Source organism: Netta rufina (assembly GCF_964035555.1).
Source record: "Netta rufina genome assembly, chromosome: 20".
NCBI classification, from domain to species: Eukaryota; Metazoa; Chordata; class Aves; order Anseriformes; family Anatidae; genus Netta; species Netta rufina.
Window position 1 is genome coordinate 8,456,468 of NC_140144.1, and position 139,639 is coordinate 8,596,106.

At 55.7% G+C, this 139,639-nt stretch overlaps 5 protein-coding genes across 21 annotated transcripts in view; 1 reads left to right on the top strand and 4 right to left on the bottom strand.

Annotated features, from left to right (window-relative positions):
* Positions 1-436: 436 nt before the first annotated feature.
* ASS1 (argininosuccinate synthase 1) lies at positions 437-26,044 on the bottom strand. The gene is made up of 15 exons (XM_084298986.1): positions 25,986-26,044; positions 23,432-23,543; positions 23,014-23,082; positions 22,585-22,773; positions 20,107-20,163; positions 19,676-19,750; positions 16,441-16,511; positions 16,027-16,057; positions 12,440-12,530; positions 10,603-10,687; positions 9,959-10,023; positions 5,847-5,978; positions 2,549-2,705; positions 1,212-1,277; positions 437-720 (listed from the first exon to the last, which is right to left on the bottom strand). The coding sequence occupies exons 1-15, from the start codon at positions 26,030-26,032 to the stop codon at positions 666-668; spliced, it is 1,302 nt and encodes a 433-aa protein (XP_084155112.1). The 5' UTR covers positions 26,033-26,044; the 3' UTR covers positions 437-665.
* A 1,387-nt stretch (positions 26,045-27,431) lies between these two features.
* Positions 27,432-64,452, bottom strand: HMCN2 (hemicentin 2; the record flags this gene model as incomplete). The annotated part of the gene is made up of 77 exons (XM_084298816.1): positions 27,432-27,774; positions 27,880-28,006; positions 28,117-28,236; positions 28,484-28,795; positions 28,889-29,017; positions 29,155-29,208; positions 29,339-29,576; positions 29,671-29,792; positions 30,012-30,149; positions 30,395-30,544; positions 31,180-31,449; positions 31,713-31,794; positions 31,931-32,121; positions 32,202-32,336; positions 32,500-32,713; positions 32,824-33,014; positions 33,467-33,601; positions 33,821-33,955; positions 34,033-34,140; positions 34,216-34,380; positions 34,606-34,727; positions 34,823-34,979; positions 35,125-35,252; positions 35,431-35,578; positions 35,777-35,918; positions 36,026-36,162; positions 36,382-36,463; positions 36,549-36,739; positions 36,824-37,096; positions 37,406-37,503; positions 37,682-37,865; positions 37,944-38,068; positions 38,216-38,375; positions 38,486-38,629; positions 39,071-39,196; positions 39,548-39,644; positions 39,782-39,969; positions 40,038-40,151; positions 40,354-40,572; positions 40,754-40,904; positions 41,063-41,205; positions 41,376-41,489; positions 41,858-42,031; positions 42,179-42,367; positions 42,831-42,917; positions 43,109-43,222; positions 43,380-43,547; positions 44,111-44,392; positions 44,797-44,958; positions 45,255-45,374; positions 47,772-47,948; positions 48,051-48,146; positions 48,953-49,122; positions 49,485-49,593; positions 53,408-53,535; positions 54,651-54,816; positions 55,024-55,180; positions 55,500-55,612; positions 56,329-56,473; positions 56,730-56,854; positions 57,469-57,564; positions 57,667-57,840; positions 58,334-58,483; positions 58,605-58,718; positions 58,933-59,060; positions 59,689-59,830; positions 59,925-60,197; positions 60,280-60,401; positions 60,672-60,816; positions 60,973-61,236; positions 61,322-61,442; positions 61,648-61,754; positions 61,934-62,105; positions 62,453-62,575; positions 62,772-62,930; positions 63,462-63,532; positions 64,218-64,452. The coding sequence occupies 77 exons, from the start codon at positions 64,450-64,452 to the stop codon at positions 27,432-27,434; spliced, it is 11,880 nt and encodes a 3,959-aa protein (XP_084154942.1).
* Positions 64,453-70,793: 6,341 nt separating this feature from the next.
* On the bottom strand, positions 70,794-85,677 carry NCS1 (neuronal calcium sensor 1; the record flags this gene model as incomplete). Its single annotated transcript, XM_084298783.1, has 7 exons — positions 85,567-85,677; positions 73,656-73,680; positions 72,270-72,408; positions 71,670-71,748; positions 71,441-71,529; positions 71,205-71,282; positions 70,794-70,892 (listed from the first exon to the last, which is right to left on the bottom strand). The coding sequence occupies exons 1-7, from the start codon at positions 85,628-85,630 to the stop codon at positions 70,794-70,796; spliced, it is 573 nt and encodes a 190-aa protein (XP_084154909.1). The 5' UTR covers positions 85,631-85,677.
* Positions 85,678-94,347: 8,670 nt separating this feature from the next.
* GPR107 (G protein-coupled receptor 107) lies at positions 94,348-132,223 on the bottom strand (the record flags this gene model as incomplete). Of its 2 annotated transcripts, XM_084299048.1 has the most annotated exons (18): positions 132,091-132,223; positions 127,567-127,686; positions 126,409-126,459; positions 126,209-126,297; positions 125,690-125,856; positions 124,176-124,210; positions 123,921-123,977; positions 122,960-123,073; positions 121,310-121,443; positions 120,317-120,392; positions 119,240-119,313; positions 118,548-118,665; positions 117,411-117,541; positions 115,500-115,543; positions 107,859-107,908; positions 107,025-107,108; positions 106,095-106,219; positions 94,348-99,465 (listed from the first exon to the last, which is right to left on the bottom strand). In XM_084299048.1, the coding sequence occupies exons 1-18, from the start codon at positions 132,205-132,207 to the stop codon at positions 99,369-99,371; spliced, it is 1,683 nt and encodes a 560-aa protein (XP_084155174.1). In that variant the 5' UTR covers positions 132,208-132,223. The 2 variants fall into 2 exon arrangements, with proteins under 2 accessions (XP_084155174.1, XP_084155175.1); XM_084299049.1 differs by lacking the exon at positions 94,348-99,465 and having other exon boundaries at positions 106,091-106,219.
* A 4,826-nt stretch (positions 132,224-137,049) lies between these two features.
* The window catches only part of FNBP1 (formin binding protein 1), a 96,633-nt gene continuing 94,043 nt past the window's right edge, over positions 137,050-139,639 (top strand). For all 16 annotated transcript variants that reach the window (XM_084299211.1, XM_084299199.1, XM_084299208.1 and 13 more), the window contains exon 1: positions 137,050-137,258. In XM_084299211.1, coding sequence (XP_084155337.1) covers positions 137,235-137,258 — 24 coding nt within the window. In that variant the 5' untranslated portion in view covers positions 137,050-137,234. The remainder of the gene's footprint in view (positions 137,259-139,639) is intronic.

Consider the following 139,639-nt stretch of genomic DNA (forward strand, 5'->3'; position numbering starts at 1 on the left):
ACATCCCTGACCACGTCCATCCCCATCCTTGGCACATCCCAGGTGCTCACACGGGGAAGAATTGGTTTTTTTTTTTTTTGCCTCTTGGCATCTGGGAGCACCCTCAGCCCTGTGCGCACGGGGTCCCCACCACGCTGCGCCCCCCCGGAGATGAACTCTCCAGAGGGTTTTTTCCCCTTTCAGACAACCCCGAGCCTCATCCCCAAAGACAAAAGCGCCGCGAGCAAACCCTGGGAACCGCAAAGCGCACGGGGACGGGGACGGGGACATCCCCATCACCGGGCACTGGGGACACCTCTGCTCCCACAGAGGGGTCCCGCTGCTGCCGAGCCCCCGGCGCCCTTCGGCAGCACTTAATCCACTACAAACCCCACAAAGCCCTCGGCCAAGGCGTGGAGGAAGAGCAAACAAACAAGGCAGGGATAAAGCCCGGCGCTCGAGGAGCGGCCCCAGCGCGTGGCTGGTTTTTATTTCCTTCCCCACTTCTCCTCCGGCCGGCCACCTTTTCCATGATTGCATTTCAGTCGTCAGGGGCCCCGTAACAAAGCCATCACCTCGGCCGCCGACTCCGGGAGACGAGTTACAATTACAAATTACCGCCACAATTAGCGGTGGTTCTTCGAGAAATTAGAAAGGGGAGCGGGAGGCCCACACGCGATTGATTGCTATTCAGCCTGCTTCGCGGTGACCTTGCTCTGAAGACGATGATATTCCTTTAGCCTGGAAACCAGATTAAAAAAAAAACACAACATAAATTAATTGTAAATTAACAGTAATAACACACATTTCCTTTCAATTAATTTAAACAGAATGAGTTGGGCGTGAAGAGCAGGCGTTTGTTAAGGCCTGTACAGTTTAATTATATTTTTTTTTTTTTCCCCCATGAGATAATGTAATTAATTTATCTTGGAGGGGTGGGGGGACATCGCGGATCGGGGAGAACAAAGCGGTTAACAGGCAATGGAAAAATTAAGAGCCCATTATGTAAATGCAGCATGTTTTACAGCATTTAGCTGGGGGGGGGGAGGAGGTACCGCGGGGTCTGAGAAGTAAGTAAAATAACGAGGCCGGGTGCTGGGGAAGGCTGTAATTAGGCAGGGCTGGGGCTCGGGGAGGCTGTCAGCGTCCCGGCAGTCGGTGGGGGCTCGGGGCAGGGCTGAGTCCTGGGGGGGATGGAGGGGGGGACCCCGGGAGGAGCCCCCCACACCGACCTCAGCGAGTTGATGTTGATGAAGCCGGTGGCGTCGGCGGGCTCGTAGTCCCCTTGCACGTTCATGCTGCGGAGAGAAAAGCGGTGTCACCCCTGTGGGGACGGGGATTTGGGCTGTGCCCGGGGACCGCGGGGAGGCTGGAGCTGCATGGCCACGAGCAACCAGGGCACGGCACCACGGGCACGTTCGCTGGGTGTCCTGCTTCCCCGCTGCAGCCCCAAATGTCCCTCTGGGGTGACGCCTGCCACGCCGTGTCCCCAGCCATCCACCAGCCTCGGGGACATCCCCGTGGCCGTCCCGCTCCGGGCAGGGCACCGCAGCCCCAGCACATCCCCTTCCTTCCCCCAAAAATCCCAGCCCCGATGGCTTCCCACTGCCCCCCAAACCCCGTCTGCCTTCCCAGAAACTGCAAACCTTAAAGGAGAGGGGGGAGAAAAAAAAGAAAAAAAGAAAAAAAGAAAGAGTTTACAATGATTTTACCTCCCCTGACGGGCTACAGAAAAACCTCTGTGCTTTTATTTTTGCTCATTCGAGTGGTTCTGACCTGCTCTATAATTACGTTACTTTCTACCTACTGTGCAGAGGCATTTCCACACAGCTCTGCCTCTCACAGCTTTCTCTCGGGTTCCTGTGACGCCGTCACTCAAAGGCTTTCAAACCAGCGATGTAGAAATCAAAAAGAAAAGGAAAATGGTTGGAGACGCAGGGAGAATAAGTGCCCCTGCTTTTCTCTCCTCTCTTTTCCCTCAGTCCCACCCCCCTCCATCCTCCTCTTTTTTTTTTTCTTCCCTCTTTTTTTTTTTTTTTTTTTTTTTACTTTATTCATTTAATCTCTCCAAGTGAGAGTGCGAAGCATAATGAAGGGTTGGGATGGATTATTAGGAGCTGTTGATTTTGAGGGGGAGGGAAAGGGGGAAAAAAAGCCAGAGAAGAGAAAGAGAGAAGATAATTTGACATTTACTCCGACTGATCTAAACTCATTCGGGTGTATTTATGGCTTATAAAGTGTTTAGAGAGATTGAAAGGGGCTGAGGGAGGGCCGGGGAGGGGGGGGAGCGAGCAAGCGAGAGAGAAAACAACGCGAAGAAAAGGGAAAAGCCAGAGGAAAAATATATATATATATAATATTGACTCCAAAACACGGCTCGTGCTTGGCTGGGAGGAAAGCACGGGCTGTGACGGGTGGGCTGGTGGAGAGGTGAGGGATGGGATGGGATGGGATGGGATGGGATGGGATGGGATGGGATGGGATGGGATGGGATGGGATGGGATGGGATGGGATGGGATGGGATGGGATGGGATGGGATGGGACCCCCGCAGACCCCGTCCCCACTCACCTCACCAGCTCCTCGTTGTACAGGGAGCACGGGGATGCCCTGCCCAGGATGGAGACGTGGCCCTTGAAGACGGAGAGGCGCACGGTGCCCGCCACCGCCTGCTGCGAGCGCGCGATGCAGTGCCGCAGGAACTCGCCCTCGGGGCTGTGCCAGAAGCCTGCGGGCACCAGGCAGCGTCAGGGGAGGGGTGGGGAGGTTGGGGGGCTCCCTGGGGACGTGGAGGGTGTCCCCCCAGCAGGCTGGGTCCCTCTAGGAAGCCCTTAGGGGGGTGTTTAAGGAAAAGGATGGAGTTCTGGAAGAGGGGAATGAGGTGCAGGGATGGGCAATCCCAGGTATCGTCCTGCTCCATCACTGCCCCCCCATGGGGTGCTTCCCCCCCACCACTTTCAGGGCAGTTTGATTTTCCCCTCCCATCGCCGAACCCTCCTTGGAGCACGGGGTTTGGGGGACACGGGCAAACCACACGGGTGCCCGTAGGGAGCTAGCCACCGTCCTGTTCTCCACCTAACCCCAATCACAGCAATCAGCTCCCCTTCCCGCCCCCCCCAGCATCCCAATCTGGGCACTGGGGTGACGCACACACAGTGTCACATCCCCCAAAAAGCCAGCAGGGCAGGTGGTGGCACGGCCATGAGTTGAAGCCACCGGGAGTGCACGGAGGGGCCGTGGCCCTGCTGCTCCTCCTGGGCACCCTCCTGTCACTAAGAGGGTGTAATTAGCCAGCGAGCCCTCCAGACCCGGAATAAAGCCTGGGAGATGGAGAGGGAGATAGAGGGGGAGAGAGAAAGAGCCCATTCAGCGCCCCCCGGCCATCCCCTGCGTTATCTCTCCCATCTCCCTGCCTGCACACCGGTGCCCTCTCACCTTTCCTTTCCCAGCTGGGACTCGGGCTGAGCCCATTAAAGAAACAAACCCAGGCTTTTGTTGGCTCCCTGCACCGGCCTCCCTGCAAGGAGGTTTTGCAGTATTTGCCATCTTTTTCCCCGCCTCTGCTGGGATAAGGTGACGGGAGGTGGGTGCACGGCTCAGGTCTGGGGATGGAACCGGCGCCACGTGGGCCTGAACGTGCCGGGCACTGGGGTGAGCATCCCACTTCTCACCAGTAAAACCATCCCCAGTGCCCTGAACCCCTTTCAGCACAGCCAAATGGTGCAGGGCCCCCTTCCTTGCACACAGACAACTCCACCGGCCGAGGGAATAAACCCCTCTTCTGGGTAACACACTCCAAATAAAACTCTTCTAATGCCAGGGCTGACGTAGGGCTGCTGCATCCCCTCAGCAGGGGAATAAAAAAAAATAATAAAAAAATAAGATAAATAAATCCAAGACATGTTAAAATAATAACCAGCTGCTTAAATGCTGGCTCCAGTAGCTCCAGGTGTGAGGAATCCTCCTCCCTCCTCGTCCCCCACCACCCACAAATTCCCCCCGTGCAGTGATCCATCCTAACGCCTTCCCTGCTTTGTCAGCCCTGGACATCCCAACCATCCCAAAACCACGTTGTGCAGGCAGACAAAGACATTTTGGTACCTGCGGGACTGACCCTGCCCTCCACGATGGGATCAGTGGGGAAGGTGAACCCTAATCCTCCCGAAATCAGGGGCTGGTGTCCATAATGAGGTCTCGCAGGATGGCCAGCTTGAGAGCCTGGCCACCTGGGGCCGGGAGGGACCTTGCAGCACATTGGGGCTCACACAGGTGAGCTGAGGGATGGGAGGAGAGAGAATGGGACCTTGAGGACAACGCTCAAGTGATGCTTAAGCCTGGGTGTGGACCGAGGGACCAGAGCCTAGCAGCTAAACCTGCTGTGCCCGACACAGCACAAGCAGGCAGCGGTGCCAGCCAGCCCACGCGGCTGCAGCTCTGTGTTAAAACCCAAACAGAGGACACAAAAAAGCTCTGCCAGACTTGCTGCTAGCTCTGCGACCAGCTCCGCACACGCCAGCTCTGCTGGAAGCCAGCCTGCACGCCTCCAGGCTGCCCCAGCCTTCCCTCCCCTCGGCACCCCTGCATCTGTGCCCAGCTTTGCCAGCACTAAACCACTCCGGGATAACTCCTGGCGTGCTCAGAGCACTCCCAAGGGAGCCACGAGGTGCCCTCGGTGATGGCAAGCCCCCAGGCTGGTGGGAGAGGAGCTGCAGGACATCCCAGAGCCCCTCGCCCAGCGGCAGGAGCAGCCCCTGCGAGTGGTGGGGATGGAGAAAGAAATCCCCTGGCACCCGCGTGGCCCCTTCATCCCGTGCTTTCACAGCTGCGAGTGTTTGGGAATAAATGGTTTTATGCTTCAGCTACAATAAATGAATATAAAAATGGCAAAGTCTAACAAAAGCAGCCAGGGGCTGGTGCAGCATCAGGGAGCCCAGGGGAGCAGGGGCTGCCATCCGAGGGGAAGGTGGCTCTGGGAAGTCACCGGCGGCGCAAAGCCAGGCGCTGCTGCGGCCCCAAAATCAAACGGGGTCAGCCTTTAACAGGCACTGATATTAAACAGCAACCGAGGGAAACTCAGCCCACGCACGTGGCTGAGCAGCCCCGCATCAAAGCCTCCATGTGCACCCCAGGAGGAGGGAGAAGTGCGTGATTTCTGTCCCTGTCCGTGGGTCCCAGCCAGCATCCCCTTGTCCCTTAGTGTCCCCATCACCCCCCGGCCCTGCCGCACTGAGCAGTGCCACTGTGTGGGTGTGCACAGCATGGCCTGGGGAAGGGGTTTTGGGGTGGGTTTTGGTCAGGAGGGGGCTGCCACTGCCCTGAGCCCACTGCCCTGGTGCCAGGGTGCTGGGGGAAAAGGATGGGGGAAGGCTTGGCCAGGAGCAAGCAGTGTGGGGATGAGGGGCAGGAGGCTTGGTGCTACAGCCGGGTGTGCTGCCTGGGCCAGGGTGATGGCACCAGGCTCAGGGGAATGCCAGGAGCATCCCCTACCAGGGATCCCTCATGGAAGGTGGCATCACCTCCTGCCAGCAGCCGTGGAGCCCTTTTACCCCAACAGCAAGCAGGGTGTGGGGACGGGATGCTCTGGAGCTCACTAAATCACAGATCCCCCGACCCATTTGGATTGGAAGGGACCTTAAAAGACCACCAGGACGAATCCCCCTGTCATGGGCAGGGACATCTCCCACAGGACCACGTGCCCAAAGCCCCGTCCAGCCTGGCCCTGAACCCTTCCATGGACGGGGCACCCACAGCATCCCTGGACGTGAGCAAACCCCTCTTTTTTTTTTTTTTTTTTTTCCCCAGGTCTATCTTTGACAGCCACACCTGAATTTTGTCACCCCGTGGGGCACGCTGCAGGGCCTTTACGTACCGTTGTACACCAGCTCGGAGAATTTCAAGGAGAGCCCCTGTTTGATTTTCCGCACCTCCCGGTCCATGGTGAAGGCCTCGATATCTAAATGCGCGTGGTATAGGATCGTCCCCGCTGGGGTCTCATAGATACCTAGCCATTTTTCCAGGCAGGGGGAAAAGCAGAAAAAGAGAGAGAAACGAATGAGACCAAAACTGTCAGCAAATGACAAAAAATAATGACTTGGCTGACAGAAGGAGCTGTGGTCGAGCGCATTCAGTCCCAGCTTGCTGTAAAATGCATCTGTCATTATATTCATGCTGGGGCCGAGACAGTCCACTCCGCACCTTGCGGAGAAAATTTCTAGATTCCCCTCTTTGAAGAGGCACTCTGACGAGGCTAAATGACAGGGTTTGGGAACCGATCCCCCCACCGATCCGTGCCCAACGGTCTGCTGCTGAAAACCTGTAATTAAGAGAACGACGCGGGGCACAAGGCGCGGGGAGCGGAGGGCCTGAAGTACCCTCCTCTCCCCTCGGCTGCCAAGCCAGCCCCGTGCTGCTGCCGCAAAGAAATGAGGGCCAAGAGAGCAGCACCTCGGCCGGGGCTGGTGAGACCCCCACCAGCCCCTTCCCACCCGCCCCTGGTTGTGGGGAAGGTGCCGGGTTGGAGGGCAGGGGAATTATTGTGGGGTCGGGGGCAAAAGCCACGGGGAAGGCACGGAGGGAGAGCTGCTGCCTTTGTTCCGGCCACTCGGGGTTTGTGTGCTGTGGAAAGGGTTTAAATCTTGTTTAAATATGATGGAGACCACAAGGGGCTTTTGCAGACAGCGCCTGTCCTTGCTCGGGGTGGTTGCAGGGTCACGTCCCTGTGCCCTGCATGTGGGCACCGTCCCCTCTCCAACTGGGCACCCACACTGGGTGCCCGGTTGCATGGCCCTGGGAATGGCAAAGGGCACCTGCACGTTTTGCTGGCATGCACAGGGACAAGCCTGTGTCCCTGAAAAATAAAAAATTCTGAGCTCAGCGATGACGGAAGTTAGAGGAACGCTGCCTCCAAATCGCCACGTCGCCGAGAGCTGCTGTTGGGCAGCCTCAGTGAGCTTCGTGGTGCTGGGACCTGCCACGGGGCACACAGCTCAAACACCAAAATCCCCCGGCCCTTCAGTGAAAAGGCTGGAGGAGAAGAGCCCCCTGCCTTTCCTCAGCACAGCCAGCAGCACCAGGACCCCCAGGCATTACGGTGCCCACCCTCACACCACAGTGGGCACAGCTCCTGTTCTGGGGGCTCAAACCCCCAAGCTGCCTTCACCAAACCTCATCCCCACCAGGCTCCTAAAAACTCAGCGTCCTCCAGGCACGGGATGGGAACTGACCGACCCCACGGGGGCCAATTCCCTCCTGTTGGACCACACAGCAGTTCCCCAGCCCCATCCCAGGGGGTCCCCAAGGACCCATCCCCACGGGCACAGCCCTGCACGGGGGCTCCAAACCCTGGCTGCATGACCAAGCCCCCTGCAGACACAACCGACAACCCCTCTCCCTCCCCTTAACGCTAATTTGGGCTGGCCAAAGGTTCAGCTTTGCCTCCTGCCCCTCTCCACCCCCCAGCTCGCCCCATCGGAGCGGTGATAGCAGCACAGGGACCGCTGTGCCGGGAGGGGAGGTGACAGCCGAGCTCCCGGAGACACCTCGGGAGTGACACTTGCAGCGTCTCCAAGTGTCTATTTTCATCTCCCCGTGTTTACAGGAAAAAAGACAGAGGTGTCAGCCACGCAGGCTGCCGGAGCTGCAATCACCCCGCAATTACCGCTGGGGAAGGGGGGCTTTGGAGAGGGGGGGGGGGCAGCCCCACAGGCAGCTGCTGCTGCTTAAAATTTGCAAGTTTGTAAGCTCCAGAGCCTTCGCTGCACCGAGCGCGGGTGGCAGCACGGTGCCGATGCTCGTGGGATGGGACATGGTGTAGGGGAGGGTGAGGCCACCCAAATCTCTCCCCCACCAGGGCAAATATTTGCAAAGTGGGTGCAGGATTAGGAGAGGAGGGTGCGGGTTCAAGCAGGGCTTGCTGCTGGCCTCCTGCGTCGGCGCGGTGCCTCGTGGCCTCGCTGGGGGCATCGATGGGGAGGAGAGAAAAAAAGAATAAGAAAAGAGAGGAGAAGCCCCAGCTGAACAGAGCTGGGCTCTTTAGGCAGCGGCCCTCCCCTCCTTCCTGCCTCCTCCCCACTGATTTCATTTACTCCACTTAATTAGCCCCCCTCCGGAGTTAAGAAGATAATTTGGTAACGAGGATGGGAACGGGCGCAAGGGGCAGGGAAGGCTGGCACTCGCTGCCCTGCCCCATCAGCCCCCGTCCTCCCAGTAAAACAAACACCTCGAAATCCAGTTAACAGGGCTTAAGGGGCTGGCACAGGCAAGCCCGGCGCGCCCCTCACCCATTAGTCCTTAACGAATTTCAATTAGGAGCTTAGTAAAAATCAATGCGAATGAATTTCCCCTTCCCAAACCGTGTGGGTTCAGGAGGTGATGGTGAGGAGGGAAGGTGGCCCGCCAGGGCTTGTGGGGACCTCAGCTGTCCCCGTGGCCACGAGCAGCCCCAGCGCTGTGCCCGTGCCTCAGTTTCCCCTGGTGAGCACGGATCCTTGGGCTAACGGGGTCCCGGTGACCCCCCAGAGCCCCGAGCTGGTGCCACCAGCAGGGTCACCGCGTCCCATGGGATGTTATGGGATTGTCACCCGTGAGCCCAGGCCCTGTCCCTCTTGGTGCTAACACCATCAGGGGTCCGAAATGCTACCAAAAGTGGCTCCTGGCCACCCCCTGCACCCCAAAATCCCCGGGGAGGCAGGTTCCAGCAGCACCCCCTGCTCCAGCCCCATCCCCACAGGGGCTCCCCTCTCGCTGAGCACCCTGGCAATCGTGGGACACAAGAAGAGCAAACTGGGGGCAGGATCCTACTCAAAGAGAGGGAGGAAAGCCCAGGGCAAAGTCTCATCCCCCCCTCGTTGTCCCCAGAAACCCGGTCCTCGCCCAGCAGGCAGCGCTGCCGCAGAGCCCTCCTGTGCCGGCACACCAACACGGCAGCGATCGCTCGGCAATGTCACGCAGGAGACAAACGTGACAGATAAATGGGGTTTGGAGAAATTATTAAATGCTGCAAGGGTCACTAGAGCATGTCAGCGGCTCTTAAAAAAAAAAAAAAAAAAAAAAAAGGAGGATTTGACAAATTACTCAGCATCCTGCATGCAAATGTGCAAGCTGGTGCGTGCGGTTTGGGGGTTGGTTTTGTGTTTTTTCTTGTTGGCTTTTTTTTTTTTTTTTTTCTCTCCTTTCTTTCGGTTTTAATTCAATTCTCCAAACTCTCTCTGAATGATTTGGGGTTTTGTTTCTCACCTTCCGTGGTTGATCCTCCGGCAAGGTGCCCGGTGCCCCGCAGCAGGGGCTGAGCGCCGCCACCGAGCCCTATCAAAATATTTGCTCGTGCCCTGCCACAGAGGGCAAGTTTAAAGAAAGGGAGCCTCTAATTAGGTATTAATGAGATTTAAAACAAAAGAGCAGGGACAAGAAGGGGGAAACGGTGATGAGCTGTCTCGTTACTCCGCTCTACCAGGGGCAGCTTGCTGCCTCCGGAGGTTTCTGATGGAGCTGATCCCTAGGGGTGATCGATACTCAGCCACAGCCCCGAGAAGGCAAAAATAAATCAAGGGATCGGGTTCCGAAAATCTTGGTGACTTGTGTTTGCCTCCCACACTTTGTCCCTGTGTCACACAGCCCCGTAGCAGCACCCTCCCGTGCGGGCTGAGGTTCACCCACCAAGCCCCAAGCGGGGCGGTTTTCCCCTTGTGCCAGGTGCCACCCCCAGCCTTGGGGTCTCTGGTGGCACTGGGACCCCCGGGCTGGCACAAACCATGGCACTGGCAGCGAGAGGACAGCTGCCTTCATTAAAAACCAATAAGAGATCCTCATAACATCCAAATCCTGCTTAAAAGCTGAAGGAAATGGAGCAGATGAGGGCTGCCAGTGAGGCCGGCACCCGAGCACCCCAGCGATGCTGAGCGTCCGTGAAGTCCCACCAGCGTTTTCCCCTTTTTTTGGCTACTTTTATGGCTGGGATGGCACTGGGGGTCGGTGACCACTCACCTCTGGACTTCATCCCCACGAAGCGGTTCTCCACGATGTCGATGCGCCCCACGCCGTGCTTGCCCCTGCGGAGGAGAAGGGCCAAGGGGTGTTGGTAGGGACCCCCATGTCGGAGAGGTGAAAGGCAGATTGTTATTTTTTTTTTTTCCTTTTTGCCTCCTTTTTGCTCTGCCACCCTCTCCTCTCCATGTTTGCCATGGGCAGAGCCCCGTGGCAATGGGGCCAGCGGAAAATAAACCGGGCAAGGGGATGGGCACTGGGGACTGGCGATGCTGCAGCTGTGCTCGTGATGGCCAAAATCATTGAAAAACCACTTAATTAACATTTAAAAGGAGAACTACGTGGCAAAGCTCAGTCCCATTCATCTCCGGTGGAGGCACAGAGGAGGGCGCCTGGCACTGGGTGGCACTGGGTGCTCCAGGAGCACTGCCCTGGCTCCTGGCACGGGACAGGGTTATCCTCGACCCCTCAGGGCATGCTATAAATGCATGGGGAGCAAAACCCTAAATCCCCCCGTGCTCCCAGCCTTGGCACCAGCATGGCACAGCGGGGACAGCACCATCACCACCGGGGACGTGCCCGCCCGTTTCCACCCCAAACCGGGGACCCTTGGGGGAGGTGGCGGGGGGCTGGGCGGCACTCACGCGATGTCGTTCAGGTACATGAAGAGCTCCAGGGCTGAGCGGCGAACGGCCCCGTCCCCGATGTTGGTGACCTTCACGGGGACACCTGCGGAGGGAGGTGGGCAGGATGAGGCCGGCGATGGAGGGATCCCCCCCCCGGCATCACCCTGTGCGCGCTAAGGAGACGTGACAGATATGAACCCTAAATAACTTCTTAAAAAGGCATATCCAAGCTGCTGCCCGGGGAGAGGGGAGCGAGGGGAGGGGGGACCCACCTCGGGAGAAAAAGCGAAATAAATAAATAAAAAAAGGCCATAAAAATGTCCCCCCCCACACCCCCCTGCCCACCTCCACCCCTCTCTTTCCCTTCTCTTCTTTTTTAGGGCCTGTGAAATTGCAACCAGGCCCTTAACTAATTGAATTTCACGCTCGGCAATTGTCTTAGGGTGCAGCACCTTCTGTCCCACCAGCCCCTGGCGGGGGGCTGACAAACGAGCCACCCGCCGCCGGGGGGGGGCACACGCACGCACACGCACGCACACGCACCCCGTGGCGGGACGCTCCCTGGGAATTCATTATTGCACCTTTTTTTTTTTTTTTTTTTCCTTTTTTAAAAAAAATTTAAAGGCCCTGGGTGGGATGGAGGAAAGCCGGGGCCGGGGAGAGGGTGGTGGCGGTGGCGGCGGGGGGAGAGGCTGAATAGAAAAAGAGGCATTTTCCTGAGCAGTGTGAAATGAGCAATAAATGTATTAGGAAGCTGACAAGGGGGCTGCGGGGCCCACAAAGAAAAGCGGCGCAGAGTTGGAGGCTAATCCCCCCTCCATCTGCCCTCCTCATTACCATCGGGCGCGCTCGCGGTTGCCAATCAGCGCTCAATGCCTCCCTTTCGAGCCTTTATCACGGGGCGCCCGCGAGAGCCGTGGCTGCTGACGGGCTCTGTCAGCTTCCCCCGGCCTAAACCCTAACCCCCCCCCCGCCCCCCCCGCCTCCTCTTCGCCAGGGGTTTATAAACTCGGTTGTAAATTGCTATTAAATGTAAGTTGCGGCAATAATGAACCTTAAGCCGCTTCTCGCCCGGGCCCCCCCCTCGGCGCCCTCCCCTCGCCCCGGCTCTTTCTATTCTCGGCCTTCGCCGGGGCATTGGCCGGGGTCCGCGCGGCGGAGAGCCGACATTGTCGGGGCTGTTGTTGGCGAAAGCTGCTTAGCCTTTAAAATAGTTAATAATTAGATTAAAACTTCAAATAAATTAACTAGGGGCTGAATGGGGAGCTGGGAGGGAAGGGGGAGTGGGGGGGGGATCGGGAGGGGAGGAGGATCGGGAAGCCGGAGCCCGGCTCCCACCAGCCCTGGGGGATGCGGGGAGGAGGTGGCACCTCGGAGCAAGGGGGTGGCACGGGGACACCCATGGGTGGTGGGGTGGGGGTTCTGTGTCCCCTTTGCCAGGCTCCAGGGATGGGAAGGGGTGACCCCCCCATGATGGCAACCCCATGGTTGGCCCATGTCCTACTGCGACGCTGGCCAGGGCCACCTGCATGTCCCCAGGGCCACCTGTGTGCCACCCTGCAGGACAGGGCCACCTGCACCCACTGCTCCGGGATGCCCAGGGAGGCATTTCTCTGCCCACAGGGGGGGTCCCAGTGCCACCAGTTGGAGCCCCATGGGACAAGAAGTCACGAGGGCCGTGCCCAGGCCCCCCGTGCCAAGCCCCAACGTGCTCCAAGCGCTGCCCCAAGTTGCCGTGCCCCGAGTCGGGGCTCGTCCCACCTCCGCCCGAGAGATGCTCCAGGCTCACCAGGGAGCAGGATCCGGCCCTAAAAGAGGAAAAATCACCAAGGGCAGGCTGGGGGGAAGCTCTTACCCTTCTCAAACTCGATCTCCAGGACATCCGGCGTGTCAGGAGAGGTGGCCGGGTCGCAGGTCTTCGTGTAGAGGCCGGGGGGGGGCGGATTCTGCAAGGGGAGGGGGAGACAAGGGAAAGTCGGTGCCGTTGGCACAGCCAACATCACCAGCGTCCCCAGACCTCGGCACACTTCACCCACCGCCCCCCGTCCCCATCCCAAAGCGAGGGGGACGCGGTGAGCGCCGGCACAAAGCAGCGCCGGAGCCGGCGGGGGCCCCGGGAACAAAGGGGCCGGAGAAATCAGACAATTTTTCCCCTCAACTTGATCTCATCTTTTTCTTCGACGCCCCCACAGCTGGAGGTGGAATAGCTGCGGAGAAGCAAGTCAGGCAGGGAAAAGTGCGACTTTTTTTCGGTCAGTGCGGAATAAGCCGGGCTGCGGCCCCGCCGCACTGACCGAAAAAACGAATGAGGAGGCCTGACCCCAGCAGGTGCTCTAGTCGCATGGGCTCTTTCACGGTGTCCTCGAGGTTAATACACACGGGGGGAAGACGGAGGAACAAAGCAAAAACCCATTTCAGAGCGCATCAACCTTTATGTATATTTTCCCCCAAGATTTGTCGCCAAAGGAGCATCTTATCTCCGCCAGAGCCGGGCCGCGGGGGTGACGGCGGGGAATTGAAGCACGTACCAGATGAAGGAGGAAAAAGTAATAATAATGATAATAATAATAATGAAAAGCTTTCCGTCCCAGAAAGCAAATGCTTTGCAATTTAGCGAAGCTAAAGCATCCCTCGTGGCTGCTGCCCCAGCCAGGTGGGCACCAGGCTGTCACGGTCACTCGTGGTGGTGGCACTGCCTCTTGTCCCCTGTGCCACCAGGGAGGGGACCCCAGCCGTGCCCACACACAGCCTCCGTGCTGGGAAAGGGAAGAGAGGGGAAACTGAGGCACAGAGAGACCCAGACACCTGAAATAGGGGAGAGAGGAAAGGAGGCACCAAAGCCAGCTTGTGGCAGTCACTGGCAACCACACCGAGCCCAAACTGCTCACCCAGCCACAAAACTCGTGGGATTTGGTCAAACTCCGAGGGAACATTTCCAAAGGAAACCCATCCACCTCCACACCCACCTGCTCTCTCTTCTTTGCTCCAGGTGGCTCATCGGAGCATCCCCATCCCTTTGAGAGGCTCCAGGCCTCTTTCTGCTGCCCCGTTTAACGCCAGGTGAGCAGGAGCATGAAAACCATCCCCAAAACCCCAGGCAGCTTCCCACTCTGGGACCATCCAGCTATGTCCCCGCCACACAAAACACCCCACATTCAGGCAGCTGGGGGTGGAGTTTCTCCAAATGGAGCCTCTCTGCATGTTTTACACGGTAATAAATTGGTATTTTCCCCCAACAGGTGAGAGCTGGAGCCCCTGGCACTGGGTCCTGCCTGCGGCCAGCCCCGGGCGCAGCCTCTCCTGCTCACATCTCCTCCCTCCTGCTCCTCGCCAGAATAAAACTGGATGAGGTAGAAAACAGGTTAAAAACCAACAACAACAAGTAAAATGCAAAAGGACTTGCTTGAAAAAAAATAAATAAATAAAAATTTTGAGGGGAAAATGAATTTCCCTGCGGAAATTTCACCTAAAATTTAAGACGTGAGGAGTGCGTTTTGGGGTGAAAACTCCCCTTTAATTTTGGCTCCAACAAATCCCCGAGCCCAGCCATTCCCAGCACCTCGTCCTCCTGTCCCAGGAGCGCATCCCGGGGTGCATGGTGCTGCCCTCCCGCCGTGCCCCTCCGTTGGTGCCCCTTCCTCTCTTTTTTACACAACGCACACGCGCGCGCCTCCCTCGTGCCCCCCAAGCGCGCGCACGCACGCACAAATTACACGGGCTGCGGATTTCAATTTTACATCAGCTGGCCTCTCCTAGCCCTGATCATACTTATTAACCAGAGAAACCCGCTGGAGATGATGAAAAACTTGGAGTTCAAAAGGAAGGACGGGGGGGGGGGGGGCGAGAAATGGAAAGTATTAAAAACTCTTTACTAAACATTGGAAGTCAAAGTCAGGTAGTTTCCAATTTTCTAAGCCAACTATGAAAACCCCTATTAGATAAAATAACTAAATAGAAATAAAAGTGACATTTGGCTTGCATTCCATCATTACGGTGCGAGTCTGTCCTCTTTTTATTCTCTCTCCTAAAAGCACAGTTCAAATGACAAATAGTTTGTTGCAGTGTATCAATGCCTCCTATTTATCCCGCCCCGCAGGGGGGCTAGTCCTGCAATGTCATCTTTAAAGGGGAGAGAGGAAAAAAAAGAGGGGGGGAAAAAAGGAAGAGTGTGTGGAAAGAGAGAGAGGGAGGGGGGGAAGAAAGAAGCAAGAAAAACGGGGCAAGAAGAGAAGAAATTGGAAGCAAATGGTCCATGAAGTAAACCATGATGCAGAGCTATCGATGCCGCAAATGGTTTATTCATCCGGCTGATATTGTTGTGCCCGGGACTGAATGAACTCTTTCAGAGTGCCATATGAAGTTAAAGCAAGTAAATTTCTATCTTTCTCCGCATTAGCTGCCTCATTGCCCTTCAATCGGGCCTCACAGAGGCAGAAAATAGCTCAACCATCTGCTTTCAAATCCCTCCCTTTGGCAGGTCTCCGGGCTTTGGGAGGGGACCCTGCCGCGCCTGGCACCCCGGCCACCCTCGTCCCGGGCTGGGAAGGGGCTGGAGGTGCCACCACGCTCGGCACAGCCCTGTCCTGGCTCTGGTAGGTGGGGAGACATGTCCCTGACCCCCCAGTGGCTGCCCGGGGTGTGGGGGAATGGCCCATCATCTCCTAAAGGGACCCCATTTTCTGTGCTGCCTTGTGGATGAAAGGCAGGGTGCGGGGTGAGAGGTGCGGGGTGCCCACGGGGTGCCCGTGGGGATGGGGGTTCCCAGTGGGGCACTGCAAGGGGGAAGGTGCCCCTCTGGAGAGCACCAAGGAGGGAGCAGGGTGTCAGCCTCACCTTCCTCATCCTCGCATCCCCGTGCTCTAGGTGCATGCCTGCCTGGCCAGGAGTCTGCTGCGCACCAGGGGTCCCCCTGCAGCTCTGCCGGCCTCTCCCCGCGCTAATTAGTGCTGATGGAGAGCTCAAGTGGCCACTGAGCATCGCAGCCACAGGAGCACTGCCACTGCAGGACCACCAGGCTGCAGGCACCCCCATGGGGACCACATCAGGGCTGCCACTTCCAAGCCATTGCTTTACCCCAAATGGAGATGAAGGGGAAGCAAAAGGGACCCTGCAGGCTGCAGGGATGGGGTGGGAGCAGCCCGGACCCCTCCATCCACCCCGGTACGAGGCGTGGGGCAGCCCCGCTCTCCACCAGCACCTCGTGTGTCTCATTGCTCCCTTAGTGCCATCCCGTGACGTTTTCCCCTCCGCTGCCATCACCCTGAAACCGTCCCGTCCCTGCTGACGCTGGCGGCAATTAACGTGCCGGGAGAGAGGCAGCGGGGCCGGGCGGGTGGCAGGGCCTCCCCCGCCGCACGGGGCCCGCCGTGAAATTGCCAATTAGGCTGCAAACACACGAGACGCCCTCGGCCCTGTAGCTGCCACCCGCCCGTGATCGATTACCTTGGGGTTCTCCAGGATCCCGGCTTCGTAGCTGGAAAGGAAAGAGAGAAAAAAGTCACTGCAGCGCCAGCACCCAGCGCCCAGGGACCTGCCCGCAGCGGGGCCGCCCCAAAACGCTGCCACCACCCCATGAGGATGGGGGTAAATAGGTTTTAGGGCTCTTTGGAGCTCTTAGCAGCAACCCTGCAAGGAGTGTTGGGCTTTGGAGAGCCCAGGAGCTGCCACGTGGGACACGGGTGGCTCTGTAGCTATAGGAAGGGAGGTTTTGGGGCCAGCCTTGTCCGGATCGTTGTGGCTCAGGAGGACTCAAGCTCTCTGCTCTGGAGGTGTGAAGGATTGTCCTGGCCTCACAGGGGGGACATGGTGGCCCCAGGCTCCGGGTCCTTGCCCCACAGGAGCTGCCCGACTGCTCACCTGATGTGCATGAGGTTCTCGTCCATGCTCCAGGGTGTCTGGGGGGTCACAGGCACCGGGATCCCGTGCTTCTGCAGGGAGAAGGGAGAAACACTCAGCGAGCCTGTGGGGCGAGCCAGCCTCTGCTACTGGCACAGGACCCAGGGGGCTCAGCCCCAGAATCACAAAGACTCAACCCCACAGGCAGTGGCAATGCTCCTGTGCCTCTGACTGCTCCCCATCAGCTCCCACCTCGATGGGCACATCGGGGACACGGTGCCCCAACCCCACACCGTGCTGCCAGGAGGGGAACGGCTGCCCCAGCCCCACCACAAGCAGAGGTGGAGCCCCAGGGCATGCTTTAACCGAAGTGATGGAGATGTCAGCAATTTGTGCTTTTTTTTTCCCCCCAGATCCAGGTCGACTCGTTTCCCCGGCTGGGCTCCTCAGCGACAGGAGGTGACCTGGGGACACGTCGCCAGCACCGCAGGATGCTCCCCAGCCTTCGGCAGCACCGATCCTCTGCCGAGAGGGGACAATACCCATGTCCCCACAGCCTCGTGCACGCACAGCCTGGCACACATCCCCAAACCCACGCACCTCAGGCTCACACCGCCCTGGCACAGCGGTGCCCGGGGCCCCGCACCAGCTGCCTCCCCGGCACGCAGCGCACAGCACCGAGCCCAGCTCCCTAACAAGGTCAGCGGCGCACTCAATTATCCTCTGACATTTCAATGGGGGAAATTGCCTGTGAAGACGAGGTGAGCACGCAGGGGAATTAGCGGGAGAGGTGACGGCAGCGAGCTGCAGCAGCCGGAGCCCTCGGAGACGTCGCCCCGCCGGCGGCATCGCGCTCCTGCTGCACGCGAGCCACGGCTCTGAGGTTGGGATTGAGGGTTTGAGGCTGGGTTTGAGGGTTTGGTGCTGAGGATCCGGGATCTGGCTGTGCCTTGGGGTGTGCCTGCAGCCCTTGCATCTCCCCGGGGCTCTGCTGCTCCTGCAGGACTGCGGCACGGATGCCACCGAGAGCTGAGGAGCAGGGTTTGTTGGAAGATCTTTGTTCGCGGGGAAAAGGGGAAGGAAAGGCTTTGGTTTGTTAACTCACAGTCCTCAACCTACCCCCCAAGAGCACAGCAAGGTGCTGAGATGCCTCCTAAAGCTGCAGAGGGACCAAGCTCAGCCCCACTGCCTGAGCCAGCAGGGACAATTCCCCGGTACAGGCCATGGTTCTCCACCCTCCCGTCCCAGGCTGTGGGGATGCTGGGCAGCCTCAGCCCGGTCCCACCCACAGGGCTGCAGGTGAAGGGCTCTCTGCTGCCCACGGAGCCTCCCGGGAGGGCAGGCAGGGCGCATTTACACTTCAAATGGCCTCCACGCCACAAGCTCTGACTTGCAGAGAAGGCAAAAAGCAGCTTGCCGGGCGCAACTGCTGCTGCTCTGCTGGTTTCTCCAGGTGAGAATGGGAAAACACCTCTCCCCGTCCTGTCCTGTGGACACGCAGAGCTGCACATGCCTCTCACCCCCACAAAAACCCTACCCCAGCAGTGCCCTGGCCGCATGCAGAGGGCAGAGCGAGGGCTGGGGGCACAGATCTCAGCCCCAGCTGGGGACCGACCACAGCACAGGCATGAGCGCGGTGCCACGCTGCCATCAGGACCTGGCCCTTGTCCTCATCACAAAGGCCTCCTGGTTATTGGCAGAGGCCGTTTCACCTTCATTAATTAATGCTCAGCTCCTTTTATCCTGAGGGGCTGTAATCACAGGCTTTCCCCTTTCCCTCGTTCACATCCAGCTCACCAAGACTCACCGCTGCCCCTTTTGGACCCGAATGCCCTCAGGACCACGAGCCCTGAGCGAGTCCCTCTCCTTCCCACTGCTGCTCCTCCTGGCAGCCTGTGCTCGTGGGGCCATCCCCTTCACACCCTAATTTTCCACGGGAGCACTTCAAGTGGGATCCTCAGCATCTGGACCCACGAACAAACAGCCAACAAGCCTGGGTGGCTTCGGCCAACCATGCCACCAACCGAGCAGAGAAGGGGCTTCAGGGCACAAGCCCAGTGGCTTCAGGGCACAAGCCCAGCTCCTTCAGCCTCGCCCTGCCCTGTCCAAGGCCAAACACCCGGGTGCACCCAGGATCTCCACCTCCTCCATGAACACCTTTCAGCCCTGCAGGTTGCATGCACGGCGCTGCAGCAGCTTCTTGCTGAAGCAAGGCGAGAGCTGCGCTGTGGCTGCACGGATCCCTGCTTCCCCTGGCAGCATCCAAGCCCCAAATGCCATCGCCTCGTGTCTTCCCTGAGCACCAAGGTGAGCACAGCCGGGCACTGGAAGGATCTGGCCGGGTCTCCCTCCTCCTGCACGTGAAACAGAAAAAAACTCTGCCCCCCCTTTCTATTTTTTTTTTCTATTTTTTTTTTTTTCAGATGCTGAGCATCAGAGGCCACGAGGTGCGGCAAGCCCTCAACCCCAACCTCTTCTCTTTGAGCAGGGCCCCAACCCATTTCACTTTCCTTTCCCCATCCCCTTTCAAATGAAAAAAAAAAAAAAAAAAGAAAAAAAGAAAAAGAAACCCACAACAAAACCCAAACCCAAAACACATGTTCCATTTTCCCCGTATAATAAAAACGCCGCGCTCTTAATAACTCCCCTATTTGACAATTTGTTTGGCAACATATGGAAAGCTCTCGTAAACTCGCCCCTCCGCCATACAACAACAGATGGCAAACACAATCCTCAACACGCCGCTCCCGGCGGCCCCGACGTGCTCGGAGGGCTCCTCGCCCCGCGCCGTGGCCCCGCACCTCGCCGTCCCCGCGCCGCCAGGCGAGCCTAGACGGCAGCTATTTAAAAACCCGAAGCAATTTTCTGGTTCCTGCACAGCGCTGCCTTTTTCCCTTTTGATTGATTGAGCCGAGTTGTCAAGCATTTCCATGAAGTCGCTAAAAAAGAAAGGTACCCTGGTGGGCACGTAAAAACCTGATGCAAAACTTCTAATATGTTTTATTGCAACTTGTACTTCAAAAAGGAGGAGACAACAAAGGCGAGCGGATTTGCTTTGTCTGTTATGCGAGTCGCCGAGCTGGGACCCGCGTTTCCTTGGAAAACGGGTTACAATTAGCAGGCAGGTAATTACGGGCTTTGGAGAAAGGAGGGAGGAAGGAGGAAACGCGAGGGGGAAGAAAGAAAACCGCCCTAGGAAAGCCCATCACGGTGCCGCAGCCATGCCAGGCGGGGCTGGCCGCGGCGAGCGTCCTACCTGGGCATAGTCCATCAGCTCGCGGCGCCCGGGGAAGCGCTGGTAGAACTCGGGCAGCCTCCACGGCGCGACGACCTGGTGGCAGGCAGCAGTGTCAGGCTTGCAGCCCCCTCTCCTGTCCCCCCTTTCCTTCCCCCGGGCAGCCCCCCAGCTGAAATCGAATCTCCCCGCACGAGGGTGGCGTAACCCAAACCCCGACCCCAACGAGGTGCTGGGTGCGAGGGGGGAAACAGGGAGCATCCATCATCCTGCAGCTGCCTGGGTGCTGTTTGCTCAGTGGCCTGGTGGTGTTTGGGGTAAAAATAGGTCGATTAAGGATCTTTAGGGCCCCCTCAAGTGCTAAAATGTTGCTTGGTGCAGCTGGCAGCTTGTTAAGGAGAGGCACGGCCGCGCGCATCGGTGTTAAAAGGAAATCCCCCGGGCGGCCTTACCTTGATGCTAGGGCACAGCGCGTAGCAGGTGAGCTCGAAACGAACCTGGTCGTTGCCCTGAAACGCAAATGGGAGTGCTGAGGGGTTGCCTGGGAGGGGAGGTGGGTGCCCCACAGCACGTCATGTCAGTGGGGCACAGGACCCCCTCCTGCTCCAGCCCGCCCAGCACCCCCAGGAGAGGATCAGGGCACGGAGGTGGGAGCCAGGAGGAAAGATTGCAGGTTTGGATGTGGGAAAAGAAACTGCAGGAGCAGTGGGAACAGGTATTAAAAAAGGGAACATTAAAAACAGGTGACAAAAGGGCAGCTCCTGGCTGTGGCATTGTCCGGGGAGGCTGCCGGTCACTGGGACTGCAGGGGTGTGATGGCACCCGGGGGTGTGATGGCACCCGGGGGTGTGATGGCACACACGTGCACTGCAAGGTGCTGCTGTGCTGCAGTAACAGCTCCCTGTGCAACCCCACAGAGCCCAGAGGTGCTCCTGCAGCAGCAACAGGAGCCAAACGCCTGCAGCAGAGCGGTGGATGCGCGCCTCGGGGTGCGAGCTCCCTCCAACCTGCAGCATGAGCCTCTCCGGGAAGCATCTCCCAGCGTGAAGCACCCCGAGCTGAGCAGGGGGTTTGTCCTCGAGCACAAAACCTCTCTGACACCACCCCAGGCAGATCTGGGCACCGGGCAGCGGTGCCAGCAGGAGCAGAGCTCCCACGGGTTGATCCCTGAGAGCTGAGCCCCAAGGTCTGGCCCGACCCAAACGCTCCAGGGAGCCTACAAAACCCACATCTGAGTATTTCTGTGCACGCCTTAGAGGGGAGGTGAGGATGGGAGGAAGAACTCAGTGGCCAGGAGGCTGCAGCAGCTCGTAATTAACTAGCTCCAAACCTCCCGTTATCTTAATTAGCCCAGGCTGGTGGGGCACTGCTAATGAGGCCAGGATGGTGGGAAGGGGCGAGCCTGGGGGTGATGAGCCCTTCCAGGGGAATAGGGCTGACCAAAACCAATTTCCACCGGCACCAAGGGGCGCAAGGACCCCGCTCCCTCCTCTTGGCCCCGGCCCGAAGGATGCATTTACGGCCGGGCTGCCGAATCCCCGAGGACTATTACGCAGAGGCGAGGGGAGCCACCGAAGCACTCATTTCCCTTACAGGCCCCAAACAAGTCCATCTGCTCCGGCAGCGGGGACACCGCAGATGGCCCACTTTTAAGGCGCTGCGGGCTCAGCCGGGTCGAGTTACCCCCGGTGCTGCCTGCGCCCGCGGCTCTAATGGCTCAGGGAGGCTGCAGAGCCCGGGGAGCAGCCCCCGGGGAGCCCGGTGCTGGTGATGCCCAGGGGTGCAGGGGATGCGGCAGCACCGGGGTGGGTTCAGCCTTGAGCGGGCGTTTTCACGAGGAGGGTGCTGGGCAAGGGTGAGGGGAGAGGAGAAGGAGGCAGGGGAAGCGTCGTGGCAGGAACAAGAGTTATTTTGGCCAAGGAGCAATCTAGCCCCAATGTTGGCATGCCTCTAAGCTGTCCCTTATCTAATGACCCCCTCCTTGCAGGGCACCGTGCCCTTTGGCTGTCCCCAGTCTGATGTCTCCCTCCTTGCAGGGCTTCTCCAGCATCACTGGGGACCCCCAGTCCCTGTCCCCTTTCCACCAAGACCCTACAGGTGGGTCAGGACGGGATGGGTACGTCTCAGGGCCCTGCAGGATGGGGAGGAGGGGGGGATCCAGCCACCCCTGGGTGTGTGCACAGCACCCGAGGGCCCTGCAGAGCAGCCACGTGGGTGGCACCTGGTGACGGTGCCACCCTGAGCGTCCCCGCAGGGGATGGAGGTGCTGGGGGGGGGTCCCCCTGCTCTGGCTGTTCCTGGGGAAATGTGGCACGGTCCTGTGCGTCCCCCCGTCCCCAGGACAAGGGATGGGAAGCGATGGGGTGGCTGGTGGTGGGGGGGGGCACCTTTGCTCGAATGAATCCAGGAGCTGCCCGTCTCCAGAGCAGGCGCTGCGCCCCGAGCATCCTTCCCACGGTCTCTGGCTGCCTCTAGTGGCAAAATCTCCTCCCTGCTGCCCGGCACGGCCTCGGGGACAGCTGGAGACTGTCCCCGTCTCCAGGGCTCAGGGATTGCCCCAACCCCTCTGGGGACAGGGGGGCCCTGTGCCCCCCACCCAGCGTCATGGGCACCCCCAAACCCGCAGCGCTGTGCTGGGTCCCCCCCCTGCAGCCTCCTCTCCTGCCCAGCCCGTGGCCAGGGCAGTTTTTAAAAGCTGCTGTTGAAAGGGGTTCAGTGTTGAAAAACAGGGATTTCTGACCTGCTGGGGACCCCGGCTTGCAACACGAACCTTCCCGCACGCCGCCAGGCTGAGGGAACCGAAATTGAGCAGGGAAAACCCAGAAGGAAGTGTCGCAACGGGGCTGAGCTCTGCAATCCCCCCCCGGCACCCCCATAGAACCCACATCTGGGTGCCCCCAGCACCCCAGGGCCCCCCCAACTCCCCTCACCTTGCCCGTGGCCCCGTGGGCGACGTGCTGGGCTCCCTCTTTCTGGGCCACCTCCACCAGCCCGCGGGCGATGCAGGGCCGTGCCAGCGCGGTGCCCAGCAGGTAGCGGTCCTCGTACACGGCGTTGGCCTGCACGGCCGGCCAGATGAACTCCTCCACGAACTCCCTGCACACGTCCTCGATGTAAACCTGCGGGGACGGAGGGAGCCCGGCTTTTGGGAGGAGAGCCGCGAGGATCCGGCGACCTCCGGGGATTTTGGGTGGCACCCCCAAAGGGTCCCTTTTCCTCCCGTCCTATGTGTTGCTAAAAGGGTTTTCTGCAAAACCTCTGGGAAAGGGGCTGCTCGCTGCGGTGTTAGCACCGTGCCTGCACTGATCAGGGGGTGCAGGGGGGGGGCTCAGAGCCCCTGGAGGGAGGGATGCTGTTACCTTCTTGGCCCCCAGCGCCAGCGCTTTCTTTCGGGCTGCCTCGAAGTCTTCCTTCTGCCCAATGTTGGCCTGAAGGAGGGAAAAGAATTGGCTTGAAAGCTTGCACAAAACTTAATGCGTGCCCAGGCTGCGTGGAACATCCCCTGCAGCACCACAGAAGCCGCACTGACCAAGCTCAGAGCCATCCAGGATGGGTCCCCCCCCCAAGTCAAGGCAGTGATTTGGGGCCGTGCCAACCCCTTGGCTCTGCCCCGATGTGCTGCCCTCATTAGCAAAGGGTCATTAGGCAGCAGGGACAGGTTGTGCCCCACGGGGCTGGGAAGCTCAGCAGAGCAGCAGCAGGGCCACCAGCACGCCGTGCACCCGCAGGGGGCTGTCATTGTCACCCAATCCCTGTCCCCAGCACCCAAGGGCTCACCAGGTAGGCGACCACCTCGTAGCCCTGCTCCTTCAGCCACACCAGGATGCAGGAGGTGTCCAGGCCCCCGCTGTAGGCGAGGACGACGGTGCCCTTGGGCTGAGCCATGGTGCTGCGAGGTAAGGGGAAAGGGGTTTGCGTTGTGCTGCCCAGCGGAGGCTCTCCGTCCATCCTCTGGTTTGCTTCAGAGGTCCTCAGAGGGACGATATTCCCAAATCCTGCCCCGAAGGGGAGGCTGATCTTGCTCGGCACAGGGGTGAAACCCTCCCCAGTGTCCCCTGAACCGGCCCTAGAGCTGTCACGGTCCAGCTGGGAGCAGAGGGATGGGATATTCCGGCCAACACAAACATTACCCAGGGGATGAATAACCAGGAGGCGAGGAGAGGAGCTCCCCGTGCGTTAAACACGCAGGTTCCAGCAGCTGCTTTGGACAGAGGAGGAGCCCTTCGCGGTGCAGCCCTTGCTGGGACGAGCTCCCCGAATAAAACAAGGGCTCCCAGTGATGCTCAGCCTTGTTTCAGCCTGGGGGAAGCGAGCTGCAGGCAGCTCAGGATGGGGCTCACCATGGCACGGGGGTACCGGGAGCCCCCCGGGGCTGCAAGGAGAAGGGATGAGGGCGAAAAAGGAGCTGCAGCACCCTGCCCACAGCCCAGGCTGTGTCTCCTGGGAAAGGGTGGGCACCCTGCCCGTGTGCTGGCTGGCACAGCACCCGCTGAGCACCCGGGGCACCCCGCAGCAGGCAGGCAGCCCCCGGGGCCGCCCCGTGCCTCCCTTTGCTCCGAGGAGCTGTGGTGGCAGCCCCACGACCTGGGGGAGCCTGGCTCAGGCAAGGAGGAGAAGGAGGTGACCCGGCACATCCCAGGCACGTGAGCAGCACCCCCAGCTGCCCAGCTCAGCCCCGGTCCAAAGTCTAATTAATAGTTATTGGGAGTTTGTCCTAATTGCGCTGCCAGGGTGAAAGCTCTGCACCGGGATTCGGTGCCCCTCACCTTTTGGCTGAGGACATCAAGGACTTCAGCCAGCAACAGGAGATGGGAAAAGATTCAGCACCCTCAGCATGGGGGGGTCGGAGTCGTGCAGGGGGGATTTTGGGGGCCCCAGTGGCTCTGCTGGCCGTGGGAAGGGGCCGGGGCTGTCCCCGAGGCAGGCTGTGAATGCGGGGCCCCGCAGAGGCGATGCCAGCTGACCCTTGGCCGGGAAGGCAGACGGCAGAGCCGGCCAGATCCCATCCCCAGCAGCTTTCGTGCTCCTGCCAAGTCAGCACAATCCTGCTTTTACAAGGGGGGGAGCGCCCTGTGCCTGGCTGCCCCCAGCACACCGCTCCTGGGGGGCTGCGCGTCCCCACGGCGCATCCCCATTGCACCCAATGGAGCAATGCTCGGAGCCAGCCCAGCACCCCGGTGCAGGATCTGGCCTCACCGAGGAGCAGGGGTGTTTGACAGCCCCATAACCACCCCACAGCCATTTAATTTGGCTCCCTAAGCCTGCCCCTGTGCAGGCACCACCCAGCCTTGTGCAAGCGGCGTTTCCAGGAGCCCTGGGCGGCTGGGTGTGGGCAGAGCTGGGTCTGTGCCCAGCACACCCCGGCTCTGCCTTTCTCTTCCTCACCAGGGCATTTACAGGAAAGGCAAGTCGCCCTTCCCGAAAGGGGCCAGCCAAAGCACGACGCTGTGCTTAGGCAAAACCGCCCCCTGCATCCCCAAAACTCATCCCCTCTGCAGCCTTCGGCATCGCCCAGGGACCCGGGCACCTCACCTCGCCCCCAGGACACATCCTGGGCCATGGGGCCACCCGCAGGCTGCGGCCCCATAAACACGGCTCCGTGCCCACGAGGAAGGGAGAGCCTCAAAATTACGGGATAGGAGATCAAAGCAAACAGAGCGCGGCGAAGTGGAATGTTTCGGGGCTTTCTCAGCCCTGCTTATTATTGTGCTGCAGCCGTTTCCTTGTGAGTTCGGGCACGCTTTGTACCAGAGCGGCTGTTGGCTCTGCCCCACAGGAACACCGAGCTGGTCTGTTTAAAACCAGGAAAAAATAAAAGGCAGCGAGGCTGGGATAAAAAGCTTGAGTCTCTGGCAAGGAGAGGAACTGCCTTCCCCCAGGCGGGTGGGCAGAGCGGTCCTGGTGCTGTCGTGGCTGGGACAAGCAGGCTGCAGGGACGTGCTGCTGGCATTGGGATCAGCCTCAGCATCGCAGGCACGGGGACCCCATCACTGACCCCACAAACAGAGCTTGAGGGCACTGGGGTGCTGCCAGCCGGGGTCCCAGCTCCTCTCCCTGGGGGTGGCCAAGCTGGGGACGCTGTCAGGGTGGTGGGGATCACCCCGGGACTGAGCTAGAAGGGGTTTGGGAGCAGCCTGCACCCCTTTTAGTGATAGGAAGGGGCTGGGACCCCCCTGCCTGGTTAATTTGGGGACCAGCGAGCTCGTGTCCAGCACCACGGTGGCAGGAACCTGAGGCTGGGTGAAGAGGGGACAGCGAGGGGCAGGGGACGTGTCCCACCCAGCAAAGAGCCCCTTTTCCCTTCCACCCCCCACGCCGTGCCCACACTCACCCCCTCCGCAGGACGTGGGAGGCTGGCTGCCCCGGCTGCGTGTCCATCCTCCTCCTCCTCTTCCTCCTCCCTTATAGCCCAGCCGTGGGCAGGCGGAGCTGCCGCAGGACTGTCCCCTCCGTGGGCACCATCCCCAGGCGAGGCCCTGCCCTCAGCCTGCCCGGGGCAAAACGGGGCAGGAAGGGGGAGAACTGGTACCCCCAGCCCCATAGGATGCAGGATTTGCCCCGTGCTGGCTTGCTGCACCCCTCAAGGGGCTGTCACCGCTGTCCCCCTGCTCCTTCTCAGCATCCATGCAGCACCAGGGGGGTCTCCCCAGGGCCCCACGGCAGCAGAAAGCAGCTTGGTGGAGGAAGGACGAATTTCTTGGAAACCTCTGGAAATGGAGAGGTGCAGCTCCCACGGAGCCCGGGGGCCAGGAGCAGGCAGGAGGGGAGGGGGCAGAGGGGCTGCGCTCAGGGCAAAGCCAAGTTTTCCTTGCAGGCACGCCAAGAACAACGTCAGACCTGGCCCTTTGGTATGGGAAACCCATAACCTGCAGGAAACACCTTTTTTTGGGGCATCTCAATATGAGATGAGCGTGAGCACCCTCACCCCGCTATACGGCTGTCTCCAAACCTTTGGGCTCAGGTCCCTCCAGCCAGCAGTGCAAAGGGGCTGAAACAGCTTTTGGGGAAGGGGCTCCACCTGCACCATGCCCCCAGGGGCCTGATCCTGCTCCTGGGACTGAGGGACCCAGCACCGGGGCAGGGCTGTGCCCCTCGCATTGCCCCATCCAGGCAGGCTCACGGTTATAGCACGAGGTCTGGGAGAAGAGCCCGCAAGGACTGCTGAAGGAAGCCGCTTTCCTCATGAAAAAAACCTTTATTTGGAGCGAACCCATAAATAAATAAGTGCACAGGAACCTAATGGATTAAAACCAAATGGAACACGGGGCTATTTCAATACGTGGTTAATGCTGGGGGGCCCCGCGCCCTCCCTGCTCCATCCCCAGCCCCGTGGCCGCACCCTGCACCCCTGCAGGACCCTCCCTGGTCACTGTCACCCCCCTGCCCACCCCCCCCCCCCAGTCCCGTTATCTCGTGGCTGATCACAGCCAAGGCCACTTCGAGCTGTGTTTGTTCCAAAACCGCCTGCGTTGCAACAAAACCTGGTGTTTGCAGCAGGCTGGCGGGACACCTCGTCCCCCATGGGACTTGTGTCCCCCCCCCGGGGCTCTGCTGAGTCAGGAACTGATCCTAGGTGAAGGTAATAGAGGTGGGGGCTGCCGGGGGGGGGCAGGGGACAGCGAGGGCTCCTCCACCAGCAGGGGATCTCCAGCAGGGAACAGGACGGTGCGAGCTCAGCTCTCCCTGAGCCATGTCCCCACCCGTGCGATGCCGAGGGACTGGAGGTGGCACAACCCTGCAGGGCTGGCACCGGATTTGCCCCCCCCCCCCAGCTGCATCAGTAGGGGTAGGGCGAGATGGAGATGATGATGAGGAAGATGCTGCGCGCCCGCCGCGCTCCCGGGGTCAGCGCCTGCACCCGGAGGCGATGGGTGCCGGGCGCGTGCAGCGGGCGCAGCGTGGCGATGACACCTCGGCCCTGCTCGGCACGCAGGGCGAAGGGGCTGCCCCCATCCTGCTCCAGCAGCGAGAAGAGGGTGCGGGCACCGAGGGCAGTGCCCGGGGCCAGGCGCAGGACGTCACGGCCGGCGGGGACACCGAGGGGCAGCGGGAGCAGCACGTAGCGCAGCACCGCGGGGCCATCCGCACCGCAGTCCGGGGCGCAGTGGCTGAAGCACACCCTGCACCCACAGCGGGGCATCAAGGAGCAGCCAAGGGTGCCCAGAACACAGCACCAGCAGGAGTGGCACTGTACGGGCCCCCCACAACCCCACAGGATGGCTCACCCAGGGCTGGAGCCTCGCCAGTAGCCGTCGGGGCAGGGGGTGTCCTCGCAGCGGGCTCCTCCGCGCGTGTTGAAGCAGAGCTGGCCAGAGGCGCACCGCAGCGTGCCCTCCCTGCACTCATCCACGTCTGCGGGCAGAGCAGGGGTGGGTAGCAGGGAAGGAGAAAAGCCCTGGGTTCCTCACAGCCAGGTGGTTGTAGGGTCGGGGGTTGCAGACCCCGAGGAAGGCTGCACTGACCGTGGCAGGTCTTCCCGTCGGGCAGCAGGCGGTAGCCGGGCGGGCACACGCAGCGGTAGCTGCCCTCGCTGTTCCTGCACTGGTGCTGGCACTGGTTTGGCACCCGGCACTCGTCGAGGTCTGGGGAGGAGAGGGGTGAAACCAAGCAGGGAAGCAGTGGTGTCCCTCAGCCCCATTGCTGGGGGGCTCCCACCTCCCCTTCCCTGCACAGCCCAGCCCAGTGAGACCCCAACACCGTGGGCGAGGGTGCGAAGGAACCGGGAGATGTGGCAACAATGGGCAAATGCAGATTTTTAGGCAGACTTTTGGGCACGCAGTGGTCTCCAAACTCCCTGCAGAGCCCCTTGGCCTCCCCGTGCCCACTCACCGGTGCAGGTACCATTCCTCCTGACGAACCCAGAGGGGCAGGGACCCCGGGCATCCGGCCCCGCAGCCTTCGCCACTCGGCTGAGGGTGAGCCGCGGGTGCGAGCGGCCCCGCAGGCGGCTGCCGGGCCCCAGCCAGTGCAGGAGGGAGTCCCAGGGGGTGCTGCCTGCAGCCCCCCCTCCTGTCCCTGCTGCACCGCACTCGCCCTCCGGCAGCAGGACCGTGCCGGGGGGGCACAGGCACTCGTAGGAGCCCCGCAGGTTGCGGCACTCGAAGGCGCACGGCGGAGGAAAGTGCAGGCACTCGTTAATGTCTGATGGAGCAAAGAGAGAGGGAGATACATGAAGATGGGGAAACTGGGCAGGGAGGGGGACGGGGACGTGTCCTGGGGGAGCTGGGCTCGTACCCAGGCAGGGCCAGGCAGCGCCCAGGGAGCGGTACCCGCGGGGGCACACGCAGCGATGTGTCCCCAGGGTGTTCTCACAGATCTGGTTGTAGCGGCAGGCGTGGGAGCCCTCGGCACACTCGTTGATGTCTGGGGACACGAGGGGGACAGGGAGATGGCACCTGGGGCTGCTCTGTGGGCAGAAACCCCTCAACTACCCCTACACCCCATGGGGACCTTCCAGCCCCAAACCACCATGCAGACCCTGCCCCAGTGAAGGTCCGTACCAAGGCAGTGCAGCTGCTGAGGGCCCAGAACAAATCCTGGTGGGCACTGGTCTCCTGGGGAGCAAGCAGAGGTGGCTGAGAAGGGACGTGTCACTGAAGGGAAGCAGCCTTTGCGCCCTCCCAGCCACCCAGGACCCGTGAGGGATCCCAGCACCTTCCTCTCCATTCTCATCCCCCTCATTACCTGCATCCAGGGAGGTGCTGAGCTGGAAGCTGAGCTCCTCCGAGGCTGGGTCAAAGGAGGCTTGGACCTCCCTGGCCTGGATGTGCTGCACCCGCTGCGGCTGAAGACCAGGAGCGGGCTCGTACTCGATGGTGTGGTTGCAGCGGGCACGGGCGAGGCGCCCGTCCTGCAGGAAGCTCTGCACCGATTCCCCACTGAACCTCCCTGCCCCTGTGCGCACGTAGCGCTCGCTGAAGTCCTGGGGAGGGAGCAGGAGGGGGGAATCAGGCTGTAGACCCCCTCAGAGACCCCCTCGGCCACGCTCTGGCAGGGAGGGTGGGAAGCTCCGGCACCTGCAGCAGCAGCGTGGCCTCGCCGATGCTCTCGGGCACGGAGCCGCTGAGCACGCTGTCCAGCAGCAGGGTGCCGCTGGCATCCGCACCCCGGGCAAGGTGGGTGATGCGCAGGAGGTCACCTATGGGGATGGGAGGGTGGCACACAGCACCCCAAAACCAGCTCCACTGCCCGCCGGGCGGCACCGAGCCCAGGAGAGCACCAGGCTCAGCCCCCAGTGGCCACGGGGATGGTGCGTGGGGGACAGGGATGGTAAAGCCAGGCAGGAGCAGGCACTGCCCCTGTCCCTTCTCGCACAGGGAGGTGACAGCAGGGGAGCCACACGCAGAGCATCCCTCACCTGTACCGAACTCCACCTGCGACTCGTGCCTGAAGGTGCCCCGTGCAAGCAGGATCCCACCAGGGACATCCCCACCGGTGTGCGCAAAGGACCAGTAAACGGGGGCCATGAGGGTGACCAGCACCCGCATCAGCGACCCTGGGGTGGGGAAGAAAACATCACCACGAAGCCAGCACCCTCCTTGGGGGGCACCCAGCCCAATCCCCCCGGCACCCCAAGAGCGGCAGCGCGGAAGTGGGGCGCTGCTCTCAGGATGCTCCTTGCTGTACATTTCAGCTTGGTTTTCTCCCTCTTTCCCCCATGACTTTCACCCAACACAGGTCAATCACCCCCCCCCAGGGGTGAGAGATGTGCCACCACGGGTGTGATGTGCCACCACGTACCGACGTGCCGTGGGACGCCGCTGATGGTGGTGCGGATGGCGGTGGTGCCGGAGCGCGGCTCGTCCAGCACGCTGGCATTGAGGGTGGCAACACCGAACTCACGGGTGTTGATCACGCCGATCAGGCTGCCCCGCACCCGGCGCGGCTCCCCTGGGGACAAAACACGGCACTGGGGCTGCTCGCCCACGGGAAAGCCACCAGAGCAAGGCCAGCAGCATCCCCACCTGGATGCACGCACAGCCCCCAAATGCGCAGTGCCACGTATGGACAGGGGATGCTGTGAGCGTGGCCCCACACCTTACACCCCCCAACATGCACCAATACCTGCCCCCAGCATGCCCCAAGCCCCTTCTCTGCACCCATACGCGTTCCTGGCCCCGATCCCAATTTTTTTTTGCCTTTCCAGCACGCCTGGCAGCAAAACGCCAGCAGCCGCGCAGAGGGCACACGGCGCTTCCGCCGCACCGCCGCTCGGCCTGGCAATCTGCTCCCCGAGAGAGGATGTGCCTGGGCATTTAGCAGGACCCCTGGGACACAGGAATTTAATCACCGGCAGCAAATTCAGGAAGCCTGGGAGAGCCAAAGGGCTCATGGAGGCCACAGGCTCGCACGCAGCAGCTGCTTCAGGAAGGCTTTGGCTTGGCTCAGCCCTTTAGCTCGGACAAATGAGTGATGGAAGAGATGGGAGAGAGAAAAACCGCGTGCAAACCAAGGGATTTAAAGTAAGAACGGAGAAGCAATATCCTCCCAAGCTACCAAGAGGCCAGAAGCCTCCAGACACCCACCTCGCACCACGAGGGAGGCGCGGGCAGCGGCAGAGCCCAGGGCGTTGCGAGCGATGCAGGTGTAGGTGCCGGTGTCCCGGGGGCTGGCAGCAGGCAGCAGCAGCGTGGCGTTGGGCAGGATGCGGCCTCGGGGCCCCTCTGGCAGTGCTTCCCCATCCCACTGCCACTCCACGGACGGGGTGGGCTCCCCCGACACCGCGCAGTGCAGCAGCACCCGCTGCCCAGTGCGCACCGACACCGCCCGTGGCGTCACCACCACCACGGGGGCACCTGGGCAGGGAAAGGGACCCGCAAAGTGTCACCTTCCCCTGGGGTTGTGCAGGCGTTGGGGGCCTTTAGACACTCAGATGGGGCCAAGGGCAGAAGTCCATCACCTCCCTGAACCTTTTCTTCTCGTCTTCTTCCAGCTCCCCCCCAGCCTGACCCTCTCCCTCTGCCCCAAACCACCTGTCCCACACGGCAAAAAAGCAGGCAGAAGCCTAAAACACCCTTTTCCCCCCAAAAAAATGAGGATATAATGGGGCAGGACTCACTCTGCAGGGCCAGGGTGACCACCTTCGCTGCCGTGCCCGCCTCGTTCTCCGCCACGCACCGGTAAAGCCCCGCATCGGCACCCTGGTGTTACGACAGCGTCAGCACAGCCACGAACCCACAACGGGGTGGCAAAGGCACTTCTGGGATGCTCGGCTTTGCCACAAAATCTCCCAAAACGTGCTGCCCACCTGCCTCCCTCCCCAAAACCCCCTCTCACCCCCAGGCTGCGGATGGCCAGTGATCCATTCTGCAGCTGGCGCAGCCGCCGGGTGGCTCCCACCGGCACCCCGTCCTTGCTCCAGCGGACGAAGGGCGCGGGGTGACCCCGGGTGTCACAGTCGAGGAGGACATCGCCTCCGGGGGGCTCGACTTGGTAGGTGCTGAGGGCCCCCCTCACCACGGGTGCCTCTGGGGAAGAAGGGAGAGGGGTGGGAGAGGAGTGGGGACGGCTGGGTGTGCTGGGTCCCAGCCACCCCAAGGGCACCTACCCATGACGGAGACGAAGCTGGTGGCCCTGATGGTGCCGGCGCTGTTCTCAGCACGGCACACGTAGGTGCCACTGTCGGCGTGGGTGGCTGCTGCCCGCCGCAGGATGCTCCGGCCACGCTGCCCTGATACACCCTCTGCAGTGAGCAACCCCCCAAAAAAAAACCAAAAACAACCCAAGTGGGGTTATAACCCGTGTCACCAAACACTCCAGGACCCCAAAACGTGCAAAAGCCAGGAGGGAGGTAGGGCAGTGCCCTCCCCCGACCCTGGGACCCTCCACCCCAGCTGCCCACGCACCGGTGAGGGGCTGCCCGTCCGCCGTCCAGGAGATGCGGGGCTCGGGGCTGCCCGTGGCCTCACACACCAGCTCCAGCTGCTCGCCCTGGCTCAGGACCACGTCCCCGGGCCGGCGGGTGAAGGTGGGCAGGGTGTGCACCCCGAGGGAGAGCCGGCGGACGGCCTTCCCCGCCGAATTCACCGCGGTGCAGGAGTAGCTGCCGGCGTCGCCTTCCTGCGCACGGAAAGGGTGTGGTGCCCGTCACGGGGTGCATCTCCACCCCGATACACATTTTTTTTTTTGGTAAATTCAGCTGCTTTGGTAAATTCAGGGCCTGTGCTCACCTGGACGTGGCGGAGCAGCAGCTCCCCGGATGGCAGGATGGTGATGGTCCCACCACGGTCCTGCATTGGGGCTCCCTCCCGGCTCCAGGACACGCGGGGCTCGGGGACGCCGCGGGCAGCGCAGGGCAGCAGCACGTCCTGCCCCTCCAGCACTGCCAGCTCCAAGGGGCCGGCCGCGATGGTCGGGGGCACTGGGTGGGACAGACGTCATCACTTTCACACCAGCAACCCGTTGGGGTCCAGGGATGCTGTGAATTTGCCCTCAGAGCTGTCTGTGGCCTCCGCTGGGGCTGCTGTGGGGGTGCCCACAGCCCGTCTCCAGCACCCCAACCCTCAAGCCTGTCCTCAGCTACAGCAAGGCAATGCCCAGGGAAGACATCCTGGACAGCCACAGAGCTGGTCCCAGGGTTAATTGGGGTGGTTTGGAGGCAGACTCAGAGCTCGGCAGCCTGGGCTGCTCTCAGTGCCCTGCGTGACCCCCCAGGAGCAGCAGGGAGGAGAGGGGCGAGTGCCTACACTGATTGATGCTGGGGGCACCGAGCTGGCAGCCACATTTCTGCTGCGTGCCAGGGATGGAGAGGGGAGGAACAAGGGGAGCAAGCAGAGGACCAGGTGAGCGCTGGGGCCACAACTCCAGCCTTACCTTGCACGATCAGCCTGGTCCTCCCCATGGCAGTGCCCGAGGGGTTGCGAGCCACGCACAGGTAGCTGCCAGCGTCTGCCAGGGAGGCTCGGAGGAGGTGCAGCTGCCCGCTGGGGAGCACCTTGAGCCCAGGCCCTGTGGGACAGGCAGGAATGAAGAAGAGGAGAGAAGAGAGCAGCTGAAAGCCCCAAGGAACAGCTCCAGTGGCCACCGGACACAGTGGGGAGCCACGAGGCTGGCCAGGCACCTCAGCCCTTCAGGTGTCCTCAGGAAGCCACCCAGTGATGCTGGCAACTCAGCCACCCAAATCCACCCCCGGACAGGGGCTGGCAGGCAGCGTGGGCTCCTGCTCACCTCCAGCGATGCTGGCACCATCCTTCTGCCAGGTGACCTCCGGCCGGGGGACCCCGCTGGCCTCGCAGGACAGCACCGTGCTGGCATTGACCTTCACCATCACCATGCCGGGCAGGGGCTTCAAGGCGGGGGGCTCTGCAAGAGACAGAAATGCTGCCACCAGCATCTCCCCAGCAATGTGCAGGGAGCAGGACCCCCTGAGCCACACGTACCGTGCACCACGAGCCGGAGGTGTTTTCGGGCAGTGCCTGCGGCACTCCTCGCCGTGCAGGTGTAGCGACCGGCATGCACAGGCAGCACCTGCCTGATCTCCAGGGCTCCTAGAAGGCAAAAAGGGGGCAGCAGGAGGGCTGCAGGGACCCGCTGCCCCCCAGTGCCCTGCCCTGAGCCCCTACCTGTGGGCAGGACGCGGTAGCCGCCCCCTCGGCTGCCCAGCTGAGCCCCATCCTTGCTCCATGACACCGCTGGTGGGGGCACGCCGGAGGCATAGCAGGTGAGGACAGCAGGGGACAGCCGGGTGACGGCCACATCCGTGAGGTCATCGGCAATGGTGGGGGGCACTGGAGGAGGAAAGGAGGGAGGTGAGCAGGGTGCACGGCCCGTGCTGCAGGGGAGCTGGACCTGACGCACACGGATGCGGATATTTCTGTTGCCTCAATTCCCAAGTCCCCTAGAAGGGACTCAAGTGCAGCGGGGGCTGAAGCACGGCTACATCATGTCTAAGTGGGGGGGAGAGACCCCAATAAGGCAGCTCCCTGCAGTACTCACAGCCCCCCAGGGCTCACCGTGGACAGACACGAGGAACACCTTGCGCGCCTCTCCGGCGGCGTTGGTGGCGATGCACTCGAACCACCCCTCGTCCCGGGGGCTGGGGCTGGTGATGAGCAGCGAGCCCGAGGTCTGCACCCTGCGTGGGCACAGCACACGTTGGGGACAGCCCCTGCACCATGGGGAGCAACAAGAGGGGGAAAAAAAAAACAACCCAGGGGGCAAGGAGGGTACCTGTAAGCACCGGGCAGGAGGTGTGGGTTCAGGGGGTGGCCGTCCTTTTCCCACCGGACCTGGGGTGCAGGGGAGCCTGATGCATCGCAGGGCAGCCAGGCTGGCTGCTGGGCCAGCAGGGTGAGGCTGGGGGGGCCGGGGGTGATGGCAGGAGGAACTGCAGGAAGGCAAACGGGGAGCTGGGAGCTGCCCGGAGGGGGCAAGCAGTGGGCAGCAGCGCGGTGTTGTACCGATGAGAGCTGCCCAGAAATAACGGGTGGCAGCAGGGGCGCAGGAGGGATGCAGCTCACTTTCCTGCTTACCCTGGACACGGAGATCCAGGCCCCGCCGGTCAGAGCCAGCAGGGCTGGAGGCCACGCAGAGGTAGTAGCCAGAATCCTGCACCCGGACGGGGTCAATGTGCAGGGAGCCATCGGGCAGCAGCTGCAGCCTGGGGAGGGAGGGAGAGCCCTCGAGGGCTGTGCATGGCCAGGAACACGCAGGGACACACAGCCAGGAGGGTGACGGGCACCCTGCAGCCAGATGGGGCACGTCCCCTGAGCGGGCATGGGGACAGGGGCTCAACTGGGAGCCAGCTCTGGGTGCCACCAAGCTGCAAAGCCTCGTACCTGCTGGTGCCACGAAGGGACAGGAGCTGCCCGTCCTTCCTCCACGTCACCCGGGGCGTGGGCCACCCCTCTGCGTGGCACAGCAGCGTGGCCGACCCGTTCGTGGGCACGTTCACCTCCTCGGGGCCTGGCTGGATGTGTGGGGCCACTGCGGCAGCACCCGTGGGGAAGGGAGAAAATGAACGACAGAGCTCGGAGAAGGAGAAATCAAACCCAACCCGTGCCTCTTTTCCTATTGCCCCATCCATAGGAGACCCCAAAATATTGCACATCTCTGTCCCCGATGAAAGGGATGCTCAGGGAACGCGCTCTCCCCGTCCAAGCCTTGTGGCAGGGCGATGCTCACCGTGAATTTCCACCTGGAAGCTCTGCCTGCTGTTCCCCGTTGCGGTGCCAGCCCTGCAGACGTACTCCCCCCCGTCTGCTGCCCCCACGTCCCAGATCCTCAGGAACCGGCCCTCAGCCAGGGTCTGCCTGCGGGCATCCCCCTGACACCCCCCAAGGGCAGCCCCGGTCAGCGGCTGTGCCCACAGCGAGCACAATGGGGCTGAGATGGGGGGGGGACCCGGCCCCGCAGCCCCCCCGGCACACCTACCCGCAGCGGGGAGCCCTCCCGGTGCCATTCGATGTAGGGGGGCGGCACGGCATCCACAGGGCACTCCAGGGTGAGCTGCCCCCCCGGCACGGCGGTGATGCTGAGGGTCTCAGTGGTGCCCGTGGTACCGAGAGGGGCTGTGGGATGGGTGGTAGCTGAGCACCCCCATGCCTGTCCCCATCCATCCTCGTTTATCCACAAATAGCCCCCCCCCCTAGTCTCTGGGGCTACCGTGTTCTGCTCCAGATCCCCCTCAGATGCTTATAGTACCCCCTGATGTGTCCAAATTTGACCCCAAAGCCCTGCGCACCCTGACCCTCACCCCCACGCACCCTCCCTACGGGGGGCCATGCTACCTTGGGCGCTGACGTGGAAGCTCCTGCTGTCCTCCCCAGCAGGGCTCACGGCCAGGCAGGTGTACAAGCCGGAGTCAGCCACCTACACAAAGCCAGGAATGGGAAAAATTAGGCAAAAACAAGCCAGAAAGAGAACACAAGTGAGGAAGGGGAGGAGGAGCCCCCACCTCCATGCTGTCGATGCGGAGCGTGCTCTCGTTCCCCACCGAGAGCCAGGGCCCTGCCAGCAGCTGCCCGTCCTTCTCCCAGGTGACAGCAGGCGCAGGGACCCCCCCCACCACGCAGGTCAGCTCCAGCGGGGCGCCCACGGCCACGGCCATCTCGGTGGGGTGGGACGCATCCTCAATTTTGGGGGGCTCTGCAAAGCGCAGGGGGAGCCGGGAGGGCTCGTCCCTCGGCTGCTCCCCAGGGTCAGCGCCCCCAGCCCAGGGGAGGCACGCACCCATCACCAGGAGGCTGAAGGCTCTGCTGGCTTCCCCGGCCTCGTTGGAGGCCACGCAGGCGTACACCCCCGTGTCGGCCGGCCCCACAGCCCCCAGGCTCAGCCGTGGGCCGTCGGCCACCCTCTTGCTTGGCAGTGCTGGGGTCTCGGCGAGCTTCAGCCAGGTCACTGCTGGTGCCGGGGACCCGCTGGCTTCACAGGCGAAGGTGACATCGGAGCCCTTGGCCACCACCTGCTCCTCGCTGCTCTCCGGGCTCTCCAGGACAGGGGGTGCTGGGGACGGAGCCATCTCCTTAGTGGGGCAGTGGGAGAAAAGCTCCCAGGGGGTCCCAGGCACTAGGGATGGTTTTGGCAAACGGCCACCATCCCGAGAGCACCCGGAGGTGGCTCAGCCTCCTGCAGGGGTTTGCCCAGCACTGGGCTGCTCTGGGTCTGCTTTCAGGCTGGTCCCTCCTTGCTCCGTCCTTCCCGAGCCCACCCAAGGGCCAGCTCAGCTTGCACAACAAGCGCTCTGCAAGCAAAACCGGTGCCAGGGTGCCCCCACCCGCTCTGCTCCCCCTCAAATCCCCGGCTCCTCCATACCCAGTATCTGCAGGACGAAGCTGCGATCGGCCACCCCTGCCTGGCTGGAGACAACACAGGTGTAGAGCCCGGCATCAGAGACCTGTGTGCGGGAGATCCTACCCCGGGGAGCAGGGCACGAGGAGGAGGAGAAGGAGGAAGAAGAGAAAGAGATGTCAGTGGCAGGATCACCTGGAGAAGGGTGCTTCCAACATCTCCACCTGACACCTCTGCCACGCAGACCCGGGAGCTGCCCAAAAAACCCGCAGCCAAGCATCCCCCCAGCACCTCTCTCACCTGAGGACGTGCCCGGCCGAGAGCAGCGTGACACGTGGGGACAGCCGCAGGGGCAGCCCGTCCTTCAGCCAGCTCACACGCAGCGGAGGGGACCCCCGTGCCCGGCACCGCAGGGTGGCCGCCGCGGACAGGACACCACGGACCACGTCAGAGCCACCGGCACCTCCCTCGATGACGGGGGGCACTGGGCGAGGGGACAAGAGGCAGAGATGAGGCTGCTGGGGACGGGTGGCCGTGCCCAGTGCCCCCCAGCCCCACTCACCCAGCACGCTCAGCACGTGCAGCCGCGCATCCTCGCCTGCGCCGTTGCGTGCCAGGCAGGTGTAGGCACCCGAATCGGCAGCACGCAGCGCCTCGAGGAGCAGAGCACTGCCATCCGGTGACACCCTGCATGGGACAGCACCGCGGTGACACCAGCACCCCCCAAAGCACCCACGGGGGAGGGATGCTCCGTGCCTGGTTGCGCCCCAGGCTGTAGGATTTGGGGTGCGCTGCAAGGACAGCAGTGTCCCCGTCCCCTCCCCATTGACTTACTGGGCACGTGATGGGGGCTGCAGCTGCAGGGGCTGCCCGTCCTTCAGCCAGGAGATTTGGGGGGGTGGCTGCCCCTCTGCCTGGCACTCCAGCCTCACCTCGCCGCCCTCCAGCACGCTGTGCTCGCTGGGGACCCCTGCGCCAAGGATGCGGGGTGGCACTGTGCGAGAAAGAGAAGAGAGAGGCTGAGGAGGACAAGAAAAAGAGGAGGAGGAAGGCTCCCCATGGGGGGGAGAGCCCAGGGCCCCCCACCAACCCATCGAGCCTCACCTTGCACCAGCACCAAGAAGTCCTTGCGCATCTCGGCGCCCTCACCCCGTGCCAGGCAGGTGTACCGGCCCTGGTGGGAGGGCTGCAGGGCGCTGATCTGCAGCTGCCCCCCCCCAGGCACCAGGCCCTGCTCGGGGCTGCTTGCTGCCAGGAGATGGGGCAGAGGGGGTTGTGGTCGTGCTCCTCTGCAGAGCCCTCCCCAGGCTCCCTGTTGTGCTCTGTCCCCCCCAGTTCCCACCCCTGGGGCCCCGGTTGGTTAAAGGAGAGGTGTGGGCTCTGCAGGTTTGCAGGAGGAAGGAGATAGAGTTTGGGGAGCAAACCCCAGTTCTGGTGGCACTCGAATGGCTGGTACCCCGAGAGCTCAGCACCACACCCCTGCGTCGCATCCCATGCCCAAATCCCTTAGCATTCATTGCTGAGACAGAAGCAAAACCTCCTAAAAACATGCAGGAAAAACACCAACGCGTTCATGCTCTGCCTCCTCCCCTGCAGGGCCCTGAGGTTTTCTCACAGTGGGATTAGAAATAGGGAAAGCGAGGCAGGGCTGGGGGCAGAAGCCCGGCACGTCACCACCTCCGTGCGTACCCAGTGTCCTCCCGTCCTTCAGCCAGGTGACAGCGGGCACGGCGGTGGCTGCACAGCTCAGGACGAGGGGGCTGCCCATGTCAGCACTGAGCGTCTCCTCCTGGGGGTCCTCAGCACCTGGGGGCTCTGGGGAGGAGGAGCAGGGATGTGGGGAGTGAGCAGGGGCCAAATCCCAAGCCCCATATTCCTGGCTGTGTTTGCAGCCAGCGAGGTGCTGCAGAGCCCTCTGCAAGCCAGAGTTTGGGGGATGCACTTCAGACACCTGCATGGCCAGGGCAGGTGGAGGGCACCCAAAAAACACAGGAGCCACAGAGCGGTGTTTGCTGCCAGCCCCCCGGTGGGAGGCTCACCCCATCCTCTAGAGGATGGCTCCAGCTGGGGGCTGCCATGGAGTGGTGGAGGAGGAGGAAGAGGAGGAGGAAGAGGAGGAGGGAGGCAGATCAGCGACCCAGGGAAGCGTCAGCAGGGCTGCCTTACCCTGCACAGTGAGAGCAAAATGCTTCTCAGCTGAACCGGCCGGGTTCTCGGCCACACACACGTAGCTGCCAGCGTCACCCACCTCTGCCACGGCCACCTGCAAGGGGACACAGCCCCACTGGGGACCCCCAGCCAGCCACCACTGGGGTTCGGTGCGCAGCCAGCCCCTCCTCGGGGACTGAATAAAGCCCTGTCCCCCCGGCACAGCCACCCCCTGAGCATGGGGACACCGACCTGCAGGACCGTGCCCCCCTCCAGGAGCTGGTGCCGCGGGCTGGCCGCGATGGGGACGTGGTCCCGGAGCCAGGACACCGCGGGCACCGGGCGCCCGCTGGCTGGGCACTCGAATCGGACGGTGCTGTTGGTGGTGGCTGTCACCTCCTCGACCTGCTCCTCCTCAGCACCACGGATGGCCGGGGCAGCTGGAAGCAGGGGGGTCAGGGGCTGCTGAATCCCCCCTCCCGGTATCTCCCAGCCCCTCCTCACTCACCCAGCACCTCCAGCTCGTAGTGCACGCGGTCCCTGCCCGCCTCGTTGGATGCCTCGCACGTGTACCTGCCCGCGTCCTCCTCCTGCACCACGGGCAGCTGCAGCACCCGGCCCCCTGCAGCACGGGGGGGGCAAGGTGGGGACAGCCCCGTGGTGGGGGTCCCATCCACCATCCCTTTCCCACCCCGCTGTGCACGGCCCCCACGCAGCCCCGGTGAGGCAGTAAGGGTCCCACGGGTGCTGCGCGTGTTGGCAGGAGCAAAAGGACAGGATCCGACCCCCCCGTGCTGGGGATGCTTTCATGGCAGGAGCATTACCTAGCAGGATGAGCACCCCGGGGCCAGGGGCGAGGGGCTCCCCGTCCTTGTACCAGGTGAGCCGGGGGGGTGGGATGGCGTTGGTGTCGCAGGAGAGCGCGGCGGGCTGGTGGAGGACAGCCTGGCGGTGCTCTGTCACCTCCCCGTCCCCGTCCTCCTCCTGGTACAGGATCTCGAAGGCTTCGCCGGGGCTCAGCTGGTGTTGGAAGAGGGGCGGCACTGCGGGGACAGGCTGCTGTGAGCTGTGGGGAGGGGGGCATTACCCCCAGGTGCAGCCAGAGATGGCAAGACGCACGTTATCCAGCGCACACACACCCCTCTCCACCCTGATCCCATGGGGGACCCCCGTAGGGACCCCTCTCCCCGGGACGCCCCCCACCCCAGCTCGCCCAGGGCTCACCCTGCACGTGCAGGCTGAAGTCCTTGTCGTCTGCACCCAGGGGGTTGGTGGCCACGCAGGTGTAGTGCCCCGAGTCCGGGACACCAGCAGGTTTGATCCGAAGGACCTGCCCCTCCTGGAGGATCTGGAGGTGGCCGGCGCTTTCCAGGAGCTGCGTGGGGTCCCCAGCCCCAAGGCGAGGAAGAGGAGTGATTATACACCAGGGCTGAGGCATGCAGGAGCGGGGCAGAGCCCAGCCAGCCATACCAAGGGTGTGTGTCCCCCCCAAAAAAAACAGCAGCTGCTCCCTGGCCACCCTTGGGACCTCACCTGCCCGTCCTTGTACCACTGGATGGTCGGCTCGGGCACAGCCCACGTCTCGCACTCCAGTGTCACCGTGCTATTGACACTGGTTCTCACCTCTGTCGTGGCAAATTCCCCCGAAGGGACATCTCGGGTGATCAAAGGGGGAACTGGTGGGGAGAGGAGACATGGTTGGGAGGAGGGAAGAGCCCCCGAACGCCCTTGCTCTGCTCTAACCAACAACGTGCAGCGCCTCAGGGTGAAGGGAAGGAAGGGGCACTGGCCCCATTATGTCGGGGGTTGTGGTGGGGCTCAGGAGGCACAGGGAGAGCTCACGCACCCAGGACCTTCACGGTGTAGTTCCTCACGGCCTCCCCAGCCTCGCTGGCCACAACGCAGCTGTAGGTGCCCGCGTCCTCTTCCTGGGCGTTCAGGATCTGCAGCCCGTGGCCACCTGGGCAAAGGGGGTCTCCTGAGAGGGTCCCTGCTCACAGCTGAGGCTGTTTAACCCCGTGCAGCACATGAAGACATCTTAAAGGCCCTGCTGACCACCTGCAAGCCTGACTGGAGGGCATCCAACGCTCTTCTAGAGCCCAATTTCCAGGCTTATAAAAACCCGTGTGGTATCACTGATGCTGCTGAGAAGCTTCTAGCTATTACCAGATGATGTGGCCCACCCTTCTGATGGCCTGAGCCTCTCATCTCCTACAGGATGACGACTTCTCATCGCCCTGGGTGTCACCAGACCCAGAACAGACCCCACTCCCACCCCCTGGGCACCCAAAGGGGCTCCGTGGTGGCCAAGGGGTGCCGGCGCGGTACCGGGGAGCAGGCGCACGTCCCGCGAGGCTTCGATGGGGACCTCGTCCTTGAGCCAGGTGATGCTGGGAGGGGGGTAGGCTGGGGCCTCACAGAGCAGGGAGATGGGGTTGTTGATGATCACAACAACATCTTCAGTGGCAGCATCGTGGGCATCTCCAGCAGACGTGGGGCTGGCTGCAGAGAGATGTGTGCACTAACACCCATCACAGCCCCACTGCCGGCTGTAGGGCTCAGGGATCCTCACCACCCAGCTGGGGCAGGCACTCAGAAAGCCCCAGAAGCCCATATCCCCAGGACTCAACACCCAAAGCCACCTCGTACCCGAAACATTCAGCAGGTAGTGCTTGGTTTGCTCCCCCACGGGGCTGGAGGCCACGCAGGAGTAGCGGCCGGCGTCAGACGGGGCAGCCTGGGGGATGCGCAGCACGGAGCCATCGGGGGAGATGGAGGTGGCTCCAGCAGGGAGAGGGTGGCCGTCCTTCAGCCAGGTGACCTCAGGCTGGGGGTTGCCTGTGCAGGGTGGAAATTAGGGTTTGGGCTCGGTGCAAAAGTTTTTCCATGCGTGCACGCAGCCTGGATGGGGTCACTGCGCTGGGAAGCAGGGACACCAGCCCAAATCCAGACTTATCACAATCTGGATCGGGATTTTAGAGACTGCTGGATGAGCCAGCAAGAAAAAAAAAAAGGAAAGCTGTCCTGAGTAGGAGGTGATTAATTACTCCCATTGCAAAAGGAGAAACCAGATTAGAGGAATTTTTGCTCCGTTTTGGAAAGATCGGAGCTGACGTCGTGGAACAAGCTCCCCGCGTGGGCGCCCCCTCCCCAGCACTTTCCGGACAGCCCAACTGCAAAGCCAGGAACTATCCCCAAAAAGCTCCTCAGCCGACCTCAGCTATTCCTGTGTCATTGGCTGGAACCGGCCGCTTGCTCCGCGCCCATCTCCCACCACCCCTGCTCCCCGCGAGATGCTCACCCGCGGCCAGGCAGGACCAGGTGACAGGGTGGCCCTCGGGCACCGTGATGGCCTCTTCCTCATCCACGTCCTCAGTGTGGGGAGGAACTAGGAACGCGAGAGGCCAGGGACATCAGCAGCTGGACCAAACCAGATGCTGTGTCCGTGCACCAAGGCACGAAGGACTCCGGTGCTGCAGCTCCCACCGCTGCACCCAGTGCTGACCAGTGCTGTCCCCGCACAGCTGAAGCTCTGACGCTCCCGAGGAGCCCATCAGAGGGTAGATGTCCCTCCCTTACCCAGGACCTCCACCTGGAACTCCCTCCTGGCCTCCCCAGCGGCGTTGCTGGCCAGGCAGGAATAGTGGCCACCATCCTGGGCTCGCACGCGGGGCAGCCTCAGCATCCAGCCCCCTGTGAGCATGGAGCAGAGAGGGCTCAGGGCACGGATCCAGGCACCAGCACAGCCCAGTACCACCCCGCAGGGTGGGAGCTGTGCTGGGTGTGAACTCCTCAGCGTTAGGGCAGAATGCATTCGTGGAGCTCTTGCAGCATCCTTCCCTCGTCCCACCTGAGAGCACTTGCGTGTGCTCGCCGGGGGTGACAGGAGAGCCGTTCCAGGACCAGGAGACCGTGGGCAGGGGGACGCCGGTGGCCTCGCAGGTCAGCGTCAGGGCTCTGTGCAGAGGCACACGGATGATGCTGGTGGATCCCGAACCTTGGAGGAACTTCGGAGGAACTGGGGAGGCAGAAGGGACAAAGAGCTGTCTGCAAAGCAGCCACTGAGACAGCAGAAGAGTGAAACAAAGGCGGCAGATGTTGAACCCAGAAAAAATGTGGCAGATGTTGAACCCAGCTGGTTCCCACCCTCCTGCTTGTACAGGTTGAGGCCATGAGCACAGAAGGTCCATCAGCAGCCACCTACCTGCACCCCCAACCCTATACCTCCAGGCGTGACACCAAGCTGGCCACGTGCCCTACACCACCCCAGTCCTTTTCCAGCTCAAATGCTCAGCACCCCAGTCCCCAAGGTTCCCCCAAGTCCTTGGAAAGCAGCTTTGTAAAGCAAGAGGTGCTCTGCTCAACCTGGAAAGAAACCATTGCCACAGGCTGGTGGAGCCACTTCTGCTTCTTCACCCTCTCCTGTCCCCAAACCTTTTACACGCTGCGTTATCCAAACTTGCTCCACGTTTTCCTCTTCTCCAGGCTCGTGATGCTTTGGGCACGTGGTGGGACATCCCCACCCAGCCCAGCTGCCCGTGTCCCTTCCCCGCAGCCACCCGCCGTGCCCCCCACCCTCACCATGCACCACCACATCGAACTCCCTGCGCTCCTGCCCCGCCGTGTTGGCCACCAGGCAGACGTATCGCCCCGCGTGGACCAGCGCTGCCCGGGCGATGCGCAGCCTCCAGCCCTGCTCCGACAGCGAGAGCCCGTCCCCAAGGGCCACGGGCTGCCCGTCCTTCAGCCACGTCACCGTGGGTGCTGGCCTTCCCGTGGCCTCGCACTCCAAAACCGTCTCGCCGGCCTCGATGACGGAAACCTTCCTGGGGGCTTTGCTGCTGCCCCGGATCCTCGGCGGCACTGTGGGCAGAGGGACAGGGGATGGAGGTGAGGCTGGAGGAAAGCCCTTGGCGGTATGAAAGTGGGTATAAAAATGCCGTGGAGCGGGCTGGTGGCAGCAGGAGGGCAAAGCACATCCCGGTGGGTGCAATTAGTGCAGTTGTGCTGCTGGAGCAAACATCAGCTGCAAGCAGAGCGGAGCCAAGAGGGGGGCTGGAGGGGGCCAGGCAAACCCAGCTGGCAGCATCCCTTCCAAAACAGGAAAACCCTTCCAAAACACCCAAGGCAGGGGATAATAGCTGTGAACTTTTGGGTCCAGCTGGGCCTTGCATCAAGGGAGAATATCTTGCTCAAACATACAGCTTAGGAGAGGCAGCTTCAGCCACCCCAGCAGGACCCCCACGTCTCGGGGTCCCCCGGCTCACCGTGCACCCCCAGGTGATGCTCCTTGCTGCTGCTGCCGGCGGCGTTGCTGCACTCGCAGGTGTAGGTCCCCTCGTCCACCAGCCGCACCTTCTCGATGTAGAGCATCCTCCCTCCTGCAGACACCAGCTTCGGGCTCCCGGGGTGGGCAGAGAGGGGTTCACCTGCCCAGGGGGGGCAGCAGCCTCCTCTCAGGCTCCCAGCAGGACCAGATCCCACCCAGAAGCCGGGCACTACTCGATATAAATCACTCCTTGCTGCCCAAGGAGAGCAATGTGAGTTGGTTTTACTCTTGGCTGCAGCAGGAGACCCACAAGGAGCAGGCTGGCAACTGGGTTTCAAGTTTAACCTGGCGTTTGCTCATCCAAAATGCTCCTAAACCATGCAAGGGGTATCACCTGCCCTGGGCAGGGGGTCTGCATCTGCCTGGTGGGTCAAGCCCTGAGGGGCAGGACCTTACCATCCTTCTGCCAGCTCAGGGCAGGGAAGGGGATCCCGTGGCACTCGCAGGCCAGCCGGACAGACTGCCCCTCCAGCACGGACGTGGTGGTGGGCTCTGCCGAGGAGAACGACGGTGGCACTGTGGGGAGAGAGAGAAGAGGGGCAGCTGATGGCAGGGGACAAGGGGAGAGGGGCAGCTCCGTCCTGCTCGCCACCCGTGGCACCAGGCTCTGCACAAAGATCCAGCGAGACGGCTGGAAATAATAACGTGCACTTCCCAGCTATTAGGAAAGTGATGGTTTTAATTGCACGTGGCCTACAGCAGAGGCTGGCTGAGCCCCACGGCCAGGCCAAGGCTGGCCAGACAGAGCCTCGTTAGGTAGCACAGCTCGCTGCGAAGGTGACCTAACACTTTCCGTTATCGGACGCCGTTCCCATAATTACAGCTGGCCGGAGAAGGGTAACCCCTTCCCGTGAGGGATATTAGCTTTTGGAAGAAAAATCCTAACACCCAGAAACCTCTGAAAAACAAAAACAGCAGAACCCAAACAATCGAGCCGAGCCAGGACACCAGGCCAAGCGTGCAACGTCTCCCTGGGAAGGGAGCGCAGGAGCGGGGAGAACTGGCCTTCCTCCCCGTCCCGGCTGCCTGCCCGCAGGACTCCCACCAGCTGGCCCCGAGCATCCCCGAGGGAAGCCAGGCCTGGCTCTGCCCTGGTGCTGTGGATGTGCTGGAGTTTGCAGGGATGTGCATGGTGAGGGATGCGCCAGCATCCCCCCGACCCAGGCAGGGGACGGCAGGGGTTGATACCCGCGTGCTGCCGTGATGGATGAGGGCGCAGAGAGCGCAGAGCAGCCCTGGCAATGGCAGCAAATTCCCTTTGCTCCCCTGCCCAAGCTTTGGGAAGACAGCTGCATGGTTACGGAAATACCCCAAAGCAACACTTGTGCAAACATTGGCTTTTTCCCCCGTCCCGTTCCAGCAGGGGATTCCCTACACCTCCAGCTGCATCATCTCGCAGAGCTTTAATCCTTCGGACACCGTTTTCCAAGCCAGCGAGCCACCTCAGGTCCACGTTATGCTTACAGGGTTTGTTTCTACACCTCCATACGCCCCGCATTTTCCTGGTGAGCTGTCCCAGCCGTGGCAGCCCTTACCCAACACGTTCAGGTTGTAGTGTCTCTCCGGGTGGCCGGGCACCTGGCACGTGTACCTGCCTGCATCCTGCACGGCGGCTCGCCCCACCTGCCACGAGGAGAGACGGTGAGATGCTCTGCAGCCCCTTTTCCCTCCCATCCCTTCTTTTGCTCCAAAACATCACCTGGAGCACAGTCCCATCCTCTGACAGCCGCATCCCTGGGCTCGGTGTGAGCAAGGTCCCATCCTTCAGCCAGCGGGACCCCCGGGGGTCGACCCCCGGGGCTGGGCAGCGCAGTGTCACCTCCTGGTTGACGATGGCAGAGACATTCTCCTCCTCGCCCGGGGCAGTGGGTGGCACTGGAAACAGACAGGGCAACGCCACCCCCAAACCCCTCTTCCCCTGGCTGGCCCCACAGCCCCTGAGGCTGGGGAGAGGGCAGGGAGCAGCCCCCAGAAGGGGCTGGGGACACTTGGGGACACTTACACCGCACCTCGACGGTAGCCTCGCGCCTGTCCTCGCCCACGGCGCTGCTGGCCACGCACGTGTACGTCCCCGAGTCCAGGAGGTGAGGGGTGGGCAGGGACAGCACGCGCCCACCGGACAGGATCTGTGCCCCCGGGAAGAAAAGAGCCCAGGTGAGCATGAAGCCAGAGAGAAACCTCGCTGGGCTGCAAGCAGTAACCAGGACGGGTGGGCACAATCCTGCCTGGAGCCTGTTCTTGTCACATCGTGGGGACCCCCTGGCTCTTCCACGTGGCAGGGAGCAGGGTTGAGCAGGTCCGTGTTCCCATGGACCAAACGCAGGGGAAAATTTGGGCAACACCACGTCTGCTCAGCTCCAGCAATTGTTTGGTTTTGCTTTTGCTTTTGGAAAAGCCAGAACAAGGAACCAGAGCATCCTTCTGGAAGGATGTCCCCAGGGAGACCCCCCTGTGGTAGCCACCTCACCTGCGGGCCACCCGCCACCTCCTCGGGCACGGGGTTGCCGTCCTTGAGCCAGATCAGTGCCGGGGTAGGGCTGCCGGTGGCATCGCACCACAGCGTCACCGCCTCGCTCGTCACCGCCACGACGGGGCTGGGGCCAGCCGTGATCCGTGGGGGCACTGGGGGAGGGCAGGGGGGACAGAGCAATGTCACCAACAGCACCAGGGGGCAACGATGGGGACGGCTGGGGTGGGAGACACCAAAATTTGGACCAGACGCCTGTCTGTAGGGCTATGACCTTTGGGGACATTACCAGGGATGGATGTGGGGTAATGGCAAATGGGGCAGACGAAGGGGTCTCTGCTAAACCCATCTCTCAGGGATGTGCCCCCATACATGCATGGGGGGTCCTGGGGGAGCACCCTGCTCTCTCACAGCTTCTGTCCTCCCCCTGCACCCCACGGACTCACCGGTCACCCGCAGGCTGTACCCGAGCTCGGTGTCCCCGGCGGCGTTGGAGGCCACGCAGCGGTAGCTGCCGGCATCAGCAAGGTGGGCACGGGGGATCTCCAGGCGCTTCCCATCCCTGGACAGGATCCGGCCTGGGGTGGTCACGAGCTGCTCGTTCCCCTTGTACCAGGAGATGTCTGCAGGGAAGGAGGGGGATGAGATGCAAGGAGCGTGATGGCAGCACCGGGACGCGCACCGGGGACACCCCCAGGGAAGCTCGAGGGAGGGGACAGGCTCACCGGGAGCTGGCACCCCCGTGGCCAGGCACTCCAGGGACGCCGTGCCGTTCTCCAGGACAGCCAGGTCCACCTCTCTGGGCTCGATGTTCGGAGGCACTGCAACCCAGCATGCGTGGCCATCAGCTCTGCACAGCCCAAACCCAAACCGGCTGCATGGCACGCACCAGTCCCCGTTCCGGGAGGGAACCACAGCACTGCACGGTGCCACCGCTGCCCTCCAAGTCAGTGAAAAGATTTTTTTTCTCTGCACCCTGCCTGGTTTCTCACCCAGCACCTTCAGCATCACGTCCTGCTCGTCCTCCCCTGCGGGGTTGGCTGCGACACAGGTGTAGACACCTTCATCGGTCAGGTCAGCCTTCTCGATCTAGAGGGAGGAGGGAGGGTTCCCGATTAGCCTTGGTCACCTGTAACCCCCCCCCCTCAGCTCCTGCAGCCCCAGGACTGGGTTTCTCCTCAGGATCCTGGTGTCCCTGTGCTCCAGACAACGCAGACCCCTCCACAACACCCCCTGTGCCCTGGGCAGGGGTCAGTGCCACCCCATGGCACCGCTGCTTCAGCCCAGACACTGACATAGGAAAGCCCCAGGGCACACAACCTTGCCCTGCATTGCCCCCCCAGCCCCATCACGCCCCCCAACCTGGAAGATGCTGCCCATGGCTGGCAGCGGGACCCCGTCCTTCCTCCAGCTGAGCCGTGGGGGCGGCGTGCCCGTGGCCTGGCACCGGAGCGTCACCGGCTGGCGAAGGGCCACGGTGACAGCATCCCCCTCCACGATGCTGACCGAGGGGCGTGCTGGCCAGATGAGGGAAAAAAACAAGGCTGGGGGAAAGCCTTTGGCCAGCCGTGCCCACCCTGATGCGTGGGATGGAGAGCGGGTCTCCCCCAGGTGCTGCTGCGCTCACCTTGCACCAAAACCCACACCTGAACCTGGGCCCTCCCGGCCCGGCTGCTGCCCTGGCAGATATAGAGCCCTTGGTGTGCGAGCCCCACACGGGCAATCAGCAGGGTCCCGCTGTCCTCAGACACCGCCACGCCGTCCTCTGCACCTAGCGGGAGTCCATCCTTCAGCCACCTGCAAGGAGCAGGGCGGGCGGTGAGGTTTTGGGGTGTCCCACACCACCACCCACCCTGGTTTGCGCACCAGGAGCATGGGGGTGCTGCACCCGCAGCACTAGCAAAGCATCCAGATCACAGGGAGAACAGGACCCCAGGGATGAGGAATAGGAATTGATGCCTAGCATCCTGAAGGACACCTCCAGACAGGGGTCCCCATTACCCATATGGAGTCCCCATTACCCATATGGAGTCCCCATCCCGCTTCTCAGCTGCATCTCCACATGTCAGGCTCTGGGGTGCCCCCATGGAGCTGTGCAGCCCCCTAAGGCAGAGCAGGGGGACGTGGGCAGGACCCCCATCCCGTCCTACAGTGCTCACCGGATCCGGGGCACGGGGACACCGCTGGCACGGCAGCGAATGCGCAGGGAGTCGTTGGCGACGGCAGTCAGGTGGCTTTCCCCATCGCCGATCAGCAACTTGGGGGGAGCTGGGGAAAAAGGGAAAAGGGGACAGCCGGCTGGGAGCAGCCCTGGGAGCCTGGCACCGGAGCAGCCAGGAGCTCGGAGGGCACAGGACCCCAGCAGTAAACCAAAACCCACAGCTGCGTGGAGCCAAATTTCACACACACTTCTCCAATCTCAGAGGAGCTGCGGGTTTCAGCCACCTCCCTTCCTGCCACCATAAATCCCCGCTCCCTGCTGCAACCCCGCAGCCCCCTTACCCTGCACGAGCAGCGTGTGCTGCACCACGCTCTCTCCCGCGGGGCTGCTGGCCAGGCAGGTGTAGGAGCCCCCTGAGCTCTCCGACACCCTCTGGACCCGGAGCAGCATGCCGCCCGCGAGGAGCAGCACCCCGGCACCCTGGGGCAGGGGCTGCCCGTCCTTCTGCCAGCTCAGGGTGGGCAGGGGGTTGCCCCTGGCCGAGCAGGGCAGCTCCACGGGCTGGCCCACTGCTGCCTCCACCACGCGGCCCTCGCTGGAGATCGTCGGTGGCACTGTAGGGACAGAGAAATGGGGGGAGAGCGAGTGCAGAGAGCACGGCGGCTGTGCTGGTGGCAGAGTCAGGGGACAGCAGGACACGTCCCACAAAGCTCAGCCCATAGGGAGATGGAAACTGGCTCAGCAGAAGCCCAAAGGTGCAGGTGAATCAGAGCAGACAGGGGCAGAGCTCGTGCTGGGGACAGAAGCTCCAAAAACCCATCGCACGTGGCACCGTGCAGCGCAAGAACCATCCCAAAATGGCACATTAACACCCTTATTGCACTGACAGCTGAGCGCAGCCACCCCAAGCTGATGGAAAGGCGATGGACCCCTCGGAAAGCCCCCAAACCAGGGGAGAGACCCCTCGGAAAGCCCCCAAACCAGGGGAGAGACCCCTCGGAAAGCCCCCAAACCAGGGATGCTTCCCAAGTCCTGGCACCGGGTGCCTTACCATACACCTCGAGCCTCACGGTCCTGTGCACCGTGCCCGCGGGGTTGGTGGCCCGGCAGACGTACAGCCCCGTGTCCTCCTCCTGTGCCCCGCTCACCCGCAGCGCCCGGCCCCCCCTCACGTAGGTGGTCCTGGTCCCCGAGGGGAGTGGGCGCCGGCCCCTAAACCAGGCGATGGTGGGGGCCGGGGAGCCCCGCACCTCGCAGGGCAGCTGGCCGGAGCCGTTCAGCAGCACCACCACCTCCACCAGCTCCTCGGCGCCCAGGATGGAAGGGGGAGCTGGTGGAGAGAGGGGCATGGAGGTGGGGGAGATGCTCGCCCCTCCCCAAGTTCGGCTGCATGGGTGGGTGAGGGTTCAAGGGGATTGAAAGGGAATTGGGTGGAGGGCAGCCGGGGACTCACTGTGCACGTGGAGCTGGAAGACCTTGCTGTGCTGGCCGGCAGGGTTGGTGGCCAGGCACTGGTAGGTGCCCTGGTGCTGGGGCTGGCTGGTCGGGATCCTCAGCACCTGCTCCTCCTCCAGCAGCTCGAGGTGAGGGTCCAGAGCTGGGAGAGGCCTCGGGGGACAGAAGGGTGCACGCGTGACTCGGAGCCAAGCACGGGCAAGGGACAGAGCCCAGGGCAGGGAGCGATGGCACCAGCTCTTGGAGGGGTTTTCCATGCTGGTAACGTGCTGGTTTTGTCCCAGCAGGGAGGAAGCAAGGGCTGGGGAAAGGTTTTCCCAAAACCCATCCCTGAAAACCTCTTTTTTGGCCCAGAGTTTTGGAGAAGGGGACGTCTCTGTGTCCAACACATCGTGCTCCCCTGTCGCATGCCCCCTGTTGCTGTCTCTTTGACAGGACCACCACCCTCACCCCTCCAGCAGGTCCCAGCACCCCCCCGCAGCCACTTACTGCCCATCCTTCATCCAACGCACCCGGGGTGGGGGCACCCCCCTGCTCCGACACTCCAGCAGCACCTCGGAGCCCTCCGGCACGGAGACGTTGTGAGGCCACCGGGACCCGGCCATGCTCGGGGGCACTGAGGGCAGAGGAGGTGTGAGCAGGGGTAACAAGGAGCACCCCAATTTTGCCACCCTCCTGACCTCCCCATGCTGATCCAGGATAACAAGCTCAGTGTTCCCCAAATTGCACGCTGGATGGGGCCCAAGGGACCGCCCTGTCCCCAGCCCGCTGGCTGCAAGGGACTCCCCCAGCCCACCGCAGCCCACCCCAGGGTCACCATCGCTGGGTAGAGGGGACGGGGACCGAGTCACCCAGCACGAGCAGGGCGAAGTGTCTGCGCGCCTCTCCTGCCCTGCTCCGGGCTCTGCAGCTGTAGGTGCCCGTGTCCTCGCTGCGCACCGCGGTGAAGCGCAGCGTCTGGCCCCTGCGGAGCACGAGGGGACCCCCAGCTCCATCCACCTGCAGGAAGAGAGGGAGGAAAGGGGGTATCAGGGGGAGCCAGCAGCACGCCTATCATGGGGGGGCACGATGCCACCACCCCCTTCCCCTGTGGCTCACCGGGTGCCCGTCCTTGTGCCAGGTGATGGAGGGGACGGGGGTGCCGGAGACGTTGCAATGCAGCTCCAGGGGCTGGCCGGCCACCACCGACACGTTCTCCCAGCCACTGCCCATCATCTCCGGGGGGCCTGGGGGAAGGTGAGAGCCGTGACAAGGCACGGTGGCATCTGGCTGCCTCGTTTCTCTCCAGACAACACACAGACCCCATGCAGCAGCTCTGCCCATCCCCACCACCCCTACAGCTCGCCCCATTTGGGGAGCATCTCACATGGGGCAGGAGCCCCCTTCCCTCTGGCCGTACCGTGCACCACCAGCGTGGTCGTGAGGCTGACGGAGCCCACGTCGTTGGCTGCCAGGCAGGTGTAGTCCCCGCTGTGGCTGGGCTGCAGGGCGTGGATGAAGAGCGAGCCCCCGTCCAGCAGCTCAGCACCCAGCACGGCATCCTGCACCTCCACCGCGTCCTTCCACCAGAGGACGGATGGCGTGGGGGTCCCTGCGTGGGTGCATGGAGGTGGAAAAAGTGTTCAGGCAGGTGATGGGTGCCCCATCTCCCACCTGTGCCAGGCAATGTGCAGGCTGCCTGGGGAAATCCATGCTGCCCCACAGCTCCTGCGCCATCCCCACCTTGTGCTACGCAAGAGCCGGGTGCCAGGAGCTGGGCTGAGCCCAGAGAATGAAGGACAGGGGCATAGCAGTGAGGAAGGAGCAAGGACGGGTTAAGTGGAGGTTCCCAAAGCCAGACGAACGAGGACACCCAGCCCCTGGTGAACACCAGCTTGCACGGAGCCCTTACCCTTGACCGGGCAGGTTATGGTGACGTTCTCGTGGAGAACCTTCTCCAGCAGGACCTCTGCACCATCCCCCAGGTACGGAGGCTCTGGGGGGGTGGAACGACCCCAATGCTGGATCAGCAGACACCCAGCCCAGCCCAGCCCTCCCCACCCCATCCCATCCCGTAGTCCCAGCGCTCACCCAGCACTTGCACAACCACCTCCACGGCGTCCTGCCCCACGCTGCTGCTGGCGATGCAGCGGTAGCGTCCCGCATCGGAGAGCTGCACAGCCCCGATGGTCACAGCTCCGTGGGGCCCCCCCAGGGCTCCCCACTCGCCCTCCCGCAGCGGGCGGCCGTCTTTGGACCAGCTCAGGCTGGGGACGGGGTCCCCGTGGGCCACGCACGGCAGCTCCAGCCGCTCTCCCACCAGCGCTCGCAGCACCTCGGGGCCACGCTGGATTCGTGGCGGGACTGGGACAGGGAGATGAAAGAAAAAAGTGGCATGGAGGGGTGGCACAGAGCTGTGTTTACAACTCACAGCTCCCCGCGGTGATGCAGAAGCATGCCACGTGCCACGGGCTCGGCAGGACGTACCTTGGACTCGCAGGCTGTAGCGCACCGAGGCGTTCCCCACGGCGTTCGTGGCCGTGCAGGTGTAGAGGCCGCTGTCTGTCTCCTGGGGCTCGGCCAGCCAGAGCGACCCCGACGGGAGGACGGTGTACCTTGGGGTGCAGAGGGAACAGAGAAGCCGGCTGGGAGGAGCAGCCGTGCTGCCCTTTTTATCTGGCTTCACCCTGGGCAGGAGCTAGGGGCTGACAGCTCACCATGAGGCAGCTATGGGAAGGTCCCCAGGGCCACAGGGAGCCCCGCAGAGCTGCGCACAGGGGAAAAAAATAAGCTTTGCTCTGCACCCGTGCAAGGCTGCAGCATGAACCACCAGTGTGGGGGACAGGGTCACCACCGAAGGTGCTGGGGGTCCCCGTGGAGCTCGGCCCCTGCAGCTGGAGCTGGCCGTGCTCTCGCGCCCAGCACCATCTGCGCCGTGCAGACATAACATCATCGCAGCCCACGGCCGCCCGTTCCGCCCCATAAATCACTCGGCCGTGGGGAGCAGCACAGGGCCACAGGGAGCAGCCATAGGGAACTGGATCAAGAACACCAAAGCAACACGGTCCCTCGAGAAGCGTGAAAACAAGCTGCCTTCCCCAGCCAGCCACAGCAAGCCTCGGGTGGAAGGAAGGAAGCCACGAACGGAGATTGGGGTCCGCAGTGTGGGACACCCCTTCCAGCACGCTGCTAACAACGTACTAAGCAGATCTTGCTCCATCAGGGAAGACCAAGACACTCAATAATCAAACACACCCAGGCACTGTGCAGTTTTCATCTCCTGTTGTATGGCTTTGGTGGTCCCATCACTGCCACCAGCCCCACGGGGACAACTCTGCCTCCCTCCCCATCCCATCCGCGTGCTTCAGCATCCCCGCTGCCCCGTCCCCGGGGAGCAGCAACGTGCTGAGGGGCAGATCCTGCGCTGTGAACATCAGCACGTAGCTGTCTGCTGAAGCTGAGGCTGAGCAGATACGGGCCCGAGCCACGGAGCTGCAAGCCAGCCGCTCGCTTCGCTCCAGTGGACAAATTCAGACCAGCTGCGAAACTGGGAGCAGAACCCAGCGTGAAGGCGCGTGGGAGCGAGGGGGTGGTGGGAGAGCGGCTGCCCTGGCCAGCAGCCACCGCGAGCTCTCTTTGAGGAGCAGCAGCGAGTGCTCAGAGCACCAGGGCAGGATCCAACCCTCCATAACCCCAGGAGTGCTCCCTGGGGAGCAGGCAGAGCCGGTACCTCGAGGAGGAGAGAGGCAGCGGCCGGGACTCGCGGCTCCACGCCACCAGGGGAAGGGGAGAGCCCTGCGCCTCGCAGGGCAGCGTGGTCTCCTGCCCGCGCACCGCCAGGACGGTCACAGGGGCTGATATCCCCCGTGATCCGTTCACGCTGATCCTGGGCTTGGCTGGATGGAGAGAGAAAACAAAGCTGGTGCAGGAACGCTCCACGCACACCACAACCCTCAGCGCTGTTTTCCCCATCCCCAAAACCCATCCTACACGCGGCTCGGGCAGCCCAAAGACAACAGGGAAACCAGGAGCAACCACAGCCTGTGGCTGCCCACCCTCTGGAGAGGGTTTACCAGGAGCTGGTCCCGGTGCTGGGCACTCACTGCTGATGGAGAGCTGCACCTGCCGGCTGGAGAAGCCTGCCACGCTGGCGGCCGTGCAGAAATAGGTGCCGGCATCCCCCGGGGAGGGTGACGGGATCAGGAGGGTCCCGTTGGGGTTGAGGTGGTAGCGTGGGCTCGGTGAGATGGGCTCCGTGCCCTGATGAGGAGAGGAAGAAGGCAGAGACTTTGCCATGAGCTAGCAAGGCCAAGGGCAAAAAATAAAATCAATAAAATAAAATATAATAATAATAATAATAAAAATAATAGGCTCTGTGTCCATCAGAGCAAGCTGTCTTGCTGGTTCCAGCTTCCAGGGGCACTCAGTGCCACCTCCCCAGGCAGCCACAGCGCACCGGTGGGCAATGTCCTCTCCACACACCACCCAGCACCCAAGGGTGCCCCTGGCAGCAGGACACCAGCCTGCTCCTGCACAGAGCCACCCTCCCAAGCCCCCCACCCGCTGGGGACACTTCTACCTTGGTCCAGGTGACTGTGGGGGTGGGCACGCCGGTGGCATCGCACCGCAGGGTGACGGCCACTCCCTCGGTGGCAGCGACCAGGGCAGGACCAGGATCGATGCTGGGAGGAACTGGAGACAGAGAGGAGCACCTCACCCTGCTGGACATGGCCTCAGGGAGTGGGTCTTTGACTCACAGCTTGCCAGCACCCCCAGCAAACCCCCATCCTGTCCCCAAGCCCCTCCAGCACCGTCCCCTCTCTCTGCGCAATCACCGCTGTACACAGGGGCTGCATCTCCAAAAGCTCACATGCTTCCCCAAAAGCTCACGTTCTTCCTCAAAAGCTCAGCCTCCCAGGCTAGATTTGCCTAAACCTCACCCTGCTGCAGGTGACAGCTCCTGGCGAAGCCCCTGCTCTCGTACCCAAAACATTTGGCACCCGACCCCAGCTGGCGACCAGCCCCGAGCACCCTGCACATCCCGGCTGGGCACGGAGCTCCACCAGCGCGGGTCAGCAGCCCAACAGGCAGGATGGATGCTTCATTGCACGTGTCCAGAGTCGAATTTCATGTGTCCTGGCTGGCTAGCACTCACAGAGCCACCAGATGTTCTCTGAGGCTGCTTTGTAGCCGCACCGCGCTGCCCTGGGGACCGTTCCTTACACACAGATCTGGCTTCGGAGTTTTCCTGCCCTGACATGCTGCAGCAGCTCTTCCAGAGCGGTGGAAAAGCCTCACTCCAGCCAGAAATCCATGGCTCCTTCCCACTGAGGTCACACAGAGCTGGCAGCAGAGGCCAGGGGACAGCACCCACCCCGGCCACCCCGCGGGGACACCCGGTCTCTCACCGTGGACCACCAGGGCCACGTCCTGCCGCTGCGAGCCGAGGGCGTTGGTGGCCACGCAGGTGTAGGTCCCCGCGTCCCCCTGCAATGCCTGGCCCACGTGCAGGCTGCCGTCAGGCTGGGTGGAGAAGCGGCCGCTCGGGGCTACCTGGACAGGGCAGAGACAGGGAAGTGGAAGGGATAGAGAGGGGCAAACATCACCTTGCCATGCTGCCTTTGGGGCATACCCAAAAATCCCATCCTTGGGTAGCACGAGCACCCTGATGGTGCGCCCTTCCCAACCCAAACGCTCCCCCAGCATCTCCCACTGGCAGCTTAGGACACAGATGTGCCCCCACGAGTCCCCCATTCCCACAGAGCCCCCACTGACCCCACAAAGCCCCCCCTGTCCCCACGACCCTCACCGGCTGCCCGTCCTTCAGCCAGAGGCGGGCAGGTAGCGGCCGCCCGGCCAGGATGACGCACGGCAGCCACAGGGGCTGCCCTGCCAGCACACGGACCACGGTGGGTGCCAGAGCTATTGCTGGGGCTGGGAGAGAGAGGGGAGAACAGGAAAAGTGATATTAATTGGAGATAAATTAGCAAGGAACACGGGGGAGAATTAATGTCCTGCTTTAAAAATTAACCCAGACGTCTGCCAGACCTTCCTGGGGATGGGCAGAAGAGCCCACAACAGGAATGTGCGGCTGACTCAGGCTCCCCATGGCACGGGGTCTTTTCTCCCCCTCCCAAGCCACCCAGGATGGTGATTTTTTGATTTTCTGCATTAAGTGCATTACATTCATTCCACGGAGCAGTCCAACAGCCTGCCCAGTGACACCCGGACTGCTGCAGCCCCCCGCTGCCACCACCAAAAAGCTGCTCGAGGCTTGGGGTGGCCGTAAGCCCCTGCACCGCCTCTCCTCCGAGGTCCAGAGCTTGGCTCAGCACAAGCCTGCTCCAACATTCAGCCCCCCCCAGCAGTTTGGGGGTGTTTGTTTATGGGTCTGAGCACACCCCAGTGCTTTTGGGCAGAGGTGGATGAGTGCTCCTGAACCCGTGCTGGGGAGGGATTCAGCGGATGGCTCTGCCCAAGTGGTTTCAGCCCACCTCGAGCCTCACGGGGACCCACGCACAAAAAAAAAAACACACAGAAAATCAAACCTTGTCCAGTGACCGTCAGCTTGACCTCTGCTCGGATTTTCCCAAAATCGTTCTGGGCTTCACAGACATAGACAGCTTGGTCATCCAGCGAGGCTCCTGGAGCACCGAGGGGGAGCGCACGGAGGTGCTGTGTGAGCGCACACCCAGGCAGGACGCCTGCACGCCCTCTCCATCACTCGGCACGCACTCAGCGCTCACCATCGATGAGGAGCTCAGCCCCAGGCACCCCGTGCTGCTGCACCACGGGCTTCCCATCCTGCCGGGACCAAGCCACCTGCAGTGGCAGCGAGCCCTCGGCACGGCACGGCAGGGTCACGCTGTCCCCGATCTCGACCTCCAGGTCCCCCAGGGGCTCGGGGAAGTGCGGGGCAGCTGCAGGAGAGAGCAGTGGGAAGGGGCTCGGGCAGGGCTGCCGCCCCCCTGCTGCAGCACCCTGGCTTCCCGGTGCCCAGGGCTGCAAAAATGCACGAGTCAGGTGCCTTGAAGGGTTACGAGCATGATTCAAAGCATTTGTTGTTTTTATTACCCCGCAGCTTTGACCCTCAATTACACTCAGCACCCCTCTTGCTGAGCAAAACCCTCTTGTGCTTTTCTACCATTAACAGATTCAAGCCTTACTGCCCCCAATGAGACCCCCACCCTCCTCTTCCTCCTTCCCAAGCTATTCCAGCCCTTCACAGGGAAGCCCTGAGCACCATGGGGGGGGTGCCTGGCTTTTCAGACAAAGGCTTAACCCCCACCTCCACCTAACCCCACCGCTCACACCCTGCACCCCAACCTTGCCCCATGCAACAGCACCAAAGGGGTCTCTGCCCACACCCCGAGCCGCTTCCCTCTTCCCAGCCCCAAAACCCCAGGCACTCACAGCCCACATCCAGCACCGTGCTGGCAAAGGCATCTCCGGCCTCGCCGCGAGCCTGGCACGTGTACGGCCCCGCGTCCTCCTCCTGCACCGCCTGCAGCCGCAGCACGCCGCGCTGGCTGCCCACCGGGAACGCCGCCACCTCCTGCTCGCCTGCCCCAAAACGTCCCCATCAGCACCCCAGGGACCCCGTGTGTGACGTCCCCAAGGGCAGGCGGGGGTCCCGGTGCAGGGATGGGGCTTGCTGTCTGCGAGCGTCCTGGCCCGGCTTCACCTTTGTGCCACGCGATTTGGGGAGGGGGCACCCCCGAGACCCAGCACTCCAGGGTCACGTCTTCTCCCACCAGCGCCTTGACGCCCGGTGTCACGGCCAGGATGGCAGCAGGCTCTGTGCCACGGGGAGAGAAACAGCTGCAGGTTATCCCCACAGCACTCCTTGTGCCTTAACTCACCCCGAGAGGACAGCGGAGACCCCAGAGCCCCTCCACCACCACCCTCCTTTTGGGACAGTCCTGCCCACAGCTTGCACAAGCAGCTCCCAGCACTGCAGGAAGGAAAAAGCCCCGTGCACAGCTGGGATCCCCCTCCTGGGGTGCCGGTACCGATGTACTCCAGGCTGATGGCTTGCTCGTCCTGCCCCAGCAGGCTGTTGGCAGAGCAGCTGTAGTTCCCCGCGTCCTCCGGGACCGCAGCCCTGATGTGCAGGGTGCCCTGAGAGTCCATGAAAACCCTGCAGGGGGTGGGAAAAGAGGGGAAACGGTGGGAAAAGAGGGGAAACCGAGCCCTGAAAAATGACACTGATGAGAAATATGGTGAAATTAGTGATAGGGCTTGGAGCCACCCTGCACACGGGATAGGTTTGCCGAGCACTGGGTCGATGTGGTTTGGGACTCAAAGCCAGCTGCGTCAGCCCCCACAGGAGGGAACGTTGCTTGGAACCAAGGAGAAGCATCGAGGGTTGAGCACTTTCATCCCCAAAGTAAAAAAAAAAAAAAACCTTCCCCAAGCCCACTTCACAGCCTGATGTGGGGTGGGGAGGGGGAAGCCAAAAGCAGAAGCAATTAAAGTACAAAGACCATTTGGAGATGGGCGCACAGCGGGCTCAGAGAGCTCCTCCCCACCTCAAGTTCCCCTCACTGGGGTCTGTGCCTGGATAAAGCAGGATGGCTTTGAAAAACACATGTGAAATTAGGGCCAGCAATATGCCAACCATCCCAGGTGTGTGGGCTGGGGATGCCTCAACGCCTTCCTCTCCCCGTTGGCAACCCCCAGCCCCTCTCCCAGCCCACGCGGCCCCACGAGGGGAGCACTAGCCCCAGTGGGATGCAGGATGAAGGCACCCCGGTCCCTGCTGTCACCTCTGGTCCTGCTCCAGCACCCAGCCCCAGCGCTTCCAGGTGATGCGTGGCTGGGGGTAGCCCCCGGCCGTGCAGTTCAGCCACAGCTCCTGGCCCCTGCCAAAACGCTGGGGGCTTGCATCGACCTCCACCCACGGCGCCTCTGCATGGGGAGGGGAAAAAAGGACCACGAGCAGCACATCACCCCATTTGGCTCCCAGGGTGACAAATCCCCCCCGGTGTGGGGCAGAGCCTACCCTGGATGAAGAGCCAGACGGAGGCGGTGGCGGTGCCGTGGGCACTGCGGGCGATGCACTCGTAGGGGCCCGCGTCCCCCGGCTGCACGCGGCTGATCTCCAGCGAGTGGTTCTGCAGCAGCCTGGCCCTGCCGCCCTCCTGCAGGGCCACCCTCCCGTCCCAGCTCCACGTCAGGTTGTAGGGCACGGCGCTCAGCACGGGGCAGGACAGCACCACGTCGTGGCCCGGCGAAGCCGTGACGTTGCCCGGAGCCTGGAGACGCGGCGGTGGCTCTGCAAAGGCAGCGTGCTGGGCTGGAAGGAGCCTGAACCTGGGGATCCCTGGGGACCAGAGCTCGGCAGGAGCTGCACCCACCTGAGACGGAGATGTAGGCACGAGCCCGCGCCACCCCAACCTTGTTCGTGGCCGTGCACTCGTAGAACCCTTCGTCGCTCTTGGATGCCGCGGGGATCAGCCAGCTGACGTTCCCTGAACCTCTATGAAAAAGAAACCACAGGATCAGCCCCATTCCAGGCACTTGGGGTGGGAATGCCATGCCCACAGCTGCTCCAAATTCCTTGGGATTTCTCCCGTTGGAGCTGGGCATCACACGGACACATCCCTTGGGATTCACAACTCCCTCAGGATGCTCGCAGCCAGCAGTGCCCAGGATAGCGCACAGCATCCCCCCACCAGCAACATCGGGGGGTTGTGCTGCCTCCGTGCGAGTCCAGCAGGGAGCAAACTGGGCCAAACTGGAGACCAACCTGAATTGTTTCTCCTCCCCGAGCCTGGCCCCAGCCCGGCTGAGCTGCATGCGGAAGGGCAGCTCGCTGTGCGCCGAGCAGGAGACCCGCTGCGGCTCGCGGCGGTAAGCCCGGATCCTGCTGGAGATGTTCACCTGGGGCAGGCCTGGAAGCAGTTGGGGACACACACAGACATGTAACGCTCCTTGGGAGACACCAGGAAAGGTGGATTTAAAATACCAAGGTGGAAAGCAAAGCAGAGGGATGCTGGAAGGAGCCTTTGAGCCCCCTGGAGAAGCGGTGCCGAGCAGGAACCGCTCACCGGGGACCACGCTGGTGTAGGTGATGCTGGAGAGGCGGTGCAGGGGGTGGCCCTGGGCGTCCTCGCCCTTCACCTTCAGCAGAAAGTCCCCAGGGGGGGCACGGAGGGGCGAGCCCACCCAGAGGTGCCCTGAGGAGGTATTGGAGAGGGGCCGCAGGGGCAGCGAGAGGAGGGCACGGCCGGAGCTGTTGAAGAGCTCGATCTCCTGCAGACGTCCTGGGGGCTCCAGGCCGCTGCAGTTCACCACCACGGAGACGGGCAGGCCTGGGAGAAAAGCAAAATTTAGACGTGTTCCAGGCTGCAGGAGGCATGGAGGCAGAGTGCACATCGTGGCAAGTGCCAGCCTCACCTTGCAGCGGCCGCTCCCCGGGCTGGATGCTGTCGGGGTCGAGCTGGGTGGAGAAGCCGGCTTGGAAATTGATGCTGCTGACGCCCGTGATCCTCACCGAGTGGCGGCCGCTGCTCTGGGTCTGCAAGCAGGACGAGAGGCACTTGCCGAGGGCAGAAGGGGAAGGAAGAGGGCAGCAGCCAGCCCCTTGCACCCGCTCAGGCAGCTCGGTGCCCATCAGGAGAGCCCCGAGCACGGGAGAGGGGCAGGGGCTCCGTGCGCTCCTTTTTTTTTTTTGGGGTGTCACACCTGGAGGGGATGCCACACGGGACCTGGCACCAGCCTACCTTGACCTGCCACATCCCTGGCTCGTGGGGCTGCACCGCCACCACCACGGCCGAGTCGGGGATGCTGAGCAGCTCCTTCAGGTCGTGGCCCTTCTCGAGCACCTTCCCTGCAAGGAGAAGCAAAACTCTGGGACGGGCACCCCGGGTGCTTCCCCAGCCCCTGCAGCCGGCCAGGAGCCCTCCATCACGCACTTCTGGCTGCTGGAGGAAAACAGGGACTCACAGGGATCCCCAAAATGCTCCCCAAAGCATCTCCCCTCTGCCTGCTGCTCCCCTGGGCACCCACCTGCTGGGTCCCGGACCTCGATCTGCGGGGCCGGGCCGCTCAGGGAGACGGTGACCTCCTTCAGGCTGGGGTCGAAGGGGACGGGCCACGTGTGCTCCCCCCCATCCTCATGGTCTGCAGACAGCAGGTGGACTTTGGAGGCTTGGATGGCCTCTTCCACCCACTTCAGCACCTGGGGGCAGGCGGGGGAGGATTAACCTGGGTCCTCGCCGTATGGCATCCCCATTTTAGGGCTGTTTCAGAAGCAGGGCTGTATGGCAGGGGCACAAAACCCCAGGCACACACCTCCTGGTGCAAAAGGAACCGAGTCATTTGGTGTGATTGCAATTGCCAGGTGGCTCCTGCTCCACCACGGGGAGCAGTCACATCCCCTGGCTCGCCCATGGGAACAGAAACCTCGTTTGCTTGGTTCAAGGCTAACGCGGGGCTCCCAGAGCAACCCAGAGGTGCCTTGGGCATGAGGATTGACCCCGGGGGAATACAGGGGCTGGGTCAGACCGCCTCCCCGTCCTCGCTCACCTCCTTCACCTGCTGCTTGTCCAGGTGGAAGACCTGCCCGGAGCTGGTGGCCGCGATGCGCTCGTAGACGCGGTACCCGGGGTGGCTCCTGTCCCCGCAGTCCCCCGTCAGCACAAACACCACCTGCCAGGGTCACATCGGGGTCCCCTGCAGCGTCCCATCGGGGACAGCACACCCCGGGGGGGACACATCCAGCCCCCTGCTCGCTCAGCCACGGTGCCGCGTCCCCGCGTGAAGGGGTGATGGGGGCAGTTCCTCGGGGCTTGGAGCCACCGCCGTGCGCCTGCCCGAGCCACGTCTGGAGGGGACACGGCCTCACCTGGGACTGCTTGTGCTGCAGCAGCCGCAGCAGCTCCTCCTGCTGCTCGTAGTCCTTGGCCCGAGCGTCCGTGAAGACATAGATGAAGGAGCCGGGCTGCGAGACCTCGGCGGCCAGCCTGATGGCTGCCACGCTCATCTCCGGGCAGTCCCCCCCGCCCTGTGGGGATGTGACACGGGCAGGGCTGGGGATGGGGTCCCCGCTGTCCCCGTGCCATGCCGGCTTCCCAAATCCATCCCCATAACAAGGGCTTGCATTTCTTTGCTGGAGCATGCACAGCGTGATGGCCCCATGGGGCCACACGGGATGACAGCCGAGCCGTTCTCATCCCACATCTGGTAATTAACACCCCATCCCATAATGACTCCAGCCCAGTGCAGCCCCGTGAATCCACCCGTAGGGCACACTCCTGTGCCCACCCCAGCCCACCACCTCCAGCGGCCACCCCAGGCAGGGGGCTGGGGGACACGGCGAGGACCGGCTCCTGCTTCCACGGGGTTTTGTGCCCTAAAAATCCCGCTGACACAGCTGCATCTAACGGGGAACGCAGCGGGATGGAGCACTGCAGGGCAGGAACCGGGATGGGCAAAGCGCAAGAAGCTCCCCGGGAGCGTTTCAGCCGGCAGAGCGCGGCTGAAATGGTTTAAAAGGCATCGTTTTTTAGAAGAGAGCGTTGCTTCGGTGCTGTACCTGGACTTGGAGCTGCTGCAGGCGCTGCTGGAAGAGGCGGGGGTCCGTGGTGAGGGTCGCGGGGCCAACCTCTGCGAACACAGAGGTCCCAGGTCAGCCCCTGACCCCAGCCGAAACACGGGACACGGACCTGGGCCTTGGGGAGACCACCAGCAAACGGCTGCCGACCCCCACCTACTGCCCCTGACCCCATCTCCAGCCGTTTTCACTGAACTTCAGCATTTCTGCTAAAAATAAAGCCCCGGTCCTGCTCTCTTTAAGGGAGGTCTGGGCTCTTTTGGGGAGCAGCCGCTATTTATAGGTGCGCACAGGGCTTGTGCAGCAATGCCTAACAAGATGGGAACGGGTTGGGAGCAAAAAGCCACCCGTGTGGCACAAGCAGGTGCCAGCATCGCCATTAATTAATTAATTAACAGGGGGAAACAGCCTGCCCCATACGGCAGCATGGTGTGGAGACTGTGCCTGACAGCCACCCCGTGCAGCTTCCCCACCGCAGCCACTTGGGGGGGGGGATTAAAAAGGGGAGAAGGGACAGGGCACGCACTCGGGGTGCTCCTCGGAGTGATTTTGGCTCAGCCATCCCCATCTGGGCACGTTGCCCCCGGCCACCAACCGCAGCCTGGGGCACCTGGGGGCTGGCAGGGGACCAGCTCCGCTCCCCTCTGCTACCCTCAGTGCACCCCCAAGAGCCCCAAACCCACTCAGCCCCAAAACCCCGGCCCCTCAGCCTTATCCCCACACCCATCGCGGCCCTACCTGGGTCGTGGAAGGGCACCAGGGCGTAATTCCTGATGAGCTTGGTGCCCCGGCTGAGCGTGCGCTCCAGGATGCGCGACGCCCCGTCCGTCACCTGCACCAGGTCGTCGTACATGGAGCCCGTGGTGTCGAAAACGAAGGCCAGCGTGGCCCCCCCGGCACCGGGGGGGGACCCGGTGACGCCAGGGACCAGCAGCAGCCAGAGACCCACAAATATCCCTCCGTGGGGTGGCATCCTGGGGAGAATTTGGGGTGCCGGAGCCCCCTGCTTTGTCCTCGCCCTGCTCCGTCCCTGTCCCCAAATTGGGGAGGGGGGGGGACGGGATGGGACAGGGGGGTGTGAGGGGCTGCACACAGCAGGGGCAGAGAGGGGACGCAGCCACCCCACAGCTGCAGCCCTGCTCCAGTGCTCAGCTGCTGGGAGGGATGGAGGGAGGGGAAAAAAAAAAAAAAAAAAAAAAAAAAAAGGGATTTTGTGAGCCAGAAACATGCTGGGGAGGCCGGGGGGGGGCTGGAAAGGAGGTCCCACAGCCCATGGGGGCTGACACAGTGCCTGGACCCCCCCCCCAGCCCTGCCTTCCCCCCACCCCCCTCCCCGGGTGCCGCCGGGGGAGGTGAGGGGAGGACGCGGGGGCTCGCAGCTGAGCGCTTTTGGGGAAAATCTGCCAAAGGCATGGAGAGGGGGGGGACCCAGCTGCAAGAAGGGGGGGTGCTGAGAAAGGAACCCCCCCAGGACACCAGGAACCCTCCTCAGATTGGATTTCCCAGCGGCTGCGTGGGATGAAGGGGTCGGGGTGGGGTTGGGTGGGAGAGGGGCTGGGGGCAGGGACCCCCCCCCAGCAGGAGGGGGGCTGGGAGCAGAGCCCAGGCCTGGATGCGCTGAGCTTTCCCCCCCCCATCCCCGGCTCTGCTCTTGCTCAACACCCCCCCAGTGGGACCGGGAGAGGCTGGGGGCGAGCATCGAGGGCCAGATCCTGCCCCAGGGCTGAGCACCCCTCGTCCTGCCCCAGCAGGGGATGGGGACCACCTCCACGCACAGCTGCGGGTGCCCAACCCCCCCCCCCAGCGTCTCCCCATCGCCTCATTCATCCCCCCAAGCTGCTCCCAGTCCCCGCAGCACCCGTTTAACTGGGCTTAGGGGGTTAACTGGGCTTTAACCCCTTCCTTGCTGCGGGGGGCTCCCATCCTCAGCGGGAACAGCCTCTGGGTAACCGCACCCAAAAACATCCTTCGGAGCCTTCCCCTCTCCTCGCCCTCTGCTGGCACAGCCGTAAATAAATTTATGGAGAGAAATAAAGAGGAGTTGGGCTCCATGAGCCTCGTGGGTCCCTTCCAACTCGGGATATTTTATGGTTCTTGATTGCAATAAACGCTTTATCCCTGCGCCGGGGTACAACGCGCCTCCCGTGCGCCTCCCGTGCACACCCAGCCTCCTTGCTTAGACCTCCTCTGGCCTCCCCAGCAATAATTAGCCCACCTCGTTAGGAGCTCGCCCAAACGAGGACGTGCTGGCAGGGCCTTGCAGCCTCCTTTCCAGCGGGCTCGAGCAGCACAGAGCCGCCCCGTGCGCATCCAAAGCCTCACCCGCACCGCGAGCCCCTCTGCGCGCCCAGCCACGGGGAGGGGGCCGCCGAGGGCGCGTAATTAAGGGCTGCGAGACGCAATTAGGGGATATTAATAGCAAATTGCTCGGCGGCCGCCGCTTGCCAAAAGCACCCCGGCGGCTCCCAGCCTGCTGCGCTGGCAGCGGGGCCGGAGGAGGTGGGGACAGGCTGCACGCGCCTGCTGCGTAAAGGGGGGAAAAAAAAAAAAAAAAAGGGTGTGGGCGAAGGGAGGAGCAGCGTTTTGGGGTGAGCTGAGGCCCGACTGCTTGTCTCAGCCCAGGAAGCGTGTGGGTAGGGTGTCCCTAACAGCCCCTGCTCAGGGCACCCAGCACCCAAAGGTGGCACCCGCAGCCCCTCCGCACAGACTCCCGGAGACTGCCTCCCCCTGCTGCACATCACAGACCACGGGTGCCTCGGTACCGTCATGAAGCTTTTATTTCCATCGTCACAAAGTTCCTGGGTTCTGTTTTTTTTGTTTTTTTGTTTTTTTTTTTTTTTTGTCTGTTTGTTTGGAACCGGTTGTTTTGCTCGGTTTGCTCTTGAATTCATCTCAAGACAAGGCAGCAGGGCATGCAAGCCGGGACGCCGGCACGGACGACGCGCAGACAGGCTTCACCTTGACAAACGAGGCTCTGCGCTGGAGCTGCTGCTTCTCAGCCCAGAGCTTGGCTGCCTCTCGGGGCAGGGCTTGTGGCCACACGAATGGAGAGAGAGAAGGGAGAGGGGTTTTCCTGCAGCACCGGGTCTTGTGCGTGCCACCGACACCCCGGTGGGGACCCTGCGCGCCAAGCCCCGAGCTGCTGTGGTGCACCGGGGGCTGGCAGCTCCCTCCTTCACCCCAAAATTCACCCCAAACCTCCTGCCCTCAGCCTCCCCAAAGCCCTGGCAGAAGGAGGGGTGTCGCTGGCCTCCAAAAGGCCTCAGCCCCCCCCCAGTTTACATAGGGAGCGGGTGAGCTGCTTGGTGCCACCGTGCCGGCTGCGGGTCACCGCCCGTCCCCTCCAAACCCACCCGAGAGCAGCTCCAGCAGCCCTTGCAGCCGACCCCAAAACCCCTGGTCCTGCCCCAAGCAGGGATCAGACCCCCCCAGGACCCTTTTCACACCCCAGCTCAGGGTGGGGAGGATGCACCCCTGGCACCAAGAGGAGCTGGGGTCCCCCTCTAGCGCTCCGGGGCCACCCGATTGCAGCGATTGAAGGGCAGCTCTGGAGGAAAACTCCCACCTCACTTCTCTCTCTCGTGCCCTGGTTCACACCGGTACAGAGGCTGGGGGGGGGGGTTGCCCCAAGCCCCTGCTTTTCCAGGAGGAAATGTCTCAGCCCAGCCCCAGAGCACAGGGAAAGGCGGCCACAAAGCAGCGACAGCGCGCAAACAGAGGACTGAAAAGAAGGGGAGCACAGACACTGCGTTTAATCAGGCAACACTGACGGGACAAATGAAGGGGGGGGAGACACACACACGCTGCAGTCACCGGGGGGGGGGACGGGGACACCCACGCCTCTGCCTCGGGTCCCCCTCCCCGGTGTCATTTCAGCCGCAAAACCGAGCGCAGGGAGCGGCCCGGATCGGGTGGGCTCCTGCCGGCTGCGTGGTTCGGATGATGATCGGGTTGAAAATGAGGACTGAAATTAATTTTCATAATAAATTAATCGGCTCCGACACAGCAGCTCCTGCCCTGCTCCTGGAGCTCCACGCGAGTGGTTTTCTTGCCAAGCCCCCGTGGCTGTGGCCCAGCACCCAGCGGCTCTCCGGGGCTCACCCGATGTCAGTGATGGGGAAACTGAGGCACGAGGAGGTTAAGGCCAACATTTCCAAGCAGGAGGAGCTTCAAGCCTTATTTGCAGCAGTACCGAGGAGCTGCGCGTCCCGGTGATGCTCAAGGAGGAGGTGGGGGCCCCAAGGAGAGACTGGAGGTGTCGCCAAGCCGGGGTCCCACATCTGCAGCCAGGTCTGGGTGCTGTGGCCGAAATGATCTGCTCTGGGGCGTTCAGCATGCCAAAAGGGGGCAGGACAGACCCCACAGCGGGACAACAGCCAGCCCCGGCCCTGCAGGAGGGTCCTTCCCCTGGGAAAACTTCCCCTCATCCCCCAGCAGGGTCCTCATCAACCAGCAAAGAGCTCTGTAATGCAGGCAAAACCCCTATTTTTGTTCCTCTTTTTTTTTTTTTTTTTTTCTCAAATGTGCAAATGCTCAGAAAAGGATGGGAGGGGGCAGAGGGGGCCGAGGGACTGCTCCATCCCACCCCATGCAGCAGCAGCAGGGGCTGCAGGCAGCCGCACCGGCTGGGCGGACGTTGAATTTTGGTATTTTGGGGGTTGGAAACTCCTTCTAGCTGGCTGCACACCCCGCTTTCTTTGCGGGTTCTCCCCAAAAATCGGCGAGGGGTTGAGCTCGCTGTGTCTGGATGAGTGCTGACAGAGCTGAAGCACAGCAGTGGCTGGGAGGGGCAAAGCCAATGCAAAAGGCATTAAAAAAAAAAAAAAAAAAAGGAGGAAAAAAAAAAAAGTCTTCCAGGTGAAGTGACAGAGCAAACATTTGCATTTGGCTGGGAATTATTCCGGGTGCTGTGGGTCCGTGGTTTCCCAGCAGACGATCCTCGTGGTGTCACATCGGTTGGCACTGGGGGGCCCAGCCCAGCGGGTCGGGGTTGGAGAAGTTGGAGGCACCGCGGAGATCTGCAGGAGGGAGCCGCGTTTTGGCCACAAAGCATCAAAAAAAAAGGAGTTCCCAGGGCGAGGAGGGAGCGACGCCTTCCAGGAGCCCCCCACAGCGGGACAGGGGCACCCTCGGGGTGGCAGAGACGTTCCCGTGGGCTCCCAGGCTCAGGGCTTACAATTGCTCTCGGTGATCCAGTGGGTTTCCGTGGTGGGGACAGGCTGCCCCGTGCGCTCCAGCTCCTTTCGGTGCACAAAGCTCCAGTTTTTGGTGCCTCTTCCTCTCTGCCACCCCGCACGGCACCCGCCAGCTGCAAAGCGCATCCTGGGTTTTGCTGAGAGGTTGAAAATCCTCCCAGCGGGGTCGGAGGTGCAAAGCACAGCGGGAGGAGAACGGGGACGAGGGGGCTTCACCCCACAGCTTTTGGCTCTCCTGTGGGACGGGGCCGACCCCAACCAGCTCTTCCCCCAAACCCGGCCGTGGCTGCACCCGCTGCTGGCCGTACTGCACACAAAGTCAGCTCTCCTCGGGGACGGGGAAAAGCATTTTTGGAAGGGCGTTTTTTTTGCTTTGGGGCTGTGCTCCTGGCTTCCAGCAGAACCTCGCGCGTCCTATCCGAGGTGCTGCTCCCGCGGCTGATGGGCAGCCAGCTCCGTGCCGGGGGGCAAGCACGCCTTGCCACCATCCCCGAAGAAAAATAGGGATAAAGGAACCGTGTCCCGGCTTGGGAGAGAAACCCAACTCTCCGTTAATACTTCTCATGCAGGAAGGAAAGGAAACGACGCGAAGCAGCACGTGCTGGGCACCGGCTGCCTCCTCGCCCTGCCCCACGGGGAGGCCCAGCTGGTAAAAACGGAGAGCAGAGCGATGGAGCAGGAGGGGCTGCCCAAAACGACCCCCGGCTGAGCTGGCAAAGAGGAGGGAGACCGGAAAAACGCAGGAAATGGGGCAAATGGGAAGAAAAAAGAAGCTACGCCCCCCCCCCCCCTTCAAACACCAGCCAGCACACGGCGTGCGGGGGGCGGAGGTGGGGGGAAGGCAGATTTTTGGCTTCATCGTTATTGCAGGCTCCCGATGCCCTGCAATAGGGTATGAGGATGTAAACCTTACAGATCATCACCTAGGTGTTCGGACACACACACACACGAGAGACTAAACACGGCAGCAACATTTACAACGAATAAATAAAGATATCGATCGTCGAGATAGGCATATAAAAAAAAAAAGCCTCACTTCTTTCCACCAAAAAAAAAAATAAAAATGAAAGAAAAAAGCACGATACCGTCTCACAAAAATAAAATAAAATAATCCTATAATAATATATATCCCTAGGGACCCGGGCTGGGCTGCCAGCGGCACGAGGGCTGTTGCCCATCACCGTTCGTGCCTCGGCTCCCCGAGCAGCACCCCGGGGTGCCGGCGCCCCGCTACCTTTGGGCTCCGTCTCCAGCCGGCCGGATCCCAGGAGAGGACCACGCCGGCGCATCCGCAGTCTGCTCCCGAAACGTAGGGAAGAGGAGCAAAGGGGGCGAGGAGGCTGGAGGGGCTCTGCCTTCGGTGCCACTCGACCCATTCCCCCGGCCCCGAAGTCCTGGGCGCTCGCCGCCGCTCAGACCGTGGTCTTTTGCAGGTTTTTTTTTGGAAAAAGCAGAAGTTGGCGAATGGCAACGGCTGGTTCGGAGTGCAGAGAGGGGGAGTGAGCTCGCGCTTCAGGTGCATCCTTTGCTCGCGGAACAAAAAGGAAGGCCGGAGAGGGACAGGCAAGCTGCGCGCTGCGGTGGTCGGATGGCACGGAGAGCATCTTCCCCCAGGCATCTGCGGGAGGGGGGAAGAAAAGCACGTAAGAGCGAGGGGCAGATCCACAAACTCCTTGGGGGTCCCCAGCTGGGAACGCAGAGATCGTGGAAAGCTCAAAAGTCCAGGGGGTTAAACCAAAAGCAGGACCCGGCATGGTCGGTGACCACCAAACCCACCCCGAGACATCTCCGCGCAGCCCCGCGGGGCACGGGTGCTCAGCCCTGGGGTGCTGTGAGCCACAGCTTCCCTGAGACCGCCAGCTCCAGGGCACGATACAATGACACAGGACATAAACGAAGCATTTAATGGAATATTGCTGCAGTGTCCCCACTCCGTGCCTCCCCTGCAGCATGCACAGCTGAGAGTGAGATTGGTGCTGCGGGCCCTGCCGCCACCGAGCGCTCGCCAGCTGGGCGGGTTTTCGGGCACCCTCGTGGACTGAGGGGCTCTCGGAAGCACCCCCCGACCTCCCCACCCGCAGCTCCCCCACGCCGGACTCACCGCCGCTCGGCCCCAGGACTATACGAGCCCGTCGTAGAGGGAGAGGGCTTGCACGATGGAGGGGTCGGCCTTGGAGCCCTCCTGAAACTCCTGCAGCGTCAGCTTCCCGTCCGCGTTCTGCAAAACGCCCCCGTTGAGGTGCTGAGCACCCCAGGGCCCCGGCAGCACCCACGCTGTCCCCACCACCAGCCCCCCCTCGGATCCCATTCCCCATCCAGCCCCCCCCACACCAAGAGCAGAGCCATGGGGGAGCTCAGCAAATCCCTGGGACCTGGCGTGGATTTGGGGACCCCCGAAGGGAACAGACCCCGCAGACGGCCCCATGGCTGCTCAGAGCCTGGGTTTGTGGGGATGGGAGGTACCTGCGAGAGCCCAGATGTGGCAAAGGGGGCCCAGAACTGCCTCCTGAACCCACAACGTGATCCTCACCTTGTCCATCATGGCAAAAATCCGATCCACCCTTTTCTCCGGTGTGTTTTCCTCCTCGGGAAGCTCCACCGTGTTGCCCTGCAGCAGCAGGATGGGACACAGTCACACGCAGGCACAGCTCATGTCCTGCCGGGCGGTGTCCCCAGCTGAGGGCACGCATTTTTGTCCCCCCTCCGTCCCCACCTGCAGCCCCCTCATGGCACAATCCCAGGCGGACCCGAGGGCCGTGCGCTTACCACCATCTGGTAAATGGCGTCCACGATGTCCAGCATCTCGTTCCTCGTGATGTACCCGTCGTTGTCCAAGTCGTACAGCTTAAACGCCCCTGCGAGAGAGATGTGGAGATGCTTGGGGCCTCGACATGTGCCCCATCCCGATGGAAACCTGCTGCACCCCCTCACCGCCCCCCCAAAGCCACCCCAAAGCCCAGGGCTGAGCCCGGCAGCGCCCCACGGGGCCACTTACACCTCAACTTCTCGTCCAGCGTCCCCCTGGAGGTGACCGACAGCGCCTGGATGAACTCCGAGAACTCGATCCTCCCGTCCTGGGGGAGGAACAGAGGGGTGTGAAGGAGAGGAGGGGGCGAAGGTGCCGCTGCCAGCCCCGTGCCACACGAGCCAGCCCCGTGCATCCCGGCAGTGCGAGCCAGCTGCCGGCGCACAAGGCGCAGCTGCCAGCATCCCACCGCGAGCGCTGCCCCCGCTGCGAGCGCAGGGGACACCTTGCGGGTGGGCTTTTGTCATCGAGACATCTCATTTCTCCTCTCTCGCCGCCTTTCCCCACGTGATTCTCATCGAATGAAGCGAGCGCGGGGGCTCGCTCGCTCCAGCTGCTCCGTTTTAATTTCACGCCCCGGGGAGCGCTGGAATATTTTGCGCCTCGAGCATTGCGCAGCTGTTCCGAGGCACAGCACCAAGCTGAGCCGGGGGGAAGCAGCATGCTCGGTACCTGGGGGTCCCCTTGTGCCCCCCCTTGCCCAAAACACCACCAAACCCACCCTGCCAAAGCGCAGCCGCCAGCCCAGCCCCGAGCCCCGTGCGCCGTGCCCGCGGCTCGCGGACTTACTTTGTTCTCGTCGAAGACGTTGAAAACAAAGGTGGCGAATTTGGTGGGATCGCCAAAGGGGAAGAACTGCTTGTAGATCTTCTGAAAGCCGGCGGCGTCGAGCTGCCCGCTGGGGCAGTCCTTGATGAAGCCCTTGTACCTGCAGAGGAAGGGCAAAAGGACGGGCGTCGCGCGGCTCCGCTCGCTGAGCGCACCCCCGGAGGAGGCACGGAGGTGCTGGGTGCCCCCGGCCCCGCTCCCCTCGCTGCCTGCAGCACCCAGCCCATGGGGGATGAGGTCCTGGTGGGCATCACAGAGCTGGAGAAGCGCCGAGTGGCACCGGTGACACCGAGCAATGCCCGGCAGCAGCCCAGACCTGAGCCACGTTCACGTTGCGCACTGGCAGGGGACGGGGACACACCGCCCGGCCAGGAGCAGCGGGGAGCACACGTGGCACATCCACACCTCAGGGCACGGCCCCAGAGCTGCCACCACCCCCTAAATCCCGAGCAAGGGAAGCTGACACCCCGCTGCCGAGCCAAATTCCCATTTAAAGACCCTCCCTCGGCAAGGCTCACAGCAGAAGCCCCAAAAGCACCCCCAGGACCCCAGTGCCGCGTGCCCGTCCTACAGCAGCTCGGCTGTGCCATGGGATCAGGCACTCATGGGACTCATCCGGGCTGCCCCAGCCCCGGGCAGCTCCTTGGGCTGGGCACAGGGAGAGGGGCAGGAACCCTTTAAACCCCAAAAAAGAGCTGCTGCACCGGGGGCAATCCCAGAAGGTGCAGGGGAAGGGGACGGCTGGTTCCTGGGTAGGGGGGACAGCACTGGGACCCCGTGGGACCCCCTGGGACCCCACAGGGCACACGAACATTATGCAAGGCCCTGTCTGGATCCGCCAGCACCCGCTGCAGCGGCCGAGGGCTGGAGGAGGAGGGGAAGGGGGCGGCGAGGTGGGAAACCGAAGTGCCGGTGACATCTTTTCCACGGTGCTGCAGCGCTGACTCATCGGGGTGGGGTGGGGGGAGAGGGATGAGAGAAAGAGATAAAGAAAGAAAAGCTTGACTGGTTTGATGGGGAGATGAAAGGGAAGCGGTGGCTTTTTTAGGGCGTCGCGTTTGGGGGGCGGAGGGGATGGGGTGGGTGCACGCTGCCAGAGAGGCATCGCCGTGTCCTTGTCGCTGTCGGGGCCGGGCTGCCAAGGGACACCCGATGGCACCCCTGGGTGCTGGTGCCCTGCCTCAGTTTCCCCCACCTGGCTGCTGCAGGTCACCAAAGGCTGTTAGCAAGGGAAAGGCGCCCCGTGCCTTGGGCAAACCTCTTGTGGGACCCCTCTCCACTCAGTCCCCGAGCACCCCCGGCTCCTGCCCCGCACCCCCAGCACCTCACTGCCACGCCGGTACTCACCACTGCTGCACCTCCTTCTCCGTAACTGCAAGAGGGAAGAAAAAAAAAAAAAAAGAGGGGAAAAGAAGAAGAAAAAGGAATTTAGTGTTTGCCCAGTGCTGGCGCTGCTCTGCACTTCCCATAAGCCGCTTCCAGGCCTGGAAGGGGGAGGAGGTGCCCATGGGCACCACGTGCCCGAACCCAGGCTTTGCATCCCCGTGAGCCGCAGCCTCCGAGGCACAGCCCAGGGCTCACCAGGGGGTCACCCAGGGCCCCCCCAGCCCCAAAAGCAGGGAGCCTACAAGGACGTTTTGCTCCCTGCAAGGGGAGCACAGTAAGATGCTGTGAACCACGCGGGGCTGGTTCATGTGAGCAGGATCCGGCCCTGCCCTCCCACCTCCCTGCAGCCAAAAGCATCCCAAAAACATCTTGCAGGAACGTCTGTTTTGGGGTGCCAGCATCCCCCCAACCAGGCTCACCAGCCCCTTGCCCCCCGCCTGCTGCTGCCCTCCAGACCCAGAGGAAAAGCTCGCTGCAGCTCCCGAGCCCTTTGCATTATCCTGGTGCTTGGCAGCAGCTCCCTCTGGGTTCGCATGAATACACAGCATGTGAAATTTGGTTCCTTTCTGCAGCCCCCCCCCCCCCTTCCTGGGATTATTTTTAGCCGCAATTGTCAGGTTTCCATGCGGTGCTGCCTGCCGGGGATCCCCCGCAGCAAACGCTCCGCGCCCCTGCGCACCTCCTGGAGGAGGAGGAAGGTGATGAAGGCTGCAGGATTCACCCAGCAGAGCCCCCCCTGACAGCAAACCGAGAGCAACACGCGGTGCCAATGGGGATGGTGGCACGGACAGGGCTCTGACAGGCAGGGGGGTGCGGTGCTGCCGATGCCAAAACCATTTCAGGCACGTGGGATGGAGCAGGAGCTGTGCTGGGTGCGAGGTGGGCACGGAGCGCCCTGAGCATCCCGCCCCAGCCCACCCCTGGCACCGGCCTGAGCGTTTCTAATCAGATGTCAGGACACTCAGAGACCTGCAGCCTGCAATGGTTTCGCTTTCCCACCCTTTGGGGATCGCCACGTGGCTGTTCCAGCTCGGGATACAGCCGCCCAGCAATGGATGCTCACAGCACATCGCAGCCAGCTTTGAATTCGCACGTTTCACTACCCAGGTGCTCGCTGCCTCCGAAGCACACGGATGACGGCGATGAAACACATCACCAAACCCATGCCGGGCCTCTGGGGGGGTTCACAGGGCTTCGGAAAAACCCCAAAATACACCGACTAGAAGATGGTGAGCATCAACAGCCCTGAGCAGCTCCAGGTGCCGTTCTGGAGCTCGCCTTGCAGACAGCAGCCCCGGCTGAGGGCAGCTGCAGAGACAAGAGGTGCTCAGCAGAGGAAAGGCTGTCACGGCGCGGGTGAGCAGTGGGATGCAGCACTCCAGGGAGCCCCAAACTCCAGCACCCCTCTGCGGGAGCGGTGCCGGGCTGGCACGCGAGCAGGGAGCCCGCTGCCAGCACGCTGGCACGGGGGAGCGGCCTCGTTAGTCATTTCCCTTGCATCGCGCATCTAAATAATAATAAAAAAGCAATAGGTCTGAAATTCGCCGGGATAACGAGGCAGAGCAGAGATGTGTCAATGTGCAAACGGCTGATAAAAATAGAGAGCCCAGCCACATCAACAGATGCCAATTACCTTGGGTGGCAAATAAAAGGAAGCAGCCTTCCAGCAGAAGGATTTACAACGTGCCTGGCAAAAGGCGCAGGGCGCAAAGGGCGAGGGCTGGCGGGAGGTGGGTGCGGGGGCAGGGGGGGGTCCCAGCCCCAGGATCCCCACACACCACAGCCCCGAAGGGTGCAGCGGGGTTGGGCTCAGTGGGATGGCAGCCAAAAGGTCGGCTTGGTGGGGGCTGCGGGGGCAGGAGTGGGGAGAAAGGCTCAGGGATGCTCAGCACCCAGGCTGGAGGATGCTGGTGGGGTTTGGCTGCGCCACGGGAGGGATTTGGAGGGTTGTTTTGGCAGGGTTGTTTGGCGGGAGGAGAGTGGTCATGGGAAAGGGTCGCACAGGAGTGTCCTTCCAAAAGAGATGCTGAGCAACACCTCGATCAGATGCAGCCTTCTGTGCACACATCCCCTGGCACCAGGATACCCGTCGGAGCTAACGGGATTCGCGCCTGGAGGATGTGCAGAGGTGCCCCCGGGTGCCAGCCCCGTGGCCCCAGGCTCTCATGGAAACCAACAAAGGCAGGTGGGAGGAGGAAGAGGTGGAGGAGGAGGAAGAGCAGGACCTGGAGCAGCGCTGGGGATAGCGGCAGCAGTGTGGGGACCCGGCCAGGTGCTCAGCTCAGCACCTCTGGGAGATTCACGTTTCGCTCTCTCCCGCTCGGCTTTTCTCCCACCGTGCTATTTCGGTCCTGGGAGCTGCCTTTCAACTCCAGCAGGAAACAATTAAGAAATCTGTGCTTTTTTTAGTACAGGAGAAACGCTGGTAACGACACGCGCGGGCTGGGCGGAGAACGGGGATGCAGCCGGCTGCCTGGCACCCGCGGGGAGCGGGCCCTGCTCCGGGCACTGCCCCTGGGGCTCCCTGGGCCCTGCAGGGAGGGATCCTCAGCTCCGAGGGTTTCCATATCTGCAGTCACCGAGCCCAGGCAGGTTACTGCTTTGCGGCTGCGTCTTCCAGCCGGCCCAACCTCACCGGGTTTGGATGCTCCGGGCGGCACCGATGAGGGATGCTGAGGAGTGTCCCTGCAGCAGGGAGCTGCAGCCACGTAAACCTGGGGGGCACGGCGCCCTCCTGGCCGGGCTGAGCTGCCTGGCCTGGGCACAGGACAGGGGGTGCATGCAGGGGCAGGGCTGCCCCCCGCACTCCCCCCAAGCCATCCTCAGCAGCTCAGGGCGCTCAGCATCTCTCCGGCACGCAGAGCGCACCCGAGCTTACAGAAAGTGCGGCGGCTGCTGCATTCCCCTCCCCCCCCAGCATCGATTCCGGCGCGATGCTGAGCTGATGCAAATCAATTTGCAGCGATACAACACAGGCAGGCTCGACCCCGAGCGCTCAAGGACAAGGGATTGCCCGCAGCGCGTCCCAGCGGAGCGGGGCCCCGCTCTGCGGTGCCGGGGGCGCGCATCCCCAACGCCCTGGGGCTCAGCGGTGGTCCCCTGGGGACGGATGGCCCACAGAGGCTTTGGGGCGGCTATAAATAGTGCACGTAGCTGCTCCTTAATGGATGCAGCGCGCCCTGGGACCCTGCGGGATGAAAGGCACTAAATCAAAGCTGGGTTTGGGTATTCGTTATGAACCGTGATGCTGGAGGAGGCATCGCCGAGCTGGGAGCCCCCGCGCCGCGCTGCAGCCGCCCTCCCTCCCGCAGGCACAACGCCGGGCGGCAGCTCCGCCGTCAGCACCGACGTTTCCGCCTCTCTTGTCAAAGCGTGGCGAAAGGCACAGGGGAAATGCTGAGCACAGGGGCAGGAGCAGCACAGGAGCTGCCCCAACCCATGCCCACGGGCCCTCGCTGCCCCTTTGCAGCACCCCCGGGTGCGTCCCCGCTCCCATCTCGGCCAGGAGGAAGGTTTCGGCCCCGCATCCCACACCGTGCACAGGGACACCCAGCAACAAGGGGACAAACCTCAGCTCTCAGCTCCCTCAAGCAGCACCCAGCCCCCTGCTCCCAGCTCCCAGGACCCCAAACTCCCACCCTCCTGCCCCCTCCTCCCCATCAATCCCCAGCAGTGACAGCGCTGTCACCACCCGCCCTCCGCATGCCCCCTCTCTTCCCACCACCCAGCTGCCACTGCAGCAAGAAACAGCTCCGGTTAATCATTGCTCGAGCCCGTTAATTTGTTTGCCAGGCTGCGAGGAGAGGAGGACGCGGGGCTGCGAGTCCCCACCCGCGCTGTGCCCGCGTGGGAGCTCATCATTTATAGGACCAGGGCAAGGACGGGGCAGCTGTAGGGCTGCAGGAGAGATGGCCGGACCCCAACCCCTCTGGGGACGCTTCTCTCACATGACAGCACCCTGACCCCAACAGGGCTGCCAGATCAGGAAAACCAGAGTTAATTATTTCCATCCACAAATGGCACTCGGCCTCCAGCTTACCTAAAGACGACGCTCTCCGGATGGGCGGGTGGATGCTTGAGGCCGCCTAAACCTCCCCGAGATGCTCAGTGCAGCGCCCAGGAGAGGGTAAATTGGGCACCCACGTGTGTGCAGAGTGTGTGCTCCTGCGTGAGCAAAGTCTGAGCTCACACGTGAGTCAGCTGGGCACCCATGGGTGTGCCAAGTGGGCACCCATGTGTGTGCCAGCCGGGCGCCCATGCGTGCACTGGATGGGCACTCCTGCAAAAATAAACTTTGCGGCTCTATGCGGACAAGTTGGGCACTCATGCATAAAGTGCATGCATTATTTGGGTGCTCCTGTGCAGATGATTGGGTGCTCGTGCATAACTTCATGGGGCGATCGTGCACACACTGCCTGGGTGCTCAGGCGTGAGCGAAAGGGGGACTCATGCGTGACCGCGCTGGGCGCTCGCGTGTGGTTCTGTTGGGTGCTCGTGCATTTATCGGGCACTCATGCATGAACTAATTGAGCACTCAGGAGTAAATTAGTGTAATTAGCAGATTACACACTTGTGCACGTACTAATTGGGTGCTCAGGCGTGAATGGATCAGGTGCTCATGCATAAATTAATTGGACCCTCGAGTGAGAACCGATGGGGGGCACAGGCACCAAGGAACCGGGCGCGCGCAGGGACCAGCGTGCGACCGAGCACCAGCCAACTGGGCGCCCATGCATAAATTAACTGGGTGCTCCTATGCCAATTAATTGTGCACTCGTGTGTGCACTAATTGGGCACTCATGCGTGAACTTATTGGGTGCTGACGCGTAAATTAACGGGGCGCTCATGCACGAGCTAATTGGCCCCTGATGCGTAAAACAACGCGGCGCTCCCGCGTGAACCTGGCGCACCCTGCAATTTGTGCCCAACACACTCCACCCCTCACCTCTGCGAAACACGTAGTTAAGGATTGTCTGAAGATAAATGTGTTATAAACTCCGCTTTCAACATCGTCACAATGTTAATCTGCATCAATTACAAACCGCGCTGCTCCTCCCCGCGCACAGGCAGCCAGGACCAGCAGGACGCACGAGTGCTCGCTGAGATTCGCTCCTTGCCCTGGGATTGGGGTTGCAGGGATGAGCACCATGGCCTGAACCAATCCCCACTGCACATGGAGCCCTTTGCCCATGGGCTTGCAGCAGGCTTCACACCTCATTCTGCCAAACATGTAACCGTGAGGGTCTGGGCATCTTGTCCAGGACCCCCCGGCCCAAACTCCAGCCCTCGGCCCTGCAGAGCGGGTTGCAGGGTTCACAGCATCACAGCCGGGATGGTTGTTACAGATTTCAAGCCTCTCCCCACAAAGCACACCCCGAGCAGGCAGCAGCAGCTCAAGCCCTTCACCAGGCGTTAGCCAGGACTGCAACGGTCCAGGCAAGGACTGAAAATAGTGCTGGAAGCACCCACAGACTCACGCGTGCAAGAGCGTTGGGGCGTCCTTCAGACCCCAAAATGCACTGAACGGCACCAGCCAGTGCCATGTGGCCGTTCCCCTTTTGGGGAGCAAAACGCCTGCCTTGTGCCTCGGGACACGGCTTGTGCCCGGGGACTTTGTGCAGGCAGAGGGGGTGGAAAGCAGCAGCTTGCCCGGGGCCGGCTGGAGCGTGGGCACGGAAACTCCTCCAGCAAACAGCACGCCCCCAGCTCCGGCACCAAACTCCCCCGGCACGCAGCACAGGGCTGCAGGGACGTGCTACGGGGGAGCAGAGCCGTGACACCCCCAGGCTGCTGCAGCACCGGGGGCTTGCTGCTGGCCCCAGCATCACCCGGCCCCTCCTGTGCCTCCTGCCCTGCTCTGTCCCTTCGGGTAGTGGGTCTGGGACCATCCATCGCCCCGTTTTAGGGTGCTGCAGGGCTCCCCCAAATCCCCACGGTACGTTTGGTGACGGCAGCTTTTAAGATACGCCGCACGTCAGCACTTCAGAAATGTGGGTTGTTTGGCCCTGATGACTTGGTTTCATTTAAATTCTGGATTAAATATGTAACCAACGTCCTGGTTAAACATTACAGAGCGCTTTGCCTTCCTGCCCCCCAGCAGGGCTCAGCCCCACGGCTACCGGACTGCCCGAGGACTCGATCCGCTCCCCATCCTGCTCCAGCTCACCAGGGCTGGGGGCTGCAGTGCTGGGGTCACCCCCATGGACACAACCATGGGGACAGCCTGACCGCCAATGCTGTGGCCAGCCCCGAAGTATTTCCTTCTGCTAACCCAAACCCTGCGTGCCCACAGCTCCTCCCCACGCACCCCAGCAGCGCCCAGCCCCGCTCCCAGCCGCGCTGCCCACACGTCCCCACGGGGGGACCCATCCTCAGCATCCCATTGCCACCGTCCTCTTCCTATCACCCTCGTTGTAGGGTCACCACCACCACCAGAGCTGCCTACCTCTCAGAGGGGGACACTGCCACCCCAGCACGTCCCATCCCAGCCTGGGTATCTCCCCGCTCCTGTCCCCATGGCTCACACGCCACCAGCATCACCATGGGTCCGGAGTGGCACTGTGGTGGCAGTGGTGAGGTGACAGCAGTGCCACCCGTGATGCTGAGATGGGGAAGGACTGCATGTGCGCCTGGCCCTTCTGTCCCCACAGCTGCCACCAGTGGTGCCTGCACACACGGGCCCGCGAGCCGCTCTGCTCTCATCTCCCCCCGCGGCTGACACGGGCAGCAAAACCAATACGCAGTTAAAATCCCTTTTAGACTTCATCAAATATTCAAGGGGCCGACGGCAGGCTTTGGAAACCGGGTTCGGGGAAGAAGCAGCAGTCGCTCTTTGCAGCACAGGCAGCAGAGGAAGGGCAGAGCACTGAGCCTTGGCTGGGGAGTTAATGAATCACGCTGAAGGCTCCCACGGCACAAGCCGGTGGCTGCAGCAGGTTTCTCCCTGGCTCTGTTTGATCCCAGCTTCCCCACGAGCCGAGGCAGCGATGCCCCACGGCGGGGCATCCTTTTCTTAGGGCTCCCCCTGTCCTAAGAGGGCCCAGAAGGTGAGGAAGGCACAAAGTGAGGCCACGAATGTCCCCCCCCCGATTGTTGGGCTCCTCCCTGGAGCAGCCGCTTCCTTTGATGCCTTCAGAGCCTCTTGTTTCACAACCTTAATTATAACGGCAGCAGCAAAGGTCAGGAGAGTGGTTAAGCAGATCCATTAACATGTCAGGGGATAAATGAAATGTGATTCTTCCGATGCCTTCGCAGCACCAGGCTGTGGCTGCCTCGCTCGGTTGTGGGGTGGGGGCCAAGGTCCCCCTCGTGTCCCCTCCTCGTGTCCCCCCCGGGGACCACAGGGGCTGGGTGCCGCAGGTCTGAAGCCCCAAAGCTCGCTGTGCTCACACCTACCCTGGGACAACGAGATGTGGGATTTGCCACGAGGAGAGCAGGGTCTCCCTGGGGAAGGGGCTGCAGGTGCTCTCCAGGCCAACACAGCCCCCTGGAGACATAAAATTGGGTCCCCCCCCTTCCAAGATCGCAGTGACCGGGAGCCTGCACCACAGCCACCACCTCTGCAGCACCCGGGCTGGGCGCTCCCATCCCCAAATTCCCTTTTGGGCTCCTGCAAATGCCTTTATGCACCAAAAGCAGCCAGCAGCAGCTCAGCCTGAGCTTCCAGCACCGGGCTTGCGCCCACCTCGGCACCCCAAGGGGGGGCTGCAGCCCCACGCCACCCGCCCACCCCAAAGGAGAAGATCCCAAGGCACTGGCTACCCCAAAATGGTGCACATAGGGCAGAGAGAAGGGACACGGGGCTGGTGCTACACCCAGCCACTGCGACCTCCCCACGCTCTGGGTGTTTCCCCCATCGTTTGCTGGCGCCGGGTGCTTAAGCACCAGGCTCGCTTCTCACCCGCGTGCCCCAATTTCCACCGGGTGAGCAACAGGAGGGATTCCAACACCACCCGGCCTGGCAGAGGAACCCAGAGCCCGGGGCCAAACCCTTTGGAGGATAAAAATAAACCCACAGCGGGGAGCCACCAACGTCCTCCGCTGTGCCACCCGGCCCCCTGCTGCTCCCCACGGCCCCGGCTCCATCCCTGCACCCCCCCAGCCGAGGAACCCCCCCAGTTTCCTGGCTGCAAAGTGCTGCAGCTGGAGAATTTTCTTTCTTTTCCCCGCAGAATTTAGCCAGCCACCACACAGCCCCGTAACTACCAATCGATCTGTTTGTAGTTTGCTCTTAAACTAATGCCCATTAATTCAATGCATTACTGTCGAGCAACAGAGCCAATTTTGCGGCTTATTGTAAAAGAGCAGAAAATGATGATGCCGGAGTGAGCTGAAAATCCACAAAATAGATCACAGTGGGTGGGACGCGGCTCCTGGGAAAAGAGCATCTTCCTCTGCTCGCACCCTCTGCAGCCCGGGCACCGCTCCCGTGCCTCCCCCAGCACCCCGGGTCCCAGGGGTGTCACGGCCGGCGTGGAAATAACGCGGTGTTCGGGGGGCTGCACCGGGGAAAAAGCTGCGGAGAGCAAACCTGGAGAGCCACCCCCAAAAACAACCAGAGGGAAAAAGCTGAAGTGTGCTTTTCCGGAGCACCCTCGGACTTTTAAGCCTGTTTTGTGATTTGAAGGGTTGCCGGCACGGTGGTGGTGCTGCGAGCAGGGACACCCAGCGCTGCCTGGAGTCCATGGCGAGCCCTTCCCAAGCACGACGCACGCTCTGCGCCCACACCTGCTTTGCACAACCTGCCCTCGAGGCCTGGCCAGGACCTTCACAACACCCCAGGACCTTCACAAGCTCAGCAGAACCCGCTCCCAAATCCCACGGTGGCCCCGGTGCAAGCACCTGGAGCTAAATCCCCAGCGAAGAGGGGAGCCGGGCACAGCCCCGGGGAGAAGGGGGCTCCTTGAGTCTCCAGCATTAACACCCCCGGGACAAAACACACGGCAGCCAAACCTGTCTCTGAGCTACCTCAGCGAGGCACGGGGAGGATTAATAAATTAATGATTATAAAGCACTCTGAGAGCTTTTGGATGAGAGGCTCCATGGAAGCACAAGGCAGGAGATGATTTATTATTCATTACTGTTGTCATTCCTCCCGCACAGCAGCAGCCCGGCCTCCAAGGAAGGCTGAGGCCTTGCAGGGCTCACTTGGTGCTGCCAGATTTTCGTGGGCATCGGGAGATGATGAAGGACTCATGGCGATGGGTCCAAACCAACAGGGCAAGCCTTTGGGCGTCCTTCTGCACCTTCAGGTGCCCAAGGGCCATTAAAGCCACCCCCCGGCACCGTAACAGAAAGGGGAGCCCAGGTGAGGGGCCCCAGCTCCTGCCCTTCCCCGTCTGCTCCTGGAGGGCTCAGGACGAGCTGTGCTGAGCAGCAGCAGTGACACGATTTTGGTGGCCAACCTGCAGCATCCTCAGCAGCACCCCCAAATCGCTGCGCCCAGGGCCAGAGAAAGGCCCCGGGGGTGTCACCAGAGGGGAAGGGGGACACCAGAAGCCACCCGGCACTGGGACATGGTGCAGGATGGGGGTGCGGCCCCCCTACAGGTGTGACAGATCTGCAAAAAAGTGGCGTGGGGTAAGAGGGGATGAGCACTCTCCGTCCCTCCCAGCCCAACCAAGATGGGGTTGGTCGTCGTTCGCTTCGTTTCCTTGTCAGATCGCACAAGCAGAAAATGATGCAGTGGAAGGAAATCTCATCATGGGAGAAACCCTTCATGCACATGGTTTTCACCCTCGTGGGGGCATCCCTGGGGCACGAGCAGGTCCCCGTTGTCAGCCCCTGCACAGCACCCACCCGGGTGTGCTGTAAGAGCAGCGGGACCAGCAGCAGGCACAGGGGGGGCCCAGCACCCACTCAGCAGCATGGCAAGGGGCTGTGGGGACGGCAGCCACACACCGGGGACAGTCACCAAAGGGTGCTCATCACCTGCCAGAGCGGTGCTGTGACACCACAGACCCGTGTGACATGGGCAGGAGCCACTGTCCCCTGCTCCAGCCAGGGACCGTGTCCCTCCTAGAGCACCCGGTGCAAACCTGCACCGCCACCTGCATCTCCTCTGTGCCCAGATTCCCCCAAAAGCAGAAGGAAATGAACATTTTCCAGTCTCCCAGGGGCTGGAGGTAAATCAGAGGCTCCCAGACGTGCCTGGGAGGGCCCCGTGCAGTGCTTGGCTAGCCAAGAGAGCGCGCGGCTCGCCTTGACGGCTGCAGAGAAGGGGCAGAAACACTCAGCAAAAGGAATTAATCCCGGAGACAACAGGGGGAATGAGCAGAGCTCAATAAGCAGGGCCTGGTCTTAGTGATGGCCACACGGAAAGGGAAGGGCACCCGACAGGGAGGTGCAGAAAGTTGCGAGCGAAGCGATTCCAAAGGCGGTGACCCTCCGCTGGCCCCATCCCGCAGAGACACCCCCAGACGATGGCTCTGCCGGCGCTGCGTCTGTCAGCACCGCTGCTGGGAAGACACGGGGCAGCTCTCCCTGTGTGCCAAAGCCTGGGGTCACCCATGGGTGCAGAAAGCCCAGCGCTTTCTGGACACCACCAGGGGATGAGGCTGCTCTCTCCATCAGAGCTCGGATGCTCGCACGGCGGTCCCCAGAACCAGCCCACCTGCACCCACCGTGGGGACACCACAACCCACATCCAGCCCCTGCCACCCCCAGGGGCTGGCCCTGCCACCTATTTTTTGCCATTTCTGCTCTCCGAGCCGCTGAGCTGGGGTGCCCCAAGCCACCCCCTGCCACCCCTCGCGGGCTGGCTGTGCGGACGTGCCCCCGCGAGCCGCCCTCCTCCCGGCTGTGCACCGGCGAGAGAAAGGGAAGCAACCCGGCGTGTGGGGTTGTGCAATGCACCAGCATTGCCTCCTCTCCATATGGGAGAACTTGCTGCATCCTAATCTATTGCCTTTTTGGGTAAGCGCTGCCGTGGGACTGCAGCAATGACAGGGGGAGAGCTCGCAGGTCTGCTGCACGTTAGCGGCTCCCCGGCCAAGGAGAGGGGGGAAAATATCTGCGCCCGGCGAGCGGGGAGGCAAACTTGAAGCGCCAGAGCCTTTGTTTCCTTTGTGCATCCCTTCAGGATAACCAAAAATAAATAAAAAAAAAATAATAAAAAGGGGGTTGCTAAAACTGGGTGGCTCAGCCGCTAGCCACGCTAATAAGATTACAGCGGAGGATCAGAGGGGAAAGCCACTCACTCAGAACCCCGGGTTATTGAACTGCTGCTCAGATACTCGCAGGAAAACACCGAACCCGGTGCCGGCTCACACAGCAACAAAGGAGCCCCCGCCAAGTATCGCCCCCAAACTTTGAGGGCCACCCGGACGCCCTGGTTATGGGGGCAGAGCCCCCGGCCGGGGGTACGCAGCCGGCAGCGGGGCCGGGGGGCTGCAGAGCAGGGCCTGGGGGGGGGCTGAGGGCAGGATGTGGCCCCCCCCCCCGCTATCAGCAGCTCCGAAACAGGCCGCGGAGAATGGGGTTGGGAAGAATAACACCGGGTTCCTGCGGCTCCCTGCCCCTCTCCTTGCCCCCGCTGCGTGATATATATAAATAAATAAATATACCCAGGGCTTTTTTGTGTGGTTTTTTTTTTTTTTTCTCTTCCTCCTCCTCCCAGCCTAATCCCTGAATTCTTGCAACAAAGCCCGGCGGAGCCTGCGCCTTCTGCTCGGGGAACGGGGCCCCGGTGCCCGGGGAGCTCCGTGCGGGCCGCCAGGGGCCGGAGGGAGCCGAGGGGCTGCGGGGGGACCTGGGGGGGACCTGGGGGGGACCTCGGAACCGCCGCCCCCCGCGCCCCAGCCGCCCCCCGAGGCACAGCCGCTCGTTTTCCCCGACCCCCCCACCCCCTCCATCCCCTCCCCGGTATACTCACAGTAGGTTTTCCTGGTCAGCTCCTCCACAACTTCGGGCTTTAACTTGCTGTTGGATTTCCCCATGGTGGCCGGCGGCTCCCCCCGGCTCACTGCGGGGGCATGGAGCGCCGGGGCCGGGGGCCGGGGGTCGGGGGGGGAGAAAGCTCCCTGCCGGGCTACATCCCGGGGAGGGCAGGAAGGGATCGGGGACGGTTGGAGGGGGGTTAAAGGGGGGGGCTTTGTTGCCGGGGCTCGGTTTAGCAGAGCCTGGAGGCGCTGCGGGGCCGCCCCGTGGCTGCGCGCACCCTGCGCGCGTCGCCCTGGCTGCGCGCACCCTGCGCGCCCTCCCCGCTCCCCGCCCTCCTCCGGCAGCCGGGATGGGAAAGGATGGGGATGGGGATGGGGAGGGGGTGGGAAAGGATGGGGAGGGGGTGGGAACGGGGGGCGGCCTCCCCCGGCACAGGGGGGAGGAGGCTGCGCCGTGGGCTTGGGGTTTGGGGGGCTCCGGGGACGCCCCTCCCCAAGGACCCCCCTGGGGATGCCCAGCGCTGCCCCCGGCTGGGGGCAGGTCCCCGCCTCCCCCCCATGCTCTGCGGTGCGCCCATGGAGCCCGAGCTCGGTTTAAAACCCCCCCCCGGCTTCAACCTCCAGAGATTTGTGGCACTGCCAGGAAACCGTGCGAGCTCTGAACGCGGCGGCGCTCGGCTTTTTTTCTTTTTTTTTTTCTTTTTTTTTTTTTTTCCGCCTCAAAACCACGCAGGGCTTCAGGGCTCTAGCAGAGCTCTGCGTGCACGCACGCACGGCCATGAGCTGCGCCGATGCGCTCGATAAATTCGGTTTTTCTTCCCGCCTGTGTTGCAACCAGGGCCCCGCCGGAGCTGCCCAGGCACGCCGGCACTGCTGTGGCAGCAGCCAAGGAAGGGGGAAAATAAAAACACAAATCCGTGCTTGGATACAGCGAAACCTGTCCGCAAGGCTGCGGAGAGCTCAGCACCAAACACGGGGCCTGTGCTGGGAAGGGGAGGAGGAGCACAGCTCATGCGACATTGGCCCTGCACTTTTTTGTGTTTTTGTTTTTTTTCCCCTTAAACCAGCCAAGGGTTGCCTGCCACTCAGATATCCAGGGATACATTCCCCAGGTAGATGTTTCCAAAACACATAATCCTCCAGGATCCTGCCTTCCAAAACCGAGCTCGTTAAGGCAGAGGAGGAAAAAAACACCTCCCTCAGTGCCATGGCCCAGCTGGGGCCCCCAGCAGCCGTGTGCCCGGGGGGTGAGCTCTGGCTGTGCCCTGCTGCGAGCAGGAACGGTGCAGGATCTGCCAGGAGTAATGCAGGATCCTCCAGCAGTGATGCAGGATCCACCAGGATCCATGCAGGATCCACCAGGAGCAATGCAGGAGCCTCCAGGAGCCATGCAGGATCCACTGCGCCCAGCTGCAAGGAGGCAGCGAGGGTTGTGCTGCCCGCCAGCACCCCTTGCAGCTGCTGGTGGGGTGTGGGTGGCTTTTAGGGACAAAAGCCCGCCTGCCACTCATGCATCAACCCCATCAGATTTTAGTTTGGCCCCCAGAGCTGCTGCAAAATGCCCTGCGTGACCCCTTCCTTCCAGCAAATCACCCGTTTTTCCCGTTTCTCCCCGAGCTGTGGTCGTGGTGCCGTATGAACACCCCCAGCAGCTGGGGCAGGAGCACGGCTGACGTCCCACACCCTCCCCGTGCTGCACAGGCCTTCTGGTACAAGCCCTGCTGATGCAAACCTGATGTTACAGGGATTTAATGCTATTTAAAACTCTGCCCTGTCTCCACCGCTGAGAACACTGAATAGAGAGCTCGGATCTCGCAGAGGAGAGAAGAGTCATCAGGAACTGTGCAGGCCCGTCACTTTCTCTCCCTAATTATTAGCTTTAACCCTGCTATTGCTTCAATAACACCACCGGTGGCATTTTCCGGGATGCAGTGACATTTCCACAGCCAGGGGAACGCAGCCCCGGCCCAGAAAGGCTCCTGGGGCTGGTGGGTTTGAAATCAGGCACAAACCAAGCTGCCCAGCTGAACCTGAAGCATTCGGAGACAACCCTTGTGCCAGAGAGGACATCCAGCACGGGGCCAACCCTTGGAAGCAGCTCTGCAAACCCCCCCAGGGCCCCCCTCACGCTCCGAGCACGCAGCCCGTGCAGCACAAGCTCAGGATTTTTCCTTGCTCGTGGCACACCCTCTGCCTGCTCCCCAACACACTGCTATGGAAATCCTGAAAGCTCTGGGTCCCGTGGTGATATTTGCTGCCCATCACCGTCGCTGCAGGTCCCCCCGGGGCCGGGAGCACCTCCACACCTCGCCACGGGAACCGCGTGGGCTGCGCAGCCCGGTCTGCGCCCGCAGGGAGCTCGCCCTTCCCCAGGGATTCACTTCGGGGTTTAATCAAGCAGCGAGCTCTTTATTTATTTTTTATTTTATTCCCCAGGACACAGCGGGGTCGCAGGGCTCAGGCACGCTGCCTTCGCTCCACATGGGCTGGCCGCACTGCGTGCATTGAGTGAGCGTCCCCAGGCACCATCACGGGGCTTCCAACCCAACCCAACCCAACCCAACCCAACCCAACCCAACCCAACCCAACACGTCCTCGTTGATTTTAGCATCCAGATCAGGGGCTCCTTGTTGGAACGGCACTGCATGCAAGCAGCAACGCTCAGCCCCCTCCCTAGTGCTCTCCAATTCACAAAAAGGCCTTTTCCTCCCTTTCCCCCGCTGTAGATGTGTTCAGATCTGAAACCGGGCAGTGCTGCAGGGCTGGAGGAGACAGGGGTGCAGCCTGCGGGTCCCTTGGGCACGGCCAGCACCAACGCTGCTGGCATTTGGGGATGGGGCAGTGCCCAGAGCTTGGCCAAAGGCGCATTTAGATGGGAATTGGGGCAGAGGATACCCCAGGGAGCCTGGTGCTGGAGAGGGCAGCGGCAGGCAGCCTGTGCCAGGCCATGAACTCGGCGAGCAGAGCGCACGGCCCATGCTGTGATTCCTGGGGAAAAGCCAAATTCCGCTGAGCCTGAAAACTCAGGGAGTCGGGCGGCAGCGAAGTCTCAAAGCCTAGGATGGGGGAGGAACGCACGCGCGAGGTTAATTATATCAACTGCCAAAAGAGCGGCTATTTTAAGGTTAATGCTTAATGATCGTGAGTCAGAAAAAAAAAAAAAAAAAAAAAAAAAAAAGGCAAAAGAAATCATCGGCGTCAGCGCTGGCCGCTCCACCAGACAAGCTGTGGTCACTGCTGGCACAGAGAGCCGCTGAAATAGTTGCTTTGGAGTTGAAGAAATTCCAGCAGAATGAGTTCAGTTTCCTGGTGCCACAGCCGCGAGCCGAGGAGGCAGGAACGAGGCAGGAACGAGGCAGCTGGGCCCGGTCACATCCTCGCCTCCCCCAGTGTCCCCCCAGGCTCGGATGGCAATAATTGTACTCACGAGTGTGGTTTCATGGCAAGGGGGCTGCGGGAAGACCCAAACGGGGCTCTAAAGCTTCAAGTTTACCGACCAGGAGATTCCCGAAGCTCTTTTAGGCTTTACAAACGTGCGATTGATGCTGCTCCTGCTTTGCCCTGGTTTCACCACGGGCACATCAAACACCCAGCGCCCTGTCCTGGATGTCGGCAGCACAATTGCTTGGATAACTGAGCCACACCCAGCTAACAGAGGCCTCCGAAATCAGGCCGTAATGACCCCAAACTGGGACACCAGCATGAATATAGATAGCACAGCCTTTTGGTGCCGATACCTAGCACGGCTTTGGGCAAAGCACAACGACACAAAGCACAGCGGGTCTTTGGGTGCAGGGCCTCAGCAGCAGCACCTGCGGGTTCTTCTCCCAAGGAAACCGAGTTGCTGATGGTGAAACTCCAGCCAGGCACCGGGGAAGGGCTGCAGACAGGCAGCACCACGCACAGGCGGCCCCTGCAGCCGCAGGACTGATGCGCAGCCGATGCGCTGAGCGTTACAATCCGCCACGCTATTCATTTCTCTGCTAAATTCTTTTTTTTATATATATATATATTTTTTTAAGACTGTTCTCTTCGCAGCCTCCGGGGTTGTCATTGTTATGCTAACGTGGGAACCTGCACGGGGCGGCAGCGGGAGCCCGTCAGTGTCAGCGCCCAGCATTTGGCTGAGACAAAGCCAAGCAGGAGGCAGCGGCTCGGCGATCCTCCCTGGTGGCACATCACACATCCCAGCTGGCACCTGGGAAAACACCTTCTCTTCTTTTCTCTTCCCTTCCCGCAGTGCAGGAGCTGCAGCCCAGCCTCCCGGAGCCTTCAAACGCCGCTCGCTACTGGAAGCAGGCAGCACCTTGGTGGGGAACAGAAAAAGAAAGGTTTCTCGTGCCGCAGGCCCGGCACGCGCTGCGCAGTGGTGCCTGCACGAGGGAAGATGCCAGCCGCACGGGGAGCAGCAGCTTCTTGCACCCAGGACACCCCAAGACACCCCCACAGCTGCCACCAGCACCCCTGGGGCTGGAAGAGGGGTTGGAGAGGCTGCTTCACCACCCTGGGCGCGAGGTTACTTGGGCACCACGCACCAATTCTAACGCCCTGCTCCAACGGATGCTTTTACCAAAAATAAAAATAAAAATCTGAGGAGCATCCCTATAAACGGCAAGGCTGAGACCTAAAGGTTTTATTTTTAGGAATACATCAGTGTCTTCAAAACAGGGAAGCTGCTTTCCTGCCTCCATCCCTGCTCTGAGGGCAGCTCAGTGGCCGTCCATTCAATTCTCAGCTGAGGGCACTCGCCGCGAGCAGTTGTGGTGGTTTTCGCTCCACGAGGCAGGAGGAAGGCAGCCGATTTGTGAGATTACCTGTGAGTTGTGTCTGACCATCAGCTTTTTGGTGCAGGAAGCCTGCCTGCGGTGCTGCACCCCGCATGTGGTGGTGGCCCTGCTGCAGGGCACCCCAGGAGCAGGGCAGCGCTGGGCACTGCTCCCCTCGGCTGCTTTTAACGCAAGAAACGAGCTTTTTGAGCAAGCTTGGCAAGCAAGCAGCGCTCTCCAGCTATTTCTGTCCACCCAAACCCCAACCTGCTATAACTGAATTTAAAAAAAAAAAAAAAAACTGAACATGCAAAAATCCTCTTGTACCTATTTTTCAGATTTCATCGCCGTAAGAGGTTGTGCGGCTGCCTCCCACAAGGCTGCTCTGATTCACGGTTCCGCAGGGGCACTGTGGGGCTGGCGAATCCCAGCAGATATTTCTGCTCAGCTTCTGCAGCAGCAGCTGAAACCAAGACTTCCCAGGAATACAGATGAGGGAGCACGTTTCCCAGCCTCGCTGGAGCGGGGCCGCTCAGCGCTCCTGCCAGGCAGCAGCCCAGCTCGCTCCAGGTATGCGCGAGGTTTAATGGTGAAACAACAACAAAAAAAAAAAAAAAAAAAAAAAAAAGGAGCCTCCACGCCAGCAATTAGGCAGGCAACGTGCTTCCCACGGAGATAAGCAAATGGAGAAAGACCAAGTCGGGCATTTAGTCCCGCTCACGGCTGATAAGGGATTGCTCCCCGCAGTATATTGAGGAGGGATCTGCCTGGTCCGCTGTTCATTATTGGAAACAACACACAACCTCCTCCATTTCTCTGGGGAAGACTGCTTGCAGCAAAACCCATCTCCGTGGCAGGAGGCTTCTCCTGCCAGCTTTTTTTCCCTCTGCTTTAGTTCCTTCTCACCTTTCCACCTTGGGCCCCACTAATGAGTCCCCAGCCCGTTTCCGCGGCTCCCCCCGTGCGGGCGTTTTGCACAGCACTGCTCATCTTTAATCACCAGGCTGAGAGCCTTAACCCCTGTAATCTTCTGTCGTCGCCCAGCTCTCCCATCTCGGCCACTGCAGCCGTCCTTTGTAGCCCCTCCAGTCTCACCAACACCTCCCAGTATGAGATCCATCCCCAAAGGGGGAAGTTTGGCTCCTCCCGGGAGCTGCAAATCAATACCTTGGATAAGAGCTGAGCCAGGTGGGGGATTCCTCCCCACTTCCCAGAGCTCCCAGGGAACAAATCATCCAGAGCAGCTCCACGGGAGAGGCATTTTTCAGCCAGGCAGCAGCCGAGGCACCAACAGTCCCCCCCACCTGGGTTTGTAGGGTGCCAGACTGCCAGTGGGCTGTTGTGCTGCCCTACAAAAATGGCTTGAGACCGCAGATGGTATAGGGGATCAGTGATTAAGAGCAGTCTTCCTGGGAAAAAAAATAAAATAAAATAAAATCTTGTATTTCCCCTTGGTGCAGAAGCCCCATGTTGTTTAACAGCTCCTCCCACCGAGGATGCTGGAGGTCTCTTGCCAAGCTCAGTGCAATCATCCCAAGAGGGAGCAGTGAGCCCTAAGCTCTCCGCCCCATTTTGGTGCTCACCTACACCACCTACCACCACCCTAACAGCCCCCCCGGCATTCCTGTTCATTTTATTCGGCAATACAAGAGACATCCGATGCACTGCGTCTCAGCCATCCCTCTAGAAATATTCTACGGTGGGGAAGCAGCCACAAGAAAGCAGCACCAACCCGAGCCACATTATTTGCCACAAATGGGACTGGAGAGAAGAAATGGAGAACGTGCAGCTCCTGAACATGCAGCTCCTGTAATTTCAGCCACACAAAATCCTTCGGCTCCTGCCTGAGGACCCCAGGATCAGGAGCAGCTGTGCCAACGCCAGCTCTGTTATTACCTCGCTGTTCGAAGCAATTTGGTTTTATTGACCGTTCGCCATCTAGGGCACCACCACGCCCTCCTGCTCGTTAGAGGCTGTCAGTCAGAAGGCAAAAGAAGGGAAAAGCAAGGTTTAAAGAGAAGGCAGGTCTTCGCAGTCATGAAGATCATCTTGGCGGAGCGTGAGCGCTGACAGCAGGCACCCTGTCCTGCAAGGAGGAGCTGCACGCGATCAAGACAGCTCAGAATTTCAGACGCTGAAAGAAAATGCTCAGAGCAGGTAGAACCATTTGCCTCCTCTGGTCTGCACTCAAACACAGCAGGCTCAGGGAAGCTTTGTTAGGGCTCTTGTTCATCCTCGCCCCTGTGCAGTTCCTCCAGGTGATCTCTGCCTGCAGTCAGCCCGAACCTCACCGAGCTGGTACCGTTCGGGCTCACCTTCCACCAAGAGGACAGGCAGAAATCACGATTTTTCACACATAACCCACACTTGGTCTCAAGCTAAAGTCTTTTGACGATTCAGTCCCGCTTGGCGTACCCTTCTTCCATTACAGCTGAACTGGTTTTGGTCCAGGACAACCAGCTCCCCTGGAGCCCCGTGTGGTACATCAGCCATGAGTTTGCTGCCACTTTAGGGGGAGATGTTTTAAGGTCAAATACACACCAGACAGAAAGAAAAAAAGCAGAGGATGTGCAGCTGGGAGAAAGCAAACCCCCCAGAACTACCTGCATGCAGTTTGTTTTATTCTGCAGCAGGCTATTAAGTCCCAAACCCGTGTACTTTTTTTACAGTTTCGCTCCCCAGCAAAACACCACCCACCCAAAAGCTCCAGGCGACGCACAAACGGCTGCTTGGGATTTGCAGGGGAGAGAACACCGTCTATTTCTGGCACTACCCCTCGGTGGTAGCTTGGAAACTATAGGATAAACTGCAAAGCGTTCTGAAGACCTACATTCGGTGACGAAGGCCATATGCTTTTGAGGCAGGGGGTGGATCGGCAGGGAGAGCACTTTATGGAAATACTCTGCCCTCCTCGTCCCTGCCAACCCGAAATCCACGCTCAGACCCTGGCATCTCACAAAGAGAACTATAAAAGTCCCCACACACCCTCAGCCTAGCCTAAAATCAAACCTGCTCCTTTCTTTAAGGCAGTACTTCCACGGAGATAATCGCACTGGATCCACAAGGTTATTATGGGTAGAAACCTGTATTTTTGGTAATTTGCCTCTGGTCCCAACGTTCAGAGCACCAGCTCCGTGTCCTCCCTTGCCCAGCAGGCTGACACTGAGCCCTGTGGCACGAGGAGTCCTCGGTGCTGGCTGGTAGCAGCGAGTCCTGGCTGCATCTGCCTTCCTGCCTGGCCCAGACTGCAGGGCTGGGAGAAACACTTCGTTCATTCGAGCCTCAGACCACAGAAACGCTGCTGAAGTTCACCTTACAAAGCCAAAAGGCTTCTCTCAAAGCTTAGGGGTACGCAGCTGATTTTTGTGATTTGGCCCCTGTACCCACAACAATGTTAATGGCTGCAAGGGGATATCAGGCAAGGGGAAAATAAGGACTTCAAAACCAAAGGTCAGCTCGGTTACTGGCAGTTCAGAAGCAGAAAACAAGATGCATTAAACTTTCTAGTCATTCAATCTTTATTTTATACATTTGAATCACAGCAGGGAAGCCAAGTTGCACAGACCATCCTGATTTGTATCTGTCTTGCTTCTCTCCAAATACTGTTTGCTGTTCTTTTAATAAAGCTTAAAAAAATACTGAAAAAAAAGTTACTTACACATCCAAACATGAACTGAAGAACAGGATAGTTACTGGTCACCAAAACCCCTGAAAGAGGACCTTGCTGTACAGGAGAGTCTTTGAGCTCTTTTGGAGATCATTTACTAAATGAATTCAGAGCTACGTTGTACAAGGTGCCCTAAAGCTGCTTAATGATACAAGAGGATCTGGAATTAATTATTAATAGGTACTGAAGGGAAAGGGAGGCCACTTAGGCCCATCCTCTGTTTTGATGGAGCAGGTACCAGCCCAACACGCCAGTATCCTAGCTACAAGAGGAAGTGTTTCGGACGGCGTGGAGGTCAGGCTCTCCTTTATTACACAGAAAGCAGAACACCAAGCGAAATCCCACAGGAAAATATTTATTAAGAATTGTCCTTTCTACAGGATTGCTGCAGTCAAAACATAAATGGGTTCTTCAACCAGTCAACCTACAAGGAGTGACTCTTTTCCTCGGCCACTTTCTTCTTGTACCATCACTTCCAACAAGTTTAGCATCTCAGTATTTTTCTGAAATCCTGTTCCAGCCACTTGCAAGTACATACCATGCAGAGTTCTTACAGGATCATTGCTATTTCCAAGCAAACTACACAGGGGGGAAAAAAAAAAAAAAAAGCACAGCTTTCTATATTACTAATGATTAATAAGCCTAACAGCATCACACCCAGCGGCTACAAGGGAAGCCAGATTAAACTGATTTAGCAATCAACCCCAGGGAACACGGGAACATTGGTCAAGCGCCTCTGGGGAGCACCGCCTCGGCTTTCGTGCAACATTTGGGTTACTGAAGTTACACACAAGGTCACAGATTTTCGGCAGCAGAAGTCCAGTTACGTCTCACAAATCACTGTGCCTTCCACCTACTGCAGACCGCGTCTCCATGCTTTTTACAGAAGTGAAGAACGGGGAAACAACTTATGATTGAGATGGAGGTCACAACGCAGAATCAATACGTTTGCTTTAAAGTAACAGTAGTCTGTTAGCTATTGTTACAGGTCAAACTGAAGGAGACAAAGGAGGCAGACTGAAGGAGCAAGTGTTTCCTTCAATACCTGCGCTTTTACCTGATTTTGTAAGAGCTAAGCAACTTCAGTTCTCATAGAGCTCAACAGAACCTACAAATACCCAGTATTTGCTTCTAATGCAGCCAGGCAATTTTCAAATAGACACACACTTTGTCCATTTGATCACCACTGTTCAGCCTGCATTTCTCCTCTTCACGAGAAGAGTACCGTAAGGAAAAAGAAGAGTTAACACATTAAAAGCCTTCCGTTGGACTTTCACCAAGTGTGCACACTGGAGTGGTTAGGATGTGCCCTTTTCGTGGCCAGCAGGAACGTTACAGCACTTAACATTTGGTGGATGCACGCTCACGCTACAGAGTCCACCTAGTTTAGAAAAATACATCTCCTACCTTACTAGCTCGAAGACAAAATACTGCAATGCAGCAAATTTTTACAACATGCTCCCAGGGTATGCCAGCATGGAAATCCAGGGACAGGGCAGTCAGATGGAGAGAAACAGCGAACAATGCACTGCGCAGATCACGACATGCTGAGTTAGATGACAACATTAAAGAGCATCTTAATAGGACAGCATGTGGCTTCTTCAGCTAGAACTGCTACGTTTTTAGGAAGCAGCAGCAACGTTCCAGATGACCCCATTATGTCTTCCTATCTTTTAATGTGTCTCTTGATGAACCATCAAGGAAAATATTTTCAAGTCTGAAGAATGCACGAGTCTGGCAGCTGCACTGCAAGGTTTCCTATGGAAGACAGCTTGCTGAACGGTTACAGCAGTAAGGAGGAGTCCATCAGTGGCGTTTGTGTGCCATCATCAATAGGGATTTATTGGGGCATAAGCTGCATTACAATTGGAGAATGAGCCAATCTTTTTTCTCTGCAGAGGGTGCCGAGCACTCCACAGCAGCAACATATGTGAATGCATTCACTGCCATTTACTCAGCGCTGCGCCAGACCTCCCTTCCCAGGGCTCCTCTCAGCTACCCTGCCGTATACCCAGTGATTGTTTTGGCTGCTCGCTTCTGTAGGAGGCAGACAAGAAAGTAAGGCTGCATCCCAGAACGATCTGCACAGCCACAAGCAGCTCTTCCACTTTGCCTCCCTGTGAAAAAAAGGGAAAGGCTGTGTCTTCCTACCAGAGCGACAGCAGGCAGCATGGCAAAGGCAACCACTGCGATTATCCCGCCTGGCGAGCTGCTGCTCTTCACTAGCAGGAGTCATGCTCTTACCACTCGTGCAGATCTGGGTTTGCCTCGGAAAGAAGGGGAAAGGAGCAGTCTTCCCGTTGATGCTTTGTGGCACAGCACACACTGAGCTGTGCACGAAGCTCAGCTGCAGCCACCCTCCCCATCCTTCAACATCCCAGCCGCTGTCCAATCCAACACGCAGCCTCACAAGGGAAATTTTTCTACCTGCTCTGAGGACTTCTATGCTATAAAGTGGAAATTCACACTTTGGACATGGCTGCAGTAGGAAAATATACCTTTTTTTTTTTTTTTTTTTTTAAACTTGTATATCCACATTTCTTTATTAATGCATAGGTCTGACAAGTCACTGTGGTACTGCTGGCTAGCGCCCTGCATGAAGTGCCAGCTGAAGTTGGTTGTGTAGCTGGTTGCTGAGGCTCAGAAAGTGAACTTCAAAAACAGCTCTTCTGAGAGCACTCGCAGAGTCCTGCCGCAGCTTTTCACGCGAAGACAAAGTCACCCATTTCTTGGCCTCTGACTAGGAAGGCAGGGTCTTGGCAGACACAACTACGCTTTATGCAACGTTAGCAGAAAAGTGCACATAAAGAAACCTGAGACTAAGGTAAAAGCATTTGTCCTATCAGCGGCTTCACTGATGCTGAGGTACGGAACCGACAGCTGTTCGGAACCAGCTCGGCCCATGCTGGGACCCCAACACAGCCGCCGGTGTTTTGGAGTGAATCACACCCATCAGAATTCCCCAGTCCATCCACAAAAGGCATTAGGAGGTTCTAAGACAGCATTGTGTCTGGATTAACAATGTGTTATTGCACTTCTGTTCCTGACAGCAAATCCTCACATACCTCAGTGCTGACAGACTTCAGGTCTCCTGGACTACTCTGGGTGAAATTTACAGCCTGTTTGAGTAGCCCTTTGGGAGCAAACAGTGACACTTCCCCAGGGACAGAATAACCGTGCAGAGGAGAGGATCGCTTTTTCAGCTATCGTATTGAACTGTATGATGTGCTGGGGCTGCCTACGTTTGTTTGTTGTTTTAATTTCTCACACCTCAGCTACTTAATATGCAAAAGAACTTCTCCTACTGAAGGTCTAAAAGGGTGTTACATGATGTACGAGCCTTTCTAGCGGTGTAGCCTCTGTTTTCACTAAAACTTTATCTTCGCAAGACAGCGACAGCAAAAGTCAAACCAGCACTGCTGCAATTACTGTGCAGTTACAGCTGAGGAGAAAAATATAGAAGAGGACTCTGCACCAAGATAAGAGGGTTATTCTTTTGCTTTATCTGAAGAAAAGCCCGTTCCAGGTATCAAAGCAGGTAGATTCATTTCTACCACTTCGATGATGAATAGAATCAATACCAGGGAAAAGAAGCTGCAACTGGTGAAAACAACGCTGCTCTTCAAACGGCAAGCCTTGGTACAGAGTGCTCGCTTGTTAAAAGCTCTACAATCCATGTTCAAGACTGAGAAAGTGGTTCAACGTTTCAAACAAAAAGCAACCCTGCAATACAAAAAAAAAAAAATCCTCACCCACTTCTAAACTGAAGGAATAAAAAATAAAAACTTGCTGTAGACCTTTAATCAGCTGTGCCCTAGAGATGCAGTCCCCTTAGTCAAAAAAAATCTCCTAAAAGTGTTTGTAAGACATCTTGGCACATCTGAAGCTCTGTGATGATGCCTGTCCCTGTCCCTGTATGCCTAATACCTCCACATGAAGATTAAGGCTTCATTAGGTCAGTGAGTTATACTTGATTTATTTTTCTTAAAGCTTATTCCCGTTACATCCGTGAACCACTTCTGTCCTCCCACAAATTAACAATCCATCACTATGCCCTACTACTACAGATACAGGCACTGACTTGCCTTTCTAGTGATACCCAGAGCACTAGAGATAACACCCTGCATTTGTAACACGTCTCTAAGTTCAGATTCCACTGCAGATTTGCAGCTGATAGATAAGACTTCTGTACTTCCAGGCATTGAATGTTCTGGCCATAACCCTCTCCTTTCCTCAGGAAAAACAAATTCATGACTGGGAGTTGCACTTGCCTGGTTTTCACAGCAATACCGTTTTGACCAGCTCAGCTCACCTTAAATAGTTCTATCACTACATAGCCAGAGAGGTACCAGTCGCCATCCGGAGAGGCAAAGCAACTCAGGATAATGGTGAGCCAGAGATTCATGCTGCAGTACATTTGCTGGACAGATCCTGGTACTGGTTACACGGTGCCAGGAAGGAGTCTCTTTTGAAATACCTTGAAAATATTTTAGAATGCAGATCAAAGTACTTTTGGTCACAGCTTAAAATTCAACAATTAAGACTGCATGGCAGACCCCTAAAAAGTAAGCCCCAGTCCTACACCTCTTGTGTACTTGTCAGGTGGGCACGAATCAAGAGCAACCCAATTAACAGTGGAGAATTTACATTAATGCTTGTTGTGCTACAGGCTGGTGTTTTTAATGAAACCAGTTGCTTGCTTCCTATACACCAATACATCTGAAAACCTGATGTGTTCAAGTGGAAGCCTGCAGGAATAAGAGAAAACACTTCTTAGTGTTCCCACTGATGCGAGTACTGGTGGAATTCATCAGATCCAATACCCCATTTAGTCTGTCAAATAACTGCAGTTATTTCTACTCATTTGTTTTGCTATATTTTGTCCAAGCCAAAAGAAGAGTTAAAAAAAAAAAAAAATACTTACACCACTTTTCTTCTTTTCCCCACCTTCTGTGATACTTTGCATTTCCCAGCATACGTTACATAGCGTGTGTATATATATATATGCACATTATATAAAATATATACTTTACATACACACTAAAGGTCTCTCTTCACGTTAAAATTACACATTCTGAAGAACGCAACCGCAAACAATTCAGAATACCTAACTGATCCAGAAAGGGGAAAAAAGAATAAGCTACCCAAAATCCCTAGGAAAGCTTCACACTCCTTGCAGGTACCAAGAGATCCCATTTTCTTATGATCAGAGGAATAGTTAGATTTCTGCACTGCTTTGCTCCCCCTAGACACACCCCACTCTGCAGTTTCAGTGTTGGGAAGTGCTAGTTGCTCCCTTTCCACTGAGTAATATTAATAAATTAAAAAAGTTTCTGCAAAAGTGCTGCCTTAGTCCAGTCCATCATGCCATGTTTTCCCACTCGCCCCGTGGCTCTGCTGAACCATTCACCACTTTCTTGACCTTCTTCATGCCCTCCATCACTCCAGAAGTCGTCACCCTGGAAAAGAAGGAAACAACATCAGAATTTGAACTCCAACACCCGTTTTGCCAACAGCCCATGCTTTTCCTGCACATATCAAACAACATTTCTCCCAAGTGACTCTTTACCAGTCTTGATGTTCTGCCTTTCCTATTGCTACCATTTTGCAGAGCAGGTATCATCTTGAACACGCCACTGAAGGGTGTTGGGAGCAACGCTGCTGTCCTCAAGGCTCTCCTCATCTGTCACTAAACTAGAACAGACATATGTAGGCTGGCTCACAGTTTCCTGTTCAGACCAGGTGTCACAGCATTGAGAGAGGGCCAATCCTTTGTGCTTGGCAATGGGAAACACAGAAGTCCCGACAGCCTTGGTGTGCCAGGATCTGCTATAGCTGTCTAGACAGGAAGAACTACCACTGAGGCCAGCTGACTTAGTTGCAGTGTTATCATAAAGATTGTTTATCCATTTGTGCTTTGCAGGATTCAGATCAAAATAAACTACAGCATGCTTTAGAAAAAAAGGTTCATGCTTATGGAGCCGTGTGCCAACAGGAACCATGCCACAGTCCCATCTACACTGCTTTTACCTCCTGAAGGAGCATTCCTCAACCAACCCAACAGATCAAAGAAAATCAAAGTAGCAGACTGCAGAGAAGGATCAGAGCAAGAACAGGATGTAACATCAGAAACAAACGTTTAAGACACTTGTATCAGTAGAAATGAGTGCAGCTCCTTAGTTAAAGCTGCTTCTTGTGGTGGAGGAGATAAAATCACAATGGACTGGTAATAGACAAGGTCTAAACTGCACTCAGCTGAAACCACATTATTTAGTTTCCCTCTCTAATGTAGGGAAAGCTGTATCAAAACAGTATCAGAGGCACTGCAATGGAATAAGCATTATAATATTTGCTCCTACTCGAAAAAGTATGAGGTTGTTTAGTAAATAACCAGCTGGTATCACATTAAGTTTCAGCAGCTTGCTTAGAAACTTTTCACCCTATAGCTGAGCACCCTTAACTCTGTCCATTAGACTTGCTGCTGCATTTGCAGTGCTTTTACCAAGTACAACGTCTTATACAAATGCACAAGCTGTGGATACTGCCCCAAGTGCACATTATTAGCTTAATGCACTCCTGTTAATAGCAAAATTACTCAATGAACAGCAACAAAACAGAAGAGAGGTCATCCCATTTATACCAATCTACGCCTGGCTTTGACGTGGCAATCTGACCACTGAACTACAAAGCCTCATAATGCAGTTCAAACACTAGGCAGACTGATCTGTTTATCCAGCTACAACAGCACCGCTACTCTTACAACCACCTTGGCTTCCCAACAAGCTCTTCAGTCCTGTACCTTTCTCCCTCGCTACACAACACAGGCTATTCACATGCACCAGACATTTGCTCTGTTCTTTTGCACGATATGATTCTGATTCCACCAAGGTATTTTTTCCTACAAGTGTGCTGCAAAGGTTATTTTAGATGCTGGAAGTAAGAGTAGCAACGGTTCAATGCATTCACAAGGGATGCCTGGAAGCATACATAAAACCGTCCTGTTCGATGTCGCCGCTGTCAGTCTGTGTGTGCTTTCACCTGCTGTTTACCATGTAAGAATATTTGATCAGGCTTGCTAACAGCATTTTCACAGTATCACCCAAGAGAAGTAATCTTCAGATACACTCCTCTGATACCACCCTTGGTCCCACATTAGGTATCAGCTTCTGTTCATGTACTCTCTAAGAATAATTTACCCAAACAAAAACTATTACATTCTGGCATTCTCTAGCGGGGGCAGAATTGGGATCATCAGCGATTAAAATGCTTTAGAGTGGGCCTAGATAATCCCGTGTTCAAGGGAATAGAAAGGGCCAGAAGGGCACAGATCAACTACCAACTTTATTCCCTATTGAAATAAAAACCAGGGAGATTAAGCAAGCAGGTTGCTTAAACAAGAAAGACAGAATTAGTAAATGTTCACCTGGAAGAGATCACACCAAGCTTTTCAGCACAGAGAGCATAGAGATCGCAAGTTCTCCCTGTTGACAGTGGTTTTCCCACAGCCTCATAGGAAAAAACTGGGGAAACATGAGCTAGAAGGATCTATCAGCGTAGATGCATAACTAATTGGAAAAGCATGCATTGAGATGAACTTAATGGTTTCCTGTCAAAAATGAAAGAACATTGAGTGTGGTTCCAGAGAGGTCTGTCCTGGGTTCACTTCTACTCAATATCTTCAGTAATTGCCTGGGTAATGGAATAGAGAACTTGCTTATTAAATCTGCAGAAGACACTAAGAGCTACATATTTGAGAACAGGACTAGAATGCAGAAAGGTTCTGGCAAATTGAAGTAATGGTCTGAAAATTATGGGAGAATGGAGGAAAACAACTATAAAGTTTACTCTTCAGAAATAACTGACTTCATAACTACAGAGTAAGGAGCTGAGTATCAATTCTTCAGGGATGAGTTTAAGATTATAATGAACTACAAACCAAAAAAAAAAAAAAAGAGGCACTACGACAGCAATCCAACAAGGATATATACAACGGCGATCCCACTAGGATATATAAATAGGTGCTTTGCACATGCTTGACACCAAAGTAGTGCTAACACTTGACTCGCATCTAGGAAGATCCCACCGGGCACAGAGTCTTGATTTTAACACAGTACTTGAATGCAATTACAACCCATTATACATCACGAAGATAACAAAGATGATCAGAGGTTACAGCTCAAAGGGAAAGATCCATTTCCTACGTTCATGGGGGGAGAGGACAAACAGATACATACTGAAATTGCAGCCAGGTAAAGTCCTGCTATTTGTTTCCTGCACCCCCATGCAATGATAGCACAGAACTGCAAGAGATGTTGGGAGGTGGGTGGGGTAAATTCCTCAGTGAAAATTAAGAACTGCCAGTCTGATTAGTGCTATTCTTGTCTCAAGTGATCAGCATAACCCTTAAGGCCTCATTCCTCAGACTGTTCATGTACAATGGGAGATTCTCTTCCCTCTCAACATTATTGCAAACAACATGTTTTAATGCCCAGTAAAATAAGGGCAGCAGCACCAAGATCAAGAACACTGCAATTCTCAGACTAATGCCCTGGGCAGTCTCTGAACTTGAGCTCTGACCTGCAACACTGCAAGTAAACATTCCTCAGCTGAACAGTTTGCTGAGCTGCATTTCTAGCCCACAGATCAGTTGTAGCTGAAATGCAACAAATCCTTCCCACTAAACCAGCTCTCCAGAGAGGACTTCTGTAGCTGTCACAGAGAAAGAAAATCACTTCCAATGAAGAGCCTCATGAATCAGCCTGCCGTGAAGCACAACCTGAGAGAGAGAGCAGAGAAAAGCAGCCAGCCAGGACTTTCAGCGCAGAATAGGCTGCCTCATGACACAGCAAGAAACTCCAGATCCCGAGGTATAAGCAAAGGTAGGTCAGCATTACCACAGCAGTTCACTATGTTGAGGTTGTTTGTGGTGTTAAGTAAACACAAAGTCAGTCTCCAAACATTCAGTAAAACGGATTTACTGAGTTAAGAACAAAGCCGTTAATGTTTTTTCCTGCAATTCTTCCTCCCGCGTAAGTATCTTAACCCCACATGCATTTATGAGCATGATTTCAACCCAGATCTATAGAAGAGCTCTTCTAAAGCAATGCTTACTGAGCTAATGAAATAACTTACTGCAAGAGTAAAAAAAAAAAAAGAAAATAAGAAAAAAAGAAAACCTGCTTCCTCTGCCCTTCCTCACCCCACCTCATCTAATGCACCGTTTACATTTGTGTTCGTGTCCCAGAAATGGCATGAGGACTGGAAGCCTGACAGCTCTTTCTGCCAAGTGTGGCTGCACCTTTTCAAAGAGAGTACTTTAATCTAACAAACTGTCAGCAACAGGCCCACATACTGACAGAACAGCCTAAAGAAGCTGCCCCGCACAGAATGCACGGAGCGCCACTTTGTTGAAGATGAATGGCTATTGACCCTACTTGAAAAAGAACAGGCTGGTCCTTAGTTCAGGTTTAGTCATCCTCTCCTCTCCACCAGGGCAACTTCTATTGAATCTGGTATAATTGAAACCAGTCTTAAAAATTTGTGGATGCTTTCTCTCAAGGCAGGGGTGTGTTAGCTGAAAAAAAAAGTAGCTTTACAAGCTTATTACAAGTCACCTTCACTGTTCGTGATTCAGAGAATATTTTTTTGAGAATTGAAACAGATTACAGAGGGAGGATTTGTGCCTCACGTTGCTTCTGTCAGACACCTAGACTTTGGATTTTTCTTTAAGCTCTGCAGATTGCCACGCTGTCCTTAGCAATATTTACGTTTATTGCCACACAGAGCTTTGTATAGTTTGCATTGCATGAAAACAGGCATACACTAGAGAGCTGCACTTCAAGCATCCTATTTTTCTTGCTGGAGGACAAGCAAGCCTGGAAAGTAGACTTGCTGATCATACAGCTCTCCCCTCTATTGGCTCATGGAAATGTTGAGCCTAAAGAAACTGAATACTTTTGCAGCAATTTTTTTTTTTTTACCTTTAAAAAAGATATATAAAAACCCTTTTAGAAAGGAAAACCACCTTAAAGCCTGGAAATAAGACATGGAAGAACACCATGAATTTTGCAACCTTTTAACTCTTCTGCCACAGCATCTGAAGACAAGTGGATATTTATCACATGAAAGACAAAACACTCATACAATGGTTAGTCAGGATGCTGTCAGACACTTAGTCACTTGCTTGAATAAACCTTGATATTTTTCCCTATAGAAACAACATTTAATATTTATAAAAACAAAAACAGGACTATCAAGATCAAATCAAGAAGAAACTTTATACACATGCATTGTAGCGCTTCGCCTATCACAGAATGTGTACATATCATGCTTCTGAAATGTGTAAGCTTAACCTCCCTGATGCAGCTAGGGAACAGAAAACAAGACGCTTAGAAATTATCCTCTGCCAAGTGCCCACATGGAATAAAACTCATCGTGAATCAGATGAGAAAAAATCCAGCAAGGCTAAGGGGAACAACCCACAAGGCACAACAATGGAAACTCCCAAGGCAAGGACCAAAATGCCTTACTAGGAAGAGGCTCACAAAGAACTCTGATCCTCGAGTTTCTAGCAATGTCTGTATCACTGCTGCAAGATGTAAATCACTTGATTAGCTCATTAAACTTTAAGGCTTTTTCCTGGCAGAGCCTCTAAAATTGAGCAGCTTCTCCAGTCCAGTGAAATCACTACATGTGAGAAATGCTTTATTATTAGGCCTAACAAAAACACAAACAAGTAAAAACTCATTAAGTACACAATGCAAAGTTAATTTCAGTCTAAGAGGTAATCTTGCAGGAGCTCATTTCTGAACAACCACAAATCCTGCCACATCTTCCAGTTTAGATATTGCCTTCCTAATGAGGATGTGTGCTTACCAGCACCCAAACTGAAAACAGCTTCTTATATAAGCCACTGAAACACCTTTAAGTGATAAGTAATGTTATGGTCACTTGAATTCATCTTTCAACAAAGAGGTTTTTATGAACCCAAGGCAAAAATAACTATGCATTTGGCAAGAACATCTGTTACTGGAGACATTTCTGAGAATTAAAGTCCTTGGCATGACATTTCAGGCTGGATTCCACTTTATGCATCTATCCTTGTAACAATTCCCTAGTAAGCTGTATTTCTTCTTGAGCTAACTATGAGGGCAGCAAACATATTCCAACTTTTTTGGCCCTGCAATAAAAATTGGAGGAACAGTGATTTATTTCACTCAAAATCAGGTAAAGGAGATTTGCCAAACTGGAAAGAAACTGTCAGGAATAGACTTCTGTGCCTGCACATGAATTGCAGCTATGCATGAAACGCATAACTACTAAGAGATTAGGGTAGCTCTGCTCCTACAAGGCCACAGAGTGTAGCAATTATAACCACGTTCAACACTTGCAGCATGCTGCACATCTTAAAGCAGTTTCTATCATAGAAAACGAGTGGCATTTCTGAAACTAAGTCCTCAGAAAATCACTGCAAAGGAAATGACAGGGATTAGGCTCCAGACTAACTCAGGTCCTGCTGCGTTGTGGTGCCTCATGGTTTAGCAGCAAAGAAGTGAACTGTGAAAAGTACTGTTAAAACCCCTGTCTCCTCAGCTCAGCGTTACTTAAGTTTTTGCAGAGCTACAGGCTGACCTCTGGGGTAGAAGGGACCTTACATCATGCTCATTTATAGTCAGTAGACTGCTAGTTGATTTTTATGATTTGTTTGGTGGTTGCTTTTTGAACTACGACGATTTATTTTCAGACACACTGAAAATACAGCGTTAATGACAATCTATAAGGCATGTTGGTGTTCAGCAACACAGTTTGTGTTTAATTTGTTTAGCCTGGCACTTCCCTGGGCATCTTCCTGCCCCATGAAATGCTTTAGCAGCTTATTCTACTCTACTGCAATATGCAGCTCAGGGATTCCTAGGCATATCACAAGCCTCTTTGGTAGTTTAACAAACACCAAATAGACACCTCATCTTTAAATATGCATACAGAACTTAATCTTTTTTTCAAATAAAGACTTAGAGATTAGACCAAACTGTTTATAAACGTTAGTTTTCTCAGGTCGAGTTAAGAGGTAAAAGAGGTAGGTTCTTACACAGCTTCCATCTGCAAATCATCCTCGTCATCTTGAGAAAGCTGTAGATATGGGTTGTCTGATGCTGGACGGAACTTGTACCCAGTGAGGACAAAGAACACAAGTGTGGCCATTTCATCCAGCAGCTGTAAGTAAAAACACAAGATTAAGTTCAGTCCTGTAATCCTTCACGGTCATGAAACACTTCTCCTCATTCATAAGGTTCAAGATTTTATGGCCAAGAAGCCTGTGCAATAGCAGAAATAAAAAAGCAATTCCTGTCCTGTTATCATTAATCCCAGGCAAAAGTCTGTCAAGCTCTTTGTTCTTCCAGCTTTCCCTGTCACTCTAAATACAGTTACAATTCTAGACATCACTCCAGTGCTTTTAAATAACTACAGCAAGACTTGGCTTTTAAATTGGAAAAAATACATATCCCAAAGTTGTTTGGTATTTTCAACAGTTCATGTATTCCAAAGACTCCCTGCACGGTTACTTGGATTATATGTTAAGAAACCAAGTATTTAAAAAGTCACTAGGCAAATAAAGCCTGTAAGTGGAAAAGCCAAAGCCTATTTCACAGGCTCCCTGGGGCCTCAATTACACAGGGTAAACCTGACTATTTTTTTTTTTTCCTCTTTTGTACGTTCTTGATTAATTTCCTTCAGATATTTTTAATTTTAAAGACTAAGATCAATAATGCAATTACTTTCAGACATCTCACGTGTAATCCAGAAGCCTTGCTGGGCAAACATAAAACTAAAAATACACTCCTGCCACCAGGAGCGATCAGTGATAAAAGTCAGGAGAAAACAGGGTGAAGCACTGTGCTTTGAGATGTTCTACCATAACATGAACAACCCATTATGTATTTTTTTGGTGAAATCATATTTAAAGATTAATAAGAAAAAAAGTCAAGGAATAAACGTATTTTCCTTTGCAGACAAATACCTGGTACAGCCACTTCCACTGGAATGGAACAGCAATCTTTATGAGAATTGCAATGATCCGTGTGAAGTAAATGTAACACACAATCTGTGGGAAGAAAAAGGAGAAAGCATGTGTGTGAACAATAGCATCATCCTGACTGAACCTCTTTTTCCAGAAAAATAGCTGAAGCAGTTCCCAGACAACTCATTATGTCAAATTAGCCCTATTATGCTCCTTCGATAAACATGGAAGATATGGGCTGAGGGCTCTGCAGCTTGTTGAACATCCAAATGACTCAAGCTGTTACTAACAAATATAAGTTACATCAGGAAAATGCTTTAAGTGTCAGGATTTTGTAGAACTGAAGAATCAGTACTGTAATTTATTACTCCTAACACTCATAAGAGTCTGAAATGAGACCGCTGGAAATCATTAAGAAGGCTATGCTCTCTTGGGAGGTATGCTCATGGCTCCCACTGACTTAATCAGAATCTACACGCATGCATCTCAAGGCACCATTTGGTCCCACGTTTAGTTTAGCAAGTTTATAGTATGTTATTCAAGCTCATCAATTCAACTGGCAGCTCAAACTGTCTCCAGAGGAAATCAGTAAGCATTACAAATAGCTGGAGCCAATTTAAAAGATAGAGGGATGCAATTGCTTGGAGAAGAAGGAAAGTTGCTCTGAGGATTGTAATCCAGTTGGCCAAGGTGCCAAAGTCCAGCACCGCCACAGATCTAGAAACATCTCTACCTCATTCATCAGCTTCAAAGAAGTAATCCATCTAAAGGCTTGAATGGCTTTGAAGTGCTCTGTATGCATGAGGACAAGGTTTGCTTTTCTGTTTTACTTACCATAACATAGTAATGTCTGAAGAGCTTCAGCTTTGCTAGGTTAATGGCAGCTGTCAAAAGAACAAAAGGTCATCAGAAAATTAATCAAAATGAGAATTTCTCCTGATGCTTGTCTACAAGGTAAGACTGTGATCAAAACTATGACTTGGGTAATTCCACACTAGAAGTATTCACCCCACAGCCTGCAGGGTGCTCTGAGGAATGCTAGTCTGGCTTGAACACATACTGGACAATCCCTAGGCTGGGGTGAACAGCCTCCTAAAAAGGCAATTCACCGAGATCACCTTTACTCTAAGTTTTACATATCCACACACAACCTACAGCGTAGAACCTTCTTCTAATGCTTATCTGTCTATACACAACTACTTACTGTTGCCTTAGGGCTGCCACAAGGGCCGTGCTGCTTGACGCTACCTCAAAGCTGCTCACATCAGCTAAAGGCGGAGAGCATGGCAGGAAGTACTCGATAAAAGATGGAGGTTTTCTAGGAGGCAATCCTGCATGCAGGAACCATTGCATCTTGTTAAAATACTCGGCTGCTGTTCAACAGCTAAGCTGTATTCTCCATCACTCACTGCTCAGTCATAATTTACAAGTGGGATGGGGAGTCGCACTACCCAGTTCACATGGCAGGTGAGTGTGTTTCAATCCCAAACCCTGTGCGCCACGGCCCCAGGCTAAGCTGCATTTACTGGACAGATTACATCAGCTCTTGAGGAACACGGCGCATATTCATGTGAATGAGCAGAGGTCAACACCAGATGGAGCAGCTGTCAGCTCTGGTTTAAGAGTCAGGTTTTAGAGGTGCAGCAGGATAACAGATACGGACTCCTGGTGGTTTTGTGACAACAGGAGAGGCAAAGAGTCCAAGACATGTTGACAGCATGCAGAGATGCAATTTAGAGCCAATGAACACATGTCGCCGGTTAGAAAACACTGCCACTCTCTTACTTGTATTCCCTCCAAGCCCTCCTTCTGTTTAAGGGAGATGGAGGTACAACACACGGCGCTTAAGTTTACCTGTGCTCCCTCACAGAAAACACCTGCTGCACAAATCACATCTATAAAACACTCTGTGCATTTGCACATAAGATCCGTCCAAGGTTCACAACAATGCAAAATACAGCGTTATGCATCACAAAGAGAAGGACTAATAACTACAACAAAATGCTTCACTTTGTGACAAAAACAGTGACTTTTTTGTAATAAAAAGGTAATGTCAGATGTTCCCAGTACATAAGTTCCAGTACAGACAGATCATTCTGTTACAAACCTACTTCGTTTTATCTAGAAATCAAGAGTCACTTTCCAAAACTGACAGCACATCCCCTGAAACATTACAGGTAAGCTATGGCCACCCTGAGACAGATACAAACCCTACTCCAGAGAGCACAAGATCACCACAGCACCTGACTGACTACCTCAAAGCATAAGGTGACTGGCAGGTGAATAAAACTCAGCAAAAAGTTGTTTTGATTTAGTACCTCCCAGTGGCATGTCAGTTAAGAGGAAGCAGAGCCACAGCTCCAGAGGGAGAAAAAAAGCAAACCTTACTTGGGAAGGAACACCAAATTTGCTTTCCTGCAGCTAAAACTCGCACCATGACACACTTATCTGAACACCAGACAGGTTGCATTGGCTTTAGGACAGTGTCCTTGTGGGGGCAATCTTATGGCACAAACTGTATGTCAGGAGCAACACTGGCTCTTGATTTTGGAAGGATGGTTTCTTGTGGACTGCACATGAAACACTGAATATAGAATAGCACTGACTCTGCAACGTGGGGTTCTGGACTCCAGAACGCAGTGCCCAAGCTGCAGGCTCACTTTTGAGGAATAGCTGCAGTCAAGCACAAAGAGCACTTCTCTATTCCCTGTGCAACAGATGCCAAGATGTGCAACTGCTAGAACTAAATCCCTGATAGCTAAATAAGCCCTGAGACATTACCTGCTCACAACTGCTGGTTTCCCACATTTAAATAGCAAAAACGTATGGATTTTCATAGGTCTAGTCCTCCTCCACCAGATAGCTTAATGTTAGAAGTTTTCCATAATACAGTTAGAGAAAAATTAAAACATAAGTACGCAGAACAAACTCACTAAATCATGAAGCAGAGAGGCAGTGTTGTCCTATTTAAAGAATTACATTAAGTGTGACCATGAACATCTTGTGATTCACCACGTATCGGTTTGTACAGAAAGATCTATTTTGAACTCAACGCATCCATCTCCAAGAACTGCTACCAACTGGTGCACTGACAGGCCACGAGAATTCCCAGGCTTTGTGGTTGAAGGAACACCAACTCAACAGCTGTGATTCAAACTGCCAGTCCATCAGTGTTTTAGTCAACAACCAAGTGAGCTGGGGAGTCATTTCTGTTGGATTCATGCAGTGCACAGGAGGAGGAAAGGATAGCGAAGCCAAAGATCTGGCTGCCAACTCAGGCGTCACAATGCACTTCTCTCTCAGCTGATAGAGCCCAGCTCAAGATCTCACCTACCCATCATGATCATCAACACCAGAGTCATAGTGTTACATCTAGATATCTGGAATGGCTAAGCATGGAAAAGAAGGGTGAGGGAAGAGGGAAAAAAAGACAAGAAGCACCAAATAAAAAGTCTGCAGAGGCACCTTCGGAAGCTGGCTTGCTTGGTTATCACAGCCAGGTGCTCCCCAGTAGTTAACTCGACTTCAGGAATGCTCCTCTCCACTGGCAGATTCTAGAATCAGTATTTATGCACAGTTGCAAAATCCTGCCAGTTTTTCTAAACAGCTCAAAGTTACAGCACACACTCTTCTGAAGAAAGTCCAAAGTCATCCTTGCTTGTCATCAGCAGCTCGTGAATTGGTTTTTCACAGGCTGAAGGTGCTTCAAGTGTTAATTCTTGAGTCTTGCTATACTGGACGCTTTGAGATTTAGGCTCACCTAGCCTGGCAGCCCAGATACCAACAGCAACGCTCCCAAGAGGGAAGGCCAGCAGCTGTCACAACTTAAATCACCTGCAGCCCCAGCCTGTAAAACTGTGATAAAACAGCAATCGCAGCACGCAGTAAAGGTTAGGTAATTTTATATTTTGAGCATGATAACCGTTCAAGGAACAGTGCCCAACTGCAGAGCATAACAAGAAAAGAGATTCTACCAAAGGTTTTACAAACTAATTCATACCTGCATTCCGCCTCTTTCATAGACTAATTAAGATGAAAGCCACCCTCCAAGATAGACTTATAACTTCTATAACTTGCTTCTCAGTTTCCCCTCTTCATCACCATTTACTTTAACAGCTTATGCTTGCAACAGCCTGATCTGCACTGATCAAAACATAACATGCCACAGAATTTGGGAAATCAATCACTTTTTCATTTTGCTCCCTGTGCTAATTTCAAATGCTGGGGCAGTCTGTAAGATGGAGAAAAAAAAAGCCAGACAGCGACAGCCCTGCACGCTATCAGACAATAGCTTTCTGATGAGTAAATCTGAACTTTTCAGAATATGTATGTAATAACAGAAAAGGACTGCAGATAAGGGCAAAAGGAGCTCAAATTCAGACAATACAGTATGCAAAGACAAACCATAATGTGTCTAGAGCAAACAAAGTACAGCTAAGAGTATTTCCACAACGCACTGCACGCTATAGAAGTGTGTACATTTGAGGTGCAATCTGTGCCATTACTTAATAGTAAATGGAAGTCTTGTATCCCCCACTCCCCAGCAATGAATGCAGCATGTGGATTTAGACCTCAAAAAGCAGCTCCAGGAGTAACTCTGAGACATACGGCCCTATAATCTCTATGGCACTCTGCTTAAAAGCATTCCTATACCAGAAAGATGGGGTCAAGCAAACAGATACAGCAACTCTCCGTGTCACGCATTAGAAGGTGGCACTAGTTAATCTCAAATACTCTGAAGCACATTAGCTGTTTGGCACAGAAGTCCCCATCACAGTCAGAAGAAATTCCAACGTACTGGATAAGCAGCGTGTCTCCCACACGTAACTGCCATTTCAGCCCTGGATACCTACATCCAGGGTGCCTGGAAGCAGTACACTAGAAAATAACAGGCCCATTTTGTTTCTCAACTTGCATTTCTCAACATTTCCCAGCCCTCCTGTGCTATCCATGGAGGTCTCGACACTTAAATCACAAAGCTTTATCTCAAGGCTTTGAGATGTCTGTGTACTGCCTGGAGCATGTTTACCCGTGCATTACTCCCTGCTCCTTGCCGGAGAGCTGCCGAGGTGTTGGAGCACGGATCTGCACACCATCGCCTCCAGCATCTGCTGAGCTCAGCTGAGCCCAGGGGGCTGAGCACCACGCAGGACCAGGCTCCTCGCTCCCAGCGTTTGTGGCACAGAAGCAGGATGACGCTGAAGACAGCAAATGGTTTTTCCTGACACGGGGGCCAAGCACGAAAGCATTCATCATCATTTGCCCGCCGCACGGCACACGGGGGATGTTGCCTGGGAGCTATATGTTGCAATGCATTTCCCCTTGCACTGCTGCCAACTCTGCCATGCTGCAGTGCTTCGGGAAAAGAGCTAGCTTGTCGTGATCAGACTGCACCAAGCTTCACAGCTCTCATCACACGCAGAGGTCCAGGCAGAACAAAAGCTGCAGCGGTGTTTCCAGCCCTCCGTTCCTCCCTCAAACAATATATAACGTGACAGGTAAGAGCGGGTTGTAAGACTTCAGAGGTCCAGGGACCAAGAACTGAGTTTCAAATAAGTTTACTATATCATAGTTCTCCTCCTTTACTCATAATGCCTCTGAACAAGGTAGTGGTATTTGAGCAGCCCAAACGATTTAGCTTAGTTTGGCTCATTTAGGCTCATTTCCTTAAATCTGCAAGCAAGACATTTGCAATGCAGATCCAGAAGTGGACAGAGAGCAGACTGCCTCTGAAAAATACAGTGACAGACCAGAAGAGCTAGGCACTCGCTTAAATCTGAAGGTGGTGATTTTTTTTTTAAAGAAGCTCCTAAAATCCTATTTTCTACACCCATTTCAGTGCAGGACAAGCCTCTGTATGTCAGGTATTTAGCTTCAGAGTTAAAGATCACCTTCAAAGGAATAAATAAATAAATCACCAACCAACCAGGCAGCCCAGACCCAGCTATATCGCTGTGCCATGCCTACTCTTTACCAGCAAACCACAGCATCTGTGCTTGTGAGGTCACCCTGGATAAGTTACAGCTTTAGACCCATTCCTCCAGCCTTGCCACTTTAGGAAATCATTTTAAGACAAATCAAGTTTAAATGAACGTTACCTAGTGACTCGAGATCACTAGCAGTAGTTTTAACAAGCCTTTTATGTAATTGTAGACAGCTAATACAAAGGCCTACAGCAAGCACAGCTATAACAGATTGAAGACTCATAGCCTGGCCAGCTCGCTACTTCATTTCCATGCTAGTCAGACTGCAGTCATGACTGCACTTGACCCAAGGGAGTGCTATCTAATAAACAGGTTGTGAAGTAGCTGGAAGAGGACAAGACAAACAGGCAGGGAACACAAGCAGGATTCTGAGCCATAAAGTCCTGGAGTCGTTAGTTCTGGTGGACGAAAGGAACCAAAAACAGTTTTCCTCAGATTTTCATCACCGGCTAAAAGGTCACCAGAAGACCCAGTGCCAGGAAAAACAGCTATTTAATTTTTAGTATATAATTCCCCAAGATACCCTGTAACTTAATGAAGCCTATGCAAGAGGAACAGTGAAAGCAGCCCTTGAGGGCTGCTAATACTAGACAATAAATCCTAGCCAGCAATAGGCAGGCTGACCAGAACTCTGTCCACACAGGATTAAGACAACCCTAACCACAGGATAGACAGTGCAGCAGCTAAACTGCACATGAAAGGATCCAGAAGCTTTCACCACTTAAGGAGAAAACAGTCTTCATCTGTGGGGAAAAAAAAGGCTGAGGAATTCAGCATTAGTGCTGGTCATATTTTTCTTGTGAGAAGGCAAGACACTGAGCAGCACCTCTGCAGAACAGGACCTCCAAGGGATGCCTACAGAGTTAGGAGCATGTGGTTCCACTCAAGACACTTCATTTATAAGCCTAAGAATGATTTTACCTTATTATAGTGCAGCCAAATCATCTTTTGTTTCCTCTCCAGGCACACCAGCAGCATGACACCATCAGGTAACACTCCCTGTGGGCTTCCACCAGCCACCCCTAAACATTGACCACACTGTACCTGACGAGTGAGCCCCACCGCTGTGGCTGTCCTGGCCACAATCTGGTGGTGAGTCTGTGCAATGCTTTCTGCAAATATTTTCTTCTTTAACTATTCCTTTATCATTAGGCTCACAGCTGCCTTATGCTATGCTGCCTAAACAATTACTGAACCTAGAGAATCTTCACAGCTAAGCATGGTAACAGCAGCAGCGCTTCTCAGATCACCATTTTCTTTTACCTCCCTTTTTTTTTTTTTTTCTTTTACCTCCTCTTTTACTGTCCATGTGACATTATAACACATCTTTCAGAATAAAAAGCCAAAAGCAACGCTTGTTTTTACTCAGATCAGGATCCCACCCACCACAGTGTCAGACGGGCAGGTCAGGAGCCTTTATGTTGAACATCCTTGATGCTGTCCACCTTAATTCTGTCCTTCACTCAGTACGTTTTGAAGTTAAACTCCATAGCACCACCTTGTGATAAAAACCACCAAGTGCAAGGTGAGCACAAGCTAATAACCAACTTGGGACAGACCCAGTGGTTTTCCATCTCTGTTAGGTGCAGTAGCCCCCAAGTTCTCAGCATGGAAGAGTCACAGACCCCCTTACTGCACAGCAGGTCTTCTGCCTTAGTGACACACACTGACCCCACACTGCAGAAACAATAGAATTAAAGGATAGGACTGGACTGAATGGATGTTTCAACAAAAGACCTTCTACAAATACAGCTTTCAAGAAGAGTCAGCCCTAAATGACAGACTACTGAAATGGCTGCCCGCTTCCTAGGAAGCCAGCGCTATGTTCCATGTGTGAATCTGCAGCCAACTGAGGAACTAATCTGGAAGCAGTGAGAGGACAAGGCAGGAAAAGCAAACACCACAAAAGACATATTTGGGCTGACTTTCCATCCATCGCCTTGCTCACTGCTACAATAAACATAACGTGACTTTACACAAGCAGCCCTTTAAATTGCTGTACAAACATGGACAAGTCAAGAGCTGTGTTACACTCGATGCCAATTTATGGTTTGTTTCCTACTGAGGTTTATTTCCCTTTGTCCAGGCAGGAACAGAATTCTGTAGAAATTAAATTAGGCTCACCATTAGTCAAAACGGACCCCCATTTCCAGAATTCTTTTCTAGACTGCTTCTAAACACCTGAGTCTGAGAACAAGGCAAAGCTGTCAGATGATTTGTTCTAGGTACCATGTCTAGCTTGCACACAGAGCTGAACGAGAACCAGCAAATAAACCTCACGTGCGAGTTCTGACAGTCAAAGCAATGCATGAGAAAGGGCATTTTCCAGATGTTATTCCTAGAAGTCCATCAAGGAAAAGCAGCAAAGCAACAGTAACATTGTAGACTTATAGCTTCAGTTTATGTTTTTCAAAATCAACATTATGTTGGAAATTTTGGCAATATCTTACGGCATGTAGCATAGAACAGCAAGAAAATTATCATTACTTGCCTTTCCCATCTGTTGCTGAAGCCTCCTGTAAATGTCTTATTGACCTGAAAAAATAACAAAAGTAGAATAGCTTTAATTTTCACACTCCCTCTTCACTGCAGCCCTCTAGAGCTCTAACAGTTTTGCTAGCTCTCTATGGCCAGGCTATGCCCATAATTAACTGTGCCTTAGCGTGTTTGGCACTGCATACATTTCACCCCCATCTCAAGCAGTTAGTTCAAGTATCTGCATCTCCTTGTGATTAAGAAAGCTAAATTGCTAAAACCTGCTTCAGCCTACAGAAAGCTTTGAGGGATGGCAGGAGCAAAGTGAGAAACTGGGGCATTTTCCAGCTTAACGCTTTCCACTTGTACAAGTGAGCTGAGCTACTATTCAGAGTACTGCCAAGCATTTGGCATCTTACTGCTCTTTTAAGCTCTTTTCATTTAAAGACTTGATTACAGCTTACATGGCGACATAGGCATCTTATGTAACAGAAGCTACCCTGCAGGAATGGAAATTCGAGGGCCAAGTCTTAGTCACCTTGCTCATATGACTCAGCCCACCAGCTGCAGTGAGGCTGTCCAGATGAAAAGGGGCAGGATTTTGTGTCCTAGGCTTCCCTGCCAGTTTGTGTTGGTACCATGACAATGTAGGAGCACTGGTTGCACACTATATAAACAGCTACAGGACAGTTCACACAAATGCATCTGTTCTTCAGACACGGTTCTGTTATGGAAAGCAAGCTTTGTCCTAGCGTATCACTACACAGGACACAGATTCTGCACATTACGCAGCTGAAGCTGTGACCGTAAAAGTTCCCTTTACATAGGAGATCAGAATCTCTCTCCAATGAAGGTTATTATTCCTGTAGTTTTATTTACCCAACCCAAATGCTCTCCCCACCCAAATGCTCTCCTTCCAGTGGGGGAAGTGTCAAGTGGGTAGTGCAAATTTCTTGGAAGACATTTCCCTGCCTTGGCAGAAGGCCACTGAGACTGGGTTTGGTCGTTACACAGAGAACTGGGAAGCCAAAACCCACCTTAGTGAGCCAAGGTGAAGCTTACTCTCATCTACCGAGCACCGTGTATGTGTTTATACACACACATATGCATCATGAAACAGTTTTCTCCAAAATGCTCAGGAATTGCACGCTATAGAGTGAGGATGTGTTTATTAGACAGACACATTCCTTCTGTGTTTCAGAAAAAAACACTGGAGATACTGGAGAAAAACAAGAATATTGTGTTTACTAACCAAGGAGCCAGAAGCTCCTTCATATCCTCTTTTAAATCCAGCTGTTTATCCAATTAAGACTAAATGAATTTAGAACATAAACGTTCTGACAAACTGGCAAGCAGCAACAATAGCATTTATCTGAATTATCTGTGTTTTGGTTGGGTTTTATATAACCAACATTTTTCCTTGCCAAGTAGAGTGGAAGGAAGGGCAGGGAAATGTTCCCTGTGGGATTATTTCTTCTAAACAGTCAAGTAAATATGCAGCTACTCTGGCTGAAAGAAGCTCTGATCTCAGACAGCACTATTGTTTTAGAATATAGTGGCCTACTTTCCAACCTCAGGCAGTAAAGCAAAACCCTATTTTTCAACATAAGGGAATCAGCACTTTGACAAGTTGCAAGCTTCAAAGGCACCTATAGTCTGTCTGCACTGCGCTGGCCATGCTTTTAAAATGCCCCCCATTTTCATTTATCCTTTTAATATATTTCCCAAGCAAGCATCTTTCACAACATTGGCCTGAAGCATTAAAGACCAATACAGTTTAATTAACAGAAGACTTGACTCCACAAAGGACAGACATTTACTTCTTTGCTTTGGTAGCATCTTAACCTTTAGCAGTCCATAACCCCTAGCTGAGAAGCAGCCCAAGCCATCAGGGCTCAGAAACCATACATCACGCCCAGTGACTCACCATACCACTGGAAATAGGATGGCACCACAACACAGCAGGTCTACCAGGAAAAGGATTTCTTTCCACAGCCCATATTCAGTTGTTCCCTCTTCTGTCGACTCTATGATAATGTATGCCACGTTTGCCAGCACCTATGGGACAAAAGGTGCTTAATGGCTTCAGAAGCTTTCCAAAGAGAGAGAAGATGTGGGCTGCCAACTCGGTAAAAGCTGTCCCACAGTTGCAGAAAGAGGCTATTTGGTAACATCAATTATTCTTCTGCAGCTCTATGTCAAAAATAACACGTTCAGAAGCACCTTCACAGGATTTACAGAAATAACTGATTGGAAATAATTTCTGCTGACATTCAGGATGTAGTCCTTTTTGCTACATAATATGCTGAATCTACTGTACCAGTAGAGATAAAAAAAGAACAAAATTCTATTATTTTTTTTTCAATACCAAAACAGGAGTCTGCATACACTTAGATAGCAAACAGTCTAACCACATTATCCTAAATCAAGTCAATAATTCAAGCTGGTCATTCACAACATTTTGTACTCTCTACTGCTCTACAAGAACCTCAGACTCTAAGTATATCCTTCTGATTTTGCAGCTGGGCAACAGATTCTGTCTTGGAAAGCAGACTATTCTACCTACAACAGCAAATAGAATTGCTCTCTTCCTTTATTCTTCAGCTGCTCGAGTAGGACATAAGCTCTGACTGCTTTGAACATACTGGGAAAATTTCCCTCAGATGCAATGGGCCTACAATTTTTCCCTTTCCTTAAACCCATTCAGCAAGCATTTCAGAAGTGACAGCTTTCATTTAATATCTCTGCTGAGTAATTTAGTACTGTTTTGCAGCCCAAGTTTTGTCCCAGCATGACTATACCTACATTAGAGTTACTTGATGCTTACTGACACTATTCGATAACCATTATCTCATACTCAATATGAGGAGAAAAATGGGCAAATTACAGAAATAACTTCAGCCCCTTTCACAGCTCCTAAAACTCTTAAATTCAACTTATATTGTAACCAAGAGACTTATACAAAAAGTAACTGTGATATTCTCTGTAGGATTCAGAGTCCGTTACATTTTTCACAATCAGCTCTCTCACAATATAGTAAGTATTGACGCGGTTCAATCCTCACCTGAAGCGGGATGACAATCATGAATATTTTTTTGTCTTTATCTGAAAGGATGTGTTTAATGAAAGCCCAGCCAGTTCCAATGAGGGCAATAGTGATGAACAGAAGAGCACCTTTCAGTCTGAAAGAAAAGCAGATAGTACAAGGAGATTATTATACAAGAAGACCTTCTGCCCAGGTCTTCTCTCCTACAGTCAGCAAAGCCACAAACCCAAATAAATGCCTTGCTATTTGTAAGTCTGGCAAGTGCTTATCCTACAAGAGTGAAGCAGATGTATTTGCTTACAACTGTGCACCACACAGCAACATTACCCTTCATTCACAACTGTCAATATAAGCAATCTTTTCCTGAGGGAGTCATCCATTTACCATCATGAACAGGAGAAAACACTGGCAGCTGCACCCTCTTACTATTCATACCAAGAGCAAATTAGATACTTGAATATTAGTATGAATAAAGAATAGCAAAGCATTTCTCCTTCTACTCCTTTACTCACAAAGTACCAATTCTCTGCAGCTGCCCTCTGCAAGTAGAGCTTTCCCCTTTACACGGGGCTGACTCTTATCTTGTCACTCAGACCGTAGTACAAAAGAATCAGCAATTTCCCAGTTTTCTTTGGAGGGAGGGGGATGGCCACACCAGGAATTCAGTTTCATTGTTTGAATCTACCAAAACAATCTTCTGATATGCTTACAGGTGAGTGATGTAATAGACAACAGCCCAGCCTTCAATAGGAAATCCCTGAGAAGAAATGTAGTGATAGTCGATCTGGAAGCAGAAAATACAACATACTTCATAATCCTCTCATCAGCACCCCACCCACGCCTATACAATAGGTCTGCTCTCGCAGCCATTTCAAGTTTTATTCTCCATCAGCATGTACAAACTCATCTCTCCCATAATTTAGAGGATGCTTCCTCCCAACACATTCGAGTTTTGTTTAGTACTGATCAGGTTATCTCCATTTGCTCTATTTCCTAAGCATCAGTGAATACATTTTATACAATCTACATCCTTCCTACACAGCTACAGTTAAAACAATTGCATATCTAGTTTATTAATTCATTGCTCGAGTTCAGTTGCAATAGGAAACTAGAGGCTCCCTAGTTTTACTTTCATTTGGAAGCAAGATTCAAACCAGTAGACTCCAAAATTTTTGTAGGTATTATCCTTCTATGAGCTTGACGGCAGAGATCATGACTGGCACCAACACTGGAAGATTAAATGTTTGTCATTATCTTTGTTAACGATATCTTTCAGCGGAAAGGCAAAGTCAATACAATTCAATAGAGACATCATGTATTGAATGTGTTAAAGCTTGTAGTGTTAGGTCTGTCATGGTATGCCATACTACGTCAGCTGAAGCAGCAGCCCTCAATTTTACAGACATCAATCAAGGCCAACCATTCATTAACATTTATTGTTAAGACATGTAGCTGGAGCTGTACCATTACTCGAGCTTCCAAGCCAGCCTCAGATGGCTGAAGCATTAGAATTCATGGAACTCATTCAAGCCTCCCGTATATCCTTGTTGCTTTCCCTTTTCAGGCCACAATCTCGATTGTATTTGAAGTCACAATTTGCTGATGAAAATTGAATCGCTTCCACCACACAGCTGTGGTTCAGTATCAACACTCCAATATGAAAGACATTTCTCTCCCCCTTCACTCCTCTTTCCCACCCCCCTTAATGCAAATTCCTCTAACATCATGCCCTGAATTCCACATTTCTAATTCCCAGCTGAACAGCTTAGCGAATAAGTTATACGTACCGCATGGAAGACCAAGGACAGAGATTTTGTGAAAGGGAGGGCTGCCATTAGCCAGTGAATCTTAAAGACATCATTTCTGTGGAGAAAAAGACCTATCAGTTAAAAGCCAGCAGTAAAAATCTGTTTCTGCAAGGATATTTTCTTTATCCTAAACGTCAGAGTAACTCCCAGGAGGAGCTGACTATTAGTGTAAAGGGACTCTTTTTAATGCTGCAGTCCAAACTTCTGCAGCATCTTGAATAACATTTTAACGACATGTTCTGCTATTACTTTTTAATTAGTTTAACATGGTAGTTCGTAGCTATGATCTATACATACAAGATGTTTGTTAGAAAATTACTGAATACGATTCCAGTGGTATCACAACTGCTGCCCCACCCCTCAAAGTCACTAAACTACACCACCACGCTTGAACTTCAGATCACCAAATGAACTTCAGACTACCAAATCACCTACTACATCACCTACTGAACTTCAGACTACCAGATCACCACATTACCTACTGAACTTCAATTCAAGTCCTAGGGTCCAAGCTGCTCCTGGCTTCTGATGTTACGTTTTAATGATTAAGAAGCATGGCACATGGTGAGGAATTCCCACCACTTGGTCTATAGTCAAAGTGTTTATGGCTCTCGTCTGCTGTTCCTCATAAGAAAATGATTATTAAAGATTTCTTATTACGTAGAGTTACTTCCAAATAGTATTCTCTGTTGTCCACTACAGGAATTTCCTGTGTATTTTTTGGCACAATATATTAAAATATGCACACTGCATGCATAACCTAACATAAGACTTGATAACTTTTGAACAATGGTCTCCTACAACGTCACCGATTAAAGTAACTGTTGCATCTAGAAGCTGTATTAGGTACACAGCATTGAGCAAGATTTAGAATTCTAAGTGATTACATCTGAATTGGGCATAGTAAGAGGAGGAATAAAATTAAACAAGGTAGGTCCGTATTTGTCACTGACGCAGCATTAGCTTGCTTACCTGCGTTTACGAAGTATGTGGATCCACACAGTCCCAGACAGGAAAAAGAAGAGTGCCATGGAAATGTAAAGTTTTGGCAGTGGAATCTCACCCGCTGAGAGGTAGCTTTCAGGATTCTTTTCCGTAATTTCTATCTGAATATTAAAGGTGTGTTATGCGTACAATTGAAAACAGATTTGGCTAAAGCATTGTGAACTTTAATTGCTAACTCAAACAGATACATTCGTTTAAAATTAGCCTTTCTGAAGTGCTAACTTATGAGACAACAAAAAAAAAAAATAAAATCAGCTCTTCATCTTCAAGCATCTCAAGATATTTTTCAAATTGCATCTGTAATTTCCTTGAAAAGCAGAAAAGGACAGGCAGTCCCTTCTGGTGCTTCAGTTATGCAACGTTATTCAGAAAGGAAGTAATTTTCCCAAAGAACAATTGCTCTATCCACCAAATTTCACATTTAATTCAGTAACAGTATCTACACAACTTTGTGTGAACAAGCAGGGTTTTTAGCACAGTCCTAATTTCAGGTGAGCAGAGAGTGATACCTAGCTGCAAGAACTTTTAGGTTTGCTACAGTGGATTTCTTCAGGTGCCAAGAGAAAGGACGTACCTTGCTGCAAGTCTATCACCTCGTGACTGAAAAAACATAAGCTTTAACATCTTATTTATATCCCAAAAAGGCTTGCTTATGTGTGCTAGGACTTCATTAAAATAATTCACCAAGACTAATTTGCAACACTGAAAATATCGTGCTTCTCTGGATACAACTAGGTAGGCTAGTTACCCAGGTTTTCTTCTCTTTCCAACTTCTTCAGGGGGTCAAATGAACAAATTGCAATTAAAAGACTTGGCTTTCTAAACAACGTTAGAAGCAGATTTAAAGCAGTTTAGTCCGAGTGAAATTAGGGCTACTAAGGTCTATCACCTTCATGTTCCCCTGCTGTAGCATCAGCACAGCCACATTAACAAGCAGTTCAGGGGCCTGACCGGACAGTTACCTTAGTCAATGAGAGGATTCATTACAGAACAGACTACATTGAAGTCATTACAGCAGCATGGAAGGCAGTATAAGCACAAGAAAGGGAAAAAAATGGAAAGCCCATGCTGTTCTAATAATCTCTGGCTCGAGACTGCATAGGATTGAACCCTTGAATGATAAAAGAGATAGGACATGTGCGATGAAATATTACCCTTAAGGGTGTTCACCAAACAGTGTAAAAATGCATCCTGATTTAGGCCATTAAAAGCAAAACAACAAATTCACAAATACCAACAATTTAGATTGCAGCAACAGCCTTAATATCTGTAACTGTTTAGAGAAAAAAAAATACGATTTTGGGGACTAACATAACACAAACAGCTGTTCTAGCTCATCTCATTACAGCATCTAGTCACAACTGTGTACACTCAACCAATCCCACATGCAGTCTTCAGATTTTCAAACATTTCTCTAAAAGTAGTACTTTAATTCTTCTTACTGTAGTTGCTGCCTTCAGAAACGCCACTACAGAGATTAAACGCACAGCTCTGAATCACTTCCCACCCCAGACAGACACTCACGTACCGCATGTGCTTGGTATACAAGCTAGACTAAAGTATACAGCTTTCAATTCTAAGTGAATGAGTTAATTATACTTTAGAAGCTATACTCACATCAAGACTAAATAGCTGCTTATCAGTATTAGGCTGCCCCTTTTCGCCAACGCATTTGTGGAAATACAGGCTGTAGAGACCTTCTTGGTTATCAGAGCTGATGTTAAAAAAAAACTGAAAACAAAGAATAGGAAAGTCAGCATTCTTCTCATTCACAACAGGGTTGCATTGTTAAGAAGCCATCTCTCCTGGGGCCAGAAAAGTCATTTTGGTTCAGTTGGTTCCTTTCTGCAAACATACTGTTCTGAGGATACATGTACCTGTTCATCTGCAAGTTTCAACAGCATTCCAGATACAGAATCACTATTGCTGTGCACTCTAGAAACCCAGGACATTTGGGCATCAGCGTTTAAGTCAGTTCGACACAAAAAATAACAGGAAGTGTCCTCTATTTAACATGGTGAAGCACAGAATTTTGATCATGCTTGCCTTAATGCATAAGATGTTCTGTTCTCACCACAACCACACAAATTTTCACAGCTATGCAAATTTGCTCTGTTTCACATTACGATCTAAAATATGCTTGTTTTATAGTAACCAACAATGACAAATGAATCAGTGTACTGCAACAAAGCATTCATCTGGTTTCATGCAGAGCAGCTGTCCCTTAAGTGAATCATCAGACAGGTCACAGCTATTTGTTGTTAGAAATCTGCATGCACTAGCCAAATCCCAGTAAATGTTAAGGCTTTAACAGACCAAATACTTGGATATGCCAAGGCTCACAGACTATCATATTAGGTGAGCTGCAAGGAGTTTAAAATCAGTCCCCACACTTTATGAAAGATGAGCTTTCTGGCGTTTCTTTCAACAAGAGTCCATCTCAAACTTACAAAGCTACTAAAGAGGCTCTGTACCGAGGAAACAGGCACTACAATAAGGAGCAGCAGACTTTTCACGAAGTACTACGTCAAAGGAACCATCTATACACATTAAGACTAGGCAATGGCAGAAGCCCTACCTGAAATGAGAAAGTTCCTCCATCGTTGCGAACATGATGCTGTTGTTCTATTATGCTCTGGGAAAAGGAAAATAGACACGGATTTCTAGGCAGGTACCTACTACATCTGGTTACATCACCCAGACAAACAGAACTGCATCATGTACATTTATAGTGGAAGCTGAGAGCAACAGAATACTCCTTTCAACCTTCTGGCTATACTTATATTGTAATGTTTTGCCATTTTTTTTCTGAATGAGAACAGCAGATTCTTACCTGAGAGGTTGTTGTACTTCGTTGGGACTTCTTATCTAGAGATAAAAGTATTAATGGTACATTTAGAGTGTTTGCATTTAGACAGCCTCACAAACTACCACCTTTTACACATTGCCAATACCTTACTCAAATATTCCTACACTCATCTGCATGACAGTTTTCAAGATGATCATCAGAGATTCTTCCCCAACCCCTCCTTACTTGCCGAGGACTCTTCCCTCCATTACCATTCATTCTGGATGCATCCTTAAATGTTAAGGCAGGCTTCCCTACTACTACACCTTCCACAAAACCCTGCCCAAAGAAACTTTCCACCCCCTTCAGCTACAGGGATGCAGGAGGCAGATGGCATATACTGGATTCAGGCTACAGCTTTGTTTCCTACACTCTACAACTATGTGAGTTTAATGTTATCACTGATTAGCCTCAACGTACACATTAGGCCTGACAAACTTACAAAAAAACTAACTTGTTTTGGGGAAGGAAAAGGTTCTCAACTCCTTATTAGGCAAGGTCACGATTTTTAAAAAAAAAAACAACCTGCCAAGTAAAGATCTGTTCTGGAGAAATTTAAACTGGCAGGAGACTTCTACAGAGCAGCATGTGAAGTTCACAGTTTCACTCCACTCACTTCAACAGACCCTGTATGAAGCTTTCCAGACATACAGTCATTCCATCCTACCAGAGAGTAAAAGTTTTAAGACTTAAGCTTTGCTTTTGGCTTCCGTGTGTCAGCACACTGTCAATGTTCACAACACTACTGCAAGAAAAGCAAAGCTAGAGCTGTCAGACAAATTATCTTCAGTGCCATCCAGCTTCAGCTCTTGACTTGTTAAAACAGCTGTGCAAAATAAAGACACCATTTTCACCTATATCAAAGATCATGCACACTACACAACAAGACAGACTCCATCTACTACAGATCAGTCTGCTACATTTAGGAACTCTTCCAGGAAGAGATAACAAACTGTTTAGACCTAATTCCATAAGGGCAGAGACTGTCAAATTGTTTCATCTGCTGGTCTGGAAGCCAGACAAAGATGTATCCTTGCCAGAAAGATTACTGGTATAGCTGCCTCTCCATCCCCTTAACTTCCAAGTGACAGACTAGATTTTAACCTCTCAGATAAGGAAGATCATCATCTCATAAAAATAAGGTCTGGAAAGGACACGTGGGCATCTTCAATGCAGTTTCTGAATCAAAGCAGCCCTACTGTCAGTAATGGACCACACTGGCCACAAGTGTTTAAAATCTTTTAGTGCAGATAGTCCCGCCCCTCCTCACAGATACTGTAGGTCTCTAACAGTCACGCTAAGCCTCCAGGGGATATAATGCACATCACTGAGCAGGAGAGACTTCAGTCCAAAGAGTAGCCCAAAGAATGGGCAGGTTTACACAACTGTCAAATTCTAGCCCAAGGGGATCCTGGAATGTGACCACAACACGCTGCTGGGTGCACATCAACCAGAAACTAGCAGTGACAGCACACATAGATCAGGTTGAGCAGACTTACCTTTGCCATCTGTATTTTGTTCAGTCTCTTCCAGACTTGTACCAGAATCAGCATTTTGTTCTGACGTTTTTGTTGGCTTGGTAATCGTGGCAGTAGCATTTTCCTCAGACACGAATGAAATTTTAGGTAACAGAGAAGAAGCTTCTGCAGAGAACCGTACTTTCACACTAAATAAGATTTTTATACAAAAGAAAAGCCAATCAACATTCTTAAAGTGGCTTGCATAGTCTACACGTGACCAGTAAAAGACAATCACCTTATTAAAATGCAAGAAAAACCTACACCAAAGAAACAAGTCACATCCCCTAACCCCTTCAACACACAGAAAAAATTCTTTATACCTCAAAAATACCTATCACTTTATACCTCAAAATTTCTTTCATTCCCAACTTTCACGTGACCCACTGAGAATACAGCTACATGCACTACAGCTTTCCAAGCCCTTCAAGAAGTATCAAATGTTACATTGACTTCAACTAGCAAAGCAACCCAAGAATGCAAAGTACACCATTTACTCACACTTCATTTGTGAAGTCCAGAAGTAAGATTACAATAGACACATCTTGCTCTGGTTTCTTTCTCAGAATACAGTAATCCAATTCTTCATCCTGGGAAGGAAATCAAAAACATTTTTGAAGCATCCTCCTGTTTATAAGAAATGGGTATGCTCTCTCCCATGTAGAGGCTACTATTTTTAGGCCAGCATCCACATCTCTTACCAGGTAAGTGGAGAAGCCATCGTTCCTTGTTCGATCCAAACTGAACCCCACCTATGAGACAATTAAGAAGAATCTGTCAAATTACAACAGCTCAGCCCCCCAGGATGAGAAGCCAAGCCACCATGGAATGAGTCAAAGACACTGCTCTCAAATTAACCTATGTTTAAGACAGAATTTTTCTCATTACCTGTTTAGACAGAAAATAATTCAAGTATAATAGACTTGCTGCTTCATCCATACCTACTAAGAATGTAATATATACGGACTCAAACTCAAACGAGAGTGCCTTCTGGCATTGCTCCCTTTCAACTTGCTACAGTACTTTTCCAGAAAATTTTGCATGAGGAAAAGATGTAACATGTTTTGTAATAAGATAGAAGTACGCAGTGAAGTCAGAACACATCTGTTTTCTACCCAGGTATTTCCATATCTCTACTAAAATCATTAACATAACATTATGTACTACATAAGGTGAAAGTTCTCTAAAAATCTGGATGTGGTCACTGTACTGAGAATCTACTGATAATATGATTACACAGTGTATTCAAATATAACAGGACAACGATACGAAAAGTCTCAGCTCAGAGGACTGTTTAGGAAACCTCTGTTCAATCAAGAATCGATATATACCCACAGTTTGTACTTTAGCATGTATGGGAATGGCACAAAGCTGCACTGTAGGATGTTCAGACTGGACATCAGGGAAAATTCCTTTGCTATGAGCATGGTCACACACTGGAACAAGCTTCCTAGAGAGGTGGTTGATGCCCCCATGCCTGTCAACACTCAAGAGGCATTTAGATAATGCCCTTAACAATATGCTTTAACTTTTGATTTGCCCTGAAACGGTCAGGCAGTTGGACCTGATGGTCTTTGTAGGTCCCTTCCTACTGAGCTATTCTGTTCATAAAATACATATATGGACACACAGGTTCAGTCGAGGACGTGACGAGTTAAAATTTGACCTTAAAGCAGAACAGACAGCACTTGAAGCTAAGTTTCATAACGTATACATATCCTTACAGGTTGCTCGCAATGGGGAGCACAGCAAACAGCACCACCAGTTACAGTCTGACACCTCACACAAGTTCAAACATCCAGTGCAGGGGGCAACTTGACAGAAAGCTTAAGGCAGTGATTGGACTCAAAGTGACTTACTTCTGTGCCCTTAGCAGCACTCACTGGCGGCTTCAATGAAAGGTTGCTGACATTGACTTTCATGAAACCATCCTTGAAGAAGCCAAAGGTATTCAGGTGCACTTTCTGCCTCACATCATCCTACAAGAAAGAAAAGACAGGTTACCAACCCCATACACGGGTCCTGGTTTTGGCTGGATTACACCACAACACGCAGCCACCTGCCCGAGCAATTACAGAGGAAGTAGGGTGACCAAGATTGACACTTAAGTATTCATGCAAAACATCTGTCTGATCATACCAAGAGCAAATCTCTTTAGGATACCTTCAGATACAACCAATCAACTCTTACAGCAACTTAGACTTGAACTTCAAACAAATGTGTCATTGCTGATTATTTGACTCTACTCCTGAGAATGCTGCAAGAAAAAAGTCTGGAGGACATTAAATTGCTGGCATCACCGATTAAGCAAACTATTGCTACCAAAAAAGAAAAAAAAGACTGGAGATGAATGAAGAAAACTCTTGTTTGAACCCTAGCCACTGTCATTGCAACAGACTGAAGAGGAATTAGTCGACTGTAATACTCTTACCTAACTGAGAGCTGGGTTTGGGCCATGTGTTTAGCAAGTATCACACCACATTATTGTCCTATCAGACCTTCTGTGTTAGGCAGGGTCACCGCTTGGCAGTCAAACACCTAACACACTGCAAAGCTATCTGCACAGCGCAGATGAGAACATTTCTTACATAGCCTCCTTCTTCCAAACGATTTTTAATAATGGTCCTGGTAAAACTCAAGGCCTTGAGTCTTACAGGTAGGGTAAGCACTGAATATAGATAGGTGGGGTCCAACAGAACCACTAGGGTTAGTTTCTCTAACAGAAATCCCAATCTCTAATCCTCTCCCCTGCCCACAGGCTTACTTGCAGAATAATTTGCCTCCTCTCAGACTGGCAAGGAAACTAGAAATTCATACCTGCTCATGCCTTGCCCAGCTTATTAAAGTTCAAGTATACTTGGCTTTTTCTTTTTTTTTTTTTTTTTTTTTTTAGGTTTGAAGGACCTGATCTGAAAATAAGTAAAAATTACACACAGCTGCCACATCAGACAAGGAAAGGTCACATTCCTGGTACTTTGCATTCTGAGATCAATAAGTAGGTACAGAAACACACAATGGGTTGGGTTGGAAGGGACCTTAAAGATCATCCAATTCCAACCCCCTGCCATGGGCTGGGGCACCTCCACTAGGTCAGGTTGCTCAAAGCCCCATCCAGCCTGGTACGCAACTGGACCCTCAATCCTACAGGATCGTTAAATGGAAGAAAAATAAGAACAGAGCAACAAAGATTAAAAAGCACATTTAAAACCTAGTTTAAAGCACTTTTACAAGTGATCACTGAAAATAAGTTATTTCCTCCTCCTGCTATGCCTAGAAAAAGATAATCAGATTTCAGAATACTTGAAGCAGAGAAGTCAACTGCTAAAGGCCATCAGACTCTTCTGGATGAGGCACTGAGCTATGAACTGAACAAATAAGTAAGTTGTCTCTTTCCCTTGATCCCCAATTTTGCTATCTGCATAAAACATTCCTTATACAAATGCCACTGTAAGAGCAGGACACAAAGCCTGGCACAGCTGACCTGTAATTTAGCCGTACTAAGAGATCACCCTAAGAGAATCAAGCTAACCTGACAAATAACCAGATGGTTCCCTTAATGCTCAGAAGAGGAAAAAAACAAAGTTAGTGACATGGCTTACAGCAGATGCTTTGTTTAACAGAGTATTAAAGTGGTGCCATCTTTGCATTCTAGGCACTTGGACGCTTGAAACAAGAGTCCACGTGGGTCATTTAACAATGCTTTACACGTAATTTCTCAGTCAGAATAGAGGACTAATACTAGCTTTTTAGATATACACCTGGTGTGGTATTAAGCACTTCTGGACAGAATTGTGTGGGCAGCAAGGAGAGAAACAAAGCGTCACCCAGCCACAAGGCGTTCTGTATGTTGTAAATACAAGTGGAGACATGGACACCATTCAGAATTCCTGCAAACACTACACAATTTCAGTTCAATTTCATCATTTGCTTCATCGGTTCCCCAGCGTGCTCCCCATGAACAAACAGTACATACCACACACTTTCCTCCCTGGTTTTATATCAGCTTTGGGTGCTTAGAGTTTACGGATTTAGTTCACAAATCCTTCAGCTTTACACGATCCTGACAAGCAGCAGCACACTCCCCATGAGCATCTATTGCTTGGCGTATCAACAGCTTGAAGATGCTGGCTAACTGACAGTCGTCTCACCTCTCACGAGAGGTTTAACGGGTTGGATATATCTGGCTTTTACTTTTATCCACTCAACTGCAGAAATATTTGATCGTGTGTTTAGAACAAAGATCTAAACCAGCACAAATGAATACTTAAGCATCTGAGCTGTTAGCATGCACGGGCTTTTAATTTGTATAGGATGCCTTCAACACCTAAACATGCCCCTTCAAGAGGGGACGACCTGGGCCTTATTAGTAACAGGTTACAGTTGTACCAACAGATTAAGTTGTCAGCTGCTTTCCATACAAATCTTTCCCTCTCAGATTAAAGTCAATCCTGCACCATTTGAGTACAACTAAATAAAAGTGGCATCCGAGATCCTACAGAATGGGTAAAGACATATTTAACATTTTAACCCAAATCTAACTGGGATGATGCTATCAGTATGAGTTGCTTTGAAAGGGTTTTTCAACTTGTGCAATTGAAATCCAAGACTTACCACCATAAAAAGGCCAGAGGGATTTACGGACAGAAACAACCACTGAAAAATAACATCTTCCAAATAAAAAAAATAACATGACATCACAATCTTGACACTGTCATAAAACAGGAGGGGTTCTACTTCCCTTTTGGAAGCCAGTGCATTACAGAGCAATCTCACTTTATTAAAAGTAACACGACAAACTGCTACACAGCATCCTCAGTTGGATGGTTCCTCTTGATAATTTACTGGAAACATCTAATTTCAGCTACTCACCAGCATTAAACTTAGTTGTGTACCTGACAAAGGTCTCATCTGGACAAACTTCCTCATTCTCGGAAGCAGTCGGTATTACAGTATTCAAATGTTAAGACCAAAAAACCCCAAACCCACAGCACATGCCCCGCTTACCATGTTTTTGGTAAACAGAAACATGCTAATTGCCACCCACTTTTGGAAACCTCTGAAAATTGTTTCCAGCAGTTCTCTTATGCTTGAAAAAAGCATTTTTTGTTTGTTCGTTTTTAACACACCACATTATTTTAATGAAGCCAATAAGTGCTAGTAAGGAAGAGCCTTCATTAGATGAGGTTATTCTAACAGTATGGGTCAAACAAATCCATTTTCTACCTCAGAAAAAAATCATTTTGTTTCTATAAAGGGAAAAAGCTCTTTTCATAGCTGCAAGACGTGCTGATTGCGACTCGCTTTTCTGACATCAGAAGTTTCACTTCCGGACGTTAACTACGAAGACAGAATGAGGCTTTTCCAACGTAAGCAACAACAGGCTGTTTGCACAGGCCTCATACCCAGCACTCGCTCAGAGCCGTGGCCTTCAGCTTGGCACAGCCTCAAAACACACACTGCCACCAGCAAGGAGCCAGCGGCAGCGACACCAGAAGGGAGGTTTCATTATGAAAGGGTACCGCTGTCGGAACCTGGTGTTTACATAAACGCTGTAAAGCAGCAGGTGAAGAGGCTGCACTCTAACAATGAAGCTCCTGTTTATACAGGTGTGTGAAGGCACGACAGGACATCTGCTTCCCGCAGTGCGTGGCAGCTCAGCGCTGCAACCCACGCAATACCTACAAAACTGAAGCCATTGTAAGAAGGGTGCAAACACTTTGGGACTTCAGAAATGCTGTGAAAGGATCTGGGAACTGTGGTGTTGGGTGCTGAGGATGTTTGCTTGAAGCCAGACCAAAAGTTTACAATGTAAGCATAGAAAGCGCTACCCTGGGAGAAACTCTTCCAGCATTCAAGCGCTGGTCAAAAATTCTTTGAAACAATAAAGTAATCAGCAAAATTTCCTAGTTAGTTGTTTCTGAGAAAGGTTAGCTTTTCCTGGGGCAGAACAACGTTCACTCGGTTGTGCATCAGACAGCTGTACGGACTGGAAACCCCCTACAGCTGAGACAGGAAAGCATCCCCGCATCCCAGCGGTTGGAGGGGAACTCCTGCAAGGCCTTGGCACTCTCCCTACCCTGCTGCAGCAGTGCCGATCCCGCTCTTTTTACACTTTATTAACTCCTTTGGGTATTTTTATAGGCAAAACCCGACGCCGTTCGCTCTGCTGTGCCAAACCGGCACTGAAACCAACCCCCAGCCCTACGCTGCGAAGCCCCCGGCCACGCAGCGCCCCCTCAGCCCCCTCCCAGCCCCGGGCTCCCCTCAGCCCGAGGGGCAGCAGCGGCCCTGAGGGGACGAGGGGCAGGCCCCGGGACTAGGCCCGGGGGCTCCCCGCCAGCTCCCGGCTCCCTCCCGCTCCCCTCAGGCGGCACGGGCCTTACCCTGAGGGTGAGGTGATGGACGCGGGCAGCCGCCGAGCCCGCGCACAGCAGCGCCAGCCCCAGCCGCAGCCCCAACGCAGCCCAGCCCGGCGCGGCCCCGGCGCCGCGGGCCGCCATCTTCAGGCCAGCGTCAGCATCCTCCTCAGCGCCGCTTCCGGGGGCAGCGCGGGACACGCCCCCTCCCCGCCAAAGCCACGCCCCCTCCAGCACGGCCACGCCCCTTCTCTGTCAGGGCCCGGCCCCACCCGCTCGCCTCACGTTTTCCCGCCCCCCCCTCCCTCCCTCAGAGGTGCCCTGCCCGGTTTGTTAAGCGATGCGTTGGAGTTTTGGCTGAATATCTCAGCAAAACGGCCCTAAAATAAAACACGGGGCTTTCGACTTTCATACTGAGGTGGTTTGGAATGCTTCTGAGCTGTTTGAAAGCCGTTTAGAATCGTAGTTCCACTTGAAAATAAAATTTCACACAGCTGGGGCATGGCTTCTGTGAATTCCCTCACCAGGGCAGCACAAGAAGTGTAACACAACATAAACGTCTCTTGTTCAAAGTAACACAACATAAACATCTCTTGCTCAGAGTAACACAACATAAATAGGGGTGATTTAAGTGGCTAACCCACTGCTAAACCCCTTTTTGAAAGGCTACACAATATATCTACATTATGGAAGCCATCAATGCAAATAAATGTAATTTTTCAGTGTTCTGCTACCTCATAACTCGCATGTTTTCATTTTCCCTTTTTGTGTACGAGGCAGGAGCTGCACAACACCCGTCACCCAGAGCCAGGCAAACAGCTGGGCTGGGACAGGTGAGCAGCGAAGCATGAGGTGAATAGGTCGAGAAAAATCCTCACCTTTACAACAGCAACGTTGGGTAGGATGGCTCATCCTTGGTCAGACGTGATTCAGGTCTTACTGTACAGGTTATTTCTTACAGTTTCGTTTCCCCTGTTTTCTTGGATACTCTTAGGTAATAGAATAAACACAGAAACCTCGACATCAACCAAAGAAACCTGGACTGATACCAGAAAAATACCTGAAAACACCTGGAAGCATGAACAGCAGACACACATATACACACACCCCCTGTGTTTTTCAGGCAGATTCTTTCCCTAGCTAGTCCCCGGGCCGTGCCACTAGATGTCCCCTCAGCACCAGGCCTCGGAGCCCACATCCCTGTAGGAAGCCTACGTGACCATGGTCAGAGTTTATTTCAAAAAGATAGTTCTGGTCCAGATATTTTCTCGGAATGTTTTAATAACGTAATCATAGTTTCTGTGCACAGACCACCCTGGGAAACCCAGAGACAACAGACTCATGAGAAATGGTTGCTTGCAACCGCAGCAGAGACTTTATGCCTTGCTCTGCTGAGGAGCCTCTTCTAGTCTGAAGGTGCTTCCTAAGAACAAGCAGGGATTTTTATGCCACAGACTGGAAATTATCAGAAGCTTGATTTGTTTTCCTTGTAACTCTCTACCAGCTATCGGAATATTGTAGTGGCTAAGTTGCAGCTAACTTAGACTGAGTGAACTGCAAGTTGGAATTTGTGATGTTTACTCTATTTGGCTAGGCGTTTTTAAAAGAATATATGTTTTAAGATTTTATACTTACATTTACATCCCTATCAATATACCCTTGTCATAAAATGAATGGGATAGAGCAGTTGGAAGTGACCTACAAAGGTAGAGTCCAACTGCCTGACCACTTCAGGTCCAGCCAAAAGTTAAAACACTGCCGAGAGCATTATCCAAACCCCTCTTGAAGATAAGGGCATGTCATGCAGCAGCAAGGGCTCACTGTTCCCTCAAAACTACAGAGCATAATAATGCAGCCAACAGGGCAGGGGCCTCACCATACTACGTACAGTCCCTCAGTTCTCAAGCAAGACAAGCCTAGGGACAGCAGCTGAGAGCTCAGGTCATCAAAAAAGCTTGTAACAATGAGGCATAGATAAAATTGGATTGAGATGTTAACCTATAGTTCAGATAGTGAATTCAGAAATGAGTATTTCAGGTGATGGTAACTAAGGTCAGACACAGTCTAGCAATACCTGGATAAATTTGTAGTGATCGGGCAGGTCTGAGATCAATGCTTCAGGGGAGTTGGGTATCTACAACAACGTGGTCTATAGCCAAGCACATCAACAGCTATAGTCAAACATAAAACAAGTACCCCTATAACCCAGCTCAAACAGAGGACAATGCCTCAGGCTAAAGCTCAAATAGGGCTCCTGCCTCTGTGGGTGGAGGGTGTGAGGTGGAGGCCACAGGTGAGAATGACCATTAAGGTTTATCAGGCATTAATCAGGTACTAATCAGGCCCCTCTGGGCCCTGATAGGACATGTAAAGAGAACCAAGGTCCCCTGCTGTGTGTCTGAATGAGCTGGATAGTGTTGCAACAGCAGAAAGGAAACAGCTGTAATGCTGGTGGCCTTAGGGAAAGGTGTGTCCTCTTCCTTTCCGGGTGCTGTTTTGGTCCCAGTGTATGAGAGGTTATAAGTAACATCTACATTACTTGTCTTGGATGTGGTTGATACGGCCAGAATTATAAAAAAATAAAAGGGAAGCAGCTGCAGGGGTGATGACTCCAAGGGGGAAAGGTGGGTCCTTTTCCTCTTATGTCCTGGAAGCTGGAAATGCTTCTACTTTGCAAGCTGTGATTTTCCTTGCTTTGCATGATTAGACCTAGGGAGCAGGGATTTAAACTGAACTACAGTTTAGGGATTTGTTTTACATTGCTTGGCTGCTAAATGATTTAGAAGGTATTTAATCTAGCTGCTTTCGATTAAGGTTAGAGTCTCTTAGATAAAGTTCTGTTTTAGAAAGAGAATTGCTTCTGCTTAGGATCCAGTTCAGAGACTATGCTAAATCATAACAGGAGGGGTAAGCACAGATTTTACAGGAATAGGCCTGTATCTAGACAACAGCTCTGAACGGTCTTATTCTCACTGAAGGTGAGAGGAAAGCCCCCCCTAGGTGCTGTACTGCTCTGATTTGGGTTGTGTAAATCAGAAATGAAGAGAGAGAATCCATTTTCTAAGTGTTATTTTGAACTATTCTTTTGAGCCTGGGACCTGCTGAGCCCTCCAGCATCATGCTGTAACGTAAAGGGCTCGTAATGCTCCCATCATTGTTAATTACATTAGCAATTAGGGACCAATCATGCTGCAGGCCCTGCTGTTTTGGGCACTGTACAAATGAAAGTAATAATGTAAGTGGCAGTCCCTGTCTTGGAGAGTTTCAGACTAAACAATAAAGACAGGGGAGAGTCTCCTTCCAGAAATATCTGGAATTCATTTTTATTTAGTTTTTGTCTTGAGCTTCTGTCCACACATTTTAATAAATTTTCATACATTTTGGTATTGTTGATTCTAATGTTCCATCATAAATAAAAACTTGCATTTCTGGCCTGTATCTTTCTATAACCAGTTAAGCATTTTTTATCTTCTTTCAGCGTGGACAGGTTTCCCTGCCCGTGCTGGTGTAACAGGTTTGCCTTGTTCCCCTCCCAGGTCTTTGTGCAAAAGGAAATTCCACAGCAAATTTGCCTCAGATGATACTAGTACTGCTCTGTGTTTGGACTCAGTACATTCTTTTTGTTCAAGTATTTATAGATTAAGCTCTCCCAAAGTCGTGAGTCTGGTTTTGTGATGTGTTCTGGGTGGACATAAGCCTAAGGAAGGACAGCAGGCTTTGGCACCCCTTTTCTGAGAGTCCGTGGAAGGACAAGCCCTTGGAAGACGGTGGTTGTGTCTGCCATGCTGCCTAAAGCACAAATATTTAAATATGTTGGCAATAGCAGGAAGAATTACTCTGTAAAATGAGTTGAAGAGTGTCTCTCTCAGTTGTTATGAAGTCAGTTCTTAAAAGTAATAACTTTTAATGATGAATAAAAGTGATGCCTGCTCTCTGCATCCCTTCAAAGACAGCTGTGTGAGGAGCAGCATTCTACTTTTAAGTTCAAACCAATTGAACTAACCAGGGAAAAATATAAATGCAGTTCCATTATATGCATAAAACTTGTCTTCATTGTTGTTCTAAACGTTGGAATCACTTAAATTATTTTCTTATTCTTTCTGATGTAAGTTAATATCCAAGTGCCAGCTAGTGAAAGGAGAAGTGCGCTGATCTAAAGGAGATAAAACCTGCAGCAGCTGGTCAATTTTTATCTCCTTCATCAAAAGATCCTAGCCCTAGTAAGCAGACACCTTTCCTCTCAGGTGAACAGACGTGCTTCCCTTCTTTACCCACTCTGGAAATCTTTGATGAACGGATGCAGCAATAAATATAAAACAGCAATCTAAAGCTCTGTTTACATCTCTCAGAGCTGAAAAGCAAAAAATGTAAAATCCGATTATGTGTGGCACAGCTCAAACAAATGTTGTTACAAAGGAAGACGAGCACAAAATAAATCTTATTTCTCCGGCGAGGAAATGAGCCGTTTTCTGCAAGGCCAGCATAATTGCTACAACAACCCGCGTTTATGCGAAAGCAGATAATTTGATTATTTTTGTGCTCGCCTGCTGAGCACACTGGTGGCAGATGGCGGACTTAATATTTGTGGATTTGGGTCGGTTTGGGGTGTGGGGCTGGATTTGGGCAGAACCTGCGTGAAGGGACTGCTTTACTCGACGTGGGGGGGGATGCCCGCATCCCAATCACACAAACAGAAATAACGCCTAAACGCAAATAATAAAAATAACACAAGGGGGGTGAGTGAGGAAAGAGGCGCTGAGGCACTTGAGGAGGGGGGGAGCGCGTCCCCGCCGCCCCCCTCAGCCACGGGGGCGCGCAGCCTGTGCGCATGCGCGGTGCGCGCATCTTCCCCCCTCCCCACACACCCACCCGGCCGCGCCTGCGCAGTGCGGCCGAGCTGTCAAGCGCCCCCCTCCCGCCTCCCTCCCTCCCTCCCTCCTCCGCCCCCCCCCCCCCCCCCTCCCCTCCCCGCCCCGCTCCGCCCGGGCCATTTTGCGGCGCGATGAGGCGGGAGCGGCGGTGAAGCAGCGCCCGGCCCTGCCCGCTCCTCGCCTCCGCCGAGGGCACCGAGAGCCCTGAGGGAGGACAGAGAGGGAAAAGGCAGAAGGGAGGAAACCTAAAGAAGTGGGCGCCGAGACCCCCGGCGGCCCCCCTTTTACCTCAGCGGAGCCATGAGCTGGGGCACGGAGCTGTGGGTGAGTGAGGGGGGGGCTGTAACGGTCCGTGCTGAGGGGAAAATGCGGCCCCCGGGGCTCTTCTGAGGGGTGAGGGGTGTAAAAAGATTAGGGTGAGGGGTAAGGGGATGAAGGGGGTTGTGGGGAGGGGTAAGGGGATGAAGGGGGTTGTGGTGGGGGGCTCGTTTCCCCCCCCCCCAAACCCCTTCGTGGAAACTTTTCTCGTGTGGGGAGATCCCTGTGGGGTGAGGAGCGTGTGGAAAAATAAGTGAAAAAGCAGCTGCAGCCCTCACCAGAATGCGGTATTTGGGGTAGGAGGGATCTCAGGTAGAGGTTTGTGTGGGGTACGGTGAGAGGGGGGCTAGGGAGGGGGTGGTAGCTGAGGGGCTGGTGTGGGGAGGGGGTGGTGGGGTGGGGGTGAGGGGGTGTATAGGGGATGTGGGGGGCTATGGGGGCTGTAGGGGTTGCCTCAGGGGTGTGAGTAGGCACGGCTGGGGCTCAGAGGCTCCTTGGTTGAAGAAGTGGGAAGTGTAACGCCTCTGGTTCACGCCAAGCCCCCACTGGGAAAAGCGGAGCTGGTAAAGGCGAGTATAAGGCCAGTGGGAATCTTCAGTGGGCCCCACTTGGAGACAAACCAGGGGAGGCAGGTAGGAGAAGTTTGAGAAGGCGAAGGGGAAAGGCAGAGCCAGCCACAAAGAGGAGGCGATGCAGCCATGTTTGGCAGCGTGAGGGGGGAGCCGGGAGCAAAGCCTGGTAGCGAGGGCTGTGGCGGTGGGCAGCAGGCGGGTGAGCAGCCTTCCAGGCTCTGGGGGCTCCTTGGGGTGGGCTTCTTGGGGGGCACGGGAACGCTGTTTGCAACGAGGAGTCATAAATGAGTGCTGGGGCGTCATCTGGATTGCAGGGCGCTGCAGCGTTTTGCTCCTGTGTTCGTCTCCTTGTGCCTGGCAATCGGTGTAAGTTCAGATGTAAGCACATCAAAGCTTTAAAACCATCTCCGTGGAGGAATGGTTCTTCTATACGTGCTGAATGCCATCCTTCCGGGATGCGTTACTGCTCTGTTCGGTGAGCATCTCATCTTGCCGTGACATTGTGGTCATGATACAGCTAGATCTGGTTAGATCTAGATAGTAAATTAGGGGGCAAATGCTCGCTGAGGGGTGGCTGTGGTATGCTTGTGTATTCCGGAGTAAGAGGTGATGTGTACTGATGAAATGCTGGAACGATGCTACTGTGATTGATCAGTATTTAAACAGCTCTGCTGCATGGGCACGGTGATGGGAAAACCTGCAGTTGCCTTCTGCATCTTGGATGCTTTGGGGGAGATTAAACAGTTTGAATGGAATTAAAGTAATGAGCCAGCGTAACAGTTTTGACACAGAAAAATAAATTTTGAGTTTTCAAGATGGATTTAGTAGCTATTCTTGTATTCTTAAAGAGTGCAAGCGATACCGAGAGGTTTCTGTATGTGAACAAGCAGAGAAGTGCTTATAAATAGTCCTTTCTGTTCATGGTAATCTTTGCAGGTGTGTATGCAGGCATGTCTTTGTAACAGCTTCTTTTTCCCAGAATTTTGTTGGTGAAATTCTGTCTTTAGCAGCATCAAAGTGTTATTTTCCATGTTTTCGATGTGCTTTGAGAAGTGTAGTGGTTTACTGAGGGAAATAATTGAGCAACCAGATTAAATGATTCTTGGTACTGGGTTGGCAGGACTTGCTGTGTTTTCAATTGGGCAGGGCTTTGAAAACTCACCGGTTTCCAGTGCTCTGGGTATCTAGGCCAAAACACTGATTACCCTCGCCATATCCATCTTTCACTGGGAAGGGAACCTCACAACCAAGCTGTATTTGATATACACCGCTGCCTTTGTTGAGCCCGGTGGTTTTCAAACAAAATTAAATTTCTGTTTACCTTAAAACTTAGTATTTGTTTTAGGTAGTCAGGGAATGGGCATACAAACAGGTGCTGTAAATGTCAAATGCCTGCTTTAGGGTGTGACTGGGATATGGTTTGCTGCAACCATTTGATGGACTGGAAGCTGAGGAGGTAAGAAGTGTTTCCAATTGTAGTTTAGAAAATGAAAATCTGCTGGAAGACCAGTGGTGGTTGCTTGCAGTTTATATCTCAGATGAGCAGAACTACCAGAGTGGGCACGTGTTCAGGGTTTACCCCTTTCATGTAACAAAGGAGAAGCAAAATCAAGGTCACTCTTAAGAGCAAGTAGCATGTTAATGTGCATGGATTTGGTAGGATTTCTCTGCGTTACTGGGGGAAAAAAGCTGCTTGCAGAAAGCCGTGTGCCTCAGAAGCAATAAAACCCCTTCAGTAACACGGACGTCGTTCCCAAGACAGATTTTTAGCCTTGCACTTTGGGAGGGTGTCTGGTTCCTCTAGGCTGCAAATCC

Excerpts from the sequence above, each read along its gene's own strand:
- ASS1 (XM_084298986.1), bottom strand. The coding sequence starts at position 26,032 with ATGGACACGCAGCCGGGGCAGCCAGCCTCCCACGTCCTGCGGAGGGG. Across the intron at positions 22,774-23,013 it reads TGGCGCTGGGGGCCAAGAAG|GTTTACATCGAGGACGTGTG; the intron begins GTAACAGCATCC and ends CCGTCCCCGCAG. Across the intron at positions 12,531-16,026 it reads GGATCCTGGAGAACCCCAAG|AATCCGCCCCCCCCCGGCCT; the intron begins GTAATCGATCAC and ends CTCCCCTTGCAG.